The sequence below is a fragment of the Hibiscus syriacus genome, unplaced genomic scaffold, assembly GCF_006381635.1.
Source record: "Hibiscus syriacus cultivar Baekdansim isolate YM2019G1 unplaced genomic scaffold, ASM638163v2 tig00015498_pilon, whole genome shotgun sequence".
Taxonomy (NCBI): domain Eukaryota; kingdom Viridiplantae; phylum Streptophyta; class Magnoliopsida; order Malvales; family Malvaceae; genus Hibiscus; species Hibiscus syriacus.
This window is the reverse complement of record NW_024062367.1, coordinates 131,037-257,744: the sequence shown is the minus strand read 5'-3', so window position 1 is coordinate 257,744 and position 126,708 is coordinate 131,037. Positions and strand designations below refer to the sequence as shown.

The 126,708-nt window shown below is 33.9% G+C and overlaps 5 protein-coding genes, 1 long non-coding RNA gene, 1 other non-coding gene and 5 pseudogenes across 9 annotated transcripts; 6 read left to right on the top strand and 6 right to left on the bottom strand.

Moving 5' to 3' along the window:
* The first annotated feature begins 27,555 nt into the window (after nucleotides 1–27,555).
* Nucleotides 27,556–31,315, top strand: LOC120207964 (nifU-like protein 4, mitochondrial). Its single transcript, XM_039207339.1, has 6 exons — nucleotides 27,556–27,849; nucleotides 27,945–28,106; nucleotides 28,546–28,721; nucleotides 29,546–29,649; nucleotides 29,765–29,876; nucleotides 31,130–31,315. Exons 1-6 carry the CDS (start codon nucleotides 27,639–27,641, stop codon nucleotides 31,202–31,204), a joined length of 840 nt encoding a protein of 279 aa, XP_039063270.1. The 5' UTR covers nucleotides 27,556–27,638; the 3' UTR covers nucleotides 31,205–31,315.
* A 1,327-nt stretch (nucleotides 31,316–32,642) lies between these two features.
* LOC120207961 (50S ribosomal protein L9-like) lies at nucleotides 32,643–48,880 on the bottom strand. The gene is given in 8 exon segments (XM_039207338.1): nucleotides 32,643–32,653; nucleotides 46,403–46,408; nucleotides 46,510–46,666; nucleotides 46,890–46,994; nucleotides 47,434–47,541; nucleotides 48,368–48,502; nucleotides 48,600–48,703; nucleotides 48,706–48,880. Coding segments are annotated over 8 exon segments (654 nt in total). The 5' UTR covers nucleotides 48,743–48,880; the 3' UTR covers nucleotides 32,643–32,651.
* On the top strand, nucleotides 41,921–43,469 carry LOC120207963 (annotated as a pseudogene).
* Nucleotides 48,881–49,340: 460 nt separating the features above from the next.
* On the top strand, nucleotides 49,341–59,117 carry LOC120207960 (annotated as a pseudogene).
* A 1,210-nt stretch (nucleotides 59,118–60,327) lies between these two features.
* LOC120207951 lies at nucleotides 60,328–61,707 on the top strand. Of its 3 annotated transcripts, XR_005524256.1 has the most exons (4): nucleotides 60,328–60,497; nucleotides 60,709–60,959; nucleotides 61,247–61,432; nucleotides 61,504–61,518. It is a non-coding gene; the product is annotated as an uncharacterized LOC120207951 (long non-coding RNA). The 3 variants fall into 3 exon arrangements; XR_005524255.1 differs by having other exon boundaries at nucleotides 61,247–61,707; XR_005524257.1 differs by having other exon boundaries at nucleotides 61,361–61,706.
* A 15,959-nt stretch (nucleotides 61,708–77,666) lies between these two features.
* LOC120207959 lies at nucleotides 77,667–81,644 on the top strand (annotated as a pseudogene).
* Nucleotides 81,645–83,503: 1,859 nt separating this feature from the next.
* On the bottom strand, nucleotides 83,504–84,559 carry LOC120207926. The gene is made up of 2 exons (XM_039207320.1): nucleotides 84,551–84,559; nucleotides 83,504–83,999 (listed from the first exon to the last, which is right to left on the bottom strand). Exons 1-2 carry the CDS (start codon nucleotides 84,557–84,559, stop codon nucleotides 83,559–83,561), a joined length of 450 nt encoding a protein of 149 aa, XP_039063251.1. The 3' UTR covers nucleotides 83,504–83,558.
* Nucleotides 84,142–84,215, bottom strand: TRNAR-UCG. Its single transcript has one exon. It is a non-coding gene; the product is annotated as a tRNA-Arg (tRNA).
* Nucleotides 84,560–88,271: 3,712 nt separating the features above from the next.
* LOC120207958 lies at nucleotides 88,272–90,386 on the top strand (annotated as a pseudogene).
* Nucleotides 90,387–96,505: 6,119 nt separating this feature from the next.
* On the bottom strand, nucleotides 96,506–113,273 carry LOC120207957 (RING-H2 finger protein ATL38-like). The gene is made up of 4 exons (XM_039207337.1): nucleotides 113,261–113,273; nucleotides 98,886–99,049; nucleotides 97,858–97,955; nucleotides 96,506–97,042 (listed from the first exon to the last, which is right to left on the bottom strand). Exons 2-4 carry the CDS (start codon nucleotides 99,042–99,044, stop codon nucleotides 96,604–96,606), a joined length of 696 nt encoding a protein of 231 aa, XP_039063268.1. The 5' UTR covers nucleotides 99,045–99,049; nucleotides 113,261–113,273; the 3' UTR covers nucleotides 96,506–96,603.
* LOC120207925 lies at nucleotides 103,659–108,922 on the bottom strand (annotated as a pseudogene).
* Nucleotides 113,274–121,751: 8,478 nt separating the features above from the next.
* On the bottom strand, nucleotides 121,752–123,894 carry LOC120207923 (glucomannan 4-beta-mannosyltransferase 9-like). The gene is made up of 7 exons (XM_039207319.1): nucleotides 123,610–123,894; nucleotides 123,404–123,502; nucleotides 123,062–123,314; nucleotides 122,869–122,979; nucleotides 122,517–122,773; nucleotides 122,049–122,443; nucleotides 121,752–121,947 (listed from the first exon to the last, which is right to left on the bottom strand). Exons 1-7 carry the CDS (start codon nucleotides 123,883–123,885, stop codon nucleotides 121,752–121,754), a joined length of 1,587 nt encoding a protein of 528 aa, XP_039063250.1. The 5' UTR covers nucleotides 123,886–123,894.
* Between the last annotated feature and the right edge of the window lie 2,814 nt (nucleotides 123,895–126,708).

Below are 126,708 nucleotides of genomic sequence, written 5' to 3'. Positions count from 1 at the left end.
CATCCAACAAATCCAAAGTCTAACAATCCACAAAATCAAACATTTCAAAATATTCAAAATGTTGAAACAATAATCTTTTAGTTCAAAGTTGTAAAGCTAAACACAGAATCAACATCTGGATCGGGAGGAGGAAAATGAGCTCTCATAGCAACCATCTCATGTGAGAGTGCATCAATACGTTCATTCATCGAAGCGTTGTTTATGCGCATCTCTCGTAGAATTTCTAATTTTTGAGCTCCTATTGTGGATAAATGGGACTCAATAGAAGTAAAGCGAATCCATGGTAGCATATCGGAAATCGAATGTCTCCATAAAAGATTGAAATTATGGAGGCATTTGATGCGTTTGTTTGCTTGCTCCTCGGGCTGTTCAGGCTCATCTTAGGCTTCATCAATGTCCCGATTAATTGTTCAAGCTCGGGATCGTCGTCAGCTTCTGGTGGAGCTCGTAAAAGAACTAGCTCCCGGAGTATTTTCAGAAGATCGAACCCATTCACCGGTTTCTTATCCTTTATCATCCCGCTCTCGTAATGAAAGAAGATTAATTTGTTTCTTTAGAGGAAATGAGGCAACTAGACCAACTCTAAGCCCGGCTTTAGTAAAAGATTACTCAAAATGCAACCGTAACTAGAGATGAACAGAGTTTCTTGTTAGACACAAGATTTACGTTTCAACAATTTCAGCAAAAATGATTGAGGTAGGTTTATTTTAATATTGTTTTCGAAACAATGTAACCACCAAAGATCCAAGGCTCTAAGAGTAGAATAACGACCTCCGGATGGTCGAAACCACCAAGAAATCATTAGATGAAGAAAACGTTCATGAAGGTCTAGACACTCGCACTATCCCTTCTTTTATAACGAACCTAAAATTGTTTTTCATTTGAAATACCATCGTTATCTAATCCTAATGCCTTGGCCATGTAAGCCGAGTTAATATGTAAAAATTATCCTAGGAGGTAGGAATGAACTTCTATGGTCTCAGTTTGTGCTCGGTTTTTGATACAAACGACATTAGAATAAAACATGCGAACAAGTTGATGGTAAACTATAGGTTCAAGGTCACAAGTTTATCAAATTTCCACTCTTGTAAAGAGGAAGATATTTAAAATTAATATCTAACATAGCTTGACGAGAAGGGATACGTCTTCTCTAATTTTGTAAGAGTCGAAATATTGATAATACCAAAAAACGATGATTTCTAGGACCAGGATGATTGAAGCATAAATTTTGGATAGTTATATTGGGATCAACTGGATTAGGATTAGGAATTTCAGGAATAGGAGGAGGATTTGGAGGTGGATTTGGTTGACGGTGTGAGCGACTAGATGATGACCTAGCACGTTTAGGATTGGACATGGTTTAGGAAATCGGAATAGAATGGATAACCTGCAATTTAGAAAACACATGTATGCAATTCAATCAATCCCAAAACTCAATTGAGTCCTCAATATTCAAGGTTCTCTAAATCAATCATAATGGGCAAAGTTTTTGAAACTATTGAAAAATAAGATTTGAAAAACAATATATGTATAGTTTCATAATTCAATTAAAACACAATAATTTGAAAATCATTTTTTTATTTCAAAATTTAAAATTTTTGGAAATCTTGTGTTTTTGATGAAATTAGTTGTAATATCTAGTTTCTAATCACTAAACAATCAATCCCGATCACTATTTCTATCTAAAACTCATTAAAACTAGTCATATGTTCAAAATCAATGAAATAGAGAGTTTAGAAAAATTACCTTGAAATATGAGATTGAGTGGATTTGATGTTGTTTGCACGATTTTAATGATGCTAGCAAGTTTAGAAGATGATATTTGAAGAGAATTCCGATTAAAAACGTGTTTGAGGCAAGAAGAGAGATAGGGAGAGTAGAGAGGGGAAACGACGGAAGAGAAGAGAGGGTTTGAGCCAAACCAAGGGTTCTGCCAGATAAAACCAGAACCCCAGGGGGGTATCGATTCCCCTGTGGGGGGAATCGGTTCCCCTTCAAAGGGGGAATCGGTTCCTCATGGGGTATCGATTCCCTCTGCACCAAAATGCTAAAATCCGATTTTAACACACAAAATGCTAAATTAATTTTCTCTAGTAGTATTAGCAACTCATATATGAAAATTAATCACGTTCAAACATCAATTAATCTTTAAACTATTTGAAATAAAGTTAATTCATCAAGAATCATAAACTCCCCCCTAACTAATAGCAATGAATGCAATCAAAATTACTATTCTAAGCATTTTTCATTTAGTCTTAAAAGTGCTAAAATTATTTAAACACTAAATAAAGATAGGTTGGTCAAACCTAATTCTCTCCTAAGTGTCCAAAATCTTCCTTGTCTAAAGGTTTTGTAAAGATATCCGCTAATTGGTGCAAGTATCAACAAATTCTAGAACTACATCTTCCTTAGTGACATTGGTCTCTAATGAAGTGATGTCTTATTTCAATGTGCTTAGTTCTAGAGTGTTGGATGGATTTTAGTGAGACAATAAACATAGTATTGTCATACTTGATAGGAATGGTACCTACTTTAATTCCATAATCAAAAAAGTTGTTGTTTCATCCAAAACTTGTGCACAACAACTACCAGCTGAAATGAATTCGGCTTCAGTGGTAGATAATGCAACACAATTTTGTTTATTTGAAACCAAGAAATCAACATATTTCCAAGGAATTGGCAAAGTACCGGAGGTGCTTTTCCTATCTAATTTGCATCCTCCATAATCCGCATCAGAAAAAGGCATGCAAGCTAAAGCTAGAGTCTCTAGGATACCAAAAGTCCTAAATAGGAGTGTCCTTAAGGTATATAAAGATTCTCTTAATAGCTAGTAAATGTGATTCCTTAGGACATGATTGAAATCTAGTACATAAGCAAACACTAAACATAATGTCCGGTCTACTTGCAGTTAGATAAAGCAAAGATCCAATCATTGACCTATATAATTTAACATCTACACATTTACCTCCTTCATCTAAGTCAAACTTTGTTGAAGAACTCATTAGAGTGTCATGAGGTTTTCCATTTTCCAGTCCAAACTTCTTGAGCATATCTTTGATGTACTTAGCTTGATTGATGAAGATGCCATCTTTTCTTTGCTTGATTTGGAGTCCCAAGAAAAATTAGAGCTCCCCCATCATGCTCATCTCAAACTCACTTTGCATTAGCTTAGAAAATTCTTGGCAAAGAACATCATTAGTAGAACCAAAATATTATATCATCAACAAATTTTGAACTACTAATAAATCTTTACCTTTATGCTTTAAAAACAATGTACTGTCAACCTTCCTTTTTGAAAAACATTTTTCAATTAAAAAGTTTGACAATCTTTCATACCAAGCTCTAGGAGCTTGTTTTAAACCATAAAGCACTTTTGTCAATTTAAGAACATGATCCAGAAATTTTGAATCTTAAAAACCTGGAGGTTGTTCCACATACACTTCTTCCTTTATAAAACCATTTAAAAATGCACTTTTAACATCCATTTGATATAATTTAAATTCATGAAAACATGCAAATGCTAATAACATTCTAATTGCTTCCATCCTAGCTACGGGAGCGTATGTTTCATCATAGTCTATGCCATCTTCTTGAGTATACCCTTGAGCAACAAGTCTAGCCTTGTTTCTCACTATATTACCACTCTCATCAAGCTTATTCCTAAATACCCATTTAGTACTACAATAGATTTTATTACTAGGCCTTTCAAACTATTGTCCATACTTACTTCTCTCAAATTGATTTAATTCTTCTTGCATATCCATAATCCAATGTTCATCTTTTAATGCTTCTTTAATATTTCTTAGGCTCATGCATGAAATAAATGCAACATAATTAAAAATATTTCTAAGAGAAGATCGAGTTGTTACCCCTTTGGATGGATCACCTATAATCTCACCATCCTTGACATAGTTGTACTCTCTTGGATAAGATACTTCCCTTTCTTCAATGGTGGATTCTCAAGAGGATCATGAGTTACCTCATCTTTTGTTTCTTCCTTTGATGATGGTTCTTCAACGTCATGTCTAACTTCATTTGTATTATATAATACCTACATCATCATTCACACAAGAATTCTTCCTCGAAGGGGATTCATCGAAAACAACATGTATAGACTCTTCTATAAATAAAGTTCTTTTTATTAAATACTCGATAAGCTTTAGAATTTAAGGAATAACCCAGAAAAATTCCTCATCACTTTTAGCATCAAATTTGCCAAGGTTTTCTTTACCGTTATTTAAAACAAACATTTACATCCAAAAGGATGAAAATAGCTAATGTTAGGCTTTTTATTTTTGAAAATTTCATATGGAGTTTTCTTTAAAATTGGCCTAATCATTACTCGATTTACAATATAACAAGCGGTATTTGTGGCTTCCGCCCAAAAATATTTTGGCAAATTATTTTCACAAAGCATGGTTTTAGCCTTTTCTTCTAATGTTCGATTTTTCCTCTCAACAACTCCATTTTGTTGAGGGGTTCTAGGTGCTGAAAAATTATGGTTAATACCATTAGAATTACAAAACTCATTAAATCCAAGATTTTCAAATTCAGTGTCATGATCACTCCTAACACTAGTTATAGAGTAACCTTTTTCATTTTGGATTATTTTTGAAAACGTGATGAATTTTTCTAACGCTTCATCTTTAGTACTTAAGAATAGAACCCAAGTATATCTAGAATAGTCATCTACCAAGACAAATGCATATTGTTTTCCACCCAAGCTAGTAGTCCTATTAGGCCCAAAAAGATCTATATGGATCAATTGTATCTACTAGTTGATACGTCATTAATGGATTTAAAAGAAACTCGCTTTGTTTTCCTTTAGCACAAGCATCACAGATTTTATCATTATCAAATTTAAGCTTAGGCAACCCTCGAACTAAATCACCTTGAGTTAGCCGTTGCAAAACACTCATACTAGCATGTCCTAGTCTCCTATGCAATAACCAATTATCATGTTCATCCTTAGCAACTAGGCACAAATTAGTCATATCAATAGAATCTAAATGCACCATGTATATGTTTCATATTCTATGACCAACAAGCATAATCCGATTAGATGCAATGTCAATAACTTTACAACCATTAATATCAAACATGACATTGAATCCTTTATCACAAAATTGACTAATACTCAATAGATTATGCTTTAATCCATTCACATATAAAACATTCTTAATTTGTATGGAAGAGGTATTACCAATAGTACCAATACCTTCAATGTGACCTTTTGAATCATCACCAAAAGTCACTTCTCCTCTATTTTTGGTATTAAGCTCAATGAATCGGTTTTTGTCTCCGGTCATGTGTCTTGAGCATCCACTATCAAGGTACCATGAATTTGGATTTTTTTCCCGTGCCTTGTAGCAATGCTCCTTTTCCTACAAACATAGATTAATTTCTAATTTTCGGTACCCAAATTCTTTTGGGTACATATTCATTAGTTTCCAAAATCCTAGTCCCCTTAGGTATCTATTTGTGTAGGATATTCTTATCTTTAGTAGTAATGAGATCTTTAGGAACTCATATACTTCTAACGATTTTTCCATTAGAGGTTCTTTGGGGACCTCTATGATTGTAGTTTTTAAAACTTTTTCTAATAAAGTTGGATTTTGAATTTTCTCTATTTTCAAAACGTTTTATTCCAACTTTATCAAAAGAAGCTTTAAGATCATCAATTTTCTTTTAATGATCATCATTGACCCTTGAAAGTAAATTTTGCAAATCCAAAATTTTCTTTTCAAACTCTTCTAGTTTGATTTGCAAATCTTTAATTTTACTTTCAAGATCGTTGTTGGTTTTGGATATGAGTTTATTTTCATTTTTCAATTTTGAAACATCATTTTTATATTTTAAAAACAATTTCTCATAATCTGAAGCCAACCAATTATATTCCTCTAATAGCTCATCATAGGATATATCATCAAAATCAGATGAGTTAGAGGTTACCTTAGAATCTTCCCCGAATGCCATCAAGCACAAGTTTGCTACTTCTTGTTCCTCTTCATCAGAACCTTCTCCATCGCTCCATGTAGCCACATGAGCCTTATGCTTATTCTTTGATTGACCCTTTCTCTTCAATTGTGGGCAATCATATTTTACATGCCCTGGTTTTTTGCATTCATAGCAAATGATTGGGTCCTTCTCTTTTGGTTCATTTTTGAGGCCTTCATTTCGTTTGAATTTTCTCCCTCGGTAAGGTCTCATCATTTTTCTGAACCGTTTGGCAAACAATGCCATTTCCTCGTCATTGTCATCTTCATCCGAATCACTCTCATTTTTTGTGGATTTAAGAGCAACTCCAATGTTTTTCTTCTTCTCATTCTCCTTTGGTGTCTCTTCAATCTTATCAAGGTCCACCTCATCTTCAAGCATCATTTCATGAGTGAGGAGTGAACCGATTAGCTCTTCAAGAGTTAAGGACGTTAGATCCTTAGACTCGATGATTGCCACGATTTTAGGAGGGAGTAGACTAACTTCCTTACAAGCTTTTCATTTGAAATGATCTCTCCATATGATTTGAGACCATTGACAATCGTTAAGAATCTATATGTCATATCTTTGATATCTTCATTTGGTTTCATCCTGAAATTTTCATAGCTATGCGTTATAATACTAATTTTAGATTTCTTTACCTCATTGGTACCTTCATGAATGACTTGAAGTTTGTCCCATATTTCTTTGGCGATTGTACAAGATGAAACTCTTCCGTATTCATCTGGTCCAAGAGCACAAAATATGATATGGATGGCTTTGGAGTTGAGCTGGAACATTTTTGTCTCTCCTTCACTCCATAATCTTGGATGAGTGAGAGGCTTGAAGTTTCCTTTTTCTACGACATTCCATGCTCCCATGTCACTTGCTTGAATGAAGTACATCATCCTATTTTTCCAATAGGCATAATTAGCCCCATTGAAGAAAGGAGGCTTGTTGACGGGCATCGAATCGAGACCGGAGTCGAAGTTTGAAGTAGAGGCCATTGATGACTTTGATTATCGATGTAACTCTTCTCGAATCGACTCAAGAAGCGATTAAACCTTCAAATGAGTTAGGCTCTGATGCCAATTGTTGAGTTAATCGATTGAAGAATATGGCCAAAAGGGGGGTTAATTGGTAATTAAAATTTTGGTGGAAGCTTTTGCAGAAAATTGAAAGAAATTTGCACATCGATTTAGAGTGGTTCGACTTTCTCAACCAAAGTCTACGTCCACTACCTTAGCTATCCACACTAAGGATTTTCCACAAATTCACTAATTTGTCTTTCTTTTGAGGACAAAGAGTAACCTTACAAACCCTCAAGAATTATACCCCAAATTCTTGAGAACACTCTCTCCCAAATAGAACAATACAAATTTGCAAACTTATAAGGAAATCCTCACAAGGTAGATTGTTTGCACAATTCTAGAACAAAGAAAAGAACACTCAAGAATGAATACAATTGAGCACAATAAGTGTTCTTGAAAGTAAAATGAAATATTGAATGAAAAATAGGCTTGAAATGCTCAAACTTGAGGTTTGATGCTTTCTCTTTGATTCTCTCTTGATTCTAGTTGCTTGATGTTTCTTGTACTTGATCAATGGCTTCTAAGCTTGCTTAAATACACATTGAAACACTTCTAAAAGTTGGGGATCATTAATGAAGATAATATAGCCGTTTTAGTGTGAAATCAATTAATAAAACAGTTTGGAGCGTGGGGGGAATCGGTACCCCTCATAGGGAATCGGTTCCCTAAGTGTAAAATTCAAATATTTTGATCGTTGAACAGTGGGGGGAATCGGTTCCCTCCGAGCATACTGGAATTCTCGGAGCCAAACCATTCAGGGGGAATCGGTTTCCTCTGAGCAATCTGGAATTTTTGGCTTTGAAACGGTTCGAAATACTTTGTAAAATTATTTTGAAATTGTTTTAAGATTAAAACTTAATTTTACACTTGAGTAACGATTAAAAATGACTTTTGAAAGATTTAGAGTAATGTTTTGATATTCGAATAATTATATCGAATATACTTAGAAAATCTTTTTGGAAAATCTTAAAATTCATTTAACTTAATTTGTTATATCGAAATATCAAAATGTTTTTAACAAAATCATCACGCATTAAGTAAAACCTTAGTGAGGCATTAACATAACTAAAGCGAGATAAAACATAAATTTCATAAAGTATTATAAACATAAAATTGTAATTTAAACAAAAACATTAAAACTTTCAAACTGACTATTCAAGTTGTTTTCCTCTTGAAAACCTGAAAAGCATCATCTCATGATTTTATCAAAAATCATGTAAATCAACATCAGATATAACAAACATTTCATATTCTTTTCATTCGTACATATTTTCATAACTTTTATTTCATTTCCATATTATTTTCTTTAATATACTTATCATAGATAACTTTCACATTTACCTTCATAGCCCAATGTATATGTAAGAGAATACATGGTACATGAGTATAACATAAGGTGCGCACTAGGCACATCATGGTGCCAATCATCATAGTAAGATGCACTCCAAGTGCAAATCATAACATGTGCATCAACGGTACAATACATAATGTACATGAATGAACCATAACTTAACTTAAACATGACTCAACTTCCTGGCATGCCAAGCGTACCTACGACTCTCAATGCAACATATAATGGGCTTTCACATCATATCATATTCATTTAATAATCCATATTCCCATATCTGAATCCATTTCAAATTATCATCATAAAAATCATAATTTGGGTCGTTCATACCTGAAATAATTCATAATTAGAACATAGATACCATGTAAAGTACTTGTGTGAAATTTATGCTCTAAAATAAATTCAAATAACATTTCTGAAAAATCGTTAAAGAAATATCCCATTTCTAAAATAATAGATCATTCTTAAAATTATATTTGAAAATTCATTCTTTAAAATATTAATATGAGGTTGACTTATCACAAGTCTTCCTCAATCAAAATAAATAATAAAATAAATAATTTGCACTCACTTTGATACTTTATTTATAAGTCAAAATATAAGCCTCACTAAACTTTAGATTTAATCATTTACTTTCAATTGCTTCAACTACATAATTTATCAAAATTTCATACTCTAGCAGTTTGCACTGCCTTCAAAGAAGTATTATTCTGTATTAATCTACATACTTTAAAATTATTCCATTTATACCACTGGAAACTAGACTCAAATACAAATCTAACCATATAATCTACCTTTTCTAGTTCAACTTGTACAATTTATAGCAAATTTTTAAAGTTAACTTACAGAAACTGTTTTGAGCAAAATCTGGTGTCCTATTTTCTGACCTATCATAGATTAAAAATTATATCTTTTCCTGTACACCTCAAAATAAGTAGTAGTTTGTTTCAAATGGAACTAGGCTGATATACAAATCTAACGGTATAGAGATCATCTTTTAATCACTTCTGTATAATTTGTGGTGATTTTCTAAACTTATTGTTCAAATCATAAATTTCTAGGCAACTTTCCCTAATTAACATCCTTAGCTTATTGCATAATTCTATTAGCTTACCAAATGAACATTTATACATGAATCACAAATCTCATAATATTTAGGAGTCGCTTCTTACCATAGTAACTCATTCATTGGCTCATCGCAAGCCAAAGTTAGTTCGAAAACATAAATACAAATTAAATATGTACTCACCTTTGCCTCATTATCGAACTTTTTCTACGATAATCTTCTCAATCCTGCAGTTTTTTCTTCCTTTTCGAGTAACTTGGATCACTAGATTTATCGTTGTCTGACAACGTCATTTAATAAAATAAAATATTCAAACTATATGTTTGTATCAGACTATCATAATCTAAACTTAATAATATAAAAGTCTATAGAAATAAAAATCGATACTTAATTGATACAAAACTAAATCATAAATCCATAATAAATTTCAACTTCCCAAAATATTCATTCGATTCCATAAATATTTATTTTCATCATCCTCTCTTCAACTTTTGCAAATTTCACAATTAAACCACTAATTATGAATTCCTTTTTAGAATTCATATCAACCTTTCCTTTTAATTCATAATGATCCTTCACCATTATGATCGTGTCACATAAATTGCTAAAATTTCCAGCACCTTAATAATATACTCAATCCAATACTTTAATATTCAAAAATTTTCAATTTCATCCTCTATTTCCTTAGGCTTTTCGAATTCAACCACTCACTTTAACAAGCTTGTAATTCGATCCCAAATCCAATTTTTAAACTTAAAAAATCAGCATACTAATATAAACTTCCAGCACTGAAATTTCATATTAAAATAATACCATCATATTTGCAAATTCATAATTAAGTCCCAACTTTTGAGACTATTCAAATTCCATCACCAAATTTACCCAAATTTGCACTTTGATCCCACACCACTCATTTAACTTAAAATTCTAGCATTCTATAATTAAATTTCAACATTGAATACTCCAATTTACACATTTATGAATTAATGTCCCTCAATTCTCAAAATTTACAAACTAGCACTTTTCTATCTCAAGGTTCCAAATTGATCCAAATGAATTTCCAAAGCATGTAGAATCATTCCAATATTATTCTAAACCATAGGAAATTTTTGAATAAATTTTCCCTATTTTCCCCCTTTGGTCGAATCTTCATTAAGCAATAGGGCAAGGATTTCATTCAATTTCAAGCATGAATTTAAGCTCCTAAGATCAAATTCATGCAATTCCAATCATCATAACATCAAATTAAATCAAAATTTGACTAATTTCCCAATAATCCTTAACTTGGACAAATCCTATATAAGCTTTTATATAGATTTTGTTCATCACCAAGACTTAAATTAATCTACAACATTAATAACATAAAAATCAAGCTTTAAATCACCAAAACCCAACTTATTCTTCAACCACCTAAATCATAAAATTAATCATTCAAGCATGTTTCCATGAACTTTTTATACCAAATGACAGAGAATTTCAAGGAGATTAATTCTCTATCTAATAGCTTAACCCAAAAAATCAATTGAATAAGCTTAAAAATCAAATTGAAAAAAACTTCCTTACCTAGCAATGAAGGTCACGGCTGGAGCAAGAAGAAGAGGCTGAATTTTCTTGATTTTTCTTTCATAATTATCACCAAACACGTCTTTATAATAATTAAATGAATTTAAAAATAATTTAAAACTAGTTTACCATTTTGTCATTAATGAAACTTGATAATTTCACTCATGCCATTGCAATATCTTCCATTTTAATATTCAAAGTCAAAGATTAATTAACTTGAAGTTGACTTTCTATTTTAGCCATGCAATTTTCAAAAATTGCAATTTAGTCACTTAATTTTCCCAATTTCGGCTAAATAAAGAAAATTAACTTCAATTCCAATGATTCATGCTAAATTTCATTATTTTAAAATATGAAAATAATATTTTCAACCTTTATCTAACATCTTCCAAATTTTCGTAAACTTCTGGTTCGATCCGATTATTCGATTTCTTACCAGACTTTACTACTTTATAGCTTTTAATTCGAACCCCGAATCAAAATTCCGATTCCCATGAAAACTCTTATTTTGAGAAAAACTATTCACTAAAATATATAACTTTTTAAAAATTACATTTTTGGTCCCTAAACTTTTCCAAATTTATATTTAGCTACTAAACTTTCAAAATATATATTTTGGTCACTACTAAAAAGCTTGGGGTATTACACAACTCAACGTGCAAACTACTTGAAAATCGATTAGATGCCGCAACCATATACAATGGACCAGGTTCCGAGACTTGTTGGGCATCAATATCCCTCTAATGAATAGTAATATGTATGTCCGAGAAAATACTTTTGCCTCGTTCTCGGAACAATTTTTGCGAAACTCTTTAAAATTTCTTTGCAACTCTTTAAAATTTCTTTGCAACCATCTTAACGATATTCGACCACCGTTGAAATCCGTCGGGGCAATTCCAAGATACTCTATACACAGAGTCTCCCAATCATCATCCATCACACAACAAATGGAAGTTCCATCTACTGAGAGCCCCAACTACATTGAAACATCGTCTAGGGTAATGATGCACTCCCCACATGGCAGATGGAACGTGTGTGTCTATGGCCTCCACCTCTCGATTAGTGTAGAAATAAGGGTGGGTTCAAGTTTACAACATCCTTCAATTTTTTCTAAGTAACCAAATCCAACCATAGATAAAAACTGCCAGATATGCTCATCTTGTTGTTACGAATAAAAACTTCTAATATTCGTTCAGTTTCCTAATAAATAAATTCTAACCATTAAAATTTGAACTAATTTCTAATAAATAAATTCTAACAATTTAAATAATATATGATTGATTTCCTAATATTCAAAAATTTAAAAAGAATATAGTTTCATATTCTTTTCGTATAGACAAAATGACTAGAAATATGATCAACATCTAATCGCAACATCCTGTATTCTATTTTTTGACTGCATATAATAAATATAAACTAAATAAGCTTGCAATTAATTAATCAATTAAAAAATAAGTAGTAAAATAATAATAAATTTATTGAATAAAAGAAATAATAATATACCTTAAAAGATTATAAAGTAGATAGGAAGAAAAAATTTTGGTGTGGTTTGTATGAGGTAAGAAGAAGCTTTATATAGGGGAAGTGAGGGGGAATTGTAACATCCTCCATACCGGGTTAGTGATTAAATTGTAAAGTTTTAGAATTTGGTGATTAAAGTAGAATGATTGAAAAGTTCAATGACTTATTTGAGCTATATTGTATAGGATCAATTAATAAAGAATGAGGATTAGAAGAACAAAATTATATTTTTGTAGCAAGATAATTATTTGGGCTAGTATTATATTAACCCACGTGGAAGTTTAGGAACCCAAAAACAAGTTTCCAGAGTTCTCATATTCTTCATACGTGAGACCCAAGCTAAAGGTAAGATCTATTGTTAGTAAATTTCTTGATGAATTTACGGTTGATTTATGGCCATTAGACAATAGCTAAGCTTAAAGGAAGTTTAATTTGTTTTAAAACCATAAGATGAGGAGTATATGAAGAATTAAAGAAAGGAAGTAGAAAAGTGAAATCTTGGAATAGAGCCCATAATAATAATTAGAAGTGGGATTTGACTTGTCATCAAGCTAATTAAGGAATAGGAAGTGTTAGAATAAGAATTTGAACATGTTGGAATTTGAGTGAGATTCTTAAATTCTATATGGATGATTGGATTTTTAAGTTTTAGAGTTATTGAATGGATAATAATTAGTTTAAGTAAGTGCATGCAAGTTAGGGATATAAAAGGAGGTGAATTATGTAGTGTTGAGAGGATTATAAAGGGATTTCGTGCTAAAAATAACATTTATGGGTTATGTCCATCGATACACATTCAATGTGTACCGATGCACTCTCAAATAAATGAACATCAAATGCAATTAGTGCATCGATGCATAAGAAGTGCATCAAATGCAATTAGTGCATCGATGCATAAGGAGTGCATCGATGCATAAGGAGTGCATCGATGCATCTCCCTTAAAAAGAAAACATCGAATGTAATTTGTGTACCGATGCACTGGTAGTGCATCTATGCACACATTAAGGAGTGCATCGATACACTATAAAGTGCATCGATATATACCTTTATTAAGAGATGAAAATAACTTTTCTTTTAACCTAAGAAATGATAGTTTAGAACATATTAATTAGTATACTGATAAGTATCAATGTATTACTATGTAGATACAGAGCCTAAACAAGTTCCAGAATAATTGCCCAATAAGATCGATCGAGGGAAAGGCAAAGAAATATAGGTGAGTGCATATGCATAACATGATTATCGTAGTGTATCCAGTTCTAGACTTGTGATAAGTCTATATTCAATACATTGATGCATAATTCATCTCATATTATGAAATGCAATAGGAATTCATACTATGTGTATTATGTAGTATGTTTAAATGAATATGTATGCAAAGTTATATGAGCTATGTTGTAACACCCCCAACCCGTATCCGACCAGGATACGAGTCCGAAGTGTCACATTGACTTTTCAAAATTTATTCGTATAAAATAGTGAGTAATTTAAAACTTTTGTACATGTAACTTATTCAAAATATTTCCAGAACTATTCAGAGCTTAAATGTTTTTGACAAAACCGATCAGGGCATATACAATTCAAAACATTAATTACATGCCAACTATTTTCAATGTACAGAATACATCTAATTCAAGAGATCTTTTCTGATCTGATATTCGGTAAAAAGTAACTGACCTGTCTTATTCCTCTTTACTTTTCTTTTCGCTTTCCAAACCTACGTGTGAAACAATCACACGCTAAGTCGATGACTTAGTGAGGCATATAAAACATATAATATTTCATATAACATAAAGCATACATAAACATATACCATCATTATCATTAAGAAACACACATAACATCATATGGTTCATGTAACACATTTCAAACCACTTACCTTTGATAACCATTTATAAACCCATCGTATACATATCACATTCAGTATGCTTGTTTACTCACTTTATTAGCCCATGTACACTAGTGAGAACTTAAGGTATGTGAGTACATTGAGGTTGTGCACACATATGCTGTCACCACAGCTCGATCAATGTCCCAAAGGACCAGTCCATAGATTCCGAAGAACCTAGGTAATCAGTCCATATATCCCGAAGAACATAGGTAAACAGTCCATATGTCCCGAAGAACATAGGTAAACAGTCCATATGTCCCGAAAAACATAGGTAAACAGTCCATATGTCCCCAAGAACATAGGTAAACAGTCCATATGTCCCGAAGAACATAGGTAAACCCTCGACCCTTGGCATGCCAACTATACCCCTAGCTCTCATATCACATAACATGGGCATTATCATTTATAACAGTTCACATTACTTATTCATATTCTTTCTCTTATAAACACATATCTTTTCTTTTCAGTAACGTATCACATGTACATGTAATCATTGATCTCATAATCACATGTTCCTTCTCTTTTGTCACATACCACATGTATGTGTAAACATATATCTAATATCATATGTTGCATGTAATCACATAGATCGTATCATATAGCTTCTTTCACATATACATGTAATCACTTAGTCTATTTTCATGTAATTCTTTTCACTTCTCATATGATTTTATATTCATATCTCACATAGCTCATATCACCTTGCATTGTTTCATATAAACATAGATGTCATATCTTGTTCACATATATTTTCTATATAACTCATATATCTTATAGTTCTTTCACATAGCTCACTATCATATTTTCATATCATATATCTTATAATAGATTCTTATATCATCATTTGTTTCCTTTCTACCTATTCCTAATCACATAACATATACAAAGCATATCATTATCTTTAGTCATGCATACATACAATCAATGTAATACAGATAATCACATATAATTATAACAACACATAATCATGTCCATGACTTCATGCATATTACTCTAGGAAATAGACTCATCGCAAGTCTTATTTCCATTAAACACTACATATCACTAGTATGCACTCACCTTGGTCTCACTAGTCAATTCCAATCTCTTATCTTTCCCTTGATCGATCTTACTTGTCAAATGTTCCGGAATTGCTTTACGCGCAGAATCTACATAAATGTACATTTTGAGGCAATCATTAGATACCTACACCTTGTAATTGGATACTAGCAACTTAAACAAACTTATTAAACCAATATTCATATTTTTCCTTTAGGGGGAATCGGTTCCCTCCTGTGGGGGTATCGGTTCCCCCTTGACATTCTGTAAATTCTGGTTCGCTTGAAGGGGTATCGATTCCCCTTGCCCAGAAATCACATTTTTGAGCTCGGAATTCACTTTATTTCAACTTAAACCTTCATATTTTACTTCCTTTAATATTCCTAACTTCCATACACATATTTAAACTCATTTCTATTCCATAATCACTTCTTTAAACCCAAAATTCCATCATTTACATGGCATTCAAGAATCACACTAAATTTTCAATGTGTTCTAATTCCAATTCTAACACTTCATACTTCTTAATTAGATTGATGACAAGTCAAATTCATCCATAAAACTTCAACAACCATACCATATCAAAATTTCCTCTTAAAACTCATATTACAAATTCCTTCTTAATTCATTTATCTTATTGTTTAAATCCCATATAAGCTTTCCTTAAGCTTATTTAATACCCAAAGAATCAAAACTAAGCATAAAACTCAAGAATTGACCAACTGAAATTAAACTTACCTTTGCCATGGAGCTTACGGGAAGAGAGGAGGTAAGATATGACCCAGCTCCAGAACTTTCTTTTATTCTCACCCTTTCCACGTTTTTATCACCTTTAAAAGAAAGATAAAAATCTTTCTGGTTAAATGACCATTTTACCCTTAATTTCCTTTAATAATTACTAAATAACCTTCAACATATATTTCCAATAATCATTAAATTATTTCATTTTTCTACGTTAGTCACCAAATTCTAAAACTTTTCAATTTAGTCACTAACCCGGTATTGCGGATGTTACATATGTGATGAAGGTGAGGAATTGATATGTCTACGTGATATATTATGTAAGTTGAGAAAAGCCCATATTATGTAGATGAGAACTATAGGTATAGTTAGCATGCCAAGAGTAGAGGGTCTACGCGGTTCTTTGGGACATATATTGTAACATCCCAATCTATGGGTTAGTGATTAAATTGTAAAATTTCAAAACTTGGTGACTAAAGTAGAAGAATGAAATAGTTCAATGATTCATTTGGAAATATTACCTAAAAGAAGTAAGTAATTATTAGATGAAGTGAAGGGCAAAAGGGTCTTTTGTAAGGGAAATAATTAAATTAAAGAAAGGTTATATATTAACCACGTGGAATGGGAGAGAAATCTACAAGCTTCCAGAGTTCTCATTCTCTTCTTCTTTCTTCATGCGTGGGAACCCAAAACAAAGGTGAGTTTCTGGTTAGTTAGTTTCTTGTTAAATTTAAGATTGATTTATGATTATTAGATGATAACTAAGCTTAAGGAAAGCTTAAGTTATCTTAAAATCAAAAGATGATGGAATTAGAAGAGATTAAAGATTGTGAGTTTTGAATGAAATCTTGGAATAAAGTTTATATATATAATTGGAAGTTAAATTTGACTTGTCATCATTCTAGTTATGACAAACAAAGTGTTAAAAGTGGAATTTAATCATGTTGCAAAGTTGGTACAATTCTTGAATTTCATGAGGATGATGGGAATTTGAGGTTTAAGATGAAATAAATGAGTATATATTGGTTTAAGTATGTGTACTGGAGTTAAGAATATAAAAGGGGATGAAAGATGAAGGATTTAAGCCAAAATGGATAAGTTTTCGGGTTCAAGTAGTGAGTTCTGGGCAGAGTGCATCGATACATATTCATTGTGTACCGATGCATCATGAGTAAAATCCCAGAAATTGTTCGATATGTATCGATGCACATGAAGTATATCGATGCACAAGTAGTGCATTGATGCACCCCTTAATATTAAAACATCGAAGGTGATTTGTGTACCGATGCACAAGTAGTGCATCGATGCACACGTTAGGGATGTATCGATACACTGTAGAGTGCTTCGATACATACTTTCATTAAGAGATGAAATTAGCCTTTCTTTTAGCCTAAGAAGTGATAGTTAATTAGTATACTGATAAGTATCAATGTATTACTATGTAGATATAGAAGGAAAGTTTGTTCGAAATAATCGAATGATTAGGATTGATTCAAAGCAAACAAGGCTAAGGTGAGTGCATATGATTATAGTATATGATTATATGGAAATTAGACTTACGATGAGTCTATTTCCATGTTCTGATTTTATGAATGCATGAAAATAAGTATAGTTGGTAGCTGTTAGTATGTGAATATGTATCGTTATGTTCTTTTCTATATGATATGATTTATGTGATGATGTGACTATGTGATATAAGTTATATGATCATAAACTATGTAAATAATAATGACTTATGAAATGACAAGAGAAAGTGATATAAGCTATGTGGTATAGATATAAATGATTATATGAACAAGTAATATGAGTTACGTAATGATGATCTATGTTTTTATATGTCTATGAGAAGTATGTGCTAGGTGATATATATATAAGTTATGTGATCCTATGAGAATATGAAAAGAGATATTTGAACATGTGAATTATATGAAAAGTGATATGAATTACATGAAAAGAAGCTATATGTCTACATGTATACGTGAAAGAAGCTATGAGCTTATATGAACATGTGATATGAAAATGTATATGTGAAATGATATAAGTGAAAATGCCCATGTTATGTGTATTGAGAGCTAAAGGTATAGTTGGCATGCCAAGAGTCGAGAGTCTACGTGGTCCTTCGAGACATATGTGTTATATGTAGTCATTTGGGACATCTACGTGGTCTTTCGGGACAAATTCTACGCGCCCCTAGTGGGAATTATACGAGTTGTGGTGACAGCATAGTGCACAACCTCAATAGAATCACGTATCTACAGTTCTCAAATGTGTACATGGGCTAATAAGAGATAATATTGAATACAATATATGGGATATGTATGTTTTGGGATATGAATTATATGACATAATATATGTGTGTTAGTGATTATTGTATATGTTATAAGATATATGATATGAACATAATAAATCATATGAACAAGAGAATAGAAATATGAATGATAATGATAGGAATGAAGATAATTATATGCATGTATGGATTTGATGGATGAACGGATATATGTTTGGGTATGCTATGATAGCAGTAATTGTTCAAGTATGATTACAAGTTATAATATACATTATATGCTTATTTGCCTTACTAAGTCATAGACTTAGCGTGTAAGTGATTTACACGTAGGTTTCGAGAAGAGTAAAGAGCAATGTGGAGTAATACATGTCAGTTCTCCTTATTGAATATCAGATCAGAAAAGAGGTGAATAATATGTATTTTTGTATATATAAAGTTCTAATTGGCATGTATTCAAAAGAGTATATTGTATAAGCTCTGAATAGTAATGTAAACGTTTTGAATAAGTTATATGTAGATGAATAAGTGAATTATGCATACTTTGATCGGTTTTTGCAATAATGTAAAATGTATTTTATGTAAGTTAGTCATTTATATGTTATAAAAGTTTTAAATTGCTCATTATTTTATACAAGTAAATGTTTTGAAAAGTCAATGTGACACCTCAGACTCGTATTCGGGTCGGATACGGGTTGGGGGTGTTACATATATGTATTCCTTGGAACATGTGTGCTGTCTTTTGAGACACATACTTGATCCTTAACATATATATATATATATATATATATATATATGATTCTTAAGGAATTTTCTACGTGGTCCTTAGGGACATCTTATATGGCACTACGATGCAATTCTACGCGGCACTTCGGTGCAATTCTACGTGGCACTTTCAGTGCATTTATACGAGCTGTGGTGACAGTATAGTGCACAACCTCATAATACTCACATACCTTAGGTTCTCAGTATGGTATAATGGGCTAGTGAACTGATTAATATGAACTTATGAGTGTTAATGTGATAAGTCTATGGGTAGGAAACATGGTTATGGATATTACACTGATTAAATGCATATGTTCATTGCATTTCATTTCATTTTTGGCATTCTCATTATATTTTCTTGTCATTATTATATATTGCCTCACTAAGTCGATGACTTAGCGTGTGAGTGTTTCACACGTAGGATCCGAGATAGTAGACGAGACAAATTAAGTAGCTGGACAACATTACTCCTGTAACTATCAGATCAGAAGCAACTTAATCATTAGGTCATTTTGTTATGTAAATGAATGTTTGCATGTAATTAAACTGTTAAGTTGTGTATGCTCTGAGAATTTTGGATGAACTTTGTACAAACCTATGTATATTATCGTATTTTAGCTATATAAATCCAAATGTTTTATTATTTTCTTTAGAATATTGTTTTTGATAGTCAATGTGACATCCTAGACTCGTATCCAGGTCGGGTATGGGTTGAGGATATTATATTTAATGGTATCAGAGCTATGTTTTAGCTGATTCTAGGCATAAACCAGAGTCTATAAAGTCTTTAAATGGAATACATGCCAACATATAGTGAGAACTTCTGATCTGGTATAGTATAAGTATGTTGTTTTGCTAATAGAATGATGTGTTTATTCTTATTAGATGTCCGGACATAGTAGCTCCCGAGATGAAGCGGAAAACGATAGGCCTGTTGAAAGCAGTAATTCACCTGCCCTGGCCAGGCAAGGTGAAGGACAGACATCTCAGGGAGTGCCTGTGCAAGACCAAGACACTTTCTTCAGGACGTTGGACGCTATTCTGACGCGTCTTCAACCTCCGCCCCACCAACTCAAAGAATGAATGTAGCAAAAGAGTTGAGAAGTTTGGGAGCTCCCGAATTTAAGGAAGAATCTGAGGAAGGTCCGGTTGCGGCGGATCTTTGGTTAAATAATTTGAAAATCATATTAGATGATCTACACTGCTCTGAAGTGGAGAAGTTAGATGGAGTTGTCTCTTTACTAAGGGGTCAAGCAAGGATATGGTGGAAGAACGTCACCAAGAGGATATCAAGTGACCAATTGACTTGGTCTTTATTTTTAGAAGAATTTAAGAACAACTATATTGGAGATCAGTTCATTCTACAAATGAAGCAAGAGTTTATGAACTTGAAACAAATGAACCGCTCTGTATATAAGTATGAATGTGAGTTCAACAAGCTAAGTCAGTTTACATCTGAGCTTGTGCCTACTGAAAAAGATGCTTGTGACTGGTTTGTGGATGCCCTAGATTGAAAGAGATACTGAAAGAATTAAATTTGTCCTCATTCCAAGAGGTTATTAATCGTGCTAAAGCTCTTGAAAGAGCTTAGAACGAGAGAATTAGGGACTTAAGAGTTCAGACATCAAAGAGGACGGGTGCTTCTTCCAGCTCAACACCACCCAAAAGAGGAAGATATTCGGGATTTCGATCACAAGTTATATCAGAATCAGTTGTATCATCTACTAGGGGAGCAAGTCAGGCGAGGCCTAGACAGGCACAGTCAGTAGGATCTGGTACTGGGAGATCCAATCAGGGTCAAGTAAAATAGTGTGAGCATTGTGGAAAGAACCATTTTGGGACATGTCGGATGGCTTCCAGACCTTGTTTTTGATGTAGAGATGCCAGACATTTTATCCGAGATTGTCCGTTAATGATTGGAGATTCTGCACCATCTGAGAGAGTTGGTTCTGCCTCACAGAGAGGTCGGGGAAGAGGTAGAGGAAGGAACCAGTCTGAATCCTCTGCCCAACCTGAAGTTCAGTCAACCGCACGTGTATACAATTTAAAGACAAGTGAAGATCGTGATGATCCCGATATTATAGCAGGTATTTTCCAGCTGTATGATAAATTAGTATTGGTACTGATTGATCTGAGTTCTAATTATTCTTACATTACAAGTAAATTAGTAAAGGAATTGAGGATCCCCTTAGAAGCTACAAATAAGGAGATTATAGTAACTAATCCTTTAGGGCATAGTGCTCGGGTGAACAAATTCTGTAAGGGGTATCCCATAAAGATTCAAGGAATTGAATTCCCTGCTAATCTGATGGAATTACCCTTTGACGAATTTGAAGTGATTATGGGAATGAATTGGTTATTTCGTTACTATGGGAATGTTAATTGTAGATCGAAAAATGTAAACCTGAAGAGTCCAGAAGGAATATAAGTGAATGTTATCAGTGAAAGGTTTAATTCTTTAGCAAATATAATATCAATGATGTCTTCCAGGAAGTTGTTGCTACAAGGTTGTCAGGATTTTCTTACAAATGTGATAGATACAAGAGCTAAGGATAAAAAGTTAGGGGAGATTCCAATAGTTCGAGAGTTTCCTAATGTTTTCCTGGCTGAGTTGCCAGGATTACCCCCAGATAGAGAGGTAGAATTTCAAATTGAAGTAATGCCGGGAACAACTCTGATTGTAATGGCACCTTATCGGATGGCTCCAAAAGAATTACAAGAGTTAAAGAATCAATTACAAGAGTTGTTAGAGAAGGGATTTATTCGACCAAGTGTGTCAAGCTCCGGTGTTATTTGTTAAGAAAAATGATGGGTCAATGCGTATTTGCATTGACTATCGACAGTTTAATAAGGTAACTATCAAGAATAAGTATCCCCTTCCTCGAATTGACGACTTGTTTGATCAATTAAAAGGAGCTTCGGTATTCTCGAAGATCGATCTACGTTCGGGTTATCACCAATTGAAGATTAGGAGAAGGACATTCCAAAGACTGCTTTTAGAACGATATATGGCCATTATGAATTCATTGTAATGCCATTTGGAGTAACGAATGATCCTGCTGCTTTCATGGATCTCATGAACAGAATTTTTTAACCTTATTTGGACCAGTTTATGGTTGTCTTTATTGATGACATACTGGTTTACTCGAAGTCTATTGAAGATCATATCACACATTTGAGGATAGTTTTGCAAATTCTCAGAGATAAGAAGCTTTATGCCAAATTGTCCAAATGTGAGTTTTGGCTTAATGAAATGGTTTTCCTAGGGCATGTAATTTCTGCAGATGGGATTCGGGTGGACCCTCAAAAGATAAAAGCTATTTTGGATTGGGAGGTTCCAAAGAATGTATCGGAAGTCTGGAGCTTTCTTGGACTTGCCGGTTATTATCGAAGATTCGTTAAGAATTTTTCGATGATAGTACTTCCTTTAACGAAATTGATGAGAAAGAATGTATCGTTTGTTTGGACTTCTAAATGTCAAGAAAGTTTTGAAGCTTTAAAGGGAATTTTGACAGAAGCTCCTATATTGGTTCAACCAGAATCTGGCAAGAATTTTGTCGTATTTAGTGACGCGTCCCACAATGGGTTGGGTTGTGTATTAATGCAAGAAGGGAAGGTGGTAGAGTATGCATCGAGATAATTGAAACCACATGAAAGGAATTACCCCACCCATGATTTAGAAATGGCTGCAGTGGTGTTCACTCTCAAGATTTGGCGTCATTATCTATATGGAGAACGATGCTATTTGTATATGGACCATAAAAGTTTGAAGTATCTGATGACTCAAAAAGAGCTTAATTTGAGGCAAAGGATATATGTTGAGTTCTTAAGAGATTATGATGTGATAATTGACTACCATCCTGGAAAGGCTAATGTGGTAGCAGATGATTTGAGCAGAAAAACGTTTGCAGCCTTACGGGCTATTAACGCAAGACTATCTTTAACTGGAGACGGTGGTTTATTTGCAGAGTTAAAGCTTAAACCAGTATGGTTGGATCGAATTGGATAATTACAAAGTAAAGATAAAATGGGTTTGAAAAGAATAGAACAAGTAAAGAATAAAGAGATAAGGATTTTGAGGTTAAGACAGATGGAAATTTGTATTATAAAGGAATAATTGTGATACCGGTCGATGAAGATTTGAAGAAAGATTTATTGACAGAGGCTCATTGCAGTCCATTAACAATGCACCCGGGTGAAACCAAGATGTATATGGATTTAAAGGATCGGTATTGGTGGCTAGGGATGAAACGAAGCATCATAGAATTTGTGTCCAAGTGCTTAATATGTCAACATGTTAATGATGAACATCAAGTTATGTCTAGATTATTGCAACCGCTTTCTATTCCTCAATGAAAATGGCAAAATGTGACAATGGATTTTGTTCTAGGGTTACCCTTGACTCCGAACAAAAGAAATTCAATCTAGGTAATTGTTGATCGATTGACCAAGTCAACACATTATCTTCCCGTCATAGCTGATTTCTCTACGAAAAAGTATGCAGAACTGTATATTAGAGAAATTATTATATTGCATGGAGTGCCTATTTCTATAGTTTCTGATCGAGACCCTCGATTCACCTCAAGATTCTAGAAATCATTGCATAGAGCGTTGGGGACTCATTTAAATTTTAGTACATCCTTTCACCCCCAGACGAACGGACAATCATAGAGGACTATTCAAATCTTGGAAGATATGTTGAGAGCATGTGTTATAGAGTTCAAAGGGTCATGGGAGAAATACTTACCACTGGCAGAGTTCGCTTACAACAATAGTTATCAGTCCAGTATTAAAATGGCTCCTTATGAGGCCCTATACGGGAGAAAGTATTGTACGCCTTTGAACTGGTATGAGCTTAATGATCGAGAAGTTCTTGGTCCTGAGTTAATTCAGGAAGTGGAAGAAAAGGTCCAAATAATTCAGAATAATCTCAAAGTTGTAGCAGATAGACAGAAATCATATGCATATCTAAAAAGGAAAGGAATTGAATTTCAAGTTGGTGATAAAGTGTTTTTAAAAGTATATCCATGGAAGAATGTGCTGAGGTTTGGTCGGAAAGGAAAGTTAAGTCCTCGGTTTATTGGACCATATGAGATTGTAAAAAGAGTGGGACCAGTAGCATACCAATTGGCTTTGCCACCAGGAATGGAAAAGATTCACAATATATTGCATGTCTCAATGTTTCGGAGATATCGATCGGATCCCTCCCATATTGTAACCCCAGAAGAGATCGAGGTGCAACCGGATTTGACTTATAAGGAAGAACCGGTTCAAATTTTAGCTCATGAAGTTAAGCAATTGAGGAACAAGGCTATCCCATTAGTTAAAATCTTGTGGAAGAATCACAGGGTAGAGGAAGCAACATGGGAGTGTGAGGAGGATATGAGGAATCAATATCCCCATCTTTTTGCTTATTGAAAATTCGAGGACAAATTTTCTTAAGGGGAGATTTGTAACATCCTCCATACCGGGTTAATGATTCAATTGTAAAGTTTTAGAATTTGGTGATTAAAGTAGAATGATTGAAAAGTTAAATGACTTATTTGAGCTATATTGTGTAGGATCAATTAATAAAGAAGGAGGATTAGAAGGACAAAATTATCTTTTCATAGCAAGATAATTATTTGGGCTAGTATTATATTAACCCACGTGGAAGTTTAGGAAACCAAAAAACAAGTTTCCAGAGTTCTCATCTTTTTCATCTTCTTCATATGTGAGACCCAAGCTAAAGGTAATATCTCTTGTTAGTAAATTTCTTGATGAATTTATGGTTGATTTATGACCATTAGACAATAGCTAAGCTTAAAGGAAGTTTAATTTGTTTTAAAACCATAAGATGGGGAGTATATGAAGAATTAAAAAAAGGAAGTAGAAAAGTGAAATCTTGGAATAGAGTCCATAATAAGAATTGGAAGTAGGATTTGACTTGTCATCAAGCTAATTAAGGAATATGAAGTATTATAATAGGAATTAGAACATGTTGGAATTTGAGTGAGATTCTTAAATTCTATATAGAGGATTGAATTTTTAAGTTTTAGAGTTATTGAATGGATAATAATTAGTTTAAGTAAGTGTATGAAAGTTAGGGATATAAAATGAGGTGAATTATGTAGTGTTGAGAGGATTATGAAGGGATTTCGTGCTAAAAATAACATTTCTGGGTTATGTGCATCGGTACACATTCAATGTGTACCGATGCACTCTCAAATAAATGAACATCGAATGCAATTAGTGCATCGATGCATAAGGAGTGCATCGATGCATCCCCCTTAAAAAGAAAACATCGAATGTAATTTGTGTACCGATGCACTGGTAGTGCATCGATGCACACATTAAGGAGTGCATCGATACACTGTAGAGTGCATCGATACATACCTTTATTAAGAGATGAAAATAGTTTTTCTTTTAACCTAAGAAATGATAGTTTAGAACATATTAATTAGTATACTGATAAGTATCAATGTATTACTATGTAGATACAGAGCCTAAACAAATTCCAGAACAATTGCCCAATAAGATCGATCGAGGGAAAGGCAAAGAAATATAGGTGAGTGCATATGCATAACATGATTATCGTAGTGTATCCAGTTCTAGACTTGTGATAAGTCTAGATTCAATACATTGATGCATGATTCATTTCATATTATGAAACGTAATAGGAATTCATACTATGTGTATTATGTAGTATGTTTAAATGAATATATATGCAAAGTTATATGAGCTATGTGATGAAGGTGAGGAATTGACATGTCTACGTGATATATTATGTAAGTTGAGAAAAGCCCATGTTATGTAGATAAGAACTATAGGTATAGTTGGCATGTCAATAGTAGAGGGTCTACGCGGTCCTTTGGGACATATATGTATTCCTTAGAATATATGTGATGTCTTTTGAGACATATACTTGATCCTTAACATATATATATGATTCTTAAGGAATTTTCTACGTAGTCCTTAGGGACATCTTATATGGCACTACGATGCAATTCTATGCGGCACTTCGGTGCAATTCTACGTGGCACTTCGGTGCATTTATACGAGCTGTGGTGACAACATAGTGCACAACCTCACAGTACTCACATACCTTAGGTTCTCAGTATGGTATCATGGGCTAGTGAATTGATTAATATGAACTTATGAGTGTTAATGTGATAAGTCTATGTGTAGGAAACATGGTTATGGATATTACACCGATTAAATGCATATGTTCATTGCACTTCATTTCATTTTTGACATTCTCATTATATTTTCTTGTCATTATTATATTGCCTCACTGAGTCGATGACTTAACGTGTGAGTGCTTCACACGTAGGATCCAAGATAGTAGACAAGACAAATTAAGCAGCTGGACAACATTACTCCTACAACTATCAGATCAGAAGCAACTTAATCAGTAGGTCATTTTGTTATGTAAATGAATGTTGGCATGTAATTAAACTGTTAAGTTGTGTATGCTCTGAGCATTTTGGATGAACTTTGTACAAACCTATGTATATTATCGTATTTTAGTTATATAAATCCAAAAGTTTTATTATTTTCTTTAGAATATTGTTTTTGATAGTCAATGTGACATCCTAGACTCGTATCCGGGTCGGGTATGGGTTGAGGGTGTTACAGGAATAGGCAGGAAAGACTGGCGGGAAGGGGATGGGGAATAGGCAGGAAATGTCGGGCGGTGGGAGGGAAAGGTGCGCCCTAGAGGATGCGCCTCCCGTGTAAAGCACTCATTCCAACGTGACATGCTGACTGGGCATAGGCGCATCCCACCAAACGTGCCTTAGGGCTAACATGTCATAGGCGCATCCCACCAAATGCGCCTTAGGGCTGAAGGGTGTTAGATCAGACATATTTAATTAAACGGTGTTAAAGCATAATTTATTTAATATTAAGGTGATTTTTAGGTAAAAACACCTTGCGTTCTAACTACATGCATTATGAAGAAATATGTCACATTTTTAACGTTTTTAAAAAATGTCAAATGATCCGAAGGTTTTTTCTAAAAATATTTCTCCAACGTTCTAATACTTTTTTCCCACCACATTATCCCATCTTTTGCCAAATTAAAACAAGCGAAAATGAAAACAATTAACGTAGTTGACATGTGTCTATTTGTTTAAAAAAATATTTAGTTTATGAATATATATATATATATATATATATATATATATAATTATTATATATATAATTATTATATATATAATTATTAATAAAAATATCTTTTAATATTTAATACTAAATAAGTAACGAATTAATTCGGGCAGATAAGTATCGACCAGATCCGCCGGACTAAAATTCTGAAGTTGATATCCGAAGGCGCGTTTCGTTTTTTCGTCGGAGAAAGGGAGAAGCATCCATGAAAGGTGTTGCAAGATTGATTGGTCGAGCCCTACCTCATCGCCAAACATGCCGGTCTACCTCCCCTTCCCAGTTAATATCTCGCCGCCTCATCTTCTCTTCCTCCAGAGCGCCATCGTTTCTGGGGGTCGGAAACTCGAGCGCCGTCCTTTCCTCTAATTTTGAGTCATCCGCATCTTTACTTCCTCTCGAGTGGACCCATTTTAGAGGTTGGTCTGTTTGGTTTTGTATTGTTCTAAAACCGTTTGGCTTGGTTTTTATTTCCAATTATCTGATGGATTTTAATTTTTCTTTTGGGTTGCAGTGCAAAGGAGAAGCATGTTTATCCAAACTCAATCTACACCCAATCCTTCGTCTTTGATGTTTTATCCAGGGAAAGCGGTGATGGAAGTTGGGAGTGCTGATTTCCCAAACACTCGTTCCGCCATGAATTCGCCATTGGCTAAGTCATTGTATGAAATTGACGGTAACAAACTTATCTTATTATCCTATCAAGTTGCAGCTGATTTGTCATTTTTCCTGTCTAGGAATGAAACTATGGTTGTTAATTATATTGAGGATTATGAGAAGAAAGATGGTTACCTCTTATTGTATAACTCAATTTCATTCATACTAAAATATCGGGAAAAAAGGAAGAAGAAACGGTGGTGAATTGGCTTCTTCTCAATCAGGTTTATATCTTACAATGAAGCCCTGGTAGGTGAAGGAATTAAGCTTCTGGATATCCATTTAGTTAAGCTTGAAATGGAATTAGACATAAAAGTTGGACGAAGATGCTTGCTATTTTCTATTAGTCACGTTTCAAATTATGCTAAAGTGTTTTTTTTTCTATTACTGGGATTGAATATTCAACTATATTTTGATTGATGATTGGATGAATTGAATCCTGTTTCCTTGCATTGCAGGTATCACTCGTGTTTTCTTTGGATCCGATTTTATTACTGTAACAAAGTCTGATGATGCTTCTTGGGATCTCCTCAAGACAGAAATTTTTGCTGCAATTATGGAGTTTTATTCCTCTGGAGAGCCCTTGTTTCTAGACTCAACAACTGCAATATCCACAGACACTGCTATTCATGAGGTACTTTTTCAAACCTCAGTTTTTTCTGAAGAGTTTACACATATTTGTTGACTGTTTGGCGTTCTCTTTCTAAACATTTTGTTTTTCTCATCCTGTATCTGATATTTTAAGATTGGATTGTTTCTTTGAATTTTTAAGCTGTACTGTCATGTCTTCAAAGCTTTGAAGAAGGCACAGATTAAATGAAACAGGCATTTGTTTTTCAGCTAGAGTTTATCTTGTGTAAAAAAATTATGTCATCGGAAATAAAAGCAGTTTCCAATTGCAATGCTAGGCATGATACTTATGCAATTGCTGCAAAATCATTCTTTTCTTCCCACATATGTTATGTAGGACTTAGTAATAGATGGTTGAATTGAGTAAAACACTGAAACAGACCCTAGTCAGTTCACTTGATTCAGTTCTGTCGGTTTTGGTAGTGGTTGGCTTGTCAAGTGTGTTGGAATAGGTTTATTTGGCCATTTCGTATTTTCTAATTTTTCAAACCAAACCAACAACTAATTAAGAAAGATAGAATCGTTTGTTTTTATTTATATTCTTAAGCTCAACCCATTAATGATTATCGTGCTACCCATACTTGAAGATGAAAAAATATATTTGAAGATGAAAGGAAGTGAAAATGTACCAGTGTGGAAGGAACGGTGTAATGTTCGTGGGATAGTAATATCAGTTATTGAACATTGTTTGACTGGAAAATAAAAATGTGTTTATATTCTTCTAGTTGAGAATTTCCCTTCTTTTTTAGCATCTTTATTATCAGAATTGCTACCTCATATTTGTGAAGATCTGTGAATCAATCTTGTAAATGCTACTGCATGACTCAGGATGACTCTGAAACAGTTGCAATGATCAAAGAATTGCTGGAGACTCGAATTCGACCAGCAGTGCAAGATGATGGTGGGGATATTGAATATCGGGGATTTGATCCGTAAACTTCCTTTTATCCTTATTTGGTTTAAATTATCTTTTGGATGTACAAACATACTTTATTTATATGCCTTTTGAATTATCATTGATTGAACATTTCCTGTTCGCGCTTGTAGAGACACAGGAATAGTTAAATTAAAAATGCAAGGAGCATGCAGTGGCTGCCCCAGCTCATCTGTTACTTTAAAGTCGGGCATTGAAAATATGCTAATGCATTATGTTCCAGAGGTAATAACCAATGACCACCCTTATTCTTTATTCAGAATCTGTTTGGTATGAATATGGGTGGAGAGAATGGGATGAGTGACATTTGAAAAGGAAAGTGATTGGTTTCAAATTGTGTGTTTAACACATACTGAAATAACAAATAGAGAAGGATAAAGTTTCTGGTATTCCATGTTCATGTTAATGTGATTAAAATTAAAAAAAATATAATTGGATAATAAGTTTTATAAGGTCAAATCACCTTGTTTGTGCCTTATCACTGTCTACCAAATAAACTTATCAAGAAAACGCATATTTGAGTTCCATGTTACTGAAAAAAAAAATTGAACATATCCGTGTCGTACTCATACTTGTATGCAACATTCAGAACCGAGTTTGTGTTACGGTACTTGTTAACATGGTAAAGTAGGGAAGTGTCAAATTATACCATGTTTACCCCCCTTTATTGACTTATCACCTTGTAGTCCATTTTATTCTAAATTTTATCCTCCCAGCCCCCTTCATTGGATCATATAGTCAAGGAATAATCATCCCATCCTCAGTCCATTGACAATGTAGGATGAGAAGCATTTATATCCTAGCGTTAAACCATCTTTGTCTGCTAAACTATATAGTGCAATTGTTCACTTTTTGGCATGGTTATAATGATCATATTGTCTTTAACCTTGGTATCTGATGGAGTGATTAGTCTGGTCCGTATCTCGATACATGCTCTGATGCGGGGTTTTATTCCTATCAATGGTTATTAGCTTTAGGGACTCCTGTTGAGTTGATTTCTTTTGTGGTGAAGAGGGTATGCACTTGCATTAGTTCTCACTCCAATGCTGAAGTACTGATTTTTGTATCAGGTAGGAGGAGGATGAACAGAAATAGGAGTTAAATTATATTAAATGAGCATAAATCTGTATGTTGGTGTCTGCATTATTTCACTATGCATACTTAAGTACACATATCAGCTGATTCAGCTCTCGAGTACATGATTGAGATCATGATCTGAGTACTATTGGAGTAATAGTGATGGTTATGTCTATGCTGACAAGTACGTTTACATTCTCGGTTTAAATAATAGTACCCGGCAATAGAACTTTTTCTTTCAATTCCATTATTGAATTTCAAAGCATACACTGTTCTTGGACATTAAAGTATATGTTAAATATAATACACATTTATTGCTTGTTATTTGTCTAGGAATTATCGAGTAGATCTAGAGCTCGGCCTCCTTTCTAATCGGTTTCCTTTCGAATGTCGTGATACAGGTGAAGGGTGTAGAGCAAGAATTAGATAATGAAGATGAAGATGAGGATGCTACATTAGCGGCTAAGTTGGAGTAGTTTGAAAGCTTACTTAATCATCTCTTATCATACTGTCTGCAGTGTTGTCGGATAAAATAAATGAGCTCGGAGACTAGCGTCTAGCGGCACTCCCTTTTTGTATAGGATTTAATCATGTATTATTTTCTAATTTGAAATAATAAATTTAGATTTTATATTTAAAAATAATCCTCTTCAAATGAAAATCATCATATTTGTAAATGAAATGGCTGTTTGTTCAGAAGAAAAAAAATCCAGCAGAACCCTAATGAAAATGAATTAAATTTATTTTAAAAATAAAATCTCATTTCATCCTTTAAAAATGTTTTCTTTTACGTTAAATAGTATTTGAACAATCCGATTGATCCTGATGAAAATTCATAAATTATTATCACACTGGAACATTTATTCTATTTAGTTTTATAAATTGTGTTTACTCTGGCTTAACAAGAGATGGGATAAATTTTGTAAATAAAGATTTGTTAATATACTAATTTTGTTTATATATTGCAGAAAAGGTAAATAACAAAACTGGAAGCATTTATCTTACATTTTAAAAATAAAATATCTGACTGCGCTCCAAAATTGAGTTTGCTTGGCCTTAAGAAGAGACTCTGAATGTGATGACTCAGATCGACAACGTTTCCGTTAAAATGCAGTCAACAATCCAAAAAGTTTCGATACCCGCAATTAATGGCCCATGCAGGTCTCGAACCTGCGACCTTCACGTTATTAGGAGCTAATAGGCCGTTCCTTTGGGGGCTATAAGTTCACTATTAGACTCTTTATCAAGAAACAAACGACACCGTTTCTTAAAGATCTAAGATAAACTAAAATGGCTGATATAGATTTCGAACCTACAACTCTATAACTTTCCACTTATGAAAAGAAAAGCAAATGAAGTAGTAGATTGCATGGTCAAATGTATTTTCATTAAGAGAAAATCGCCTCAGTGACAAAAAAAAAAGTTATAATATACGATTTTAACCAATTTTTTTTGGATTTGCCAAAATGACCAACAAAATCGCAACGCGAAATAACAATCGCAACGCGATCCCCCAGAATCGCAAATCAGTTTCCAAAATCGCAACGCGATTCTTGAAAATCGCAATGCGATAGTACAAATTCGCATTGCGATTTTCCAAAATCGCAACGCGAACACATAAATCGCAACGCGTATCCGTAAATCGCAACGTGTATCCGTAAATCGCAACGCGTATGGGTAAATCGCAATGCGTATCCGTATATCGCAACGCGTATCCGTAAATCGCAACGATAATCCATAAATCGCAACGAGAATCCGTAAATCGCAACGATAATCCGTAAATCGCAACGAGAATCTGTAAATCACAACACTGAAATTTTGGGTATATAACACTGAAATCATAAACTAAATCCCTAAATCGCAACTCATTCCATCTCCATCTATCACTCTCTCCGGCGACATCCGTTCCTATATCCAACGACATCCTTCCCAATCCGGCAACAGGTTTTAGTTTCGCAGCTCGTCTGTTTAGTAAATTAATTTACAACCATGAAATCATCTAATGTTGATCATGTTTGGATAGATTTGTGTTTTGGAGGGTCATGGGATAATGTTCATGGTGTTTTACATATATGCCTTTACCCATGAATCTTCAACTAAAATTGTCTTTACAAAAGTTAACTTATGAAACTCTAATGCTACGTGTTTCAAAGAAATTGAATTTAGAGCCCCTAAGTGGATTTAGGCTATCTTATCAGAGAAATGGTAAAGTTTATTTGTTAACCGACAATGAAGATGTTGAACGATTCATTGCTTACATTAGTGTTTCACAAGATGATGTTACATTGTATGTTGTTGAACCTAGAAGTAGTATTGTTGGGTCAGTAGCGGGTAGTAATCAACTAAGTTTTTCTCAAAACCCACAACCTTTCTCTAATCCAAATCCCAATCAACTTTCAGCACCAAATTCCGGTTTTCGTATTGACCAGTTAGACGATGATGAGCCAACAGAAAAAATTGTGAGTACTAGTCAGTATTCAAAATTTGGTCTTGGTCAATATCCGGACTTTGATATTGGTCAATACACGGATTTTGATGATGTTTCAGAAGAAGAAACAGACCCTGCGTGTAATGATTTTGATATTGGTCAATACCAAAATTTTGATGATGAAACAGCCGTTGACGAAGAAGATATTGTTGATGATAATGAGGAGGAAGTTACGACTGTGAATGAACATGTTGAACATCCATTCTGTAATTCATATAATCCTGAAGAAGAAAAAGAAAAAGAAAAAGTCCCCGAAGAAAAGAAAATGCCACGGGCGTATAACTGGAATATGCCAGAATTACTTCAGATACCGGAAGAAGAGTTGGTAAAGAAAGCAGTTGATTGTTACACAAAAGTTATTCGTATCAAGAAAGATGATTGTTTTGATACAAAGGAAGACTTGAAGATAGCTTTGTATACGAAATGTGTGGAAGATGGCTATCAACTAAAAGTTAACAAATCAAGCAAAGATCGTTTCGAAACAAGGTGTATGATTGACAAAAACTGTACGTGGCGTATGATTGCAAAGAGAATAAAAGATTGCAAAATGTTCCAAGTTAGGACTTTTATTGATAAACATACATGTTCAAGAACCCAAGTTTTTCCTCACCATAGACAGGCAAACAAAAAGGTGTTGGGTGGTTTTCTGGCTGAGTTAATGTTTTTGAATGGCAGGGTATATCGGGGACATGAAATTATGACTGACTGAATGCTCGGTTCAAGATTAGTATATCATATTCTCAAGCTTGGAGAGCCAAATGTTATGCCTTGGAATTGTTGAGGGGGTCGCCAGAAGCATCGTTTGCCCAACTGCCGGCTTATTGTCACAATTTAAAGCTGAAAAATCCTGGGTCGGTAACTCATATCAAAACAGATAGAGATGGACGCTTTGAGTTGCTGTTTATCGCCATTGGTGCTACGGTTAGTAAATCAATATAATTTTGTTGACTCATTTTTGTTAGTTACATGCATTTCACATTTAAATGATTATTTCTTGTGTATATTATTTTGTAGATTCGTTCGTTTATTACTTGCATGCGCCCAGTTATTATAGTTGACGGAGCACATTTGAAAGGTCGATACCTTGGAGTAAACTTATTAGCAGTAGCCATGGATGCTAACAATGGGATATTGCCAATAGCTTACGGGGTTGGCAAATCTGAAACCTCTGATTCATGGACATGGTTTATGGGGCATCTTAGGGATTGCATAGGTCCTATTAGCAATCTGACAATCATATCCGATAGGGCAAACTCAATTGACAACGCTGTTAGAAGGTGTTTCCCAGATGCTTTTCATGGACTTTGTGGTGTTCATTTGTATAGAAATCTAAAATCAAGGTCTGCTGGTAAAAAAGCACAAATGGACATACTGGAAGGCTGTAAAAGCTTATCGGGAAGTGGATTTCAATAAGCATATAAATTGTTTAAGACGTGTTTTGCCTCAGTGTGCTCAAACACTAGAAGATGTCGGGTTTGAAAGATGGTCAAGAGTACATCAACTTGGAGCAAGATATGGTTTCATGACGTCTAATAGTGCAGAATCAATCAACGCTCTAAGTCGTCATTCCCGGAAATTACCCATTACAATGTTAATGGAGTTTTTTCGAGCCTCTATTCAACAGTGGTACTACAAGAAAAGAAACCATGCAGGTATTATTTCTTTGAATTCGTAACTTATCAAATTTATATATTTTACTAAGTATTGTTTATTTAAATTTACAGGAACATTGGAACATCGTGTTACACCATGGACTGAAAAAAAGATAACGAAACGTTGTGAAGTCAACGTCATGGAGAGTTGAACCATGTTCAAACACTTGTTTCAAGTACTGGATAATAACTTAAATGGGCTAGTCGATCTAAATGCAAAGACGTGTAGTTGTATGAAATGGCAAACATCTGGTTATCCGTGTGGCCATGTTATAAAAGTTGCTCTTCATTTAAACCAAGATGATTCAAGCGCATACGCTATGGATTGCTACACTACAGAAGCTTATCGATAGACTTATGCCGAGATTGTCTATCCTATTCCACATCCTTCTGAGTGGGACATACCAGATGACTTACAAACAGTTTTGCCACCAGCCATGGACAGAAGGCTACCTGGCCGACCAAAAAGTCACGATCGTATACCGTCTAAGGGTGAAGAGAAGAAGAGATCGACATGTAGTCGGTGCAAGGAAAGTGGTCATACAAGGTTGACATGTGGATCACCAGTGCCATCAAAATCATCTTTTCCTCTACCAAAATATGGATCCTCATCAAAATCCAAAGCTCATATGGTGTCAAGCAAAATGCAATCATCTTTAAAATCCCAATCACAATTGGCTTCACCTTTTGGGACTGTTAACTTAGGTGATTTTTAAATGCAAACGTTGTATTATGTGGATTTTATGTGTGAACTTTTAACATTTTCAGTTGAATTAATGACTCAGGCCAACCATTTTGACTTAACCAACTCTTGTTATTCAGTTGTTATCACTATTAGGCATGCATTTGACTATTGCAACACGGAAATTACAATCGCAACGAGAGAATCGCAATGCGAAATGAAAATCCCAACATGAAAATCGCAATGCGGAAATGAAAATCGCAACGAGAGAATCGCAATGCGAAATGAAAATCGCAATGCGAAATGAAAATCGCAACGATAGAATCGCAATGCGAAATGAAAATCGCAATGCGAAATGAAAATCGCAACGAGAGAATCGCAATGCGAAATGAAAATCCCGTTGCGATTATCCCGTTGCGATTTTCATTTCGCATTGCGATTTTCATTTCGCATTGCGATTCTCTCGTTGCGATTTTCATTTCGCATTGCGATTTTCATTTCGCATTGCGATAGTCATTTTTGCCTTCAACATAATGCAGATTGAAATCAACAAAATCAACCATTACATTTCAATCAATTAAACAAGCACAAATAAGAATTATATTCGCATCAATTACACAAATCAACTTTTACAAATCATCTTTTACAAATCAATTAAACAATCAAAAATAAGCAATAATTCTTATTTCCGATCATCTACTATTGAATCAACTTTTACAAATCAATTAAACAATCAAAAAACAATCAATTAAACTATTGAATCAACTTTTGCAGCCATACATCATTTTCACGCAGTTCACTTCTGAGATTAACCTGCAGAAACCAAACATTGCTCAAACAACACTTTCTACACATCTAAAACCTACAAACAGCAAATTATTGAATTCTAGGTACTTAACCAAACATTTTCAAACCAAAGTATATAACTTACCAATTGTTTATGGACATTTTATAACGCGGATGCAGGTAGGCAGCGTCTCGTATATATCGATTTAGCCATATAATGCCGAAACCACAAGCCTACTGCAGCTCTATCTCTATCGGTGGGAGGTAGATACTTGATGCTTCCCGTCGTCAAACGCTCCAACGCCAAGCATACGAGAGGACCACAATCTCCTCTGGCTCCGCTCGTTTGTTGTGGCGCGGTCTCGTCTCTAATAACTGTAATATTGAGCTTCTTTGGCTTCTTGTTTCCAGAACGAGTCCAATAATTGATCGCATCCAAGAATTTAGCCAAATGAGAGCTCCATCCCTTAATAACATCTCTTAAATCAGCCAATGATATGTAATTATGTCATACACTATTGTCTTAAGGGATGGGAGCTGAAGCTCGACGAGAATCCAATGTTTACGTTCCAAAACAGGGATAAACACCTGCAATCATAAGTAATAATTCATTCATTTGCGCACTTATTTCATAAAACCTTTAAACTCAATCTAAAATAAATACTAACCTTATCGACCTCCCACCATGCAGGATAAAGTTTAGCTTGTCCATTGCCCAAATCAAATGATTCATCTCGTGCATTCTTCAAGTGAACGGCGTGAAAAGACGTCGGCATAATTGTATATCGTATATTTTTATTTTTCTTAAGTTTTCTTATTATTAGAAGACGTGTCACCCACGCATCGATATGCTGTTTTACAAAAAAAGACATATATTAGTAACTTACATAAATTTAAAAAAAATTAATCAAATTGAAATATAAGAAAAATATAAGACTTACCCCCCCCCCCCATCGAAATAGCCATTGTCTTCGACCCCTAATAATACGCCCCACTAAGACCGATCAAGCAACAAATAGATATCATCGGTGAGCTTGCATATGTCAGTGAAACACCCTGGCTCCGCTCATGTAGATAAAAATCAACAGCGGTCTTAGCCCAAAGGGTGTTATCCAGAATTGTGTCCGGTAGTTGTTCCCTCTCCTCTTCAGATACCGGTATGGTACTGGCCGGTAACTCATACGAGAGCCAACTTGAATCCATCATGTCCGGCACGTCAGAGGGTTTCTCAAGAAGCCTACATATGACGCCATGTGAATCGGGCTCTTGAATGGTGGGAGGGACCTCTTCAATGATGACAGTGGCCTCTTGAACGGTGGGAGGGGACTCTCGAGGAATGATAGGGGGGGCCTCTTCAACGATAGGAGTGGACTCTTGAGGGATGACAGGCGAGTCGGGCTTCTTCTTGCGGTGTCTTCGCACTATTGGGGTGTACGGAGACTTAATAGCACGTGCACGCTGTCTGATGCGTGAACTCCGTCGTGCAAGCATAACCCGACGTAAAGCATCCACTCTATCGGGCCGCTAAATAATTAAATACAAAAATCAGTAAATAAACAGACATGATATTTAAACAGTGAAACAAAGACAAATATGTTTCAAACTTGCATTGTATTCACCCAAGTCATTATTCTATCATAGTTCACAAAATGCATCAGATAACAAAGAAAAATATGTTTCAAACTAATACCCTGAAGTTAGTATTTGTCTTTGTTTGTCTATTGGTTGAAGTAATGCAATCCATTCAAGTTTCAATTTGCAGAAGAAGAAATAGTTACTTTCGCAACATGAAACTTAAAATCGCAACGCGAAACCAAAATCGCAACGCGAAATGAAAATCGCAACGACAGAATCGCAATGCGAAATGAAAATCGCAACGAAAGAATCGCAACGCGAAATGAAAATCGCAATGCGATTTTGGTTTCGCGTTGCGATCTTGTCGTTGCGATTTTGGTTTCGCGTTGCGATTCTGTCGTTGCGATTTTGGTTTCGCGTTGCGATTTTAAGTTTCGTGTTGCGAAAGTAAACTATTTCTTCTTCTGCAAATTGAAACTTGAATGGATTGCATTACTTCAACCAAAAGACAAAACAAAGACAAATACTATTCACAGTGTTAAAGAATACACAGTTTAGCAGAATTGGCAGCAACCGAACAAATTTACTTTCAACCAAAAGACAAAACAAAGACAAATACTATTTCACATGTTAAAGAATACACAGTTTAGCAGAATTGGCAGCAACCGAACAAATTTACTTTCAACCAAAAGACAAAACAAAGACAAATACTATTTCACAGTGTTAAAGAATACACAGTTTAGCAGAATTGGCAGCAACCGAACAAATTTACTTTCAACCAAAAGACAAAACAAAGACAAATACTATTTCACAGTGTTAAAGAATACACAGTTTAGCAGAATTGGCAGCAACCGAATAAATTTACTAAGCAATCTAAGTGAAATGGCTAATCTAAGTGAAATTACGAGTAAATTTATCATTAAGTTAAATATGGAAAATCTTAAACTTACCTCGTTGCGTAGAGTATGAACCTCATTCTGCAACGATACTATCATCTCACGTAGAGCGGCAACCTCACCACGTAAAGTTGACACCTCCACACGCCATGCACCATCGTTATCGCGTAGAGTACCGATCTCCTCACGCAAGGCATTGACCTCATCACGTAACTCCCTTGACTCATCCCGTGGAGGTGGAGGTGGAGAACAGGGAGATAGGAGTCGTGGCATCTTTGCCGGTCGCCTATCATGAGGTGATGGTGGAGAAGAGGCTCGATGATGTGACGGGATAGGTGATGGCTCTCGTTCTAGAGGTGTATAGTCGGGTCGATCGGGTGATGGCTCTAGGTGAGGTGATGGCTCTCGAATTGGAGGAAGTGGATGCTGCTCATCATCCGTGCCATCAAAAAAACTCTGACTAGCTTGCCACCAATCAGTGGCAAGCTCTTCCTCCGTGGGTGTCAGTCTTTGTAATGGAATGTTGGCCTCCTAAAATATAAAAACTCAAACAAAGTTAAACGTCTACTATTAATAACTGTTTATATATTATATGAAAGTATTTGTGTTAACTTACATTATTTATTGTCGCATATGGTATTAAGTCTTCCCAATCCAACAGAGTTTTCCTCTTCCAGGAAATAGCCCTGGGAATATCATTTGACGTTTTTATTGCATATGTACGCATGCTGGGGAAAGCCTCGAATATCCAAATCTACAAACAATATAATAACAAAATTAGTAATTGTTAAATAATTAATTATAATTTTAGAAACATTATATAGAAATTCTTACCTTAAAGGCCCAAACAAAGCCTGACAAAGTGTATTTGGACCCATCGCCCCGCAAACTTTTGCGGTCATCAAAGGCAGACGACAACTTAGTCCAGGTAGCTTTCCATATATACGAACCCCACGGAAACAGATTCCATGCATTCAGGTCCTCTACCAATATTATTAGCTCCCGAGGAATAGGTTGTCTGGCCTCTCTGCCTAAAAAGCCGGCATACACAAGTAGTAGAAGGCATACTCGGACAACATCGACATCATCCATCCGAGTGAAACCAGCTTTCTTATTAAACAATTTCTTCAGGTCGTCGACATGTAGGTTCGGCTTCTCCATTGACTCATCCGAAAAAACCCGAGATAACCATGATGGGCGGGCGATATGACGAGTGTACCGGCCTACATCATCGTGTCCGAATCGTAGACCAGTGATTAAGCAGAACTCCTTTCGCCCAAAACAAGTATACGCTGGTGGAAAATGAAACCATATCTCTTCCTCACCACGTTGTATACTGTCGGGTAGATTTGATGTCATGGTCTGAAGCCACAAATGGGTCAAATTAGCATCTCCACCCGGATGCTGTACTCTCAGCCATGGCCCGAAGCAGGTTTCCTCAAACAATTGTCTTTGAGCAGGTGAAAGCTTCGAAGCAATTGTAGTGGCAAGGCTGACTTTATTTCTCAAGCTCAATTGAGCCGAAAAAAATTTCTACAAAAACAATAAACATACCAAGTTAGATATACCAAAAACTACACTGTGAAGATATACCAAAAACAATAAACATAAAAAGTAGTAGTTTATTCTTGAAACTAAAATTTGCAACACTGTTTTGTCTTTTGGTTGAAATGAAAATCGCAACGAGAGAATCGCAACGCGAAATGACAATCGCAACGAGAGAATCGCAACGCGAAATGAAAATCGCAACGAGAGAATCGCAACGCGAAATGAAAATCGCAATGCGATTTTGGTTTCGCGTTGCGATTCTCTCGTTGCGATTTTAATTTCGCGTTGCGATTCTCTCGTTGCGATTTTCATTTCTCTCGTTGCGACAGTCATTCTCTCGTTGCGATTTTCATTTATCTCGTTGCGACTCTTCTGCAAATTGAAACTTGAATGGATTGCATTACTTCAACCAAAAGACAGAACAAAGACAAAGACAAATACTAACTTGAAAATCGCAACGAGAGAATAGCAACGCGAAATGAAAATCGCAACGAGAGAATCGTAACGCGAAATGAAATCTAAGTGAAATGGTTAATCTATTATTGAAATGACCAGTAAACTTATCATCAGTTTCAATATGAAAAACCTACAATAATGCAAACATTTCAAAATAAAAATAATTAAAAAAACTAACCCTCGGAGGTTGATTTTCCATTTCTGAATATTGTGAGGGATTTCTGACTGTGAATGGTTGTGAGGGATTTCGCCGGAGATGGGGACGGAAATCTTCGGAGATGGGGACGGATTTCTTCGCCGTAGAGAGTGAGAGATGGAGATGGGACTGAGTTGTGATTTTAGGTTTTAGGTTATGAGTTGCGATTACGGGATTTTGTCTTAATATTCGTTTTTGTAATTTGAAAATAAAATACGCGTACGATTATAATGGCGCTTTAAATATCGCGTTGCGATTTACGGATTCTCGTTGCGATTTACGGATTATCGTTGCGATTTACGGATACGCGTTGCGATATACGGATACGCATTGCGATTTACCCATACGCGTTGCGATTTACGGATACACGTTGCGATTTACGGATACGCGTTGCGATTTATGTGTTCGCGTTGCGATTTTCATATTCGCGTTGCGATTTTGGAAAATCGCAATGCGAATTTGTTCTATCGCATTGCGATTTTCAAGAATCGCGTTGCGATTTTGGAAACTGATTTGCGATTATGGGGATCGCGTTGCGATTGTTATTTCGCGTTGCGATTTTGTTGGTCATTTTGGTAAATCCAAAAAAAGTTAGTTAAAATCGTATATTATAACTTTTTTTGGTCACTGAGACGATTTTCTCTTTCATTAATGATGGCTCGCTAGTTGTATATGAATTACTCAAATTCATATTTTGCTGTATCTTCCATAGAGATGTTCGTGGTCCACTACCAATAAAAAAAGTAGGCTAATGGACCATTTGATTGTATTATTAGTCTATTAAATCGGATGACTCGGAACTCCTCGTATTAAGATATTTTTGTATCTCTGACCATAGTTAGCCCTACCTTTGATATTTGGCGGGAAAATCCTGAGAATAATTGTAAGAACAAAAGGGTAGCCTTTAAAATAGCGGTAGCAGCAGCCGTGGCGTTTGAGTGATTTCGGTAGCTTTTGTAGAATCAAAATAGAGAAATGGGATCGGAAGCTCCTCTCCCAAAATGGGCATCGACGAAGCCGGCCGTGGCCCTGTTTTAGGTTTTTCATCTTTCCCTCCTCTCCTTTTTATTTTTCTTTGATTTCATTTCATTTCATTTCCCCCAAATTTTATTGTCACACTTTACCCATGTTTCCTTGATCAATTTTCTTTTGGTTTTCTTTGTTTCAGGACCTATGGTGTATGGATGCCTTTACTGTGCTCGCTCTTATCAGAAAACTCTTGCTACCTTGAATTTTGCTGGTTCTGAATTTCTTTTCTTTCAGTTTTCTCCCATTTTAACTCAATTGTGTTTCAAAGTTTAAATCGTTATAAAATGATATATTTTGCTGCTGGGCACTTCAAATGCATACTGTAGAATGTGGAATTCAATTATTTTGGCCGGTGTAAGCATATAAATTGTGAGGAAGATAAGGGTTTCTTTGAGGAAATTAGCACTTGAAAATGTAAATTTTGGTCTGATTTTATTTCAAAAGCATTTTTCACAAAAATTAATTAAACTGATTAGTGGCTTTGATGAAAGGCTTGTATTAGTTCATTTCAAGCTAAAAAAGAGTTGTATGATTTCATAAGTTGTATGGCTTCCTTTTGTGTTTATAGATTCGAAGACTCTAAAGGAAGAGTAAAGGGAGGAATTGTTCGAGAATTTAAAGGCTGATGAATCAATAGGGTGGTCTGTTGATGTTATAGATCCAAGGGAGCTCTCAGCTAAAATGCTAAAGAAGTCAGTTATTCAAATTGTAATATCTTTTAGCTTTTCCTTTGTGTATTTTTCCTTTTATCTCACAATATTTCACAAGTTGGATTGCTAATAGGAATAAGGTGAACCTGAATGAGATATCGCATGATTCTGCAATTGGTCTCATCAATAGGGTATTGCACATGGGAGTTCTTCTAACTGAGGTACAACTCCTAATCTTTCTGAAATGAGCTTGCTACTGCATAAATCTGTTGTTTTTACACGAATATCTCAAGTGTTTTTGGTACTTCATAAGCAAAATAAAGTAAACTCGATTGCATGTTTTTATTGTTGAGACATTACATTGTTTGCATTTAGATGCTGTAAGCTAATATTAAATTATGGTTGGAATAGAAGCCCAAACAATCTTGGATGATGATTATGTACAAGGAAAGTTTGGCAGAAATATTGACCATATTGCACAATAAGTTATAATTTTTTTTCGCTGTTGTAGATATTCCTCGAGTGTTCTGATTAATCTAAACAGGTAGCAAAGGCAAATGATATTATCGAATGTTCTTCCTAACTTAGTATCCTTTTAAAATTAATTTTTGGCAAGATTTGAAGATCTAGCAACATCCTTTTGTTTCAAGTTTTTCTAGGGGAATCCTATGAAGGGTAACAATTTCATGTCCCTGTTTCAGGTTTATCTTGATAAAGTTGGAGATGCCGACAAAATATAGGATCAAACTGTCTGAAAGATTTCCCTCCATTAAATTTGTTGTTGCTAAGAAGGCTGATATTCTTTATCTGGTAGTGAGTGGAGCAAGTATAGTTGCTAAGGTAATTGGCTCGCGGTTTCAAATGCTCACATTTGGTTCATTCAAAATCAAAACTGCTTTTTGATTATAGTTTATTTTATTTTTATTTAACCATGCAGATAACGAGAGACAGACCCATGTGAGAATGGGTGCTGGAAGAAACATCTGAAAACATGCATAGGAGTTTTGGTTCTGGATATCCAGGAGGTTGGAAGTGCTTTACATTCTTATTTCATAAATATATATATATATATATTTACTATTAGCAAAGGTAATTAAACAAGGAATCTGGTTATCTTTGATACGTCTAGATCCTGAAACAAAAGCTTGGCTGGCACATCACAAACATTCAGTCTTTGGGTTCCCATCACTAGTCCGCTTCAGTTGTGGTACATGCACTTCATATTACAAAGATATGGTCGATGTGTTATGGTATTTGCACAAACACTCAAATTTGATTTTTAACACTTCCAAATAATTGTTCCTGGTCTTGTGTTCACAATGTTATAAAGTCTGTTTTGGTGTTTTAATCAAGAAAATTCAATGATTGATTGTTCATTAGAAAAGAAAAATATAAAACAATCCGCTGGTCGGTACAAATGTAAAGGACGTCGTTGTTGCCTTGACATGCCTCTAGAATTATTTATGTTTATGGACGGGTCTAGAATTATTTATGTTGTGTGTGATAGGGAATCTGATAAAGTGGATGAAGATTTTGCTAACGGCAGTAGCGGGATGGAATTGAAATTAAGTAATGTTGTATTCGGTACGGTGTCAAAAAGAAAAGTGAAGAAATAAAATCGAGTGGCAAAGGGAGATGTAAGTTCTTCCAGTCTCGTAAGCTCGAGCAGCTCACTCATTTCTAGGAATGTACTTTAGTTTCATGACTTGGTTTAATCTGTGGTTTCTATCTTTCTTATTGTATTACGCTGCAATCCATCTTGTTCTTGATTATGTAGAATGTATTCCTAATTAAAGATAGTAGAAACATTTAACCTTGCCATACAATTTTGCTTCTTTTGTTTTGTCCCTCGCTTAGGCTATGCTTTATTTTCTAGAATTGATAAATAAAATTTGATATAAAGATGATAATTAGAAAGACAAAGTTAAAGATTATTATTTGAGAAAATAACTTTAGTGACCGAAACTACTTTATAATATACGATTTTAACAATTTTTTTTTGGATTTGTAAAAATAACCAACAAAATCGCAACGCGATTTTAAATTCGCAATGCGAACATAGAAATTTTCGTAACGTGAATTTCGCAACGCTAATTACCGATATAGGTAAACATAACTATCGCAACGTCAATTTCGTTTTTGCAATATGAATTTCGCAAATTGAATTCGCCAATTTCGCAACTTAATTACCGACATAGGTAAACACGGTAGAAAAAATTCGGTAAAAAATTCGAATTCGACAATTTGAAAATTGAGTTACGAATTTAGCAAATTCGTGTTGCGAAATGTAAAATCTCGCCTTTTAAAGAGAAAATTAAAGGACATAAAATGCACTGGAGTAGTTTTCAACCTGGGACATCTCAGTTGCTAAATCTACTTATGAATCACTCAGCTAAACCTACGTCTGTAAATGAATTGAACTAACATGAACGAGGGTATGTTCATGTTCGTTCGTTCTTTCGTTTAACTTTAACCAAACAAACGAACTGTCGAAATGATTTTTTCTTTAAGAGGCGATATTTTACATTTCGCAACAAGAATTTGTCAAATTCGCAACTTAGTTTTCAAATTGACGAATTCGGATTTTTGATCGGATTTTTTATACCGTGTTTACTAATATCGGTAATTAAGTTGCGAAATTGACGAATTCGATTTGCGAAATTCGCGTCGCGATAGTTGTGTTTACCTATATCGGTAATAGCGTTGCGAAAACGAAATTCGCGTTGCGATAGTTGTGTTTACCTATATCAGTAATTAATGTTGCGAAATTCGCGTTGAGAAAACGAAATTCACGTTGCGAATTTGAAATCGCGTTGCGATTTTGTTGGTTATTTTTACAAATCCAAAAAAAATTGATTAAAATCGTATATTATAAAATATTTTCGGTCACTGAAGTTATTTTCTCTTATTATTTTTATTTGGTGTGCTGAATAGAATATATGAAAAAGGTGAGAATGGGATATATTTTATTCAATCTTTAAGAAGTAAAAAAAAAAAGAAAAACATGATTTTACAACTACAAAACATAAGTACTATTCTGTCAAATTGAATAAAACCCAACAATGACATAGTTGTCAGAAATGATTGGATCAAGCATTTTATTGACTGAACTGAGAGACGAGTCAATGATATACACGGGCGGACCTCCGTGGAGCCCGGGGTATCCCGGGCAACCTCTTATCCAGAGGTGGACTTCCATGATGCCCAGAGTATCCTAAGCAACTCCTCCACAAGTGTCACCCCTAATTCAAGTGTCACCCCTAATCCAAGTGCCACCCCTCAAAAGTATCACTCCTAGGGCTCTTGCAACCCCTGACGAAGGCTTTGAGTCCGCCTCTGATGATACAATAAGAAAATTCGAAAAGAACCACAAAACCAAACTTTATTTTTTACTTGAATAAGCAGTCTCTACTCATTTTATTTTAACATTAAATCATATTTATACAAACTTTAATACATTAATCATCAATGAGTTTAAAAACATTCGTCTACTGATTTTATAATTTCGTACAAAGTTTTAGTTCATTTCAATCATGTAGTGCGTGTCTAATATTGCATGTTCTAGATAACATCGCTTAATGCAAAACTTGAAATTATTACCTTGTGTTGTGTCAAAGAGTTGGAAGGATAAATGGGATAATTAGACAACAAAGATCAATAGTCTTCCGTCATTTGATTCCTATCATCCCCTTCTCAAGCTAATTCAAAAACAAGACAGGTTCCTATGCAATAATATAATATGAAGCCATATTTCTCAGGCATCACCAAAGTTTGAAAGCTCATTCTTTTGTCAAGCTCCAATCGCTCCTCTCTGTTTATTTACCTCTGATCTTAACTTTAAGCGTCCAGTTAAACCTTCCTTCCGGGAGCGGTATGGATTTTGGCATCCGTAATTGAACATCAAACATTCCAAACGTCTCCAAAGGTGTTGGAAGGTGCAGGTTTTCAGGTTCGATTTTAATGCAAAGCTGCCTTGCAATCTGAAACAGTGTGGAGGAGATTATTCAACAATGGTGTATATGCATGGAAATAACAAAAACATAATGTTCCAAACGTTTATGATTAGGCTCATTAACAAAATCCATAACTCCATGAAGATACTATAAGCTTTGTTTTTCCTTTAGCAAAGAAACAAGCTGGTATATCGTAGAGATGTGAGAGAAAGTGAGAAACTATTACTATCGATACATAACATGGCCATACCTCAGCAACAAGTTCATCTTTTGTCACAGGTGAGCTCAATTCAATTGGGTCGTCTTTAGTAGAACGGGCACGGAACTTTTGAACATTGATAGATCTCCTCAATACCTAAAATGGCAATACAAGTTATACACTAATTACCAAAAAGGGCCAACATAAATACAATTACCGTTTTCAAGCTTCAACAGACATTTTATAAAAAGACAAGTGTTCACCAATAAAAAGTTGAATCAATTACCACTTCTAGCATTTTTCCAGAAGTTCAACAAGTCCTACTTCAAATTCTTAACAACCATTGTCTAACAACATATGCTTAGTTTGGAAGTTGTTAAGCCTGCCCTTAGAAGGCAAGGTCCAATGTTTCAGTCCCTCGACCCTTAAACTTGTTCCCCCCAACCCAAACCCTTTAAAATGAAAACACACACATACTGCCAAGGGGCTGTCTGTTGTTTATTCGCGTTCCAGGAGTAGGGGGGCTAAAAGTATCAGACAATTAAACCTGAAAAAAATATTTACTAGATTAAGGGCTTCATGATAGGGAACTAACCAGCCGGCTATAAAGTAGACGATATGCCGCCTTTTCATATTCTTTGGTCTTATCTTCCACATTCTTCTTTGTAACTACTTGAACTTCTTCATCCTTTGGTTGATAAATCTGATGAGGAAGTATATCACAGGTAAGTTATCATCTAACTGAAAATAAAAAGTACATATATCCCAAATATCAGAAGTGGCTCCACCAAATTCAAGACCTCAAAACAGTAACCCAATTTGATAAACTAGATAAGCAGAATATGCATATCAGTATCAAATATCCATAAGAAACATATGAATCCTCAAAAAGAGTGATAGAGTGAGAAAGTAAGCAAGAGCTGATATAATTGCATTAGGAAGCATATTTCCTGTATAAGGCTGTGATATAAGATGATACACATCTAAGAAAAGGCACTTCTTAAATTATAACCAGCAAGAACCAACCAAAAGACAACAGCAACATGAAACTACTGTTACCTGGACTCTCCCCTTTTCTTAGAATATCCATGTTAAACACATTCGGATATGGATAGAAGAGTAGAAAAACTTGGGAAATAGATGAACATATCCATTTCTAACACATACTTATATTGGCATTCACTCCCTAAGATGGACTATTCATTTCCTTGATATCTTTGTGCCCGACATATATTTGTACATAGTATAGAGATATACTCCTCCAAGTATATTAGAAAACTTATAATCAATGAGCATACTTGTCTTGGACACGTTCCCATATCCAAAGTCCTAGCAAAATAGTTCTCCCCAAAAAATTCGGGCAACATAGTGAAAACATTCAACCAATGTGTCAAGATTGTTTTGCCTTAGATGTGTCATTAGAAAAGGTTAATACTAAAAGAATTTGTTATGCATAGAGATGTGCGTGTTTAAGGGAAAACAATTTGATGCATATTTTCTTCGTAAATTGAAGAGAGAAGAAAGGCGACCTTACGTTGTTCCCTAATGAGATAAGCGAACTTATCAATATTAGGAACAGCGAGCAATTTTGGCATCAGATGATTGCGAAAATAACCGGGAGCAACTTTGACAGTTTCGCCAGCTTTGCCAAGCTTCTCAATGCTCTAAACAATGGAAGCAAAGCAAAAAAATAAGCATAATTTTTTAAGAATGAAACAACAAAAAAAGTTAAAAAAAAGATTATCGGATTGAAAGATTCACCGTCGTAAGAATGACGTCCAACTTTCTGTATCTAACTCCTTGACAAGCATAGAACATAGGTTGCATCAAACGATCATGGCTTTGGACAATCGTTTCTCTAATAATTTCCTAAGGGCATTTCTACCACTCTGGATATAAGCCATAAAGTACTAGATTTCAAGTGTTTGAGTTTGGTGGCGGGGTGGGAAATTGACACGCCGGCGGACGGCGAAGTTTGGAGCTCAGATGGATTAGGGTTTTTTTGGGGAGAGATAAAAGCTAAAACCTCTTATTTTCTCTCCCTTTCTTTTTGTCATTTTGTTTTAAAATTACCCTCTTTAAAACGACGTTGTTTGAAGTTCGTAACACCTACAATTCTTGTCATTGGAGTAAACTATGCATTTGGTCCCTATACTCCAATTAAAATTTAGTTTAGTTCCTATATAATAATTAACAAAAATATAGAGTTATCTAAAAAATTTATTTTAACTATATAACTACATTTTTTTTCCAATTAAAAGGGAAAGTTGCTTTAAGAAATCATAAATAATTTTCAAATATATAAAAAAACAAATTCAAACTAATTAAATTTGAAGAATAATTTTTGATGGTACCCAACTCATAGATACTATAAACACCATTAAACAACTTTGATTCAATTTAGTCGAGGGACTAATTCAGATAGAGTAGAGGGACCAAATGCAAAACTTCCCCTTTTAAGGATCAAATTTTTTTCTTATGGAACCACAACGCTCCCTTCTTTCGTTTTTCTTTCTCACCCGAAGAAGTTTTTTTTAACCATTAGTTTATTGCTTTAAGCTTTTGTCTGTCGAAGATTGCATATAGGATGGTATAGGGTTTTTGATTTCCGTCCAAATCATCGCTATGGCTATAAAAATCTTTTTTCTCATTTTGCTCTCGAGTGTCCGGTTTCGTTCCTCTCTGTCTGGTAAGCTTTTCTTTTGCATGTGCGATTCCCGACTCTTAATTTCTTAAATTCGGATATGCTTCTTGATTTGGTTGCTTGGGAAGAAATACGGTCAAATTTACTGAACACTGATTTCTTTTTTGCGACTGTAATTTTTTTTATGATTTTTTTAGTTTTTTTTTGCAATAACTACTTTGATATCTTTTCGTTTATTTCAGTTTTCGATTTTAGAGTTCTATAATATTTTTGATTTGACGATTCGAATTGAATTTAGCATTTTTCTTTAATTTGGAAATTTTAGGACAAACGAACTCAATGGAATCAGTTCCTGATCTTCAGAAGTCGATGTACATGGCTGTTGTTGGATACCCTTGTGTTCGACTAGTCAATCTTTCCGGAGAGATTGGTTGCTCAAGTAAGAACTTACCCCACCTCGCTGCACCCGGAGGATTGAGAAATTGTTTTACCTAGATGTTTCCTGAGAGTAGTAGTTCCAATTGTTATTTGTCAATTGATGTTTTTCCAGCTACTGTTGTGTTTTTCAGATCCCGGTCGAGATAAGGTTGTTGCTCCAATTATAAAATACAAGAACAACAAAGAGTTGGCTCAGCCATCTGCAATTTTGTTGTCAATGGATGATGTGCAAGGTTTCTTTAGTAGGTATGTTCTGATTATCGGTTTACTTTTGAGGCCCTCTCCTTGGGAGTGTCTCGCTCATATTCGTGTAAATTTCTTTTCTTGTTTTTGGTTTTTGTACTATTCTTTTCTAGTTGAGGGAAAATATTTTATCGCTTATACTTCATAGATTTGTTTCCCTCATTATGCGGACCAAAATGTTCATTTCTGGAATGGATGTTATAGCTTCTGATGATTTTGCTTGTTGAAGTGATAGTTCTTTATAATAATCTTATTAAATATCTCTTTCTATTTCAGAGTATCAAATGATTCAAGCTTTGCCAGGAATATTGGTGGTGTTTTAGTTGAATCAGGGGTTGAAATCCAACATCAGCTAAAAGGTGATCCAGTTTCTTACTTATTACCTTTAGTCTTCTCTCTATGAAGCTAGGGCGGGTCAAGCAAATTTCCTTATTTTTCTAACAATTGAATCCATTTCCTGCAGGATTCTCTCCTGCGCAGAAGTTTCCACAAGCTGCTTTTGCACCTTATCTTAACACTACTTATGAGTGGAACCCAATTGTATGCCATTAGCCTATAGGAGGATAAAGATATTTTGAAGTTTATTTTTTTAGCTGGTTCTTATTGTAGAAGCTCTCGGTTTTTTCTCATCAATAACTGTTATGATGGTCTTCATGCTTTTTTGCAGGGATCCGGAATCATGTGGAAATCATATAATTTTCCTGTGTTTTTACTTTCTGAAAGTAGCACATCTGCCTTGCAAGAAGTAAGTCATGTAGCTTCCAGTTTCCTATATATTCAGTATGATGTTATTACTGTGATCTGTAAGACGACGTTTAATCTAGCCTAGTGATCCTATCTCTTGCCTGTAAGAGTCTTAGATTTTTTTGTAAGCTTGAGACAATGGTTCTAGTTAACTACCTTCTCGATTTATTTAGTCTAATTTGCAGTTGTTTGAAGAGAATAGATTAAGAGATCGTCTTAAATTTATTGGACATCAAGTTTGCTGATTTTCATACAACATTTTATACCTGCTTGGTTCACTTATATCTGGGCATGGTTTATTTCAAGTAAAAGCAATATTTAATGCAATTATTCAAGCAATATTGATTTCATTCTGGAAGAATTCAACAGAATATAAGTAGGACACTGGAAAACAGACAAAGCAAGCAGATGATTATACCCAAAACACAAGGCGGACCAGATGAAAATATGTGACCAAAACTATAAAATGAAATCAACTAACTAGATTTTTAAGAGAGTGTTATGGTTACTCTATGATCATGGCCCTTTACCTTTCAATCTAGTTTAATTTAATACCATCCAAACACATTACAAACTCACATTTATGTGAATCTTCGATTAAACAACAATAGAAGGAAATATGAAGAGATTAATAGAACTTCGTGTGTGTTTATTTCAATGTTAAATGTTTTACGGAAAACATTTTCCTTGTTTTCCGGTGTCCGGCTCAAGTAAAATGGATTGGTCAATGTAAAACTAATTACGAGTTAACTGAAAAACATGCTAATCTCTGTAAAATGACTTATTGAGTTTTTTCGGTAAGTCATTTTCCCAACCTGTTCATTATTTTTTCCAACTAACTTACACCGGTGTAAATAAGTATGAAGGAGAAAGGCCAAACTTACACCGGTGTAAATAAGTTTGAGGGAAAAGGACTAACTTACACCAGAAAATAGTTTTGGAAACTGTTTTCCAGAAAATGTAATTCATTTTAGGAAATCATTTTCCGGAATATGTTTTCAGTGAAACAACGGACCTTTAAGAAATAGATCTGCCCTTTTGGCCCTAGATTGTTGCTTAGGTGCTGCTACATGTCAAATTGTGTCAAAATTAATTGTGTGTAAGATGTATTTAGCACAATTTTAGAAGCAGAACAAAAATGTGCTGGAACTATAATTTTTTAGGCACGGAAGCATAATGACTGGTAGTTCACTTGTTTCATTAGATTAGTCCTTTCTGATGCAAATATCCTTATGGTTTCCCTTACTATGCAGATTGCTATGAAGAACGAAAAAGCAGAGAAAGCTTATACTACAAATGTGGCAGAATTTGATGCGGTGATGCAGGTATTATTTTTCTACTGATGTAAAGGTGGTATTGCAAGATTTTGTTAATGATGTAATTTCTCGTACCATTTATGACTTACATTCTAGTTTTTAATGCATTTGCCTTGCATTAGACAACTAAGGTTGGGACCCATGACTCAGAATCTTGTTTGACAGAAGAGACCTGCCTTCCATTGGGTGGATACAGGTGAAGTTTCCTTTCTTGTGGAGTTACTACTTCATTGTGCAATCTGTTAGCTTGGTTTTGATTGGTTTTGATTGCTTTGGGTTCAAAATAGATATTAACTTTTGTCTGTTATATATATCCAAAGGATGGAATTTGTCAATTGCTTACTTCTTTGTTACTGTCCTTTCAGAATAATAAACTTTGCAAAGAATCGGATTCCAAAAAACAAGGAAAAGGAAAAATGTGATTAATTGCCTCAGGAATAACATGAGGATATAGTTTGCAGCACAATTCAATTAGCTATTTTCCTGATTAACAATATGCCACCAAGCAAAAAAAAAAACATTTCCCTCTATTTTCTTTTTGTTTTATCATGCCTTATCCTGGCTTGGATTTCTATGATTCAATTTGTGAATTCCAATACATAGAGTCATATCTGGGAAAGCGTTTACAGTGTTAGTTTTGACATTATATCCTATCATATAGCCAAAATTCAGCTACCCTTTGTAGGGGTGAGCATTAGATCGAGTCGAGTCAAAAAATTTCGAGTTATTTGAGTTGACGAGTCGTATTTTACAACTCAAACTTAACTTGAAATTTTTTCGAGTCGAGTCTAGTTTAAGAAATTCGAGTCGAGTTTCTGTACTAATTTTATTATAATTATTTATAGTATTATGGAAATGATTTGTTCCAAATTTTTGACTTTATCTAACCATAATATATATATATATATATATATATATATATATATATATATATATCTTTCATATTATAATGTTATTTAATATATCAAATACAATCTAAAATTATGAAATATATTCATAATATTATATTTTAAAGAAAGTATTTTGAGGGTAAAATATTGATGAGAGTATAAATGAGTCGAGGAATTGATGAGAAGAAAGAATTTGCAAACAATTGTAGTCAAAAGACCAAATTGAGTAAAATGCAAAGTTTAGGGACTAAATAAAAAAGATAGTATATCTTTAGTTAAAAAAATAACAATTAAAGTTACATAGGTATTCTATTGTGGTATACGAGCATGTGGTTCAAATTTGGTAAAAAAAGTGACTTAAAATAAATCACAAATTGAAGGAATAAGGAGATTATGAAAAATTGAAGGACTAAGTTGAAAAAAAATTGTGATCAAAAAGAGGAATTGAAAGTACACGTGTATTCTACTATGGTTTAGGAGCATGTGGCCCAAATTTGGTAAAAAAGGGACTTAAAATAAATGACGGAGATTATGAAAAATTGAAGGACTAAATTGAAAAATAAAAAAATTGTTATCAAAAAGAGGAATTGAAAGTACACATGTATTCTACTATGGTTTAGGAGCATGTGGTTCAAATTTGATAAAAATGAACGTAAAATGAAGGAGGAATTGAAGAAATAATGAAATTAGGGATTAAATCGTAAAACTGTCAAAGTACTGAGTCAAATTTTCGGTTTTTCGAGTAACTCGAAAATTCAAAATTTCAACTTGAATCGAACTCAAAAACCGAATTTATGATTCGAGTTGACTTGAATAGCTCGAAATTGAAAAAAAAAATCGATTTTTTTAGTTGAGTCGAGTCGAGTTTTGCTCACCCTAACCTGTGTCATGTAATGGGCCATAACAGAAAAGATTATCCTGCTAGGCGAGGAAAGCATCTCACTTATTTGCTCCTTGATTTTCCTTCCTATCCAGTGTGAAATTGGTTTGATAATTATCTCCCACTTGAACATGTGACAACACGGTTAGTAGTTGGACCATCCTGCCTCGAATTAGGATATAGAGAAGCAAAACAAAGATGTGGCAGGAAGTTTAGGACAACTACAGACATGCCAATCATCCTGTTATAAGAAATCACCTATGTGAGAGAAACCTCGTACTATGTCTGCTGGAATAAGGTGGTGAGTAAAGAAACAGGTAAGTAGAGTTGAGTCGCAAGATATATTCTTAACGTGTTCTTGGGCTACTGTTTAGGTTCCACAACAAACACGATATCCATGACACAAAAGTAAAACTCGTTTGTTGCCAAGCTGGAAATCACACAAGACGCTTGACTGTGCTAAACAGTTATAAAATCAACTTGAAAATAACATCAAAATACGCTAAACTAAACCCAACTTAAAAGGAAATCATCAAGATCTCATGACAAGTCTAATCTTCAGTACCCAAATTAGAATTTGCATCTTACAGCTACCTTTCCCCTCCCTTTTATACATCTCAAGTAGATGCTGCCAGATTTATTTTTCATCATGCCTTCACTTCCACTAAAGCTACTTTGCTTGAAATGTTATTGGGAATGAGTCAATCTGGTGCCACATTGTGTTGGATGCTCTCAACCCAATAGACACTCCCATCAAGTGAGGGTACCATCCTGCTTAAGCTTCACAATATTTTCACCTCTTAATGTAGTTGTATGCTTCATTCACACTTCTCTGCCTCTAAGCACCTTACATGGCATCTTACTCTCCTTGGAGTTTCTAAACTACTTATTCAGTTTCTTTTAGTTAGTCGGCATTTAATCATTTCTTAATAGTGTATAGTTGAATTGTGGTTAGCTCTTTGGTTCCGAGTTTGGTGAAATTTAGAGCACTCCTCCATGTTGTAGTAGTTTTTTTATGGTGCATGTTCTTAAAGGGATGTTGAGGTTAATGTTCAGAAATCATGTCCTTTTTCCAGAATACTATCACAAAAGATGTGATTAATTACCACTCTAAAACGAAATTTAATTTAAAAGGAAATGGTATATCATGTTACCCCATGCCTAAAACTTTTATGTTGCTGTATGATGTTATTGAGGTTCAAGGATATATGTTTTCTGAAAATTGACATCAATGTCTAATTTTATTCATCTTAATAATGAAAGGCAGTGTTTGGTCAGCAGTCCCACCAATTACCAACTCATCCTCAAAGCAGTCCAAGCCCATTATCCTAACAGTGGCTTCTATGGATGCTGCGTCATTTTTTCGGGACAAAAGCCTTGGTGCAGACTCTCCTATATCTGTAAGCTCATGTCTTTTTTGGTAAGGTTTCTTCATTTATTTGTGTTTTCTGCCAAGTAAATCCAAACCTTTGTTCACAATACTTTTCAGGGAGTCATATCATTGCTGGCAGCAGTTGATGCCCTTTCTCATGTAGATGGTTTAGACGACCTTAATAAACAAGTATTCTATGGCATTCTTCCTAGTTACATTTCTGGGATTGTCAATCTACAAGATAGCTTTTTCATTTGTTAATGTTTCTATTAATTTACTGCAGCTTGTCTTTCTTGTTTTCACTGGTGAGGCCTGGGGTTACCTTGGTAGCAGGAGATTTTTACTTGAACTTGATAAGCAGTCAGATGCTGTTCATGGTCTCAATAGCACACTGATTCAGTTGGTATTCTTCTCCTTTGTTTAAACTTGTTTTGCACCATGTAATTGGAGGGGGTTTCTTTGGCTAGCATGACTACTGTTGCTCATTTTTGCATTTTCTATGTTACATAGTTGCCCTAATTCATGTCAAGTTTTCCTTTCATGAATGCAACTTGTTTCTTTGATTTCTTGGAAAAGGTCATGGAAATTGGGTCAACTGGAAAGGGCTTAAGTCAAGGGAACAAAACCTTTTTTGCTCACACAAAGGTAGCAATGGCATTTTTCTTTCTTTTTTTTATGAATATTGAAAATGTATCACATTGTACGCCGAAAAAATAGTGTTAAACATTGTACATGGTTGTTTGTGTTCTTTTATATTTAAACTTTCTATGCAGGTTTTGTTGTTTGCAATACAACATATTGCCATAGGTTAAAAGGTGGAAATGATTGAGGGAATTCTTGATTTGACTGATTATTGCAGCGGTGTGTTTAGGCATTAATGCTATATGCTTCTATATATGGCTGCTGCATTCATCTGATGGTGATGGGGGATGATTTACAATAGGGGTAGCAATGAAAACACTTTGCTCTGAGTCCCTTTTAATGTCCCTATTGAAGTTGGCAATGTTAAAATGTAATTGCAGCTAGCCACCCCAGTTTGGGTTCAAAATGTTCATTCAGAATATCTCAAACTTTTAAAACAAGCGGAACCAAAGTAGATCAAACTTGAGCCTTAGTTCAAAGTCAAAGTCATTCACTTTTTTTCCTAAACCAATCTCCCCATCATCCTAAGAACCAAAAAAATTCCCCTCATCCTAGTTGTGCTGCTTATATTAGCTCTATGATCTTATTACAAGAAAAATTGTTTCCATGATAATTACACTTAATCAGTGACGTCCAGTTTCTCTTGATTGAGATAATTTACAATATGTTATGCTAGGCCTAGCATGCTTAGGAGGTTGATGCTATGCGTACTATGCTTTCATGTAAATTTATGGTACTCAAATTAATTATTAAGCATTTATTACCCTTTGATAACTAATTGTCACTATCGTTTAAGTCTCTCCGGTATTAATGTAGGTTTCATCTGCAAATGAAGCTTTGGATGCCTTGAAACTAGCTCAAGAGTCCCTTAAATCTGAAGGTGTTACAGTTTCAAATGCCAGCTCATCAAATCCTGGAATTCCTCCATCATCCTTGATGGCATTTCTGAGAAAGGTTTTGTGGAATAAACTTTAACTCTTGTTCTGAGAAAGGTTTTGTGGAATAAACTTTAACTCTTACATTTGTGTTGACATAGTTATTTTTCATTTTTGTTTTGTTCACTACATACTGCCTTTTCCAACTAGAGCTCCAAGTCATTTTGATTCGAAGAAACCTATATGAAATTTAGTTAATCTCATTGGAGCTGTTCCTTGTTAGAAATATAATGATTCATAGTCTGCATTACCACATGATGTGAAGAGACCCCACCTTCCGACTCAAGGAAAAACCATTTCTTCCCTTTTTTTCCAATGATTTTTCAAAGCATCTTACCTTTTAGGCCTTCCCTTTTAAAGAGAAGCCCATGTCCCTTTCGCATATTTTCTTGTTGAAAATATCTTGCCATTTAGAGAATGATAAGTGGACTAGGAGTTAGATGGCAATGATTTCAATGGTTAATATCAGTAGTGATGTAGCATACTTATCAATGTTTTCTTTTGGGTAGAAATAATCAAGTCATAACCAATGCTTTATTTTTTGTTGAAAATACAGGCTTTTCATTTTTATTTAGAAATTTCATATTTAACTCACTGTAGCTTTATTATTTAACCTTTAATCCGTAAGAAATATTTTTGGTTCTGTTCGAGTATAGTCCTGAAAGTCTAAGCACAAACTAGTCTCTCCATTCTTGTTGCCTAATGTGTGCTTTTCATATGAATTATCTTTAATTAACTCTTCCACTATGCACTGCCAAGTTTGTCTCTTTATGCGTTACGTATACAAACTCAAAAGTAAAACAGTATCTTATAATCTGCTTTTTGATCTCCTAGTAGAACTCTTCAACTTCTGGGATTGTGTTAGAGGATTTGATACTGTTTTGCCAACAAGTTCTACCATAGTCATCTTGATGATCCAGGTGAGCTGATCTGCATTCTTGTTTGTTTCTCTCTGCTGTATTCCTTGTCTTTGGTTACTCAAACTTGCAGCTACTCTGGGCATCATCTATTTTGCAGCAAATATAAACTCCTCATCGATAGTTGCAGCTGCATCTCTTGTTGCCCGGACCCTCTATCTTCTTGCAAGTGATAAAAAAGATTTAACCAGGTCGGCTCTAAGTGCAATCAATGCGAATGCCTCTCTAGTAGAAGAACTAATTAGTTGCATGTTGAAATGTGATCCTGGTCTGTCATGTGAGTTGGTTAGTAGCTATATTAGGAGCACCAATACGTGCCCAAGCCATTATGTTGGTGTTGTTCTTGGAGAACCTTCCTCAACACCTTACCCCAATCAGGTGGATGACGTTTCAAGGTTCGTATGGAACTTTCTGGCAGATAGAACATCAACTCCAAAGGGCAATACTTCTGTTTGCTCAGAGGATTGTGGAAAAAATGGAGTGTGCATTAGAGCAGAACTCAATGGAAAAGGCGTTTGCGTTGTCTCCACAACCAGGTAACTTTACAGCTTGAAGTTTCTAAAAGCATGTTATTTAAGTAAAACCCTGAATAGATTTGTACTAGGCGAGCATTAAGAGGAGCAGTGCATATTACTGCTCATTGCTTGTGTCTTACCTCATCTTATCTTTCATGCTCTGGATTTCGGCATGTTTTGTCTGATGCTAGATGATGATTATCGGTTGATACAAAGCTCTGCACTAATTATATAACACGTGTTCAGTACATTGTCAGTACCGCATTGAAGCAGTTGTATCATTAAATGTGACTATGTGAGATTTAGCTATAGCACTTGCAAAATCACTGAGTAGCATCTTTAATTATGGTTAGACAGTGCAGCCGTTATATTTCTAGAATCACAAGTGAATGCGATTCCTCATTATAGGTATGTACCGGCATATTCAACTCGCTTGAAGTTTGACTCTGGAACTTGGAAAGTGCTGCCACCGAACTCCTCCGATCCCATGGGGATGTTGGACCTGTTTGGACAGAGAGCAATTGGAATACGATCGGTCTCCGGGTACACAGTACAGGAAGCTGCATATGATCGACTGGTTCTGCTTGGAGGTATAACTGTAACGGTATTTGCTTATTTAGCAATAGTACTTACAAGAGCCTACATAACAAAGGCCTTGAAGCAAGATTGACGGACGAAATTAGCATTCAAAAGTCCTACAAATTTTTTAAAAAACATGCTCAGATTATTAGCACCAAATGTTAAAGTTTGATAATTGATGATGGTGTTGCTTAATTAGTTGTGACTGTTTAATTGTTTTAATCCATTTCATAAAAATGCTATATTCCGAGTTGTCCGTGGGATGTTCTTTAGGGGATGAAAGCTATTAAAGCTTTCTAAGACAGGGTTTAGGTTGTGAGACTTAAATTTGGATTTTGAGATTTATGTTCTTTTTATTTATGGATTTAGAATTATTTGTTCGGGAAATAAAAAAATAAAAAAAAGGATTCAATGAGAAACATTTGAAATTAGAGGTTAATTTAGAATTGGGTCATGGTTTGAGGATTAAATAAACTGATTCTATGATATGGATAAGGTGAAAGTTCTTATCAAGTCCTTTATTACATGGATTATATCAATTTAATCGTCTACAATTAAATGGATATAGTCCTACTAGAGAGATTGATTAAAACTATTCCTTTTATTAAATGAATTAATTTAGTCCATGTACTAAAAAAATAATGTCAAATTTTTTTAGATTTAACATTATTATTTAAAATGATATTGAAATCATTCTTTTCATTTTGGGTTCAACTTCAGACAAAAGACTTAATCGATAGAACCATAAAATCTACAAAACTATTAACTCTATTGAATAATAATTGGTATTTCTAGCAAGAAATGTTAGCTTGTAAAACGAGTTGATATTATTCGATTCATTTTAGCAGTCAGAGAGTACCTGATCTAGTAGAGGGGTAACTTTGAATCAATCTCTATATTATAGGGACTAATTTGAACCAGTCTCTATAATTGAAGGATTAAATTGCTTCATTTAATAGAAAATAGTACTAAATTGATATATTCTCTATAGTAGAGGGGCTTGCGGAGGACTTCCACCGGTTGATAAAGAGAGGAATCTACATTCAACGAACTCGGTCTTCTTTCCGCCTGTAAAAGCACAGTGGAACACCAAGACAGATTCAGTGAATCTCTACATTTTAATTTAATTAATGGCTGCCCCCATCGTTGTTTGCTTGTCCCACTCGCATCTCCCATCAACTTCCGTTCTCGCGAACGTAATCATAAAGCCAAAATTCCCCTATTCATTCTTGTCATGGTCTTTCGAGGAAGAAATTCCATTCCATCGCATAATTCGAGAATTAGCAAAAGATGAAAAGAAAAACCTTGGATAACAATGAAGGGGAATCCATCTGATAATAACAGCTACAGATACAAATCCAAATATCAAGGATTTACCAACTAAAAGACAAGTATCCTTGCTCTTTGTCTAGCCTGAGTGGATGGCACCTGAAGTTCTATGTGATGAGAATTCAAATGAGAAATCCGATGTTTATTGCTTTGGAGTGGTTCTTTGGGAACTTATGACACTGCAACAACCATGGAAGCAGTTAAACCCACCACAGGTCTTTTATCATTCATTTCATCAGAAATGGTTTATCCACAAACCTATCACACGCGAGTCCGAGTAACATAGCTGCCCGTAGATTTGGAAAAGAAACTGACAAGTATAGTTCAGAGGTTAAATATAAAACCTGCATATTCATATACTTATAAATGCAGAAGCATATATACATGTAAATATAGTCTTAAAATCGAGGTGATTTGTTTCTGTAGGTTGTGGCTGCTGTAGGTTTTAAAGGCAAAAGGCTTGAGATACCAAGCAATGTAAACCGAGTTGTGGCTTCCTTGATTGAACTCTGTTGGGCTCAGTAAGTGTGCTTTCTTACTATATCAACTGCCAAGTTTGTTGCACTAATGTTTACATCTTAATAATCTTAAAACTTGTGAATTTCTGAAAATTTGAAGCCATCAACAAGATAAAGCACTCATTGACAAATTCCATGATGGCAGAAACCTGGGTGCATGTAAGCATATGCTCTGTCTAATTGTTCTTCACTGTTATCTGGACACAAATATGTTTGATTTTCCCTTTTTTCAAGATTCCAATGTGTGTGGAGGATCTTTGAAGGATCATATGATTCTTATCATCGCGTCTATGTTTAGGATATGCATCATGCATGGTTATGTTCAATTTTTTCCCAATGTTTTCATGTATTTTGAGGGTCTTTTGAAGATTATATTCCCTTACCATATCCGGATATCATCGGACATGGATACTAATAGAATAATCAAGAGTCGGGATAACATAAAGGATAAGCGCCTGACGTGAATCTACCAGTATCTACTACCCATTCTTTAGGTTTTGTCTTTAGTTAACTATGTCATCCTAACTCTTCATTTTATCTCATATATCTCGGACATACAGAAAGGATACGGTTCGCCACAATACGAATTTACGGTCGGAGACGTTCGCTGTCACCGGAAAATCTCAATAAAGGTTTGATATTTCCTTTGAATTTGCTCTATTTATTTTAGTTTCATCTGTTAGTTATTCTCTATTTTTTTCAGGTCTGTAGACTATTTTTTTTGCGGATATTTAGGTTGTGAACAATTTTTTACATATTATAGTCTTATCAAGTTATTGGAGTTTTTCTAGATTAATTCCGCTGAAATATGAGAATAGATAATTATTTTGTCATTTTTTAGTATTGGGTGCAAAGTGAATTTGAAGGGGATTGGGGGTTGGGTTGATCAGTTACCGGTTGTTATTGTGGTTAAGGGATTAGATCTGGATTGTATATTAAATTTGAGTTGTATATTGGATTTAAGTTTTAATAAGATATATTCTTGGTTTTATTTTGATTCGAGCTTGTAAATGAATTTTTAAACCCAAACAAAAATAATGTTTATAAGACATTTATAGTTATCTTTGAACAGAAATAAATCCAGGGTGGGCATAAAAAAATTTAAAGTAGGCACAAATTTAATTTTAAGGTGGGCACATATATAAAAATTAGGCACGTGCGCGTCTTGAAAAGCATATAGCTCCGCCACTGCTCGGTGGCAGTATACCGAATCAACTGGTTGCTGATTTTGAACGTTTGATTACTTTGAATTTGTCTCACAACTCTTACAATGGTAGCTCCAAGAATCTCGTCGAGTTATACGTCGAACAACAATTTCTCGGGTGAAATCCCTGAGACATGGATTTCAGGACTAAGAGTCTTGTACATGCAAGGAAACAAGTTTCAGGGTAGCATTCCTCGAGCTCTTGCCTCTCTTAGGACTTGAAAGCATAGATCTCTCCGGTAATAATAATTGACGGACACAATACCCGCTTGAACTTCAAAATCTTCCATTTTGGCGAGTTTAAACCTTTCTTTCAACCAATTAGATGGTGAAGTTCCAGAAGAAGGGGTCTTCAAGAATATCAATCAATTATCTGTCATTGGAAATAAGGATCTTGGTGGGGGATTCCTGAAATCGAGCTTTCGAAATGCTTAGATCACAGATGAAGAAGCAAATGGTTTATCGACGATTCCATTGTCGTTATTGTCATTATCCTTTCTCTTGTTTCGGTTTAGGTTGCATTCATTGCTACTGTTTACTGGAAGAAACGGTCGGTAAAAGAAATGATCCCTTCGGCTTTGTGGCGAGTTAGCTTCGTGCGAGTTTTGTACAAGGAACTCGTCGAAGCAACTAATGGTTTCGCAGCGCTGAACTTAATTGGTGAGGGCAGTTTTGGTTCTGTTTATAAAGGGTTTCTTGATCAACAAGAAAACCCTGTTGCAATCAAAGTACCGAACCTTCGGAACCTTGGGGCAATCAAGAGTTTCATGGATGAATGTGAGGCTTTCAGGAATGTTCGACATCGAAATCTAATCAAGCTGATAACTTGTTGCGCAAGCATAAACTTCCAAGGCAATGATTTCAAGGCTTTGGTTTTGGAATTCATGGCGAATGGAAGTTTAGAGAGTTGGCTTCATCATGGTCATGAGGAAGCTCACTCGTCACTTCACCTCAACTTTGCTCAATCAAATGTTGGGCATTGCTATAGACGTGGCCAACGCACTAGAATACTTTCACCTTTGTCGAACACCGATCGTTCACCGAGATCTAAAACCGACCAATATTTTTCTGGATGATGACATGGTTGCACATGTCGGCGACTTCGGCATGTCTTGGCTCGATGGTAGGGCACATTCTTGGTTACCTAAGTGACTGAGGTTCAAATCTCTTTGGCACTAATTTGCTTTGTTTTATTATCTTTCAATCAGATCACCATCTAATTGGTAGAAAATAAATATATTAAAATAAAATAAAATTATTCCTTCAATCGAATGGTATCGTTTAATTGAAGGATTACATTTATTTATTTTATTACAAGTAGGATTAAAATGAGATAACATGAAAATAATGAGGATTAAATATGTGATTATACCAAAATATTTAATTAACTGTGATGACTACGTCTTAATTAAATAAAAACAAAAATGATCATATATTATGTTCTTTAAGATCAATGAAAAAAATAGATAAAACACAAATATAAACAACCAATAATGTCGTTAACTCGTATGTTAATAATAGTTTTTAAAAAAATATACATATATAAGGACACCCATGTAAATTTTATAAATTTGTGGGTCAGTGTGTCATGATTTCAAAACGTGACTTCCTTTGTGCAAGGAAAGCAACACTCATTTCTCAGTGTAACAAAATTATTGTGACCCTAGCACTTATTGTACCTCACCTATCATTTTCTGAAAACGTTTTCCTTTTATCTTTTACTAACATTTCTATCGTAACGACAAAACAAAAGTCTGCAAGAAAATTCGTTTCAGAATTCTTTTCCATGAAAGATTAATTTAATTGATTGGTTCAAGCAAAGAAATTAAGGAGACATAATGCCCGATTGTACTATGTAATAATAATGGTAGGTGAATGAGAATTGATCATCGTTTCACAATGCTAATTAATTAAAGCTTCCATGAGCTACTCTATCAAAATAGATATTGTGAATTGTTTGATGAGGCTATTTTATGTCATGGTTATGTTTTGTGTATGGTTGAGCATGATAAACTTAGGGTTTTGCATCTTTACCTTAATGTTAATGCGAAGAATATTTCGAGGTATATTCTTACTAAATTTTGCATATTACAGTATGAAAAGCAAAAAAAATATCTACTTGAATCACTGCACACTATGTTGATAATAATTGGACACTTCAGTCTACAATACTAAATTTTCATCGTTTTTCTCCACCACATTATGTTGAGTCAATTTTTAAGTCTATGAAAAAAATGATATGCGAGTGGGGTCTTGAAAGAAAAGTTTTTACCATAACTCTTGACAATGCTTTTGCAAATGATAAAATGGTTAAAAGGCATAGAGATGATTTGCATGTTATTTCACATCTTCTATGCAATGGTAAATATTTTCATGTAAGGTGTGCTGCATACATTTTGAACTTGTTAGTTCAAAAATGTTTGAAGGTAATTGATTCTTTTGTTATTAAGTTACGAGAAATTGTTAAGTTTATTGATTTTTCTGATTCTCGACTTTGTGTCTTTAAATTAGCTGTTAAAAATTGTGAATATTATTTTCGTGGTAAATTATTACTAGATGTTCTTACTTGATGGAATTCTACTTACTTAATGATTCATAGGGCACTTGATGCTAAATTAGCCATTAATTTGTTTGTGAATAGGGAAAATGACTTGGATGCTATTACTTAATATGAGTGGGAAACTGTTCAAACAATTTGTTATTTTCTTGAGTCATTGTATGAAATTACTACTCGGTTCTCTGGATCTAAGTATCCCACCTTTAACTTGTATTTGGCTAATGTTGTTGCAATTGAAAAGTTGTTGTGTAATGCTCACAATGATCCTTGTCAAAGCATTTCTGTAATGGTAGGGCACATGCTTGAATTATATGAGAAATATTAGTCTGATCACTCATTGATTTCGTCTATTGTTATTTTTCTTGATCATTGATCTAAATTACAACTCTTGAAGGAGTTGTACATTGTTATTTATGTAGAGGATCATGTTCAACGAAGAGTAAATGTCATATATAATGAGTTTGTTAATATATATATTATTTAAAATATACACTTTTTAGTTTTTTTTTCTTTTGTCCAAAGTAACATATCTCTAGAGACAAGTGAGTTAAGTTCTTCCAATCGACCTCAAACATTTAAAAATATGATCTATTTCAAGTCGATTTTTTTTATAATTTTAATTATTTTAATTTGATTATTTTATTTTTAAAATTCTAACTATTTTATTTTATTTTTATTTTCAGAATTTTGATGCTAATTTTGATGCTTCATACTTTAATTTGCCTATTGTTCCCCGTAATGAAGATGCTGAGTTTGACATTTTGAGGTATTGGAAATCACAAAATGCTTCTTATCCGGGAACCCAACGGATTCCCGGACCCGGATCCGACCCGATCAGGTCGTTTTTTTAAATTTGGGTTTGATTCGGGTCAAATTTTTTAAAGGTGATGTTAGGGTCGGGTCAGATTCGGGTTTAGGGTAAAAAATACCCGACCCGACCCAAAAAAATATAATTTTACCTTATATATTTAAGAATAATTACAATAATACCCCTATATATATTATTTTTTAATTAAATCGCTATTTTTATTGAATAAAAATAATATTTTTTATTATTTCGGGTCATATCAGATCGGATTCAGATTTTATCTCAAAAAATCGGGTCGAGTTAGGATTGGGTATATATTTTTCGGGTTGGGTCGGGTGAAGGATGTAAAATTTTTTGGTCGGGTCAGGTTGGCCGAAAACTTACCCATGCCCATCCCTACTCTCTAGCATGGCGAGAGATATATTGGTCATTCCAATTACTTCAGTTGCTTTTGAATATTCCTTTAGCATGGAGGGTCGTATTTTGAACAAGTTGAGAGTCAAACTTTTACCTAAAAATATTGAGATTTTTGTAACAACTCGAAATTGGTTGTATGGTTTTGAACCAGAAAAAAGGGATGACAAGTATCTTTCTGTAGCTACTGATTCTTCCCTTTAAAGGTAAATATTTGATTTGCTTTATTTCTCTTATGTTTATTTCATTTAAATTGTTTATTAAATGATTTTTTGCTTTTGTAGGTGTTACTGCTTTTACATTTACCACAAGCACATTTGAATGTATTTGTTAATAATTCTTTTTTGATTATTCCCTTGTATGGTAATTTCTTTATTGTGTTTATTTCATAATTTTCATTAATACTTGAAATGATTTATTGTAGGGTGCTATTGCTTTTACATTTATTTGTTTTTCATTAATTTTCATGAATTTTAGCAAGCATGCTACTGCTGGCATATAAATGAATGCTTTACCGATGTTTTAACTTTTGTAGGTTTGGTAAAGTTGAAAATGTTTAGCGCTTTACCATTGATTGGATTGGTATGAATGCTGGCTGGACTTGGTATGAATGCTGACTGGACTTGGTCTGAATGCTGATTAGAAATCATTTGAATGTTGATTGTTTTTTATCTAAATGATGAATTGTTGCTTGTTGGCTAATTGTTGCCTTGTAAATTTTTGTTGTTGGTATGATAGAACTAAACTGTTGTAAATTCTTATCTAATTAGTTATCCATGGTTAAATTATGTTGGTGTTATTTTGGCTTTTAAAGCTAAAAAGATGTTCATAATTTAATCATGTTGGCAGCATTTAGATATTTTGAGAAGCTCGATGAAGAAATTTCTGGTACGAGTTTTCAACCTTGTAAAACTTTTTCTATAAGATCTCAGACCTTAAATTTCAACGTAAATTTATTTACTTCATTTAATTGTAATTGTGGTGTATTGAGTTGTAATAAATTTAATTTGTACATTTATACATTGTTAGTTTCAATATTATAATGTTATTAAATTTTAATCTCATATTCTAATATTATCAAACTAGAATCATGTTTAATATATAAATTAAAAATTTAAGTAAATTATATTTAAGTATTAATTATTACAAAATAAATATATAAAGTCATTTTAGTAATTTAAAGTAAATTTAGTAATATAATGATGATAATTACTAATTTATTTTATATTTATTATTAATACCAACTCATTAATTTAATAATTTTTTTGAATATATTTATAGGCTACAGTTTATATGTATATAAAGTAAACACATTAATTCAATTATCATAGTTAATCATGCATTATAAATTGTGAAGAAGTATTATGTCCCATTGTAATATTAAAAAATTATAATTTTCTAACTTTATCAATTATAACTTACAAGTCAGATCGAATCATTTACAAGTTGAGTCATTTACAGATCAATTTTATAACAGGTCAGATTGATAATAGATCTGGTAATATTAGTTATTTTTCTGGTTATTCTCGGGTTTGAGTTCATATTAAGTAGAATGTAGGTCGGGTTCGGTTGTCACATTATCAGGTCGAATTCGGATTCAGGTCGTTCTCATAATAATGCATTGATATGTTTTTGTCGCAACCGTCTTTCGGTTGGGCCCGGAATTAGACTCGACTTAGAAAATGGATGTTTGGGTTAGAGTCGCCACCGACCATTTAAAAGGAATTTAGGTGGCTCGGACACTATCTTACCTAATCTGCGTTTACCAGAAATGTGTCAGGCTCGGGAGTCGGTTACGGTCAATGAAGGATTATCACCCTTGAACTGCTCTTTCGGCACCAATTAATTTTGTTTGTCTTTAATTGAGAAAGTTTAAAGTAAATTGAAATTTAAAACTTCATTCAAATTTCTTATATTTGATCGATTGAGATGATTACTGAAAAAAGGTCAAAAAGTATAAATTGAAAATTAAAAAAAATATCAAATAAAGGAGTAAAAAGGTTAGAAATAAAAAGGCAAATCAAAGAAAAATAATAATAATAATAATAATAATAATAAATATTAAATAAATTAAGAGAAAAAACATAACAATAAAAATAACAAAAGTAAAAAATACAAAGAAAATAATAAAATAGAAAAAAACACAAGGGAAAAATCATTAAAATATGTTAACAAACCACACACAAAAAAGTGTAATTTTACAGTAAATAAAATAAATTATATGAAAGAAGAAAAAGAATAAATTAAAAAATTAAAATAAAACTTAGAGTATTTAATTGAAAAGAAAAAAAAAGCAATTGCAAAAAACAAAAATTAGAGGGTTAATTCACAATTATAAATAGTGACTAAATTGAATGAATTGAGAATCCAGAGGTCGAATTACAAGCGGTGACCGGATTATAAAGCAAATCAAAGTTCTAGGGACCGAGAGAGAATTTAAAATCCTCTATTTGCAAGGAGGCCCATGGTATATAAATGGCCCAATTACATTTTTTCTCTCATTTGTAACTCTCCCATAATGAAAATTTCTCCCATTCTCTCTTAATTCTTTCTGACTCCACATCCCCGGTCGAGTGTCGGCCACCACCCGGTGGCCTATCTGGAGCCAACAACCGTTGTCGTCGCGAGCGGCAACCGAAAAAACAAAACCACTCAAATGAATCCTCTCACCCCCGTAAACTCATATCTGAGGCCCGATTCACACAAAGAAGCCCCAATCAGAGCAGATCTAAGGGCAAAGATCTCGCTTCTACTCTTCGGCTCAAAGCCCTTCGCTTCCCTGGCCTTCTGGTTTTTATGCTTCGCTTGACCTTTGGGTTTTCGTGTATGAGTATTTTGGCTTTTTCACTGCACTGTTTGGCATGTATTTTGCTATGATTTTGTCTGTTGCTCGGTCGATATTCGACTGTTGTTTCTGTGTTGTGGGTACTGTTGATGGTTTCTCTTCATGTTTTATGGTTGGTTTTGTTTTCGGCTTGATGGTGGTACGACCCTCTGTTTACTGTGTGGATATGTGTTTCGACTGTGATCTTGGTTTACTGTTTTCTCTCTGTTTCGGTGTAGATGTCCTTGGCAGTAGCTTGGTGGGGGTATTTATACCCCCCACCGGTGGCATGTTGGTTTTTATTACTATGGTGACACTCGTCGTTGACCGGGGATTTCGGGATGGGCCAGTCCCGATTTCCCCAATCAGAAATCTCGCGCCGTTGTGACGTGCCTTAACTGGCTCGGTCTCCCTGCTTCCCTTCTTTGTCGCCTGACTGGGGATGTGTGACTAGAGTTTCTAAACCCTAAATTATACTGGGCTGGGTCAAGCCCAATGTTGTACTTTTGCTGGACCCAAAACCGGACCAAGACATTGGACCTATAAACAAAATAAAATAAAAACGTAATAATAATAAAACAGAAAAAAAAAAAAAAAAAACACTAATAATAATAATATATTATATATAAAAAAATATTTTCCAAAACCTATATATAATATATTTTTAAAAATATTTTAAAATTATATATTTTAATTATATATTTAAATGTTTAAAACTATATAATTTAAAATGTTTTAAACTATATATATATTTTCAAAATGTTTTTTTAAAAACTATATATTTTCAAAATGTTTTAAAAACTATATATATATTTTCAAAAATGTTTTAAAAACTATATATTATTTTAATTTTCAAAATGTTTTAAAAACTATATAATGTATAAATGTTATCAAACATGTTTTTCAAAACTATTATTATATATATTTTTTAAAAATTTTCAAACTATATACTATATATATGTATGTATGTATATATATGGAAAAAAATAGACGAAAATGAGTGTCTACAACTGCCCCTCTTTGTCCTTTTTCGTGGAACAAAAAATAGGACAAAGATAAAAAGACACAAATTTTGATTCAATGGAGTTGAAAACTCAACTCTGAAAGAATAACTCCCTGTCGAATTGAGTTACAGATGGCTCCTCCGTCGCGAAGTCGAGTCCACCTTGAAATGATATGGAATTGAAGCCGTAGTCAGAATTTAAATCGAAACGTGGCTTCTCGTTGCCAAATTTTAGTCAACTTCGGTATTCTTCTCGGTCTAAAGACCTTCGTTTAAAATCCGACTGGAAAATAATTCTTTGATTCCACTCTGTGGTTGACAGACCCTCGAGCTGAATGAAATCGAACTCGAAAGGTCTTCGCTGGCATATAATTTTCTCGACTTAAGTATTCTTCCGGTAAACAGTTCTTGTCACTAGGCACGACTAACACAGGTCTTCTTCTTGACTTGAAAACCTCGACTGCCACCGGACAATAGTGTGATTGAGGTGTCATCGAGCTGAATGGAATCGAACTCGATAATTTTATTGACAGATAACCCTTCTTTCCTTGAGCTATGCTGTAAATGATATGCCTTGGAGCTGAGCGTAGTCGAACTCAAAGGTCTTTGTTTGGCAGATAACCCTTCTAGCTTTGAGTTATGCTGCAAATGATATGCCCCCAAAGTTGAGTGTAATCAAACTCGAAGGTCTTTGTTTGACAGATAGCCCTTCTCGACTTAATCTATGCTACAAATAATGTTCCTTTGAGCTGAGCGTAGTGAACTCGAAGGTCTTTGTTGGCAGATAACCCTTCTAGCCTTGAGTTATGTCGTAAATGACATGTCCCCAAATTGTAATGAACTCAAGGTCTTTGTTTGACAGATAACCCTTCTCGACTTAAGCTATGCTGCAAATGATATGCATTGGAGCTGAGCATAGTCGAACTTAAAGGTCTTTTGGTGACAGATAACCCTTCTAGCCTTGAGTTATGTTGTAAATGATGTCCCTCGAAGCTGGGTGTAATCGAACTCGAGGGTCTTTGGCAGATAACCCTTCTTGACTTAAGCTATGCTGCAAATGATGTGCCTTAGAGCTGAGCGTAGTCAAATTCGAAGGTCTTTGGTTGGCAGATAACCCTTCTCGACTTAGTTATGCTGTAAATGATATGCCTTGGAGCTGAGCGTAGTCGAACTCAAAGGTCTTTTAGTGACAATAACCCTTCTAACCTTGAGTTATGCTGTAAATGATGTGCCCTCGAAGCTGAGTGTAATCGAACTCAAGGGTCTTTGGCAGATAGCCCTTCTCGACTTAAGTTATGCTATAAATCATATGCCTTGGAGCTGAGCGTAGTCGAACTCGAAGGTCTTTTGGTGACAGATAACCCTTCTATCCTTGAGTGATACTGTAAATGATATGCCCTCGAAGATGAGTGTAATCGAACTCGAGGGTCTTTGGCAGATAGCCGTTATCGACTTAAGCTATGCTGTAAATGATATCCTTGGAGTTGGCGTAGTCAAACTCGAAGGTCTTTTGGTGACAGATAACCCTTTAGCCTTGAGTTATTGTAAATTATATGCCTTGGGCTGAGCGTGTCGAACTCGAAGGTTTGGTGGGCACGGTTCCCTTCATCGTGAAGTTGAAACCGTAGATGGCCTCTTCTTGGTGAAGTTGAGCTCGAATTGGATATCCTTCGTTGTGAAGTTTAAATCCAAATATTTGTGCTGTTTCGAGGACAATATCCTTTGCCGTGAAGTTGAAATTGACTCTGAAACTGAAAAATTATTTGTCGACAGCCAGCTGCCCCTTCGCTCTGAAGTTGAGCTTGTTGTCTCGAGTCTAATATCATTCGCTGTAAAGTTGAAATTGACTCTGAATGAAACTGAAAACTTGTTTGTTGACATCAGTCGCCCCTTCGCTGTAAAGTTGAGATTGTGTTGTCTCGAGTCCAATATCTTTTGCTGTGAAGTTGAAATTGACTCTGAATGAAACTGAAAAATTGTTTGTTGACAGTCAGTTGCTCATTCGCTGTGAAGTTGAGCTTGTGTTGTCTCGAGTCCAATATCATTCTCTGTGAAGTTGAAATTGACTCTGAAAGCTGTAAAAAATCATGTATGTGAAAAATAATAAATGTGATGCTCTTAAGTATGCCTAAGATGCATGCAACATGAATTTATGTTTTATCTCTTGGATTGGAGTCTCGTGCTTTGCCTGTCAATCTTGTCTATGGAATCAATCGTGCCCCATTCTCTTTTCAAGCTTTGGCTTTACAGACCTTTCATATCTGAGATTGTTCTGTTTGAAAATGCTTTTCTCCTTTGTTTTATGAGGGAAAAGGATAAAAATGCTGTAAAATATTGCTCCTTAATCGAATCAAATTGTAAACATGAGTTCAAAGTATATCAAAGGAATCAATAGCTTTTTTTAATGCTTTCAGAGTTATAGCTCTTTGACAAATGATCAAGTGGATGAGTTGACTTTTAGGTTGACCTACGGTTTCAGCCATAAAAAAATGTCATTTTTTCGGTTGTTGCAACATGCTTTTCTTTGGCTTGGCATTTTAATTGGATGCGGACAAGATGACACAACTAGCATGATTAATTACTAGACCTTCTATTTCGGTTCTCTAAAATCTTCTATTTGTTCAAGTTTTGTAAGCTTCTCTAACAAATGTAGTGCAGAAATATCGGTCTAAAAATGAAATTCTTGAGTGCTCGTGTGAAATTGACTATAACATGTGTTCCTTAACTCCTTTAGTCCATTTTTACCAAAACTCCTTATTTAAATAAATTTAATTTGCCATTGTCTTGCTAGTTGAATCCATAAAGTCGAGGCGTTTAACCAATTGCTCTAGAGGGACAACTCAATATATAAACATCTTTATCAGGTTAGCTGAATCTTATCCATAAAGCCAGGGTTTAACCAATTGCCTTAGAGGGATAGCTCAAGTTTTATTAAATAGATATAATCACCTTTATCAAGTTAGCTAGATCTTATTCATAAAGCCGAGGCATTTAACCAATTGCTTTAGAGGGATACTCAAGCTTTATTGTATATATAATATTATAATATGGGTATATGGATCCAATTTCTTAAGTTTGTCAAGAAGAACCTGTTATAGTCTAGGTGTTTTTGAAAGTCAATGAATCTCATATTTAGAGTTCAATTTCCAAGCAACTGACCTAAACTAGATTTACCTACTCGACTATTACATCTATGAAGATCATGATCATCACTGAACGTCTTAAATAAAAAGCATAGTGATATCATTTACAAAAGGATGCTCCATGTCGTCCGCACCATATGAAAGGAAAAGGTCATATTGGTTAATTGCAAGAGCATGGTACGATGTTTGAGGGTATATTCTAGGTAAGATCAAAGTTCTTGTTTTAAATTATGTTACTTTGTCAAAGATCTGTAACTTTAAACCATTTACAGAGTTTCTTAATTCAGTTGATATTCAAAGAATTACAAGTTTGCAAACGTGATTCATTGCTCGTCATCATTAAAATAACATAAATTTGTTCAAATGTTCTTACAAAAACATGAGAAAAAAATGAAAAAAACAAACCCAAACAAAATACCTCAAATGATGAAATGGTCTTTCTCGCTTGGATGCCCCAAGTTGTTGAAGTTGATCCAGTTCTGGTTACGCATCTTCTGCACAATTATCTTGAATACGTAACAATTCTTAGTTATTCCTTGGGACACTACCGTGATATTCAAAATGAGCATTCTCGTCATACCACTTGGGGTATGGGGGTTTCATGGGTTCCACCGGATATGGTGACACTACGTAGGTGTCAAGAAGTTACTAGTAAAGTTCTTTGTAGGTCATGAGAATATGGTCGAAATGTTCTCTTTCTTTCATTGGTTTTCTGGAATCTTTTTTTTTTCAAGCGGGTGTTATGTGGATGGGGTGTGTCCAGCTCTTGTTAGTTAATGTGAATAAAAATAAAAAATGTGAAATATGAAAGAATGCATGATGCATGAAATGTTCGAGGCATTGATCCAAAAAATGTGTCTGTTATTAGAAATAATCCTTATTGGGGACAAAAGTGTTTTATCTTTTAAGAGACAAAAATATCTGGACAACTTCTAACATGTTGACTAGTCTTTTGCCTTCGTCTGTCACTGGTTGAATAACCTGTCGAACCGCTCTGGCTTCTCTAGATGAATCATGTAAATGTTGAGTTGCTTTTTGCACTGGCCCAAGAAGTCTCGAATGAATGCGTCTCTGTCATTTATCTTTTGTTGAACTTATTCCCAACGAATACGTCATTGGAGCCCTCAATTGATAGGAACTATGTGAAGTTCATTTGTCTGTTTCTTGAATTCGTCAGCAATGATCTCCAATTTCAGCTATCGTTTTGTCATTGATGTCTTTGAAGGGACTCCCAAGATCAGTAACCTTCATCTTATCCCTACAACCTCTACCAGTCAGTTCTTCAAAGATAGACTTTCATTGTACTTGATGTAGACCCGGTTCATTCTGAGTCCTTTATAATGCAGCAGAGTGATATACTCTTCAATTGTGGGCATCACGTCTTCTGGATTGAATGTGACACATAGTCACATTGTAAAATGTCCTATGCATTTTCATCTCTTGTATTACAACCCCTTTGTCCATTAATGCAGATTATTCATGTTTAACAAACACATTTTTTGTGGATCAATACCTCTTTTAAATGATGCAAGTGATGAAAATAAAATAAAAAAATAAAAATGAAAGGAGTTAGTGAGGTGATAATAATGAAAACAATTATGAAAAAGACTTACCCACAGGATATCTACCCTCACATGCTTATTATTCTTACCCGAACATGATCTATCCTGCATGCTAATTTCAAACAAATCTAACCGCATATTTGTCTAGTTCGCATGATTTGAACAGAAAGTAAAGTAGGAAACAAAGCAACTTATGGTTTGGAATGAGGTTTTAGGGTGGGCTCTAATTCACTGTACTCTCCCGATTTAGGTTCTAAAGAGGTACTCAAATTCTCCTTGCTGGTGCCCCCTTGGGCTTGCCAGACCCTTAGTCCTAAGTCCATTACAAGCTTGTGTGGACTAAGTTAAACTCGAGAGGATACATTACATTATGCTAATGCGGTGAATAAATTCACACGAAGTTATAAGGTATATGAATCCCGAAGGCTACTTGCTAGGCCTATGCGGAGAATAAATTCTCACGAAGGCATCGCTTTCACCCCCACTTAAAAGGGTTCGGAGCTCGGGCATAGAGCTAGAGATGAAAAATTTGAAAATCTGAAATCATTGAAAAAAACCCGTTAATACAACTATTTATTTGAAAAATAATCAAAGGTAAATAATTGGAATCGAATAAATAAATAAATAATAAATTTACCTTTTTCGCATAAAAGACAACCGAAAATTAATTATGGCCTGACTCACTTACATGTCCCCAGCAGAGTTGCCAAGTTGTCGCAGCCGTCTTTCGGTTGGGCCCGGAATTGGGCTTCGACTTAGGAAAATGAATTGCTTGGGTTAAAGTTGCCACCGACTATTTAAAACGAATTTAGGTGGGCCGGACATCATCTTATTTGATCTGCGTTTTACCAGAAATGTGCCGGGCTCAGGAGTCGGTTATGGTCAAGGAAGGATTAACACCCTTGAACCGCCCTTTCGTCACCAATTAATTTTCGGTGTCTTTAATTGCAAAATTTAAATTTAAATTTAAAACCTTCGATTCAAATTACTTACATTTGATCGATTGAGATGATTACTGAAAAAAGGTCAAAAGGGTGTTAAATTGGAAAATAAATAGAAAAATATCAAATAAAAGGAGTAAAAAGGTTAGAAATAAAAAAGGTAAAGCAAATAAAAAGAATAAAATAAAAAAATAAATATAATAAAAATATTAAATAAATTAAGAGAAAAACATAACAATAAAAATAACAAAAGTAAAAAAAATACAAAGAAAATAATAAAATAGAAAAAAACAAAGGAAAAAAATCATTAAAATATGTTAAACAACCCACACAAAAAAAGTGTTAAATTTTACAGTAAATAAAATAAAAATGATATGAAAGAAGAAAAAAGAATAAATAAAAAAATAAAAATAAAACTTAGAGTATTAAATTGAAAAGAAAAAAAAAAGCAAACTGCAAAAAACAAAATTAGAGAGTTAATTCACAAAGTATAAACAATGACTAAATTGAATGAATTGACAATCCAGAGGTCGAATTACAAGCATGACCAGATTGTAAAGCGAATCAAAGTTCTAGGGACCGCGGATAGGATTTAAAAATCCTCTATTTGCAAGGAAGCCCCTGGTATATAAATAGCCCAATTACCATTTTTTCTCTCATTTGTAACTCTCCCATAATGAAAGCTTCTCCCATTATCTCTCAATTCTCTCTGACTCCACATTCCCCGGTCGAGTGTCGGCCATCGCCGGTGGTTATCTGGTGCCGACAACCATCGTCGCCACGAGCGGCGGCCGAAAAAGTAAAAACCACTCAAATAAATCATCTCACCTCTGTAACCTCGGATTCGAGGCCCGATTCACACAAAGAAGCCCTAATCGGAGCAGATCTAAGGGCAAAGATCTCGCTTCTACCTTCTTCAGGCTGAAAAGCTCTTCGCTTCCCGGCCTTCTAGTTTTTATGCTTCGCTTGACCTTTAGGTTTTTCGTGTATGAGTATTTTGGCATTTTCACTGCACTGATTGGCTTGTATTTTGCGATGATTTTTGTCTGTTGCTAGGATTCGACTGTTGTTTCTGTGTTGTGGGTATTGTTGATGGTTTTCTCTTGATGTTTTATGGTTGGTTTTATTTTCGGCTTGATGGTGGTACGACCCTTGTTTATTGTGTGGATGTTGTGTGTTTCGACTGTGATCTTGGTTTATTGTTTTCTCTCTGTTCCGGTGTATATGTCCTTGGCAGTGGCTTGGTGGGGGTATTTATACCTCCCATCGGTGGCCTGTTGGTTCTGATTACTACGGTGACACTCGTCGTTGACCGGAGATTTCAGGATGGGTCAATCCCGATTTTCCCGGTCAGAAATCTCGCGTCGTTGTGACGTGCCTTGACTGACTCTCGGTCTCCCTGTTTCCCTCCTTTACGATGTCTGACTGGGGATGTGTGACTAGGGTTTCTAAACCTAAACTACATTGGGCTGGGTCAGGCCCAATGTTGGACTTTTGTTGGACCCAAAACCAGACCAAGTCGTTGGACCTATAAACAAAATAAAATAAAAACGTTAATAATAATAAAAAAAACTAAAATAATATATATATATATAAAAAAATATTTTCCAAAACCTATAATATATATTTTTAAAAATATTTTAAAGTTATATATTATATATATTTTTTAAAATGTTTTAAAACTATATATTATATGTTTTCAAAATGATTTTCAAAACTATATAATATATATATGTTTTCAATTTTTTTTTAAAAACTATATATTTTCAAAATGTTTTAAAAACTATATAATATATTTTTTCAAAAATGTTTTAAAAACTATATAATATATAAATGTTTTCAAACATGTTTTTCAAATCTATATTATATATATATATGAAGAAAAAAATGAACGAAAATGAGTGTCTACAGTATTTATATAAAAATTTAAAATCTTAACGAATAAAATCCGACAAACATTAAAGTAAATTCTATATTAAATTTGAATTAAGTATAATTAAATGAATAAAAAGACAAAACGACTCCAAAGAAATGAGTACAAATGAAAAAATGTGAAGTTATTGTCAAATCATAATCTAATAACCATAGATTAGTGTTGGAGTACAAATTGCAGACGAAAGGTGAGGCAAGTATAATAATAGCTAGCAGCGTAAAATTGAAAAACAGCCAATCCTTGTTCGTTGTTTCCAAAATTTATAGCCCTGCAAATCGATGCACGTTACTTATTATATCAACGTATATGAGTATTAGTCTGAACCGGATAAAACTATTTTAGATCATTTTCCTATTTTGATTCTTCATCTTTTCTTTTTCTCGGTTCCGCCTGGTAGTTTCGCGAAAACCAACTTTACTACATCTAATTATTGTCTTTATAAACACCGAGTTTATATATAAAAACGCATATTCTATACAGTCGTCTTCATTGGTTTGTCGTGTGCAATGATGTCTGTCAGGCGATCTGGTTTTACGATTGCCCTTCTAAAACAGATACCCAAAGTTTTTTTTTCCATCTTGAATCTGTTTTTGAGACCTGTTGTTTGAATATTTCCAGGTAATTTTTTCTTGTTTTATTTTTTTTTCTGCTGTTTTTTCCTTTGTTCTCCACTCAGGAGAACATGGACAATGGATATGTTCTTACACAAACATATTCGTTGAAGTGATTTTATTCTGCGACTGTTGAATCTGATTTAATTGCTTGTCGTATTTACTGTTATTGCATGTTTCTCAAGTTGATCTCTTCACCTATTGTGAATTGGTTTTGAGTCAGAATTTTAGAATAATTTCGTGAAATGATTTTAGATTGTTTGAAGAGCACATGGTTTTAAACATATTGGACTTTGTTTTTATTCTGTCTTATTCACATATATTATTCCTTCATTGATAAAATTCAAGGGCTTGGACACTTGGATTTCAAAGAGGAAGAAAGAGTTTATTGAGCTGTTTGTTCAGCTCAAAGAGCATGGCGGAAGAGTATAGTGTGCCACTGTTAAAGAAGAAGTACTACAAGAACTGCCCTGGATGCAAGGTTGACCAAATGAAGGAATCTCGGCATGGCATCCCATTTCGGGAACTATTTTCCATATGGATTGTTGTGTTATGCACCGGTAAGGATTCGAGTGCGAGTGTCGAATACGAATACACACTTTTCCTTTGATATCCTTCATCTGTATTGGTCCTAATTTCATGCTGTCAAATGTTTGCAGCTCTGCCCATATCATCTCTCTTCCCATTCTTATACTTCATGGTGAGTTAAGACAATTTCTTCTTTATGACTTTTCATCTTTTTGTAAGCATTGTGTTGCTTATTCATGTAGTCTTCGTTGTGTTTTCAGATTAGGGACTTTCACCTTGCAAAAAGAGAGGAAGATATTGGCTCCTATGCTGGTTATGTAGGTGAGCTTATGTTCATTGCTGCATTCTTTTCAATCAAACACATGATCCTAACACAATACTCAAATTCTTTGAAGGCTCTGCATTCATGCTAGGAAGAGCTTTAACATCTGTACTATGGGGAATATTGGGAACTATTTCAGTGTTAGTGAGAATTCCATTAAAGTTCATATTTCAAGTTCCATTAAAGTTCATATTTCAAGTTGACATTTCTAAAGTAATTGTGAAAATTTCTCAAACTTCTCATCACCATTGTATTGCAGAGTTATTTTCAACACTCTCTTTGGCCTTAGTGTAAACTTTTGGATGGCTGTAATTTCAAGATTTCTTCTAGGAAGTATGAATGGCTTACTTGGACCGATAAAGGTTCGTTTCGAACTCGGCATGAAAAGGTTTGAATCTGAATTCTGTTTTTGATCGTTTACGGACAGCTATTTGATTACTTTGTTCACAATATCCAGGCATATGCAGTCGAAATTTTTCAAACAGAATACCAAGCCTTAGCCCTGTCAAGTGTAAGCCATTAGCAACCTTTATATGTTTTGGCTGCGTGGATTTTTACTTCAACATTAACTTAATAAGTACTACGAAATTTCAGGTTAGCACAGCTTGGGGCATAGGATTGATCATTGGCCCTGCATTGGGAGGTTATTTAGCTCAGGTACTTCCATTTAAGGCTTTCAATACAGTGTTATTCCTCGGACTTAAGTTTGAGTGTCGAATACGAATGTGTCTGACAGGGTTATATTCAACTCTAAAGTATTCACTTGAGGTTTTCTAAATTTTGTTATTCAGCCAGCTGAGAAGTATCCGAATATCTTTCCCAAAGGATCATTGTTTGAAAGGTAAGTGAATATATTCTGCTTATGAATCACTGTTAGATTTAAGAACCTTTCATGTTTTGTATTAGCATTTTCTCTGTTAGTGTCTAAATATGTTGACATCCAATTGTTGCAGGTTTCCATATTTCTTACCATGCCTCATCATATCACTCTTTGCCTTGGCAATAACCATCGCTACTTTCTGGCTTCCGGTACGTATTCTAACTGCCCCAATTAATATCCAGACATTAGTACAAGGTTATTATCTTGCAGAAATGGAAATCTTGAAAAACGAACATATCATTTTTATTGCAGGAAACGCTTCACAAACATGAGGAGAAGGATAGATTTCCAGACGACTCATATGATGCTTTGGAAGCTGCAACTCATGATTTCAACACAAAAGAAATAACAGAGAAGGAAGAGGGAAAAGAATCCACTAGCCTCCTGAGAAATTGGCCTCTAATGTCATCTATCATTGTTTACTGTGTTTTCTCCCTTCATGATATGGCTTACTCGGAGGTACTAATCATATTTAACTTGGATTCATACGAATATATCGAAAAACAATCAATCTGATCAGAATATGCTGTTATTCATCTTTGTGCTGCAGATATTTTCGTTATGGGCTGTTAGTCCTAGAAGGTTGGGAGGCTTGAGTTATTCAACCGAGGATGTCGGACAAGTTCTTGCAATCACTGGTATTAATGCCTCTAATGTCACTATCATTGTTACTGTGTTTCTCCCTTCATGATATGGCTTACTCGGAGTACTATCATATTTAACTTGGATTCATACGAATATATCGAAAAACAATCAATCTGATCAGAATATGCTGTTATTCATCTTTGTGCTGCAGATATTTTCGTTATGGGCTGTTATCCTAGAAGGTTGGGAGGCTTGAGTTATTCAACCGAGGATGTCGGACAAGTTCTTGCAATCACTGGTATTAATTTTGATCGTGTTAATACCTGCATAACACCGTCCCTTGATCAACTCAAAGAATGGTATGAATACGCTTAGTAAATACACAGATTAGATTGATAAACTCTTCAACATATACAGGTTTCAGCCTTCTCGTCTTTCAATTTTTCACATATCCGTATGTGGAGAGGATGCTAGGACCTGTATTAGTGGCTCGTATCGCCAGTGTAAGTGCCTGAAACCTTGTAACTTTGCCTTCTGTTTTATCTATTTGTTGGTTTATAATTTTTCCCTAATGGTTACATTATTTGCTACTTGAAGCTCTTAAGCATACCTCTGTTGCAAAGTTATTCTTGCATGGTCTTGATGTCCGGGTTCGCTCTTGGCTTGGCAATAAACTGTGCATCCATCTTGAAGAGCCTTTTTTCAGTATGTGAACCTTTTAGTTAGGCATCTGTTATGCACTTGTCTGCCTTTTGATATCATCAAGTTTTTCCGACATGACTAGGTATCGATCGTAACCGGATTATTCATTCTGCAAAATCAAGCCGTGGTAAGTCTTCACTCCGGATTATTCGTTCTTCTGTAGAATTAGAAGGCACCTCGGCTTAATATGATTTAAAAATGAAAACAAAACAGGAACAACACCAGAGAGGAGCTGCCCAATGGCATAGCCATGACTGCAATGTCTTTTCAAAGCAATCGGTCCTGCAGGAGGTGTGCATTGTAAGTCTCTAGATTTTTCCCCCGTATGGTGCCTCTGCTTCCAGGCCAGTACTCATCGTTCTCGACCTTTTCGTTTTTGGTTCCTATAATAGTTGATTTTCTACTTTTTTTTCCACAGGTTTTCTTGGGCGGAAAAACGTCAGGATGCTTCGTTTCTTCCAGGTATGCTAATCAACATAGTTTTGCGTCGAAACATTTACGGAAATGTCTGGTTAGAATAGAATCGAAGCGAGAGTTGGATGCATGATTTTAGCATAGTATGAGACAAGAACTCTGAATCCTAGTATTGGATTACAGGTATCAGATGTGTTTTCATGTTGAATGTTGTTCAAGCATCGGAATGTTGATGACATTCGAACCATTCCTAGCTCAACCCCGGCGGTAAGAAAAGCGATCGCAATCGTCGTATATTTATCAGAAACAAATGCTTCCAAGGCTTCAAATCATGGCCTACAAAAGATCAAGCTTAATGTATTCTTCTTGTCTTCCGTCAAGCTAATGCTATTCGATTTCTTCATTCTTTTTTCTATTTTTGTCAAATATTTATGTCCGACATATATTTAAAACATAGATATGAAGAAGTAATTATCAAAGCAGAAGTAATTATCAAAAACATGGTTGAAACGAGAGATAAATTCAGCTATTTAAAAATATAGATTGAATCATGTTTTTATATATCAACCAGAACTGTTAAAATAAGCTAAATATATTAATACTTGAATTTAATTTAATATTTTTGTTTTATCCAATCAAATATTTGAAATTGAATTTTGTATGATTGGGTATTTAAGTTTGACATTTTTGTTCAGATTAACAATAAAATTTCATTTATTAGTTCAAATTATATTATTTTAAATTTTTATCCATCCCGATTAAAAAGACGGAAGAGTTTGAAAATCTGTAGAAGACAATTTTTTATTACAAATGTAGTAATTAATAAGAAATATAAATATGAGCACTGCATTGAATAAAAAAAAACCCAGACTAGGAAATCAACATTCTTTTATTAATATAGAGAGATTATATATTCAAGAAACCCTCATTTCACATGAAAATTCAAATATCTTGCGATACTTGCTCTAATCCAAAATTTCTAAAAAGAATAAATTATATTGTTTCTCAATAAAATTTACTCTCTCTCATATTTTTCTCACTGGACTTTGCATATTAAATCATTTTGCTTACTTTGCCATTAACTATTTAATGGCTTTATGACGTGACACGTACATCAAAATGAGATCATTTCGATGAGTAAAATAGGAGAGAAAATAAGTTCAGTGACTCATAGTGTAAGTTACCCTTTTTCCTTCTCTTCCTCATTTTCTCTTCGCCAATCACTACGTCATTTTCATTCTGACCGCGAAGATGGTGGCCATCTGGTCCCAAAATGATATGGGTCAGTTCGTCTCGACCCATTGAGTCTGAATCTGGTGGTTGTTTCACCAAAAAATATACCAATACTCGTGAATTTGGACTGAAACGTTTCAGTTTCCTCACTTTCAATCTCAAATTCATTGACATCGGAGCAAGTTTCGACAAGATGAAGGTCGGATTCGAACTCAAGTTGTCGAGGTAAAGCAACCCATCGCATTTCATCACCATCTACAGCGATCAACGGTAGAATCCGACCACCTTCTTTTTTTAAATTTTAATTATCTTATATTAAATAATAATATAAAAAATTCCATAACGTTAGCTGTTAGGGAGAAAATGATAGAGTGAGCAAAATGATTCGATTGTAAAGTTCAATGAGCAAATTGATAAAATTGAAAATTAGGTTAGGAAAATAGGAGAGAATATAATTCAGTTAGGTAATCTGTAATTTACCCCTTCTAAAAATACCGATCATTTCTTTTGATATTCCAATCATTCCTATGATCGAAGAGATTTTTAATTGGACAAGCAAAACTAGAATTAAAATGAACCATGAAACTAAGTTCGCACGTACCAATTTGAAGGGGGAAATATCAAATTCAAGTATCTGATAAACGAAACTTAATATAATGTACCAAATTGAACCTTATACCAAATTCAGGTACCAAAATATATATCTATCCTTGGAATATTAAGAAGTGTGAAATCAAACTTTTGTTCAGGTCGAATTACTCATCTAAATTTGAAAATTTAGAAGAGTTTGGACAAAAATAATGAACTCCAGGTTGGACAAAAATGGGAACCGAACTTCGAGTTTAACATTCAAAACTTGAACACAAAATCTAACTTAATTGACAAATCTATCCTCCAATGTCTAACTTCGAATGGCCATTAATGGTTGAACCTAATTCACAAACCTACAAACCTACCTTCCTAAATCTCAATTTGTTTTCTTCCTTTTGATAATTCGGAGAGTTCAAATTTTCGACACGACAAGAAATAAAGGTAGAAAAATCAAACCCAAGGAAAACTGAGAATTGATATACAATTGCAGATACAAAAATTTATCAAAGAAGAGTAATGAGAACGAAAACAAGAAGAGCGGCAATGAAAGAGTACTTGAGAGCAGCTAAAAGGATAGCCCCTGAGATCAAAAACAACTGCCACAGAACCTGAACACTTGCCCACGATAGCAGACCCGTCAATACAAGAGCTACGATGTTATCAGGATCGGGATCCAGCAAATCACCCAGCCTGAAATTAAAAATGGACCGCCGATCGTCCTTCGAATCCCCACCGTCACTTGCCTGTTCTTCTGGTTTCTTGTTGGGTTGTTTGGTTAAATCATCGTCGTTGTTTCCATTTTGTGCAAAGAAAATGAATCGTGAAGGTGAAGGGTATTTTGGGGATGTGGATTTGGGGTTTGGGGAATAAAGAAGAACATCTGGGGGTGAAGTGTAGATTTGGAGAAGTTGAGGGGATTTGGGGATGTAAGCAAGAAACGAACCCTAACATTTCCCTTACCATAATTTATTTTCCCTAAATTTTAATTTTGCAGGGTTTTGGGGAGAGAGATAGAAACGAAGCCAAATTATGTGTTAATACAAAAATAAAATAAAAGGCATATTTAAAAAAAATTAACGACACTGCCGACCACAGTGGGAGTCGAACCCACGACCTTTTGATCCGAAGTCAAACGCGCTAATCCACTGCGCTATGCGGTCTGATTGATAAAAAGGGGTAAATGTAAGATAATTAATCATATTAAAAACTGTGCTATACACTCAAGTTGATTGCTTATTGTAATGTAAAAAATTTACAGAGCCAGTTTGTAAGGTTTAAAATATTTTGTAAGTCGTCTGTTAAATATGTGATGTAGTACAGGACATAATTTCTTTTATAACGTATGAAGAAACACACCATTAGTTCATATAAAGATTAATTTCGAAAGTTGTTTTCTTTAGGATTAAGTGTAAAATAAGTGTCAAAACTATACCTATTTTCAGGAATAGGTGCTTACAGTATTTTTTGGCCCGTCGAGGTGCCTAATGTTACAAACGTTACCCATTTAGGTGTCCAAGCCATCAACGACGTTAATTTCTTCCGTTAAGTGACACGTGTCACAATTTTAATAATTTTAAAATTTTGTTTAAAATTTAAAAAATAAAATTATATATTTTGCAAAAAGAAAACACATAAATTTTGAAATAAACCCAAAACTTTGAAAAATCTTCATTTCAACCCCGTTAAGCCGACCACCATCCTTTCCCGTCGACGAAGCTCCAACCGACCTCACCCCCTGACGATCAAAACCCCTATAAAATTATGATCGATCAACGACTAATCGACAATGAATCGATGTTTTATACTCCTCGAACCCTAGGTTGAAAATCGTTATCCCACGCGATGCATACAACTAATCGACAACAAATATGGCATCATATGACTAGGAGGATGCAAGGGACTATGTTGGCGGTGGTGGTAGTGGCCAGAGGGTGGCGGTGGCGGATTAAGTGTAAGATTTAGAGGTTTGGGATTTGGAGGCTATTTTATAATTTAAGAGAAATTAAGTTTTTTTATAAATATAATAATAATTTTAATATTTTTTTAAATTCAAAATACCAAATTGGGACACGTGTCACTTAACGGAGGAAATTAATGTCGTTGAAGGTCCTGTCACCTAAATAGGTAACGTTTGTAACGTTAGACAATTGGATGAGCAAAAAAATAATGTAGGCACCTATTCGTTAAAATAAATATAATTTGGGCATTTATTTTATACTTAATCCTTTTCTTTACGTAGAATATATAACATTTCATTAGAAGAACTGGAAAAAAATATAATATTAAAAAGAAGTTAATTTAGTCATTCTATCAATCAATATATTATTGTTATAGAAATAGTGTACCGCAATTGTCTCCCAATCACCACATAAAATACTAACATATGATGCATAATTGTGGACTGTTACCCTATCAAGAATTAAAACTACTTGTTTTCCCTGAACAAAAATAGTCTCAACAACTTGAAGTATTTTATTTCAAAATTATTACTCTAGCACAAAATTAACCATAAATCCTAAAGATATATTCTCTAAATATTTAAATATTATTAATCACATTTTTTAATAAATCAAACTAATTCGTATATGAACCTGAGATCTCAAGCCTAGACTATCAATATAATTGAATTGGAACAGATGATTAAATATTAATCATATAAAATTAACTCGATTAGATGTTGATTTTGTTTCTTGAAAATCGAAATGAAAATCATAGAAAAGAAGAGAAGGGCCCAACATGAGGGGCGTCAAATCCCGCAACAGCAAGCCAATGAAGAGGCGTCCATACAAAAGAGAGGGAGATGATGATGATGATGATGATGATGATGATGTACAGCTGTGATTGTAGGTCCCATTTCACCTTACTATATTTCCCATTTAGGCAAAGACAAACCCCATGTTATTAATCTTGAACTCAGATTTTCAATTAATAACAACAAACTATTTATCACAAAAATTTGGTGTCCCTACAAATAATATAATTTAGAGTAGAGTTGGAGAAGCCCATGGACTAAGCGATGGAAATCCATGGATTCCCAAGTAGTTTAGGAACTTGTAATGTCACGAAATGAGATTGAAATGACACCACAAATATTTTTTGATTATAATAGAGGCATAACATATAATAAAGGTATTTCTACCGAAAAATCCCTTTGAACCAATAATTATCAGTCAGACACTCTCTATCTTAATATTATCGATTTAATATTTTTTCTGACACGGTGATAATAAAAAGTAGATCGTCAATCGTATTTTCGCAGAATTCTGTCCGAATTGATGTCACTTAAAAAAAAGGCGCGGTGCGAATTTATTATACATCCATTAGGTGGTAGATCGATAATATTAAAGAATAGAGTATCTGACAAATAATTATTAGATTTAAGAGTGGTTTTTCGATAGAAACGCCTATAATAAAATATATTGAGAACTTGTACAATAAATTATATAAACCGGTTTTCACAGTATAGACTAGAGACAGTGACATTACCGGCCCTTGCTCCGGTTTGTTGGCTTTGGTGTGCTTGAGCGCACGTGTCACCCGTCCCGGGTAGAAAATAACTAATGTAAAACTATTTTATTTAAATTTAATTACAAAATATAAATATTATATATTTTATCATCTAAAATATAAAAATGATTGAAAGCTGCTATGAAGATTAACGCATTTAAAAATATTAATGGAAGACAGCGAAACGAATAGTTAGAAAAGAAGAAGTCATCCGTGGATTTTGGTCCGGTAGAATGTTTCTGAGGGAATTGAAATCTGTGAAGGAATTAGAATTTGAAGGAATTAGAATTAGAATCTGAAACCTGTTTGGTTGACAGGAAATTGAATTGGAATCTAATTCCATATTCTGTTTGGTTCGTAGACATGTCAGATGAATTTGATTTCAGTAATATAAAATGACAGAATTGCCCTTCTTATTTTTTTTCTTAATTTTAGTTTGTTTTATAACTTACATGTAACAATATATTATAAAAATATAAAAAATATTAAATTTTCATTTTATTGATTGATTATTCATTTCAATAAATTATAAAAATCATACTAATAAACATCATAAGTTAAAATCATTCCAATTAGGGATGGCCATAGGTCGGATTGGGTCGGGTTTTTGGTCCACCCGACCCGACCCAACCAAAATAAAGTTTCACCCGACCTGAAATAATAATAAAAAATTATTCAATAAAAACAGTGATTTAATTGAAAAAAATATATGTAGAGGGGTATTATTATAATTATTCATAAATATATAAGGTAAAATTATATATATTTTCGGGTCGGGTCGGGTATTTTTCATCCTAAATCCGAACCTGACCCGAATATCACACTTAAAAAAACCTGACCCGAACCCGATTTTTTTTTTTAAAAAAAAACCCAACCCGATCCCTAAATTTTATTAAAAAAATCTAAACCGATCCCTAAATTTTAAAAAAAATCCAACCCAAATACCGAAAGATTGACGAGGGTAGTATGTTCAAATTTCACATTCTCTCATCCAAATGATTTCAATTTCATCATGTTACGGATGAAATTTACTTTCCCTCCATTTATGGAATTAAATTCTTATTTCCTATTTAAAAACTTAAACCAAATATAAAAAATATGATGAAATTAAATTTTAATTCCCCTAATTTGAAGGGTTCAGCAAATCAAACGCTACCTAAGTGTCGGCTATAATTTGAAAGCAATGGCTAGGGCGCCACCATTGCTTGAAGCCATGGTCGTAGGGCCCCAAGTGCCAAAGGTCTTGGATCCCACTACACTTCACATGTCTGGCCATACAACATCAATTTATTGGATATCAATTTTAAATCGTACGAAAAAATTCTTATATACAATCCTTACTACAAATTCTAACATAATACTAAAATCATTGAAAATAAGTTTTAAAAAATAATCATTAAATAATTTTAATGATAAAAAATATTATTCTCTCTAAATATTTCAAGTTTAAATAATTATATTTATGAGATTTGTGTGTATTATCACCCTAAATTATTTTTAAAAAGCAACTAAAAATTTATTTATAGTTTAAAATATGAAAAATGTGGGTTTAATATATAATCGATTACATATAAACTCAACATGTTTGGTCAAAAGACAAAGTTGAAGGACACTGCAACACACGTCATTTGAGTCTTCGTATATCATACGCTCGTGTAATGCTCCGACTACTGCAGAGCTTCATTGGCTCTTAATTACGTTAGCTTTTTGTATTGCAGTTTACTCAGAAAGACGAGAAGAAAAGAAGAAAGAAGCTAAACATAAATTTAGTGACCAAAGTTGCGGTAGACTCGGATCCTGTCCCCCTTCTAATTGGTCCATACAAACTCCTCAGCAATCAAACATTTTGACTCTTATTTCACTCTTCAAGGGAAAGCAAAAAAACCTGATGGAAATGGGTGACCAGTACGGCCTGCCTGATCTCCGGCGGCTTTTAACAAGGAGAACCCATTTTCCCGTATCCCTGCCGCTGCCTTCTGACCCGTACTTTGCTCATAGGATCATGACCCCGTCGGCTCCTTTCCATGATGCAGCCTACATGCTCAGCAATGGGATTGCATTGCCTAGTGGTTTGCATAGGTTTAGCACCAGCTCCACCACTGCTTCAGCTTCTGCTGGTGGTGGTGGTGGTGGAGGTGGTGGATGGAGTATGGGAAGTTTCGACGGCGGAAACAGCCGGTGGCCGAGGCAAGAAACCCTTACTCTTCTTGAGATCAGATCTAGACTTGATTCCATGTTCAAAGAGGCTAACCAGAAAGGAACCTTGTGGGGTGAAGTCTCTAGGTATATATTTATACATATATCATCAGTGCACTAAACTAACTGCAATCTTCTTCTTCTTCTTCTTCTTCTTCTTTCAGTTTTATGATAAATGCTTAATCAAGAAACCCTATTCATCTTTGCCGAGTGAAACCAGTTTGTCTTTCTACTTATACGAAAACTCACACAGAAACAGAAGCTTTCAAACAAATGATTTTGTTCTTCATTTCAAATGGATTTTTATTAAGTTTCTGGTTGAAAGCAACAGAGCTGTGAGTTAACATAGAGATGCAGGTTTTCTTTCTCCTGTTAAAAATAGAAATGAATTTTTTTTCTTGTTTTGCAAACGTGGTGAACCAATGGCTTTCCTTTACTTTCACAAAACAAAAACTTAAAATAATAATAGTGAACCCTAAACCATAATAATTAATTTAATATTTTATCTATAATTTTTAATTAGTTTATATTTAACTTGTTTATCATGATATAGAATAATGGCGGAGGAATATGGATACATGAGAAGTGGGAAGAAATGTAGGGAGAAGTTTGAAAACCTATACAAATACTATAAGAAGACTAAGGGAGGTAAAGCTGGAAGACAAGATGGGAAAAATTACAGGTTCTTTAAACAGCTGGAGGCCATTTGTGGTGAAACAAGCAATCCTAAGTTCAGTCCCAGAAACCAACATTAATGTCCCGAGCAACCCTCAGCAAGAAGAATTCATGCAGGAACAAAAGATAAGTGAGAGCCTCGGTTTCTCCGAATTCGATAATTCGTCGTCCGAGGACGAAGACGATGACCAACTTTCGGCTTTTGCTTTCATGGAGAATCAAAAGAGGGTGGTTAAGAAGGGGTGGAAGACGAAGAAGGTGAAAGACTTTGTGGATTCGCAAATGAAGAAGTTGGTCGATTCACAAGATGTTTGGATGGAGAAAATGTTGAAGATCATTGAAGAGAAAGAGCAAGAAAGATCGTCGAAAGAGGAAGAATGGAGGAGACGAGAGGCTGCTCGTTTCGACACAGAACACGAGCTCTGGGTTCATGAAAGAGCTTGGATTGAAGTTCGAGATGCTGCATTAATGGCGACCGTGAGAAAATTAAGTAAAACCCAGAACGAGATCAACACAAACAGACCGAATGAACATGAAATCTCAACCTTGGAACGAAGATTCCAGGAAAATAATGGGTATTCGAATCAAAACGTGGGAAGAAATAGAAGCGAAAATGATGAGTTCGGGGTATGAACGTGAAACAAACAACACCGAGTGTTACAAGAAGCATAAAGAGGATTATTTTCAGCAGGTTGACTCCATTGATGGTGAAGAAAATAAGAGCGTTTAGAGTGCAAAACATATGGACTCATCATCGTCACTTTCGAGTTCTTACGACATCAATTCATTCCATATTTCTGCAGTAAACCAAGGAAATCAATGGGACAGCTATGGATTGAAGATGATGAGTAAGGGAAAGATTCAGCAAAGTTAGCTCTCTGTCTGTTCTCTTAAATATTGTATTATTAGTAATAATGTATATGAATGAGCTGAAACTAGTCCCTTAAGCAAGTTTCTGGTAGGGGCGGCAACGGGGCGGCAACGGGGCGGGGGGGATGGGTACGGTTTTGTATTACCCAGTCCATTCCCGATATTTGCTGGTACGATTTTAGAGAATCTCATTATATGTTTTTGATGATTCTTTTATCTCCATATCCATCCCTATGAATTTATGCGGGTTTCGATTAATTCCCATCCCAGAAATTATACAAATATTTTTGAAATTCATGCACATAAAACTTGTAAGATATATCAAATGGTTTCAAATTGATCTCTATCTATAATATAAAGGTTTCAAGCGTCAATATTCATTTAATACCCAATGTATATGTACAATCTTAACCATTGCGGTATTAAAATATATATAGTTAGGTTTTCTTATCATATATAAATTTTATTAAAATATATATTAAGGGTATATAGATAAATGATTATAAATATATTTTTAAAATTTTGTAAAATATCGAGGATCCCTACGGATATTTTTTGGGATCTCCACGGTTATTCACATGAGTACGATTCGATTATCCATATGGTTCGGATATAACAATCCTCGACCCCATCCCCATGTAAGCTTCGAGGATAAAACTTTTCACATCCTCATCCCCATGGGTGAAGATTTTGGTTATACCCCATCCCGTTGGTTCGAATCCCCACGGTTTTCGATTTTCCCCCACCCGATTGCCACATCTAATTTCTGGTCTATAGACAGAAAATAATTCGGTTCAGTTTATGATTTTATGTTAGATTGTGAATTTTTATAAGTTAATAAAAAAGTTTAGGGATTTAAAATTTCAAATCTATATTAAAATATATCAAGAAAACATTTGAATTATATAAAAATTTAAAACTTTTTATAAGTTAAATATTATTTTTACATATTTATTAAAATTATAAAATTTCAAAAAAACGAAATCTTATATTTATATAAAGAAAAAAATTTAATTGTATAAATCAATTTTTATAAGTTAAATATTTTTTGGATAACAAATGTGTGATGGCTCAACTAGGGGTGCCAATCGAGAAAAATCGAAAATCGTGGGGATTTAAACCGACGGGGATGGGGAAAGTTTTATCCCCGAAGCTCAAATGGGGATGGGGATTGTTATATCCAAACTGTGGGATATCGAATTGTACCTGTGTGAATAATTGTGGGGATCCCAAAAAATAATCGTAGGGATCTCGATATTTTACAAAAATAACAATGAGAATCCTCAAAAAATATCTGTGAGATTACATGTTGCCACTTTTACATCTCAAATGAACTAAAATTGAAGTTTATATCTTTTCTCATTTAATATACATTGATTTGTTGAGATTGAAAATGATTAAGATTGTATATATACATTAGGAGCTAGATGAATATTAACGTTTGAAACTTTCATATTATAGATAGAAACCAATTTGAGACAATTTGATATATCTTACAAGTTTTAGGTGTTGCATTGATTTAAAAGATGTTTGTTTATTTTTTGTGATGAGAATTAACCGAAACAGCAGAGATCCGTAAGGGATGGGTACGGGGACAAAAAAATCCCCAAAATATATAATGAGGATTCCCCAAAATCGTATCTGCAAGTGTTAGAGACAGAATGAATAATGCAAAACCGTCCCCAACTTGCCCATTGTCACCCCTAAGCTCAACACTTTTAAACACTCTTTACTTGTACATGAAGTTACCTTCATGTTATCTAAAATTTTAAACTTATATTTTACTTGATATATAAAATTTAAGAAGAAAACGAATACACTATATAAATCATTTACTATTCACATAACAAATATTCATTATTAATTTATGCATCCAATATATTACTAATTAAGGATACATGGCCTTCATCTTGAGAAGCATGCCTCTTTAATTGCCCTTCCCATTTGACGTTTGATAAATGATGGCTAGGATGGTTGATATCTAGGGTTTGTCGGGCTTAACAGACCCATTGTACTTGTTGATTCAATTTTCTAAGTTTCTTTTTGGGCCTTTGTTGTACCATGCCATTCTAAATAAAATTTCATTGAAGAAAATAACTACGAGGAATAAATAAACTGATTTTTTTAATTGAAAAATAAAAATAACATAAACATATATGTTTCTCATCCATACGTTATTTGAAAGATGTTGTTTAAATTTTTTTCCACTAATTGATGAATTTAAAAAAATATTTATTATAAATATTAAATATAATAAATAATATTATTTATCATAAAACTTAATATTATTAATTTTAAAATATTAAAATAATTTATTTATTATTAAAATATTATTTTTATAATTTTATTGAAATAAAAATATTGTAAATTATATTAATTATTTATTAAAGTAATAGTGTTATATTATATTTTAAAAATATTAATTATTATATTTTAAATATATTTATTAAAATATTATTATATTATTATATTAATATTAAGTATATAAATTTTATTAGTAATTTATTATATATTATTAAATTAAAAATATATCTTATATTATTATAATATAATTGATTAATTTATTATAATATTAAAAACTAATATATATATTAGAAATATTAATAAATATATTTTAAATATTTTAATAATTAATATTTTGATTAAAATGATATTAAAATTTTATTAATATAAATTCATAAAATAAAATTATTTGAGTATTTATTATTTAAAGTGAAAAGTTCGGAAAATGACTTACGGAAAATCAGACCGTAAGTCATTTTCCAGAAAACACAAAGGAAATTATGTTAACCAACTAGTTTTCCTCCAACCAAACACTGAAAAATGAGGAAAACATTTTCCAAAAACAATTTAAGTGAAACAAACAAACCCTTAATAAAAATGGTGAATTTTGTTCTCCGTTTTTGAAGCATTTTAAAAAAAAAATTTATTATGGTTTCTCAAATCGACAGTTATTTGATTATTGTACTATTTTACTGTTGTTTTCAATTCTTATATTAAATGGTTGTCCCTTGTTCCCATATGTAATGGGGTAAGGAGGATGTAAGATAGTAGGCTGCCCCCAACACTAGGTTGTGAGCAGCTTCCGTAGGAGACCTCCAAATTATGAAATGCCCTCCATAGGACTCGATCCCACGACCTCAATTCTTATATTGATTTTTTTTATATTGATAAGGGCTTGCATCCTAAAGTGTGGGCTTGAATTATGATAAGCTCAATTATTAATGTGTTATTATATTTTATTAATATGTTAATTTTGATTGTATTTATTTTTTGATAAACTACACAGATGACTACTTAACTATAGTTAAAAAATATTTTGACTACTGATATTTCAATTTGATTAATCAAACCACTCAACTATTTAAATGTTTCAATCAAGCCACATGCCGTTAATATTTAACGAAGGAGATGACATGACAGTGAAACCATTGAGCCATGACATCCATTTGATATATTTTGGACAACAAATGGATGTTTTGGCTCAATAGTTCGACTCCTAATACTTCATCCATGAGTCTTGTGTTCAAATCCTCTAACACAATCTTTCTGCATGATTTATTTTCTTTCAAGAGGGTGACACATGTCATGACAAGTGTCACCAACAACACATGACAAGTGTCGCCAACAACACATGACATCTCCTGATTCGAGGGTTAAATTTATTTTGATTTATTAAAATTATGACTAAATTAAAAGAATATATAAATAACATATATCAATTGTGTAATTATACCAAAGTGTTACGTCACCTTCTCCTTCAAATGTTAACGGCGGGCGGGTGGCTTGATTGAAACATTTAAATAGTTGGGTGATTTGATTGATTGAATTGAAACATCAGTGGTCAAAATGATATTTTACCATAGTTGAGTGGTCAGTCGTGTAATTTACCCTTAATTTTTTTACTATTCACGTATATATTTATTTGTATCTTGTATTTTTTTTCTTCAAATTGATTAGTTAATTTTACTACCTTTTCATTGTATGGGTCTATTATTAATATTAACTGTTGATTTTACTTTTTGATGTTTAAAAAATTAATAATAATAATTTATTATGGTAATTCCACTTTAGCTTCTATAGATTTTTCATTTTCAAGATCGTAATTTTCGTTTTACAGATTTTTCATTTACATAATATAACTTTGTTTAATTTTACACAGATTTTAAGATGGTTAAATGATTTAAAATAAAATAATAAGATATTCATTATTTTTTCTTTAATAAATATCTTTTAATTTTTTTTATTAATTTAAGTCGTTCGTTTTCAGTCATTTAATGATTCTAAATATATAAAGCTGAAAAAATTTACATAATATAATTGGATGATATCCCTCATTGTAAATTTTGTTTTATTTTTTTTCAAGAGACAGTAAACAAGCATTTTACTTTTGTGGAGAAAGCATTTGAACCATGGAGAGTGATGTTCCAGTCTTCGAAAAGAATACATGTGGTAGTGTCCCCTGGCCTATTGGGCAATTTTATATTGTAGCCTCAGATTGGCATTTAGCGGCCAATCAATTGACTCGTGATTCCACGGTAATCGTACTAGCTGATTATTTAGTGACGCTTTTAAATGTCACTAAAAGTATTACACCGTTTGTAATATGTAAAGCATGGGGGAAGATTAAAGAAAACGACTAAAATTTTACCCTTAATTCTTTAACTCAAGAAATTTAACAAAATAATTATAAAATAATTTCAACCGATTGAAAATTAAGATAACTTAATTTATTTTTAAAATTTTGAAACTTTTCAATTTCGTCCAAACAAAATTAAATCGGTCATGTACTAAAAGAAACTTAGATTTAATTCTAGTTTTACAACTGAGTCAACAAAACTGCCAAAACTAGACCTGACAAAGTTGAGCCGAATTTGATTATCTGAATCGATTTACCTAATCCAATACTTGATATTAAACAGAACATGATAATTAAATTTGATTCGATACTCGACCTATGCCCGATCCAAAATTTAGCGAAATCGAAATCAATCATAACTGAAATTAACTCGAACCGAAACAGAAATTAACCCGAACCAAAAGCAACCCGAATTAAAATTAACTCAAACTGAAAGTAACCCGAACTGAAATTAACTCGAATAGAAAGAAACTCGAATTGAATCCGAACCGAAAGCAACCCAAACAAATTGAAATTGATAAAAGTTATTAAACGATAAAAGTTATTTTCAATAATAAAGCAATTTAAATAAAATTGATAATTTATTAAAAATATTAGATTTATAATAAAATAATGGAAAATTTAAGAGGAATATAAAAGTAAGAATCTAATTGTAAGATTGAAATCAATAATAAATAAAGTTTACTTATCTTACTTGTTAAAAAAATATTATATGTATAATAAAAATAATAGAAAACAACTAAAACAAATGAAATAATATTAGATTTATAATAAAAATAATATAAAGTTTACTGATGCTACGACTAAAAATTAACAAATAAAGTTATGTATTATTTTTTAAAATTTAATAAAAATATTAAATTTATAATTGAAAATATTTTTTAATAAAGTTTATTTCTTTATTAAATAGTTTCATTATAAACTTTTCATACGAGATCAATATAAAATTTTGATAACAAATTCTAACACATTTTATATAATCATATTTGTGTCAAATTACCGATTTATCATCTCTAAATAATGGTTTAATTCAAAATATTGAACGATTGAGAATTGAAATTAAACCTAAATGATAAAATTAACAAATAAGAAGACATATTTTTACAAGTATATATCAATTATTTTATATATACTTGATTTTGATTAGACTCATAACCAATTCAACCCGAATTAATCTGATCTAAGGGTTGACCTAAACCGAAAATCAACTGATCCGATATTAACCCGATCCAAAATCTAACCAATCCGTTATTAATTCAACCAAAAAATCAACCGATCCAATATTGACCCGACCCAAAAAATCAATCGATCCGATATTGATCCGAACCGGAAAACAACTGATCCAATAATCACTAACCCAAAAATTGACCAACTCGATACCCGACCCGACCCAATTCACTGTACACCCGAATTAGATCCGAACAAAATTAAACCGAATTTAATCTAAACCCGAAATTACCCTACCCAAAATTACTCAACCCAAACCCAATCCGAATGATCCGTTTACCGCCTCTAGCCAAACCATCTAATATTGAGGATTAAAATTACACAAAAACAAGCAGATTTTCGAAATATTTACAATAACCCACCAAAAAAATAACAAACGGAAACCAATCCACTTCACAACCACGAGACCTTTACAATCAACAAACAAGGATAATTCAAGGGTTTGAAGGGCATTCCACAAGCTTCTTTCTCGACTCTTTAATGGCGTTTTCATCGTCTTTGATCGTACGGGACATGTTTTCCCCTGCTTCTGGATTTCCATTTCTTCCCACACTTGCAAAAGAATTCTCTTGAATCGGTTCCATTGCAGGGTTGTCGCGGGTTCTCAATGAAAAACCCTGCCCTCTCAACAAACAGTTGTACGCGTGTGTGTCGAAAGACTCTCTCCCGAAATGCGATCGAATGGCGGAACTGAACAACGGTTGCATCGACCGTTTCTTCTCGGGGAATTCGCGTAGTGACACTCGGCAAACAGGGCACGTGGAATGCTGTTGTAGCCATATATCGATGCATGTTACATGGAAGGAGTGGCCACAATAGGGGAGGATTCTCAAGGTGTCTTCACAACGGTATTCCGAAAGGCAAACTGCACACCTGCGGCACATAGCAATTCAAAATTTTTATTAGCTGCGTCCGGATTAAGATGCTATAAGCAATCCAAGTGAAGAAAATACGTAAAAACCTCTAAAAACAAACGAATTATTGATGAAATAAATAAGAATCCCAGAAAGCAGGAACACTTCAAAATGAATTATTAAAGAACAATATTCTGTCATGTACAATCATCAGTTACATTATCAGAAGAATCCCAAATCAATTAGCAATAATAAGAAAAGAAAGCAGCATTGTTAACAATCCCAAAGCACAGTAAATATGGAGGATGGCTGTTCCATCAAATCCATACCCATATCTGAAAGTGTTGGACACAGCTGTTGAACATGGGCACTCCAAGGAAAATGAAGAGTCAGAGCAACATAAGCTCCGCCCCTTCCCTCGTTATTTTAACTATTATTTACAGAATAAATGGCTCAACTTACTGGGGAAAAAACTATTAAAGCCAAAACAGACTAATTCCCATATAAAAACGTTTACGGACAAAACCAGGAAGAAATACTCAATTTGCCCACACAGAAATAGCATCAGTATCTGAACAACCGTCCATAGTCTATCACATTTGTGACTTGATGATGCGAGACATATTAACAAAGGCCGATAATGCTTAATGCCAACATCTTCACTGTGAAAAGAAAATTGAATACAACAAAATGTAATAACTAACCTCAACCTGCAAATCCAAGGCATCTAGCACTTTTTCATGGAAAACTTATCTTCATGATATAATGTAAAATAGTATATAGTAAAGAAACGTGCAATAATTTCCTAAACAAAGCAAGGTTCCAAGCACGTACTGAGCATCTTTGTCAGCTGAGAAGCACTCCTCGCAGAAATTCTTCGTCGGGAAATTTGCAACAACAACGGGCTCAAGACCGTGTGTACCCCTTTCGAGCTGCATATACAAAATTCAATATCAATAGCGAATGAGGATCACTCCATAAAGAATGAATGAAACAATTGAAAAGATAATAAACATGAGATAATGATTCAGGTTTACTTCTATTACTTTCTGATTTTCATTTTTGTCTGGTTGGTTTTAGCAAAATGTCTGACTACGTTGCTAAAATTCTTCAATTTTTTTCTAGGAATATTTATGTCCAACTCATACTTTCCAAGAACACTCTAAATACATGTAAATTTTGGGGATGTTGAACATATCTGTGGGACACATCCCGATCCGAGACTCACCCAAGTCTGAATATAACTAAAATGACAAACATTTTCTCTTTTTCCCCTTTTCTCATCTACCTTTTAGTTCACATATAAACAAAGGCATTGGAGCTTAAAAGCCAAAAATCCTCCAAAATCATTACATCACATCTAACAATTTTAAGAAAAACTTATGAACCACCCAAAGAAAACCATAAATAAAAGTTCTGTGGAAACCATTTTAGAAGTTTAAATGCAGAAGTAAACAATATCAACTATAATCCATACATAAATTCAAATTTCCACATAAGAAATGCCCAAAAGGGAAAAAAATTCAAGATTCCTAAACATATGGGGGAAGTGCCTTCAACCTTCTCTTCAGTACCCTCAAAATTTATCCTTTCATTGCTAATGTTGAATAACCACTAACAATCAGATTCCAAATGTTAAAACCCTATTATTATGGAAAATTTGTGAAATTGACCAGAAATATTATATATATTAAAAATGTTAGGAAATAATTGCTTTCCATCAGTATAGTTGAACATCCAACCAAACCAGAATTGTTAATAATAATAAATAATAAAAAAAAGAACACAACCCAGTTCTGGAAATTTAAGAATTAAGACCCCCAAAAAAAGTTTTCTTAAAAAAGAAAAGAAAAAAAGCTTACCATACTAAGATCAGATCTTGAAGAAACTGCGAGGGATCTCCGAGAAGCTCTGAGCTGAATCCGAGCACAAATCAGACGTGTACAAATAAACACTATGAACATAATACTCACAGTGAAACCTATGACTGTCATCACCAAATTCATCCCTCCCGATATCATTTTTCCTAATTATATACGAAACAAACGTAAGAAAGAAAAGAAAATCAACTTCTCAAGCTCATTCCAATCAGCAGTAACAAAAGTGAAGCGATTCCAAGACAACTCATTTTCGATTCACACGAGCATGGTATGAAATTGAAGGCTTTAGTGACAGTGTGAAACCACTAGAAGTGAAAGAGTTTGAGGTTTGACGCTGACTGTTCCATTGATGGAAACAGAGAGGGAATCCATTGGATAAAAGAAAATTTAAGGACTAATGATATAATTTGATTTAACACATTTTACAACATGATCAAAATTTAAAATATAAAAGGTATAGGCACCAAAAATAATTAAATTAAAATATAGTGACTAAATCCACAACTTATGCATATTACAAGTGCTAATAATAGAATTTATGCGATGTAAGATTGAAAAGAACACAATATGATAGGAAATGATGAAAGATGACCCCATTTGAAAAGTACATCCATCATATTGTAATTCAGAAAATATCTATGAGTAGATAAAATTAGTTGACCCTTATTCCCATATGTAATGGGATAAGGGGAGGTACGATAGTAGGCTGTTGAGAGTAGTTTTCGTGGAAGACCTCCGAATTATGAATTGTCCACCTTGGGACTCGATCCCACAACTCTAAAGTTAATAATCTTATGCTCTACCAACTGAGCTGGACAGACAATTATATGAGTATATATTTTAAGGAAATCCCACTTAAAATAAACTGAAAATTTATGTACGGGTTTACTCTTTTTTTTAGAAAAAATATTTTTTAAAAAATATGAAATTTCACCATCGCTATTGAGAAGTGAATTATTATATAAAGATAACTTGAAGTTACAGTCAGGAAAATGATATTTTTTTATTAAATTTCTCCAACTTGTTTGTAAAGTTGTAGGCAAGTTGGGAAAACAAAATGATATGATGTCTGAGGCTATGGTCTTCCATTTTACCAAAATGATTTTACTAATAATCATTACATGAAAACCACAAGAAGGTGATGCCAAACAGTCACGGTCGTCAGGCCTCCATTTGATGGACAATTAGCGTTAGCATTTCCATTAAAAGTCTACCATTTAGGGTTTAATATTTGTTATAACAGTTCACAGATTTTATCAAAAATTTCAAAATTATTAGAGGTTTAGTCCAAAATTTTTAAAAAGTACTGTGAGACTTAATAATATTTTAAAAAAACGTGAGGGTCTAATTAAAATTTTTATTTTTTTTGAGAAATTTAATATTTTTTTACAATTTAGAAGTAAATTATTGAAAATATTCAAAAACATGGATGGGTTTAATTTCCATTGATATTGTTAAATGAAACTGAAAAGATCATGTCGAAATATGTAAAATTATATAAGGAGGACAACATGAAATCATATGCAGAATTGTGTAAAATTATTACAAGGTATATGAATACAATTTTATTTGAGTTGGTTTTGTACGAAAAATTATTTCTTAAAATATTTAAATATAATTATTTAAACGTATGTTTATTGAGTGACTAAACATAAAATTTACACACATACACTGTTATTGTTTGACTGGTTTGCGTTTATGTAATTACTTGTCTGTATTAATGTGTTTTATTTTTTTTTTATAAAATTTATATTATTTTCTCTTCTTTTAATTTGATATTGAATGATGGAAGCTACTCCCCGTAAATACATCTTTTTAAAACTATAAAAATGTAAATATAAATTATTTAAAATAAAATATTAATTATATTATATTCCATGCTTTTTAACACTTTTTAAATAATTTTTAAAGGTAAATTATATATCTTTTTTATTTTTTTTAAATATTATAGAAAATAATGTAATTAATTTTTTATTATAAATGATTTACTTTTAAATTTTTAACTAATTTATAATATACACGTTGAGTCCTTTAGAGTTTCAAATTTTTTATAAATTAAACTAATAGTGCTTAGTATTAATAGTGTTCAACGGTGTTCGTTAAACGTGACAAACTCATCCTTTCTTAAATAAACATTTTAGTATTATTTTCATAAATAAAAATGAATAATTGATATTGAATGATGCAAATATTAGAAGTTACAATGCATCTTTTAAAAAGTATATATAGCCTATGTGACACATCTTTATTAAAAGGATAATAATTTTTAATATTATTTACGTAAATAAAAATGATATTTTTCTAATGAAATTGGCCTAATAACGTGTTATATGTATTTGGTTTAGAAGCTTGTTAGAATTTAACCTCAAACAAACTTTAACTTGAATTTTATATATAACTTTGTCTACTTTTTTTTATGTTAGTTAATAATCTTGCGATGATTTGCAATTTATACTTTTTTTTTTTTTGCCTTAAGTAGGGATGGTCATGGGACCCGAAATCGACGGGTTCCGATTCGATCAGATCAGGTTGGATTTAAAAAAAATTGATTTAGGGTCGGATTTTTTTTATATGATGTCCGGGTCGGATTGGGTTCAGATTTAGGGTGAAAAATACTCGACCGTATAATTTTATTTTATATATTTAGGAATAATTACAATAATACCCCTCTATATATTATTTTTTCAATTAAGTCACTGTTTTTATTGAATAAAAATAATTTTTTTTATTATTTCGGGTAGGGTCGGGTCGGGTTTTTAAGTTATATATCGGGTCGGGTTCGAATCGGGTGAAAACTTGTTTTGGTCGGGTCAGATCGGGTCTCGGGTGGAGGACTCCTTATTCTGATGTCGGGTTGAGTGGACCAAAAACTCGACCCATGCCCATTCCTACTAGTTAGTTAGGGGACTTATCCAAAGAGCATATATATGGACTTTATTTAATGTTAAAAGGTGTATGGAAAGTTCAACTACAAATTTGGAATGAGATTTTTAAGGATTAAAGTTTTGGAAGTGTGTTGTTTGTGGTTCGATGATCTCATAGACCATTTGGTGCATTAGGACAAGGCATTTCATTGGTTTAGTTCATTCATTTTAAAAATTTTAATGCATTAATGCTTAATGTATTGATGCTGTATAATTTTATACTTTTATTAAGAAATTATATAATGTATATTAATTATTAGAAATAACATAAATTTATTTTTTATAATTTTTTTTGAAAGAGGTAGTCTTGTATGATTTTATTAAAACAACTATACAAAATAAGACGAAGCATGAACTTTGTAAAATATATATATGTTGATAAGCTGACCAATGACCAATGACCATGAGGGTTTCATCAGATTTTACAAATTTTTATAAGCTTTTTGTCCTTTTTTTATTAAGTTAAAGGTAATTTTATAAACTAATATATGTTCTAAATCAACTATTTGACACTAAATGCTCGATCATCTATGTTGCAGTCGTTGGTGTCCGAATCCGAGATCTCTAAAAATAATAATCATTACTTTAACCATTAAGATAATTTAGTTCCTGCAATAATTTTTTTTCATCTTACGTTATTATAATCGATTCTTTCCATATAATTTGCTCCATCAATTGATCACTTGAAATATATTGACTCTCGATTTATAGGAAGTCAAAGCAGACACACTTATTTGAATCTATATGGTTTTTATTTTAAATGTAGGCGCTCTTTCAACGGATATATAAATAAAAAAACATAAATGAATTTTAGTTTAATGTATAATCAGATATATGGATTTGGATTTGTATGATCGCATACATAAAATTTAAATTTTATAAATTATTAAAATTATTATTGATGCAACATCATTTTAAATTACATATGGTATAACTGAATAATTATACTTATCCATATCAGATTTATTGAATGTATTTATTTATTATATTATAATCTTGTTGAAAGTCCACTGCTTTGTTGATAAGATGAAGGGAAAATGTCAAATAAAGAAAGATAATGATGATATCAAAGAAGCACAAACACGCTTATTAGAGTCAATAAACCATGATTACTATCATCTTTAGTATATATTGCTAGTGGATGTTGTTGCATGTTTCCACTCATAAATGGATTGTTTACTTATTATTTTCACTGAGTTTCCCATTTTTGGATAATTGGGAAATTTCAGTGATGACAATGCCATTCTGTCCATTACCACATTGGAGAGATGCAGTATCCCCAACCCCATATCATCAATGGCTTCATGTCATCTGCAACGTGCGGTGGGATGGGTATCAAACAAATACTAAAGCATTCCACAGTATCGTTCGATTTGATTTAACTCGATAAAGTTTAAATTGAAGTTTCATTAGATTCAAAAATTGGTAAATTTAATATTACGAAGCCCGTCTTAAATTCGAAATCAACAATTAAACTCAACTCAAATTCGAAATATTCTTAGATTTAGTACGGTTGAAGCTCAAACTCAAGTTTAAATCTAAACTTTTAGTAAATAAAAATTTTATACTGCATTTTTATTATAAAAAATAGCATATAAATATTAATATTAATATTATTAATAATTTAATTTAAAAATTTAATAAATTAATATTTTTATTACTCGCAAGTTTTTGAGTGGGTATCAAGTAACTCGCCTTGGAGTCAAATTAAAAGAAAAAATTAAAGGTTTTAATTAAATTTGAAATGGGTATGAAAGAGCAACATATTACAAGGTCGGTATCTATAAAAGAAGTTACAATGAGACAATTATTCATGTTGTGTGCATTTTGCTCATCTCCTTTGGAAGCTAAGGAACTTGATTCCATAGGCAAAGACAAATAAGAACAGAAGCACCCATCCGATGTGAGCCGCAACGATAGCCGGAAGGAAATCATACTTGAACCCAAGTGTCTCGAGGTAAGCCTTCACCGTCGTTTCGATTCCTTCAGTTATCTTGACCGGATCGAGTTTATCTCCCACTTGGGATGTCACAAGGCCATTGATAGTCCATGCCACTGGAGAAGCCCAGTAGTACCACCTCCACCATATTGGAATTTCCTGCATATGTTCCAATCATACACTTTCATTTTCATTTCTTTCTAGTAATGTTGGATTCAATGGATTGAATGCTTTTTGTGTGTTTTGGAACTTACCGTTCTAGGGATGAGGAAACCGGAGAAGAGGTTCCAAAAGCTTAGGAAAAAGGACATGACAATGGCAGCGAATTGATGGTTAGGCGTTAGAGCTACAAGCATCATCCCGTAGAGTGTGAAGTACATGAAGCACATCAATATGAAGTAGTAGAACAAGAAGAACTTCCCCACGTTCATCTCGAATCCGATCATCGAGTAAAGCAATAGACTGTACGCCAATGTCTGGATCGAAACACAGATTGCCTCTACTGCTACCTGTAAATAACCACAATGTCGGTTATGTTGACTGCATGTGCACTTATGTGTTGATCTTCTCCGTCTGGTTGTATTAATATCGAAAGTTTTCTTCTTCTTTTACCTTAGCAAATGCATTAGGCAATGGTGAATACATTCCGGATGCTCGTTCTCGATAGAAGACTGTTCTTTCGATTGCCACAACAGATTGCACAGCTGATGTGTTGGTGGCTCCTAGGAACAGGACAGCTGAGTACATAGCTCCCAACAGGTTCATTAGATCTTGCTCCTTATGTCTGTTCAAAGCAGGTTTCGAATGCTGAATTGTATTTTTTTTTATTAAAGAACCAACGAAATGACAACTGCATAAGAATTTTAGGACTTACATCTTATCTCCTTTGCCCCAAAAAATCATTCGGAATATGAGACCGACGAAAAATGTCATGAAGAATCGAATGGCATTGTATTGTGGATTCCTCCAATACGAGTTGTGCTGCTTCCAGAAGCAGGCTTTGCATTGAGTGAAGAAGTCTTGAGAGTATGTAGTGGGGAAATGAAGGTCCTTAGTTCCAGGGACTGGGATGCTTAAATCTTTAATAAGCTCCTCATTTTTCCTGGTACATTTACAACATTTCAGATGTAGAGATAAAAATGGAGCCAATAGTTTCAGTTTTACTTACCTATAAAGTTCAGATTTGGCATAAATCTCACTAAAATCGACATCGAGTTGAGCTTCGACAGCAGTGGAACTAATGTCCGGCATCCATGTTGCAGGGTTGCAACCTTCTTTGATCTTGGGAACCCCTAGGACAGCCTACAGGAAGATTTTATACTTTAGCTGAAATGGAAGCCTCCATGAGTTCTAACACTATTGATAAAATGTATGCAACTCAACGTGATCGGAAACTCATCCATGACTGTAATTTTAATCCAAGTATGCGGTGTGAGAAAAATGATTCTTACTTCGAAGTATTTGATAAGTTTGTGAGAATGGCGCCCAAGAGGTCCAGCATAAATGACTTGTCCACCTCTTTTCATCAGGAATAGCTGAAATGAAAAGGGGAATCTATTGAGCAAATGCAATAGGAGCTAATGGTTTTCCGATGCCGAAAGTTTAAGATTACCTCATCAAAGGCTTCGAAAATGTCTATGCTATGTTGGTGAATTGTACAGACAACAGTTCTTCCTGTGTCCACTGTATTTCTCACAGTACGCATGACAATAGCAGCCGCTCTAGCATCGAGTCCTGATGTCGGCTCGTCCATGAAGATGATTGATGGATTGGCAACTAATTCGACAGCTATTGTAAGCCTTTTTCTTTGTTCAGTTGAGAGGCCATTGACACCGGGAAGGCCAACGAGAGAGTTCTTGAGAGGATTTAGCTCTACCAACTCCATCACTTCTTCAACAAACATCTGTTGCACAAATGAATACAGCACTTATGTAAGTTTCTTTAGCTTCAAGGTGAAGCTATGCAGAGTATAGAAAATAAAGCAATAAAGATCTGGATTAAAAAGAAGAACGTGCCTTTCTTGTTTCTGCATTGACATCCTTTGCAAGACGAAGCCAGGCAGAGTACACGAGAGACTCAAAGACAGTAACATGTGGAGAATGGATATCGTTTTGTTCACAGTAACCAGTAACCCGAGCAAACGTTTGTTGGTTCTTCGGGTAACCAGAAATGCTGATACTTCCTTCAATGTAGACACCGGTTTTTCTTCCTGCTAGAACATCCATCAAGGTGGTCTTTCCTGCTCCACTGACCCCAACTAATGCTGTTAGCACACCAGGCCTAAATGCACCACTTACGTCTCGTAGCAATTGAAGACGAGTCTCTTCGATCCCCTTGGCTCTTCATTTCCTGAATAGGATACCACAAATTAGCATCAACTTATATTCATAATCCTTGTCTTTTGGTAAAAGGCAAAAATTATGGATAAGGGATACACAGCAGGCATATCAACATAGTAATTCACATGGTCGAAAGCAAGTGACAAGGGTTGGAAAGGTAACACCATTCCTCTCTTTGAAGGTGCTTGGTTTGCAGCACAAGAAAACGAGTTGTCGAGATTATTCTTCACTGCCATATCGGTTGATGGTGAACACATTTCTACAGACTTTAAGTTAGGCTGTCAATCGGACGATGGCTGATTCTTGCTCTCGTCGTCTTCTTCCAGAGTAACAGCTTTGGAATCCCCCAGAGCTGCAATTGGTTTCCAAAATTACTTTTAAAACTGGAACCAGACTTTAAGTTAGGCTGCAATCGGACGAAGGCCCATGCCGGATAGAATAAAAAATCCCTTTGTTTGAAGAAAACTGGAAGCCTAAATATGGTGAGTGCAAGCTCTGCCATCCCATTGAACATGACATTAATGAGACTAAAGAAGAGTGCACCATAAAATTTTGTTCCATTTAATATATGACCAGCTTCAATTTTGGTCCTGAAGAACACTGTGAAAGCAATGACAGACATAATGGTAATCTGTGTGGTCTTGAATATATATACGAACGAGTTACGCTTCATCAGTAGCCATTCCCTGGCAAAACAGGCCTTGAAAAGTTCCCAGTTTGATATTCCATACTTTTGTTTCACCAATGCAGCTTGATGAGTTCTGGATTTATCATAATGTATCCTGAGCTCATCGTTGAGCTTTTGACCGACATGGAAAGAGTTGAAATGCTCCACGAATTTCGGCACCGATACGTATTGGTAAGGCTCATTTTCTCTACACCAGTACTGCTGTTGGTCTTTCCTGGAAGTCACTTCTTGTAGGAAATCAGCAATTCCTTTCCTTTCAGGGCATTTGAACCCCACACTTTCAAAGAACTCGAGAACATGTTCTAGTGGTCCTTGATAGACTATCTTACCCTCGGAAAGCAAGATAATGTCGTCGAAAAGGTCGTAGGTTTCCGGTGCAGGTTGCAACAGAGAGATCAACATGGTTACATCCATGATATGAACCATCTGCTTCATAAACCTTACAATCTGAAAAGTTGTGGAACTATCCAAACCGGTTGAAATCTCATCCATGAAAAGAGCTTTGGCGGGTCCAACCAACATCTCTCCTGCATTTTGTACAACAATCTCATCTTAGGCCGATCTTATGCAAATGATTTTAAAATATTTACACACGATGGAACTTAAAAATACCGAGATTACCTGTAGTTACACGTTACTTTTGTCCGCCATATATGCCCCTTCTCATGTCATCACCCACCATAATATCAGAACAGATATCCAGTCCAAGAATCTATCATTACATCATAGTTACAAAGTTAAATTTTACAACTTGGTTGCTTGAACTCTTCATTTTGTTCCGAGTATTTGTATCTGAGACTCGAGAAACATGCACAATGGAGACTAAAAAAACAGTAAAAAAGTGGACAAACCTTGAGCACATAATCAGTAACCAGACTAGTGTTTTGGCCAGCCATAGCAGTAGCTTTCATGAAAGCATCAATCTCAGGGTCTGGTTTAATGCCGGCCTGTTTTTCTCGCCTTGATAACTCGCCAAGAGTTCATATCGAGTCCCAACTCCCAAGCAGAGCCCCGAGAAATCTAGTGTTTCCCTCAGTCATCTCACCATGGTGAAGATCATGTTGACTTATATAGGCACTTGTTCTTTGAGGTATGAATTCTTCAAATTCATGGCCGCAGTATGTTATTTTTCCTGATACCTGTTCCAAATTTGAACACCGTTCATCAGTAAAATCAAACCTAAAAAGCAGTATAATGGTGCTTTTAAATAATCAAACTCGAAGATTTGATAATATACCCTTAGACCAGTGTCGATTTTCCCTGCGAGTGACTGCAAAAGTGTAGTTTTTCCAGACCCCGGTGGTCCTAAAAGCAGTGTCATTTTTGTAAAAGAAAATAAGTCAAATTTCCAACAACATTATATTCAAGTTAATTGAAGTTCGCCCCTAGCATAAAATCTTACACATACCTCGATGGTTTCACTATTCCATTGACATCCCGAAGTATATTGACCACTCTTTTCTTAGAAGGAGAAAGCTTGATTAATCCAAGAACTCCCTGTTTTTAATACACCATTAAAATCAAAACTAAGAACTTGAAGCATACATGCATGTAATAGTTTCTTCAAAGACACAGTTAAATTTAATCACCTCGACAGCGTTCAACGTTGAATTAAGCAAAGTTGGAAGAGCCCTTGTTCCAGGATAAGCATCTCCTTCAATGGATAAATGCTGGAATCGAACTTCAATCTTTGGAACATCAATTCCCACTCTATTAGTTCTCTCTCGGAGTCTACTAAGAAACCTCTCATTATCATCTTCCACAACTCTTAGTATACTTTCCATGAGGTTCTTCTTGTCATTCATGTCGAGGTTCGTGATGTCAACTTGTTCGTATCCGATTTTTCCTTCATCGAGGGCATGCTTCAGCATCGCTTGTCGGATACGATCGTTTGTCGGAAGCCGTTCGATGGCGGCCCATTTGAGTTCCTCTTCGTCTTCTTCCCTTCCGCTTCGTTGGAAAACATCGGTTTGATTGTTCCATGCTCCTCGGATACTAGCCGAAGCCCAACCTCTCCTGCTCCCCGATGTCAAACTCATATTTCTCCGGCTCAACGAGCGGTTGCTGCTCATTGAACGACTCATCGACCGGACAGGGTTGTCTCCCGCAAATGCCGATGCCATGACCAATGCCTTTCGTTCTTCTTCTACTTTGCTGCTATATAATTAACGTTTGACAACTCAAACAACCAAAAGAATTAAACATATGTGAAAGGAATGTAGATTCTGAGGTGGTCGGAGAGGAGGCACGGTTTATATAGCTGAAGATCATTACAAGATGAGTGTTGTTCCGACAGAAACAGGCATTCCACAGTTTGAAATAAGGATGAAACATTTTTCATGTAATTATTCTGATTTTCGTCATCTTTCTCTCTTCGTTTAGCAGTTAATATTTTAATAATCATCAACGACATATTTCATGATTTTATCAATAAATCATCTCCATCAAGTTTTTTTTTATTATTTATTTCTAGATCATAATTGTGTAACTGTGAACTTCCATCCATTGAAAGAAAAATTTAAACGTATGAAAAATTTATTTGATAAATTTAATGCTTAAGTTATTAAAATATTAATTATATAAAAATAAAATAATATCAGCATAATGTAGAAAATACAATATCATATGGTATATTATATGAGGTTAATCATGGAATCATAGACCGCGTAACAACAAAACTGGAAATTTATTTTTCCTTCTCACGATTAGATTCGAAGTTTAATTAATGCCATGTTTTAACGGGTAGTTTTGCATGAGAGATTATTTTGTCGTGTCGTCTACAACCGGTGGACACCATTAACAGAAATTAATATTAATTTAAATATTTTCAATTTAAAATTTAAAATAAACTGCATAAAATATTATTAAGTGTTGTATGGTTTATATTATTGAAATTTTAACTTTTTTTAATTATAACACTAAACTTTGATTTTTGTTTTAATATGCCACTAGATTGTTAAATTTTAACGGTACGATAAAATAGACACATCTTTTGTCACGGTAAAGACGTGAATAAAACGACGTTAAACGACAATGACTATTGATACTCAAAATGATGTCGTTTTAGGCACTAAACTTCAATGTGCATCAATTTTTCTATTAAATTTTTAATCAAATTATTTTGTTACCACACTTTTCGATCTCTGTCGACTGCCAATCATCATCCATCATCGATCTTTTTTGCAGTAAGATCGATACCAAAATATTCGTATTTCACTCCTCTTATTTCTCTTAGGATCGGTTTTCCATGAAATTCAATTAAAAATTATTGAAAATTTATTTAAAAATTTGAAGTATTAATACTCTGATCTATTTCAATGATCGTTCGATTAGGTTATTTTTTAGGTATGTCGTTCGTCTTCTCAAATAAATATTTCTCACTGTTTGAATTTTTAAACAAATACCTCAATTAAAAATGTTAGTTTTTTGTTTAATTTTATCAATTGTCATGAAAAATTAATCTTAGGAGAAGAAAAAAAGAAGTAAAATGTGAATGTTTTAGTACCAATCTTTCCACGAAAGACGATCAATGGTGGACGACGATTAACTGCTGGTGGCGGCAGAAAAAGTATAATGCTAAAAATGAAACTGTTTAAAAGTGACGAAATCGATACACAACTAAATTTCAATGCCTAAAATGGCATCAATTTATCCACATTATCACAATGACAAAAAATATGCGTCATGCCTAAAATGGCATCAATTTATCCACATTATCACAATGACAAAAAATATGCGTCATAAAAAATTTAACGATTCAGCGGTATAATTGAAGTCAAAACTAAAGTTTAGTAGTATTAGATAAATAGAAAGTTCAATGATATAAACAAAAAATTATCTTAAATTAGCACGAATTAAGTTATATCAGTGATAAAAAATTGATGTTATTCATTGAGGTCATGTGTTTAAACATCATAAATATTAAAAATGTGAACATTTCACGTTAAATGATTAAAAATTATCTTTTAAATATATATTATCTTATACTTATATCAAATTAATCGTATTTTTAAAAATTAATTTACTTTTACGTGGCTTCGGCCCTCAATTAAATGTTAAAAATGTAGTTGTAATGTCAATGTAACCACCACATACTTACTTGTCCGGGTTATATCCGTTCAAATTGCAGACCAACTGATCAGCTTTTAAGATTACTTGAACAGCCTGTCTACTCCATGAGATTGCATGAAATAAGGGGAAAACTATACATTTAATGCTCTAATTATCACTTTTATTTATGTTTAGTCATTCGATTATATTTTTTAAAATCATATTTAATATTACATTTTAATTTCATTTTGTTTATCTATAGTAAAAAAATTAACAATGATATTGACATGTAACATCATCTTTGATTTTTTTAAAAAGATGTCATGTCAGTAGTTATTTTTTTAACATCATGTAAATAAAATAGAATCAAAATGTAACGTTAAGTAGGGTGAGCGTTCGATCGAGTCGAGTCAAAAAATTTTGAGTTATTGGAGTTGATAAGTTCTATTTTATATCTCGGATTTGATTTGAAATTTTTTCGAGTCGAGTCGGTTTTATAAAATTCGAGTTGAGTCAAAATTTTGTGTTTCTATTTAAATTTAATAATAATATTTATAATATTATGAAATTATTTAATTCTAATTTAAATGATATTTTATAATCATATACAATATATATATATATATACATTTTTTTGTATTTTTTTCATATGTGATTTACATATACCATATAAAGTTGAGGGAGTCAACTCAAATTTTGACTTAAACTTGAAAATCAATCTACTAATTATTAAAATTTTCAAGTTATTCGAGTTGTATTTTACAACTCGATTTGAATTTGAATTTTTTTCGAGTCTAGTCGAGTTTATGAAATTATAATTCGAACTCAATTTAAGTCGAGTTTTTTCGAATCGAGTCGAGTAAAAAATCAATTTTTCGAGTCGAGTCGAGTTTTGCTCACCCCTAATGTTAAGTATGATTTTGAAAAAGATAATAATCGACCAAAAACTAGACAAAGATGATAGTTGAAGTACTAAGTGTAGTTTACCCAAAAAGAAGCAATAGCGAAAGACAACTGAGCTACCTAAAGGATATTAAGGTTGCACGTCTACGCCATCATCTTCATTATTCATTACAACCAAGCTTTCATGTTTTCCAGAAATTTATTCAGCAGTATTGACATTAATTTACAGACTCCATGGAAAAAATAACCTTTCCTCTCATATTGTACCCATTTTCGGCCGTATCAGGATGCTTCCTCTGCAAAATCTGTATTCCCCTAGATGAAAACATATGCGTTGAACCTAACAAAAAAATATACAAACATAAATCCGGATATCGTATCGTGTCGTGTTTATCGTGATTACATACATGAATATTACGGCTGCAAATAGAGCTGACACTATGGGAAAAAAAAGTAAAGATGATGAATTAGTAGTTACTTGTTTTCCTTTGAATGTAGTGTTGTTCCGGGGCTGAAAGTTTCTGAGCCAGGACGACGGCGGAGCAATCTCGCCGACGGCTTGAATTCGGAGCTGGGAACGAGTCCGTTTGGGCGTCAAAACAAGAACATCAAAAAGGCGAATGAAAATGCCGGCAAGTCCAAGCAACACCACCATGGCAATGATCTCCACAAGAAGCAATATTATTAGTTCCATGGAGGGCATCTGATGGATACCTTAAATCTTTTTAATATATACAAATTTGAACTTGATGGAATATGGTATGATTACTTGGTCAGCAAAGTCGATGAGGTGGTTGGGTTTCCCTTGTTGAATGAGTCCCTCCATATTTTCTAACTTATCAAACTGTACCATGATTAGTTGATAAAGATGTTATTCAACAATAATTTATAATTTATTTTAAGGTTAAGGGTCACTTTTGTCTTTGTAGTAGACTTAATTTATTATTTTCATCTCTATCGTATTTTCACATCAATTTAGCCCTCAAAATTATTTAATTGCTTCATTCTAAACCCTACTTAAAACCCTAAACCCTAGAGTTATAATTTTAAGTTAAGAGTATGACATAGAATGATGCAATTGAGCAATTTTGGGGACTAAATTGATGCGAAAATACGATAAGAGTGAAAGTGATAAATTGAGTTTACTACATGGACAAAAGTTACCCTTTTGTCTTTATTTTATTAGTAAAATAATTTATTTTTTTATTATTAGACTTGGGTATGAACAAATTAAGTTTGGGGAAGAAACCTCAAATAAGATTTTTAATAAATTAGACAAGCTAATATTTTTATAAAGATATTATTTGTTTCATTAATTAATTACATTTTTCAGATAAATATTAAAATTCTAATATTTATAGAGATGAGATTATATGAATATTCTTAATCACGGATCAATTAATAGGTTTTATTATTATTACTTTATTTGTTATAAAAGAGGACACAATTTAAGGTGCAAATACAATAATATGATTCTATATTGTTAAATTTTACTATAAGATTTTTCGAACCACTTTAATTATATATGTGTTTCATTTATATTTTATATTTTCCATCTCATTTAAATAGTTTTTTATTGATCTTTTTATAATCAAAATCTTTTATTTTAATTTCTTATCATTTAAATTTTATTATTATTAACACTTTAAGAAAATATATTTTAAAAACTTCATATATTATAAAATAAAGTTATTTAAAATAATTATAATTAAAATTTGAAAAGTTTTACCACCAAAACATTTTAATGGAATAAAACAAAATAAGACGTGGGGGATATGATAACAAAAATAACTAATAAAAACAAGATTTTTTTTGGATAAATTAATCAGTTTCATTATCCAAAGAACAAGTTCAACAACAAGAACAGAAACTGCTACAAAACCAGCAGTGTTTTGTAGGCAAAACTGCTAGGTTAATGCAAATGGAAACGTTAATTCCCAAAATAATGTTATCAGCTGATTATTTCCCCAAATGGGGTGTTTGCTACAGAAAAATGCAAAAGTTGGGATATCTCGGCGTCTTTAGTGTTGCATTTTGAACCTCTCGACGTCTTCAACTATTGTTGGATATCTCGGCGTCTTTTGTATTTGTTTGAGGATGTCTCGGCGTCTTCAACATAATTTCCATGTAAAATAGGATCTCTCGGCGCCTTTGCATGCAAATTGGGACAATTTCCATGCTCGTTGGATATCTAGGCGTCTTTCATCTGGAGTTTGCAGCAAAACCAATCAATAAAAGCAAATCAATAATGCCAAAGCAAAATTTATAAAAGCAATTGCAAAAGCATTGGGGTCGGGGACATCATTAAACAAAAACATAAATTTTATTAAAGAAAGGTGTTGTTAAAAGGAAATTTATAAAAGCATTCATTTGTAAAGCAATAATGGTGTTATTAATGAAATTATAATTTTTTAATTTTGTAGATTATATTTGATTCAATTACTCGAGTATATATACATATTTATTACTTAAGGGTTTAAAACGTTAATTTTAAATACTTACTGAAATGAAATAATAATTTAGTAAAATTTAATAATAATGATTTAATCATTATTAAATTTTAACTACTAATGATTTAATAATAATAATGTAATTATTTAGTAGTAAAAAACTCAATTTAATAGCAATGATATTTGATTCAATTACTTTAATTTGATACAAATAATTCGAATAATGATTACAACTCTTGATGGTGTCAGGGTGTTGTTGAGTAATAATGTCGAGGCACACATCGGTTTCATTGTGGTCGTTGCACTTGTTCAGGAGTTTGTTCATCATAACCAACCTGCTCATTCATCGAGGGCATAGGTTCCGGTGTTGTAAATATTTGCCCACCACCACTATGCTCTCCCATCTGAGGACAAATACTCGTACTTGTCATCATAGATGTCATTTGATCAAAATCATTTGTTGCCCCAAACATGGGAGAGAACATGAGTGATTGATGAGGAACATGTTGAGGAGTGTAGGGCGTAACACCAGAATCACCAACCACTTGACTAAATGATCTTGTGTGATCAAAAGATTCTGGTGGGATATTATACATTGCCTCTTGTTCTGCTCCATGGTGAGAACTCTCACTCCCACTCCCACTCCCATTTCTTCTTGGTTTCTCGGGTTTAGGGTTTATGGTTTAGGGTTTAGGGTTTAGGGTTTAGGGTTTAGGGTTTAGGTTTAGGGTTTAGGGTAATCCGAACTCTGGAAGTCAAAGTCATCCGCTTGTATGGGAGTGAGCGTTGACAAGTATGAACTCATGTTGTTCAAATGATTGATATGGTTGGCATGCCTCACCGGTAAAGCGAATTTATTACTAGTAATGGTTTAGGGTTTAGGGTAATTCGAACTCTGGTGTTACGCCCTACACTCCTCAACATGTTCCTCATCAATCACTCATGTTCTCTCCCATGTTTGGGGCAATAAATGATGTTGATCAGATGATATCTATGATGACAAGTACAAGTATTTGTCCTCGTATGGGTGAGCATAGTGGTGGTGGGCAAATATTTACAACACCGAAACCTATGCCCTCGATGAATGAGCATGTTGGTTATGATGAACAAACTCCTGAACAAGTGAAACGACCACAACGAAACCGACGTGCGCCTCGACATTACTACTCAACAACACCCCGACACCGTCAAGAGTTGTAATCATTATTCAAATTATTTGTATCAAATTGAAGTAATTGAATCGAATATCATTACTATTAAATTGGGTTTTTACTACTAAATAATTATTAGTAATAATTATTAAATCATTATTAGTAATTATTACAATTTCATTATTTCAAATCATTACTAAATCATTTGTATCAAATCATTAAATATTAATAATAAAAATTATTAGTATCATTATTAGTTAATCATTACTAATCATTACTAAATCATATCATTACTAAATCATTAAATATTAAATCATTAAATTTATAATTAGTAAATCATTATTAGTAATCATGAATTTAATTAGTAAATCATTTATATCAAATCATTACATTATTATTATTAAATCATTAGTAGTTAAATCATTAAATTCATAATTAGTAAATCGTTATTAGTAATTACTAAAATTGAGTATTATTAGTAAATTCATTTGAAATGACCATCCAGCTCAGTTGGTAGAGCACAAGGTTCTTAACCTTAAGGTCGTGGGATCGAGTCCCATGGAGGGTATTTCATAATTCGGAGGTCTCCTACGGAAGCTGCTCTCAACCTATTATTGGGGGCAGCCTACTATCTTACCTCCCCTTACCTCATTACATATGGGAACAAGGGACAACCATAGTAAATTCATTGAAGTAATTGAATCAAATATCATTGCTATTAAATTGAGTTTTTTACTACTAGATAATTACATTATTATTATTAAATCATTAGTAGTTAAAATTTAATAATGATTAAATCATTATTATTAAATTTTATTAAATTATTATTTCATTTCAGTAAGTATTTAAAATTGGCGTTTTAAACCCTTAAGTAATAAATATGTATATATACTCGAGTAATTGAATCAAATATAATCTACAAAATTACAAAATTATAATTTCATTAATAACACCATTATTGCTTTACAAATGAATGCTTTTATAAATTTCCTTTTAACATCACCTTTCTTTAATAAAATTTATGCTTTTGTTTAATTATGTCCCCAGCCCCAATGCTTTTGCAATTGCTTTTATAAATTTTGCTTTGGCATTATTGATTTGCTTTTATTGATTGGTTTTGCTGCAAACTCAAAACACATGAAAGACGCCTTGATATCCAACGAGCATGGAAATTGTCCCAATTTGCATGTAAAGACGCCAAGAGATCCTATTTTACATGGAAATTGTGTTGAAGACGCCGAGACATCCTCGAATAAATGCAAAAGACGTCGAGATATCCAACAATAGTTGAAGACGCTGAGAGGTTCAGAATGCAACACTAAAGACGCCGAGATATCCCAACTTTTGCATTTTTCTGTAGCAAACACCCCATTTGGAGAAATAATCGGCTGATAACATTATTTTGGGAATTAACGTTTCCCATTTGCATTAACCTGGCAGTTTTGTCGTGTTTTGTATATCAAAAAAATTACTTACAAAAGAATTAAGAGCAATTTATATTCCAAAGTGTACAAAGGGTAGAATTAGTGCTATCATTTCTATTTATGTTCCTATCCCTCAGCTGGAATCACACCACATCCTTAATGACAGTAAACAACTCTTGGGTGTTTCTGCAGTGACCTTGAAAGAGCCTCCTGTTTCTTTCTTCCCATAGGACATAGATGAGAGAATTAAGAGCAAGCTTCAAAATCAAAGTTAGCAAAGATTTACCATTCCAAGTAGAGCTTGCCCACGAAAAAAAAGCATCCCAAGAGGTTAAGGAATGTTGCAGACCAGTGTGGTGAAAACATAATTCCATAATTGTTGAGCCATATGACAATGGAGGAACAAGTGCTCCCTTGTTTCCCAAGGATCGTTACAAAATAAGCAATGGCATTCATTGATAATCCCCATTTGGTGAAGTCTCACTTTTATTGGAAGTCTATCAAGTAATGTCATCCAAGAAATCAAGTTGTGTTTAGGAATGTGTAAAGGAAACCAGATAATTTTCTGCCAGTGGACTTGGGATCTGTTATCACGAATTGCATCCTAAATTACAGAAACTTTCATTGTTCCAGCAGACAACACTGAGGAAGCCTCAGTTCTAAGTTTAAAAATACGCCTTAAGTTCCAGCTACAAGAGGGATGAACATAAAAACAAGATTGTACACGAAATAAACATGACAATTTTCCTCAATAATGAGGCTAATTCAAAGGCAGCGGGTAAGAAGTTTCTATCTCTTTGGGGTGGTCATATATTTAAAATTAATTTATTAAGTATTATTTTTTATATACGTGCCGACTCTAAATTTAATTTGTGTTTTTCCTAAATTTTTTTGTGCTCACCCTGGATTTATTTATGTCAAAAAATAAGTAAAAATGCATATTATAAACATTATTTTTATTTGAGTTTAAAAATCTACCCATCAAGGCCGAATTTAAATAAAACAAAAATATATTTAGTCAAAACTCAAATCCAATATGCAACTCAAATGTAATATTCAATCCAGATCCAATACTCTTAACCTCAATAGCAATCGGTAACCGATCAATTCAACCCTTCTAAATTCACTTTGCACCTAATATTGGAAACCAACAACATCATTCACTTTGTAAGGTTATTGATGGGTTGCTACATTGGTTGTGTCCATGATGAATTTTCCTCCGTGTTTGGTGCTGATGGTGGAAGTGACAAATGTAGTGGTTGCGTTTGTGACGGCGATATCGTCGTGGAAGAGATCAAATCAGTATACCAGAGCCACTGTTTTTTAACGTGATTTTGTGTGATGGGGTCTGTAAAATCTATTAAATATCATATAATTCATTATTTAACCAAATAAGGAGCTTGGTTTAGTGGTAAAGGTTATGCTATTCTATAGCTTTTGTCCAGGTTTGATTCTCCTCCCTTATGTTTCCCTTTTTAATAGATGCTTTAAACAAACACCAATCGTAAATAATTAAATATAAATAATATTAATCATAAAATTATTATTTTTAAAAAGTCTGACGTATCTGTGTCACGTTATCATGATCTCCGACATAGACATGGCACGTCAGTTTCTATGTCCTTGTGTGCTTGCTCTGTCAGCATCTGACGTTGAGCGTCAGTTGACTGACGATTTCCATCCATCAAGGGTGATTTTTAATCTAAAGTTAAATGTTCAGTCACATTTCCCTTTGACCCATCGAACCGACTTGTTGATGAACTCTTCACCGTTCCCTTTGAAATTGTTGAGGAGCTTGACGGCAACCGAGACATCGTTGGAGAGTGTTCCTTTATACACTGTCCCGTAACCACCTTGGCCCAGTTTTTCCTTGAACTGAAACGTAATCCTCTTGATATCGGCATATGAGTATCTCGAGGGCTTGAGAGCATTGTAATCTTCCAACAACTGTTCGATTTATACTGAGCGTCCTTCTTCATTTTACGTAGATGGTACATCCAAAGCAATCCGATGAGACATGATACAAGAACAAATCCACCGACTGTTAAACCTGCAACGAAGAAACAGGGTTGGATCCTTGTAAGAAATTAGAATTGATGTTGCATTAATTTTCTCATTAGATGGAAAACTAAATGTACCTGAAATCATCAGCTTCACTTTTAGACCTGTACATGACATTTACAACTTTATCAGCACACTATGTTTATCATGGTTTTCAGAATCGGACCGGTCAGCAAACCGACCGTGCTACTTGTTCACTAGTTTAATCGGTCGAACCGGTCAGACCGGTCGGAAGAACCGGACGACGTCATAATTAATTAATTATTTAAAAAATTAAATAAAAATACCAAAAACATTTCATAAAAATCAGATTTTTATATCACAAGTCATATTCAAAGCAAGTCATAACATATATAAGTTAAAAACCATAAAATCAAGTTAAACAAAATGATTTAAATCAACTACAACATAATATTTAAGGTAAAACATATTAAATAATAAATATAATTATAAAACTATAACCAAAAAAATAAATTTGGGGCTACAAAAATCATAACAAACGATGTCGTTTGGTTTAATTTTTTTTTTTAAAAAATCTCACATGGCTAAGAAACATAGAAGAGCATCACAAAAGTCTAAAGAGTAAAAATATGAAAACAAAACAATCCTTCATGACTAAGAAACATAGAAGAGCATCCCAACTGACTTCTATAAATAATAAAGGTAATTTGACATTCAAAATCATGGAGCCTTTTGGTGAGCACAAAGCGAACTATTCTTTCGCTTCAATCGAGCTCGAATTTTAGCCTTCAATCGAGCTTCTAAATTTTTTTATGTTCGAGCCTTTTTGAGTTCAAGTTTCAATATTATATTTCGAGTTCGAGTTGAACTTGATAATTTTTAGCTCGTGAGTTTTTTAGTCGAGTTGAGCTTACTTTTAAAGTTTTCGAGTTCGAGTCGAGCTCAGCAATACTCGAGTTCTCAGCTGGTTCACGGTTCGAACGGTTCACAGCCGGTTCAGTGGTTCCTTCCGGTTAATTAATAGCAGTTTAACCGGTGTAGAGTGAACCGGACCAGACAATGGTTCTCGGTTGAACCGGCCGATCAGGTCCGATCCGGTTTTCAAATCACTGATGTTTATAATCAAAATTAAACTATTGAGGTAACGGAAAAGATTTGATTGATACAAAATTTTCTTTTGGATTATAAAGGTAACAGGGAAAACTACTTATTTGGTCATTCACCTATTATTTAGTTTCTGTTTTGGTCATCAAACTTTAAATTTTTTATTATCAAAATCATATTTAATGTTACATTTTGATTATGTATCTTTTAACGGCATGTGACCAAAACAGACGTAACGTTAAGTATAATCTTTTAAAAAGTTAACAGTCAAATGACTAAATCATAAACTAAGTAATTGATTGTAATTTACTTAAGCTAATATTTTATTAAGATTTCATTTTAAAAGTTGCTTCTTCGAAAGCTTTAATTGGAAAAAGAGGTAGGTCAAGTGTCAATAAAAGCATGTATTGGAGGAATACTTTTCTCTTCAAAATGATAAGCATGAAGCAACTACCAGTGATTCAAATTTAACGGTAAGGTAAATTATAGGAAGAATGGAAATTGATTTATGAAGAAGTTACCCATATGTTTGATAGGGATGTCAAAGCATTCAAAGCCCGAGGAGTTGGTCTCATTTCGTTGACAACCTTGGCGGCCTAATTCGCAGTAACCGCACCCCGGCCGGCTCCAATGGAAGTGAAAATTGTTACTCCTATCAATAGTACTTAAGCAAGGGATGATATCATAATCGCCAAAGTTGGATTGGCCTCCGTCCGAGCATTCGGACAAGGTACTGTTTTCGTAATAAGAATCAGAGTCGGAGCTGAGCCTGAGATTGAAAGGAGACGACGACTCAAGTTTCCAAGTCGACTCTTGTTATTTTTTTTTTTTTGATAACGTAAGACCTCCCAAGGCCAGACTAAATAACTCGACCCTACAAGGCAACCTCTGGAGGGGCTCAAAGAACACACCACTCTGTCTCCCCGTTTTTTTCCAGGATTCTTAGCCAACGCGGTTCGAACCTAGGACATGAGACCAACTCATAATCCCAAGAGTCATTGCTTTGCCAACTGGGTCACGCCTGTTTTTGGCCTAACGATATTTTTTTACTTCCAATTTATTTTTAGACAAAATAAATTGTCTTTAAATTTTCATTTTTTATTTTCTTATTAAATTAAGTAATAGAAGAAAATAGCGAAAGCTGTTAAGCTGGTCTCAAATTCTTTTAATTTCGATTTTTTATTTTCTAATAAATTTTATTATTTCATAATTTATAGAATTTATAAATTTAAAATATTTTTAATTTTACAAAAAAATAAAATAGATAATATTATCAATGACGAAAGCATAAAATAATTTAGTTTAATTTAGAAATATGTTATATTTTTATTCATTATTCAATAAAAAATCAAATTTAAAATTTAAAAGAAAAAACACTAAAATAGTTTTTTTTTAATATCACTATACCGAGTAGAAAGTGCAAACTCGGAAAGTAGGGACTCTTGTTGTTTACTCTGACGCTAAACCCCCGGCCGGTTGATTTTTGACTTTACCTTTTTGATTTTCAAGATTTTAAATTATTTTTATATTTAACCATTTTAAATTTAAATCAATAAATTTAAAATGGAAATTCAAATAATTTATAGATATTCAAATCCACATTTAATAAAAATGTTTAGTCATTTATATATATATATATATATTAGAAAATAAACCGGCAGAATAAAATTAAACAATATTATTTAAGTAATTTCTTTAATTTTTGTTGAACATGTAAGTTGTACATGTGAGAAACATAATACAATTCAACCTTATCGTTGAAATCCACTTGGCTAGGCTTGTAAACAAGAATGGCCACCCTCTGTAATAATCTAACAATTAAAAGAAATCCAACAGTATCGCATATTTGGACAATCAGAGAGTTGAGAGATCTGACTGTTCGATGAAATAATTAAGCAGACACAATGGTTCCAACATAACCAGCAGCTGCCAAAAAGAAGGCAATGGATTGCAAGAACAGGAATATGAATACCCATTCTTCCCGAAGGCCAAATCATAGCACCCACACAAGAATAGGTATGCCCCGATTCCAAGCTCCAGTAGATGGACTCTGTTCATTTATATCCACCAACCACATATCAATCAGTCACACCAACACTTCAAGAAAAACGAAAAAGCCGGAACCAGTTCGATCGATTAAGAGTAGTTTACCTTTCTCCGATACGAATACGAGGCTTCCTCGGAGGCTTACCGTCTGATTTAGGCTTCAGAGCGTCTCCCAATTTTTCTGTAACGACCCATTCATTCACTCTTCCTGCCTCCAGCAGACCGATGAATGTCGCCTTTGTCCTATGTAAGGACATGACATTCTCGAACAGGATCCAGAATAGTACTAGATGCAATGATCTTGGAGTTCCGACGGCATTGAGTAGAGTGATAATGGAAGGAATATAGACAGCGCCCCACTTCGGAACTTCGATTTCGGGAAAAAACACGGTTGCAGGCAAGACAACGCAGTAGAACACGAATGTGACGATGTGTGCCACTATCTTTCGGACAAAGAAGAAACTATAAATCACATATAGCTTCTTCCACAGTGAAACTCTCTGCAATGATATGCACAATTCCATTCAGTAATATGGTACATATTAGGTTACCATGTATAAGATTTATATGTACATATACCTTGTTTCTCATGATCTCTGTTACCGTTTTCTTGAAGAGGTTTGCAGGGCCACATGACCATCTGTGCTGTTGAAACCTGTAGGCTTTGAAAGTACTAGGCAATTCATTTTTCACCTTGAGGTCACCGGCGTAAACGAATTTCCAGCCTTTGAGACTAGCTCGGACAGACAAATCCATGTCTTCAACTGTTGTTCTGTCTTTCCATCCTCCTGCTTCATTGATTGCTGAAATTCTCCACACGCCAGCCGTCCCTGCAGCCATCATAGAAACCGTATGACGTTCATTACAGGACATAAAAGCCGTCGATCGATGTCATATGAGGTTTGTGTGAAATTCAAAGAACTACCATTGAAACCGAAGAAAGCATAGGTGGAAGATCCCACTTCTTGCTCCACTATGAAATGGTAATCCAATGACATCTCTTGCATCCTTGTCATTAGGCATTCATCCGAGTTCACTGCAACACATCCCACACATGCTTCAAGCCATGACTAGATCAAAAGAAGCATAACAAGAGGGAGGTTTTAATGAAAGGTTACCGAATTTCCAACGAGCTTGAACTAGTCCAAGTTCAGGGTTGTTAACCAGAAACGGGATGGATCGGTTTAAGAAGTCTGGCTCGGGCTGGAAATCGGCGTCAAAAATGGCAACATAATCACATTGTTTAACATAGCTATGCTTCATCCCTTCTTTTAGAGCACCTGCTTTGTATCCATTCCTGTTGTCCCTTATCTCGTACTTTACATTCACGCCTTTGCTGGCCCATCTTTGGCATTCGAGTTGCACCAGAGTCTACAAAACCATACCATTAGAATGTATCCACCACTGAAATTCAAAAATCTACGTAAAAAGTACACCATTAAATGGTTTAATGAGAGCACCTTAATGGCAGGATCCGTTGAATCATCGAGCACTTGAATTATGATCCGATCAGCCGGCCATGAAAGCCCACATGCAGCTCCGATCGACAACTGATACACCTATATATCCAACACAACACTATAAATAAGCAAATTTCACTACATATATATATATATATATATATATATATATCAAGCAAAGTATATTATATATACGGATAACGGACCTCTTTTTCATTATACATTGGGATTTGAACTAAAACCATGGGATAACCCGAATACCCAAGTTCAACATCGTCCTTCATCGGCTCCCATTTATACATTTTCTCAGGTTTTCTCCGAAGCAACTTGACAAAAGCTATCACAATCCCCATATAAACCCTTTCGATAAAAAGCATTAAGGACATTGCCAGGCACACAACCACCATGACTTTCAGCACTGGCACCATCAATGGCGCCCTCGTTTGCTCCCAGATCAACCCAAACTGACCGGAAATCTCCATCTCTATGTATATTTTGTTTAGCTCTGATGGAGTACCAACCAGACAGATGAGGCTGTCTGAGAAAGTGGGATTAATATATGAGGTTTGTTTTAGCCTGGCCTTTGCGAAAAGAACACGAATCTTCGTTTTGGTTTTGGGGTGTGAGTGATTATTTGGTTTTTGCTTGTGAGTTACGAATAGGCAATGTTGTAGAAACAGCAAGCTGGAAACTTTGTGTCAGTAAGTAGATCAAAAGCACTCCATTGCAGCTTCTAGTCTTCCTATACAATTCTCTCTCTCTCTCTGTCTTGTTTAGAGAAGAGAGACAGTAATTAAGAGCTTGATGCACACCCAGTTTCTAATCTTCATATATATATATATATTATATGGTAAAATATTGTAAAGAATAATTGGTCAAAAGGAAAGGGACTGAGGATCCTAAACCTGCAATGAAAGTCCAAACCCTGCAACTTTTTATTTACAACTTCATTTTTAAATATAAATTTAATGTCAACTTCCAAATTTAGTTTAATTTAGCTTACCCAAAAGAGTTTAGACATTGCTTTCGATCAACTTTAATAAGGGAAGATTAATTTATTTAGTTCTCAGTTGCATGGAAAATTATTTAATCAAATGGTGGAGATGAAATTTGAAGTTCAGATTCAGGGTGCTATTGAATAGGTTGACTGCATTTTGGCAGGATTATGTTTCATTAATTTGCTAATTATTTTTTCTCTTAATTATTCTTAAATGATTGTTAGACCAATCATCATTTGTAAATTAACCAAGTAAAGTACATGGAAAAGTTGGTAAATTATGAATCTTTTGCCTCCTCCAACTTCCATTTTATTATTAACTTTCACACGTTGGGGAAATGATGGTTAAAAAATAGAAACATATGAAATATATTTTAATAGAATAAGATTTATTTTGAATGATAATTAAGCTTAGAAGGTAGGGGTGTCTCAACTTGAATTTAGTTCCACCGTGCGTATATTAAGGGGAGGTTTTTATTGATAAAGTAAATGATAGACGCAATGTATTAATTTTGCTTGAATAAAAAGAATTTCAGCTCCAAATGAACACATGGGAAGTGCTTATAATTTTGTTTTAATATGGTAAGATTGGTTGAATGGCCACTTCATGTGGGGAAGAAGAAGAGGCCATGATGACCAATTATATCTCCTTCCTAGTGGGCACACATGCATTCTCTCCCTCCTTGCGAATTTGTTTACCTTAATGCATTCCATATAATAATAATTAATATTAATTTATTGATATATATTTAATCAAGAATTGAGAATTCCCATGTATGGGAAACTTTAGTAAAGCTTTAAGCTTTGGCTCGTTGGAAAAGCATTAGCAACGATGGAATCCGAGGTATAATGTCTATCTCAAACCAAACAGAATCTAATTAATGTTAGAAACAGAAAGTGCAGTAAAAGACCATTTTTCAAGCATTTCCTGATAAAACATCCTTTTTTTAAATCTCTAAACCAACCAAACACAACTCCCATCACATCAGACTTGTGGTCGAATTCATGTCCTTCACAATATTCAATGCCCCCCTGGCTTTTAACCCTAGACTAATCACAAAAAACGTGACCGAGTTGTGTTTTAGAGTATGTCTAAATCCAGTCGATGATTCAATGCCGCTGGTTTTAGTTCTGAAATTATGAGTGGGTCTTTAAACTATATACAAAAAAATTTCGTTCATTCTAAATTGATATTTAAATTCGGTTCACTTAATAATTTAAATAATTGAATTTAAACTAAACTTTTCATGAATCAAATTCAAAAACTATACAAGCATAGACACACCATTTTCAACCCCATAATTTAAAACTTCACAAAATTCAACCTTCTCTTTAGAGATAGACTTTCATTATTGATTACTCTTTCATGTTTGTTTCAAATTGTTAGACTATTTCAAGTCTAGGGTGTTTAATGAGTTGAGTAGCTCATGCATGGTTTGAGCTCGATTCGATCAACGTTTGACTCAGGTTGACTCGATTCGAACTCGAACTCAATTCCAGACCTTAACGAGTTGACTTGAAATTTACCTTTATAGCGATTTCCAATTTCTTATGCAAGTTCTTCGAGTGTTCCAATAAAATTAACTATACAAAACTATTCAATAAATTTCATTCATGTAATAACCAATATGAACGTGTTATATAAAGCATGCAAATAGTAGTAATATATTACCTCGATTTATAAGTCACATCGATCGACCATTTAAACTTCATTCGAACGCCCTCAAACTTTAAGTCCATGTCCCATAAAGTCTCGGATACATAGCAAACGAATTTACGCTAGAAATAGAACTTAAACGTGAAACTTTCATAACAAATCGGGAGATAAAACATCGAAAAACAACTTATCGGGGTTGAATTTGGCAAAACGGACTTCGAAATCGAACTCAGGGCATCTTAAAAATAAAATAAGAGTTTTCAAAAAATTTGACTTTTTGGTCAAAGTCAACGGTTCGGTCAACGATCTAGGTCAACAGTTAACAGTTAATGGGTTGACTAGGTTTGACTCAGGCTAGTTGACTTAGTCATCTAGAAGACTCGACAGAAACAACGCCCACGCGCGACGGTGGCGCGTGGCGGTATGTGCGACGACGATAAGGACGAGGAGGGGCGGCTAATTCCTCCCAAAGACACCATTCACCAAAAATAACTCGAATCAATCCAGAAATCAACCAAAATCGATAGAAATTAACGAAAAAATAACAAACTCTTACCCTCAACGACGAACGACGCAACAGAAGGGGATGATATCGGTCGGGTTGTAGTCGGAACAGAGTGGGAAACCCATTGACGATGGCGATGAGGCCAA

What these genes read in the sequence shown, in the direction of transcription:
- LOC120207923 (XM_039207319.1), bottom strand. Translation starts at nt 123,885, where the DNA reads ATGGAGATTTCCGGTCAGTTTGGGTTGATCTGGGAGCAAACGAGGGCG. An exon ending in TCAAGCTCGTTGGAAATTCG is followed by an intron (nt 122,980 to 123,061) that starts GTAACCTTTCAT and finishes GATGTGTTGCAG; the next exon opens with TGAACTCGGATGAATGCCTA. An exon ending in CGTATTCGTATCGGAGAAAG is followed by an intron (nt 121,948 to 122,048) that starts GTAAACTACTCT and finishes ATAAATGAACAG; the next exon opens with AGTCCATCTACTGGAGCTTG.
- LOC120207964 (XM_039207339.1), top strand. Translation starts at nt 27,639, where the DNA reads ATGAAAGGTGTTGCAAGATTGATTGGTCGAGCCCTACCTCATCGCCAA. An exon ending in CGAGTGGACCCATTTTAGAG is followed by an intron (nt 27,850 to 27,944) that starts GTTGGTCTGTTT and finishes TTTGGGTTGCAG; the next exon opens with TGCAAAGGAGAAGCATGTTT. An exon ending in GAATATCGGGGATTTGATCC is followed by an intron (nt 29,650 to 29,764) that starts GTAAACTTCCTT and finishes TCGCGCTTGTAG; the next exon opens with AGACACAGGAATAGTTAAAT.
- LOC120207957 (XM_039207337.1), bottom strand. Translation starts at nt 99,044, where the DNA reads ATGATATCGGGAGGGATGAATTTGGTGATGACAGTCATAGGTTTCACT. An exon ending in CAAGATCTGATCTTAGTATG is followed by an intron (nt 97,956 to 98,885) that starts GTAAGCTTTTTT and finishes TTGTATATGCAG; the next exon opens with CTCGAAAGGGGTACACACGG. An exon ending in TCAGCTGACAAAGATGCTCA is followed by an intron (nt 97,043 to 97,857) that starts GTACGTGCTTGG and finishes TATGTGCCGCAG; the next exon opens with GTGTGCAGTTTGCCTTTCGG.